The 144,179-nt window shown below is 34.0% G+C and overlaps 10 protein-coding genes, 1 long non-coding RNA gene and 1 other non-coding gene across 15 annotated transcripts; 9 read left to right on the top strand and 3 right to left on the bottom strand.

Annotated features, from left to right (window-relative positions):
* The first annotated feature begins 2,542 nt into the window (after positions 1–2,542).
* LOC123889152 (L-type lectin-domain containing receptor kinase IV.1-like) lies at positions 2,543–4,896 on the top strand. Its single transcript, XM_045938376.1, has one exon. It carries the CDS (start codon positions 2,729–2,731, stop codon positions 4,739–4,741), a length of 2,013 nt encoding a protein of 670 aa, XP_045794332.1. The 5' UTR covers positions 2,543–2,728; the 3' UTR covers positions 4,742–4,896.
* Positions 4,897–28,304: 23,408 nt separating this feature from the next.
* On the top strand, positions 28,305–52,073 carry LOC123889149 (L-type lectin-domain containing receptor kinase IV.1-like). 3 transcript variants are annotated; one of them, XM_045938373.1, is made up of 2 exons: positions 28,305–30,434; positions 51,721–52,073. In XM_045938373.1, the coding sequence occupies exon 1, from the start codon at positions 28,371–28,373 to the stop codon at positions 30,402–30,404; it is 2,034 nt and encodes a 677-aa protein (XP_045794329.1). In that variant the 5' UTR covers positions 28,305–28,370; the 3' UTR covers positions 30,405–30,434; positions 51,721–52,073. The 3 variants fall into 3 exon arrangements, with proteins under 3 accessions (XP_045794329.1, XP_045794326.1, XP_045794327.1); XM_045938370.1 differs by having other exon boundaries at positions 28,309–30,310; positions 51,591–52,073; XM_045938371.1 differs by having other exon boundaries at positions 28,310–30,452; positions 51,739–52,073.
* LOC123889151 lies at positions 34,250–42,671 on the bottom strand. Its single transcript, XR_006802426.1, has 3 exons — positions 42,511–42,671; positions 38,172–38,175; positions 34,250–34,291 (listed from the first exon to the last, which is right to left on the bottom strand). It is a non-coding gene; the product is annotated as an uncharacterized LOC123889151 (long non-coding RNA).
* LOC123889150 lies at positions 46,656–57,895 on the bottom strand. 2 transcript variants are annotated; one of them, XM_045938375.1, is made up of 12 exons: positions 57,524–57,883; positions 57,263–57,395; positions 56,689–56,762; positions 56,525–56,571; positions 56,301–56,439; positions 56,177–56,221; positions 55,852–56,053; positions 55,682–55,743; positions 55,453–55,553; positions 55,057–55,111; positions 54,209–54,283; positions 46,656–47,050 (listed from the first exon to the last, which is right to left on the bottom strand). In XM_045938375.1, the coding sequence occupies exons 1-12, from the start codon at positions 57,699–57,701 to the stop codon at positions 46,875–46,877; spliced, it is 1,287 nt and encodes a 428-aa protein (XP_045794331.1). In that variant the 5' UTR covers positions 57,702–57,883; the 3' UTR covers positions 46,656–46,874. The 2 variants fall into 2 exon arrangements, with proteins under 2 accessions (XP_045794331.1, XP_045794330.1); XM_045938374.1 differs by lacking the exon at positions 46,656–47,050 and adding an exon at positions 53,312–53,755 and having other exon boundaries at positions 57,524–57,895.
* A 4,758-nt stretch (positions 57,896–62,653) lies between these two features.
* Positions 62,654–64,321, top strand: LOC123889148 (thaumatin-like protein). The gene is made up of 2 exons (XM_045938369.1): positions 62,654–62,805; positions 63,465–64,321. Exons 1-2 carry the CDS (start codon positions 62,733–62,735, stop codon positions 64,139–64,141), a joined length of 750 nt encoding a protein of 249 aa, XP_045794325.1. The 5' UTR covers positions 62,654–62,732; the 3' UTR covers positions 64,142–64,321.
* A 1,522-nt stretch (positions 64,322–65,843) lies between these two features.
* LOC123889146 (protein SRG1-like) lies at positions 65,844–70,338 on the top strand. Its single transcript, XM_045938368.1, has 4 exons — positions 65,844–66,177; positions 66,980–67,227; positions 68,741–69,065; positions 69,971–70,338. Exons 1-4 carry the CDS (start codon positions 65,896–65,898, stop codon positions 70,235–70,237), a joined length of 1,122 nt encoding a protein of 373 aa, XP_045794324.1. The 5' UTR covers positions 65,844–65,895; the 3' UTR covers positions 70,238–70,338.
* A 3,315-nt stretch (positions 70,339–73,653) lies between these two features.
* Positions 73,654–79,152, bottom strand: LOC123889145 (auxin response factor 18-like). Its single transcript, XM_045938367.1, has 13 exons — positions 78,459–79,152; positions 78,178–78,273; positions 77,718–77,774; positions 77,457–77,609; positions 77,262–77,346; positions 76,775–76,865; positions 76,539–76,703; positions 76,336–76,455; positions 75,937–76,009; positions 75,696–75,846; positions 74,909–75,507; positions 74,392–74,579; positions 73,654–74,067 (listed from the first exon to the last, which is right to left on the bottom strand). Exons 1-13 carry the CDS (start codon positions 78,585–78,587, stop codon positions 73,935–73,937), a joined length of 2,040 nt encoding a protein of 679 aa, XP_045794323.1. The 5' UTR covers positions 78,588–79,152; the 3' UTR covers positions 73,654–73,934.
* Positions 79,153–83,185: 4,033 nt separating this feature from the next.
* Positions 83,186–83,379, top strand: LOC123893399. The gene has a single exon (XR_006803495.1). It is a non-coding gene; the product is annotated as a U2 spliceosomal RNA (small nuclear RNA).
* Positions 83,380–99,613: 16,234 nt separating this feature from the next.
* On the top strand, positions 99,614–101,172 carry LOC123889144. The gene is made up of 2 exons (XM_045938366.1): positions 99,614–100,028; positions 100,840–101,172. The coding sequence occupies exons 1-2, from the start codon at positions 99,760–99,762 to the stop codon at positions 100,976–100,978; spliced, it is 408 nt and encodes a 135-aa protein (XP_045794322.1). The 5' UTR covers positions 99,614–99,759; the 3' UTR covers positions 100,979–101,172.
* Positions 101,173–103,794: 2,622 nt separating this feature from the next.
* On the top strand, positions 103,795–108,939 carry LOC123892376 (amino acid transporter AVT1D). The gene is made up of 11 exons (XM_045942162.1): positions 103,795–103,979; positions 104,929–105,227; positions 105,630–105,844; positions 106,246–106,269; positions 106,371–106,551; positions 106,778–107,000; positions 107,084–107,219; positions 107,329–107,491; positions 108,182–108,225; positions 108,312–108,374; positions 108,844–108,939. The coding sequence occupies exons 1-11, from the start codon at positions 103,795–103,797 to the stop codon at positions 108,937–108,939; spliced, it is 1,629 nt and encodes a 542-aa protein (XP_045798118.1).
* Positions 108,940–116,080: 7,141 nt separating this feature from the next.
* Positions 116,081–118,495, top strand: LOC123889143 (aspartic proteinase PCS1). Its single transcript, XM_045938365.1, has one exon. The coding sequence runs from the start codon at positions 116,566–116,568 to the stop codon at positions 117,874–117,876; it is 1,311 nt and encodes a 436-aa protein (XP_045794321.1). The 5' UTR covers positions 116,081–116,565; the 3' UTR covers positions 117,877–118,495.
* Positions 118,496–122,832: 4,337 nt separating this feature from the next.
* LOC123889142 (laccase-17-like) lies at positions 122,833–126,608 on the top strand. The gene is made up of 6 exons (XM_045938364.1): positions 122,833–123,036; positions 123,160–123,311; positions 123,403–123,647; positions 123,755–123,883; positions 124,257–125,219; positions 126,207–126,608. The coding sequence occupies exons 1-6, from the start codon at positions 122,911–122,913 to the stop codon at positions 126,335–126,337; spliced, it is 1,746 nt and encodes a 581-aa protein (XP_045794320.1). The 5' UTR covers positions 122,833–122,910; the 3' UTR covers positions 126,338–126,608.
* The last annotated feature ends 17,571 nt before the right edge of the window (positions 126,609–144,179 follow it).

Here is a 144,179-nt window from a genome sequence, read left to right as displayed (position 1 = left end):
ATTATTGTTTAATTATTATGAAAAAAATATAATAATAATAATAATAATAAGTTTCCCTCATGCAAGAGAGTGACATCTGGCTATATTAATGACAATCATTAATATACAAAGACAAAGTTTCCTTAAAATTTTTTCATAGGAATTCCTAAATATATAATATAGAAATATTATGAATAAAATGAGATAAGTCTTTTACTGTCAAAAAAATATATAATATAGAAATATCTACATTCAATTTATTAATTAACGTTTAATATTATCATTCATTTTAGAAGAATCAGATCCATTATTTGCACCCTCAAATATCAAACAAGGTGTGGTATGCCAAATTATTGTACTAGATATAAAGTTGTGACTTTGTAGATTGCGTAGGTAATGGATTGTCTCGGGTGACAATCTCATAGGATGGAATAAAGTGTTCATCATTGCTTTTTTACTTTATTTTATTTATTTTTAATTAATAAAGCACTTATAAAAAAAAATGAAGAGTTGGAGATTCTTGTGAGAAAATTTTAACCGGAGACACTCTCCTTCTAGATTATGTAGCATACTTCATGTGTATTCAACTATATTGAGAAACATGTCTACACGTGATTTGAATCCTCAATATTTTTTCTTTTTAATGGGTTGAATATTCAAACTTTAATCTAATAAATCTTAGACTATGTTTGTTGGGGACTTCAAGTTAGAGCTGTCAAAATGGGCTAGTCCGAACGGACCGGCCCGCCAAGCCCAATTTTTTCTCGGGCTCAGGCCTTAAAAATCCTAGCCCGAATTATTTCCGGGCTTTTTAGCCCGGCCCGACAAAGCCCGATTAAAATATGGGCTAGCCCGAATGGGCCGCGGGTGGCCCGCAAGCTCGAAAAAATTAAAAATAAAATAAAATATAAATATAAATATAAATATAAATATAAATAATTTGTTTCGGATGATTTGAAATTAGTTTGTAATATAAATTATAAAATACCGTCCGCTACTTAAGTAGCAGGAGTAAAAATAGGGCACCCAAGAAACTCGTAGGTAGCGGATGAGTAAAAATAGGACGCGTGAGAAACTCGTACGTAGGGGATGAATAAAAATAGGGCGCGCGAGAAACTCGTACGTAGCGGATGAGTAAAAATAGGGCGCGCGAGAAAGTCGTAGGTAGCGGATGAGTAAAAATATGACGAGCGAGAAACTCGTAAGTAGCGGATGCGTAAAAATAGGGCGCGAGAAACTCGTAGGTAGTAGATGAGTAAAAATAGGGCGCGCGAGAAACTCGTACATAGTGGATGAATAAAAATAGGGCGCGCGAGAAACTCGTAGTAGCGGATGAGTAAAAATAGGGCGCGCGAGAAAGTCCTAGGTAGCGGATGAGTAAAAATATGACGCGCGAGAAACTCTTAAGTAGCGGATGCGTAAAAATAGGGCGCGAGAAACTCGTAGGTAGTGGATGAGTAAAAATATGGCGCGCGAGAAACTCGTAGATAGGGGATGAGTAAAAATACGGCGCGCGCGAATTATATAATATTTATAGCGGATGAGTAAAAAATAGGACGCGCGAGAATTATTAATGCTATTTATATTGTTGAGTTTGAGCACTAAAAGTAAAAAAAAATAAAAAAAATAAACCGGGCCGCCCGAAAAACCGACTACCCGTACCGGGCCGGGCTTGGGCACTAATTTTGGTAGTCCGTTTTTTATCCGGGCTTTTTAGCCCGGCCCGACGAAGCCCGACCGGGCCGGCCCGAAATTGGTCGGGCCACCCGTTTTGACAGCTCTACTTCAAGTCATGCATTAAACAAACGAAAAACAACAAAAGATGAAGTAGATATATCAAATTAAACTGATAGTGCTAGTGACGTTTTATGTCATTTTCCTCGAGTCTTCGTCAAAGTGATCATCCATCGTTTCTCAAGCTGCCAAGCCAATGATTGATTCATTCAAAATTAACAAAAGAATCTTAATTAGGAGGGACTAAGATGGGGATTAGATATTGTTCTAGACTGGGCCTAAGCCCAATTCGGCGTTGAGCTCAGCCCAATAGTACACTAGTCCAAAGTCACACGTTCCTGTTCAACGGCCACAGAAGTTGACACTTCTGTGACGGCCGACAAGACAACCATCAATGTTTAGCTTGCCAGATTTTCCTTCATGTTGACGGTCTTGACTAGCAGTGATGGCTATATATGTATCATTCTTACTCTCAAACCTCTCACTTCACACAAACACTGACTTGAGTGTCTTGCAAGTACATCCCTCCCCCTTCACCACCACCGTATTGTAGAAGCGTTTCACCGGCCACGATGAATCTGATAAGGTAAGATCAAATATCAATAATAATTGACAATTGAAAACGATATCTCTTTGCATTCCTCCTCCAAGTCTTCATTCATCATTTTCTTAGCCGCCAAGCAAATAATAGACTGACTGTTCAAATCACACATGCAAGTGTGAAAAAAAATATAACATTATACTTATTTTAAGAAACTAGATGACGTTGATGTTTTAATTTCCTATACTCCACATCAAACACTTGCTAGTAAAAATTTTGACTTATCCACCAAAGTTGGAAAAAATCTGTGGCTCACATGTGCACAAGTTTTCAAATGATCCCTATTATAGGTTCCAGGATATTTCTTAGTAGACCCCTAAATGACACTTGCAATTTATCTTTTTCACTTAGGACAAAATCGTAGATAAATAAATAACATAATCAACAAAGCATTATTCACAAAATACTATAATCATGTTCCTTAATCTTGTGTTGGTGTTTTTTCTTGTTACATTGGTAGCAAGTAAAGATAATAGTTTCATCTATAACAATGGATTCCAATCATCTCATTTGTATCTTGATGGTATAGCTAATTTAACCTCCAATGGCATAATAAGACTCACCAATGACACCAAACAACAAAAAGCACATGCTTTTTATCCAAATCCTATAGTTTTCAAAAACACTTTCAATGGAAGTGTCTCTTCTTTTGCAACTACTTTTGTATTTGCTATAAGACCTGAATATCCAACTCTTAGTGGCCATGGAATTGTTTTTGTTGTTTCTCCTACAAAAGGGCTACCATATTCAATACCAAGTCAATACCTTGGTTTATTCAACCAATCAAACAATGGAAACACAAATAACCATGTTTTTGGTGTTGAACTTGATACTATTCAAAGTAAAGAGTTTAATGATATCAATGATAACCATGTTGGTATTGATATCAATGATTTGAAATCAGATAACTCAACTCCTGCAGGATATTATGATGATAATAATGGTCAATTCAAGAATTTGAGCCTTTACAGTGGCAATCCTATGCAGGTATGGATTGAATATGATAGTGAAAAGACAAAGATTGATGTTACTTTAGCTCCAATTAATGTTGTTAAACCAAAAAAATCTTTGTTATCATTGACTCAAGATCTTTCTCCAATTATGAACAATAGTATGTATGTTGGATTTTCATCAGCAACTGGTTCAGTTTTCACTTCTCATTATGTTCTTGGTTGGAGTTTTAAGGTTAATGGTCAAGCTCAAGAGCTTGTAATCTCTCAACTTCCAAAGTTACCAAGATTTGGTGAGAAAAAAGAGTCAAAATTTTTAACTGTTGGATTACCTTTGATTTTGTTAAGTTTGGTTTTCATGATAACTTTAGGGGTTATTTATTTTATCAAAAGAAAGAATAAGTTTGCTGAGATTCTTGAAGATTGGGAACATGAATATGGCCCACATAGATTTAAGTTCAAAGATCTATACTTTTCTACAAAGGGTTTCAAGGAAAAAGGACTATTAGGAGTTGGTGGATTTGGTAGAGTCTACAAAGGTGTGATGCCAGGTTCAAAACTTGAGGTAGCTGTGAAGAGAGTTTCTCATGAATCAAGACAAGGGATGAGGGAATTCGTGTCGGAGATTGTTAGTATCGGTCGTCTTCGTCATAGGAATCTTGTTCCACTTCTTGGCTATTGCAGGCGAAAAGGTGAGTTACTTTTGGTTTATGATTACATGCCTAATGGAAGTTTAGACAATTTTCTATATAACCAACCGAAAGTGAGCTTGAATTGGCATCAAAGATTTAAAATCATCAAAGGTGTTGCTTCGGGTTTGTTTTATCTTCATGAAGGGTGGGAACAAGTTGTGATTCATAGAGATATAAAGGCTAGTAATGTTTTATTAGATGCTGAAATGAATGGTAGATTAGGAGATTTTGGTCTAGCAAGATTGTATGATCATGGTGCTGATCCACACACAACTCATTTGGTTGGAACTGTAGGGTATCTAGCTCCTGAGCATACAAGAACAGGTAAAGCCACTAAATATACTGATGTGTTTGCTTTTGGTGCTTTTCTTCTCGAGGTTGTTTGTGGTAAGAGACCTATAGATCATGTTGCCGAAAATGAGACTGTAATTCTAGTTGATTTTGTGTTTGAATGTTGGAAAAGAGGTGAGATTCTTGAGGCAAAAGATATAAACTTAGGATCAGATTATGAATCTGAAGAAGTTGAATTGGTGTTGAAACTTGGTTTGTTATGTTCACATTCAGAACCTATGCCTAGACCAAGTATGAGACAAGTTGTGCAGTATTTGGAGAGGGATATACCTTTACCAGATTTGTCTTTGCTTAGTTTATCTTCTTCTGGTTTAACTTTTGGGTACCAAGAATTTTTTGAGGACTTTCCTATGTCATATCCATCTTCTATGGATAAGACAATGTCGCATACTTCTGTATCTATTGCTGATTCACTTCTCTCCGGTGGTCGTTGATTTTATGATGTACATGAAATCGATGCTTAATTAGTCTATTTTTAATTTTGTAAAGTGTTGGATTGGTAAAATGTATTACGTACAGATAAAGTTTGTTAAATCAAATGTAAAATCATGTTTGAGTTAATAGATATATGAAAGCTTTTTTTATTAAACTATTTTGTTCTCATTTTGCAATTGCATTTTGTCTAAGTTTGTATCTCTCATTAAACTATTCAGCAATATGACAGACTCAAAGGGTAAACAAAGAAATAACCTGAAAATATAAGCGTCGATAACCGGACATATGTATGTTTGCTTCTGTATTTCCTAGAAAATCTTTTAGAGACATCCTGCTGTTTTTACATAACGAGTCAGACAAGTTCTTCATCTTTTCTCCTTCACGCTATCTATTTTCTTCGACACTGAGTACTTCTGCATATCCACCTAAAATATTGAGAAACTAATCAATATCAATATACAGGACGTATCAGGATATAAGTTATCAGCAAGCGCAGAATGAGCCTTAAAATTGAATAATATGGCATAATAACTATAATCACTGTCACAGACAACGTCATACGATACCAACAATACAGTGATGAATTTCAAATTTTCTATTCATCATACAGCATCAATATACAAACTAATGTAGCCATCAGGAATTTGTAGGGAAACACCAGCTAGAAATGGCATAGGCCAACCATTTAACATAAAACAAAATAGTGTATAACCTATTTTAGTCCCGAAATGGTAGTGGTCACACAATTTAGTCTCAAAATTAATAATTCTGCATACGATAGAGCAGCAGTGTCTGGTTAACCAAACATCAACCCATCAGTACCACATAGAAAGAAAGATATTATCGCATAGCTTGGTGCGGAGGGATTTGTAAAATAAATGTTCAGCTTCAACCGGAACATAACAAGCACACTATTAGATCGAGAAGGTGTGGCGATTTAGATCATAACACCGTTGCTGATAGGATGATTCCAAAGCAGTGGTATCAAGGACTAATTCTTGGAGAATCCTTAGAGCCCGATCTAATCTATGGATTCAACTATTTGTGTTGGAGTCAACGTAGGAAGGCTTCAATAATGATGTTCCAATGTGGTACTGTTATCTCCACTTCCTGTGTCTTCTTTCATTTTGTGGTTAATTTGGTTGATATGGCGCAGGCTCAAGATTGAGGAAGTGGTTTTGTTAAAGTGCAATCGCTCTTTATAAATATTATGTTTTGCTTGCCTATCTTAAGGTCATTGTCCGGTTCTCTTGGGACAGAAGCATTTCCGCTTCTAAAACCCAAGAGTTAGTTAGTGGCGATGCGAGATTCTAAAACGCATTATTTTTGGAAGGATTTCTAGTCTGGTTTTCTTTAGCAGAGGGGTGCTGCTAATCCTTCTGGCAATGGTTGAAGTCTTGCTAGCCTTAGCTGGATTGGATTTTCATTTGTATAGTGCTGCATGCATTTTTTCCGTTAGGTGCTTATATCTTGGTATCTTTTGCTTAGTTTTTTATTGGCCTGATGTATTTGATAACAGTAGAATTGATAAAAAAAATAACAAGTGGTTCACATGTGCACATATTGTGCCCCAACCGAGTGCGACAATTGCATCAAGCACGGCCAGCCTAAGGGTAGGGCAACCCAGACAAGGGCATATTGTGCCTCAACCGAGTGAGACAAGTGCATCAAGCAGGGCCAGCCTAAGAAATGTTACTAAAAATGTGTTGACAATTTCTTTAAACAGTGATTGTGCCGCAAGTCCAGAAGATTTTGGGGGCTTTTTCTTTCAAGTCCTAAAGATGTTAAGAGATTACAAACATGATCACTTCTTTTTTGTCTAAAGTGGCTGGTAAAATAAAAGTAGCATCTCCTCAAATTTCAAAGAATATAAAGCAAATATCAATGCAACTAGTATATTTATAAGCAAAAATAAGAGGAATTTCATCTGAAAGTTTCAAATTTCAAGTTTTAATAAGTTCCCAATAATAAATCTAATCCATTGATTAAAGTACTAATATATCCAACAATGGATAGTGTTATGTTACTTCCATAAAGAGTCCATCTAATGCTTCACCACAATCATCACTTTACGTGTCGTGTCATCATAATTTTTTTTTCATTTATCATTAGTTCAACCTAAACCTACAGCAGCAGAAGATGGATCAATTTACAGAAGCCTGGAAATACGAGCATCGACAACTGGACTTATGTTTGCTTCTATATTTCCTAGAAAATCATCCAGAGACATCCTGCTGTTTTTCCATAAGGACTCGGACAACTTCTTCATCTTTTCTCCTTCACTCCGTCTATTTTCTTGGACATTGAGTACTTCAGCTAATCCACCTATAATATTGATATTGTGAGTTCGGATTGAATCACACCAATAATCTTGATGTGTGGAGCAAATCAAATAAGCAATCAAAACCTGGAAATAACAATAATAATCACGAACAAAAGATAAGCGATAAAACTGTAAAGAACACCAAGCAAATATTTACCGAGTTCAGTCAAAACCGACTTACTCTGGGAGAGAGCCACTCTCCGTTCCACTATCAATGAAAAACTTGATTACAAAGATTCAATACAAGAGTTGCAAGAATTTAGCCTTGATCCTAAATTCTACCATTTTCCCGAATCTCTCCCCGTAACAAAGAGATTCAATCAATAAGTGTTTACAAGGTGATGAATCAATCTCCAACCCTAGAGTATGCCCAAGAGAAGTTCTCTAATAAACGCTAGTCTTTTGTTGGCTTTAGAAACCCTAAAATCACCTTACAAATATCAGAAAACGTGACACATATATATTACTACGCAGTTTTCCGCCCGAGGCGCAACTTTTTTCGGCTGGGGCGCAGATTTCACCCGGGGCACAGGAATTTTCGCCCGGGACACAAAAACAGCAAGTCAGCTCTTGTTCTGCTGAAAGTTTCGCCCGAGGGACCAAATTTTCGCCCGAGGCACCAAACCAGTAATATTACTACCGCCTCCCCAAACTGATAGAGCCTCTATGGTTCCCAACTTGTGACTATGAGTGCTACCGCACTCTCATAGCCTTCTTCCTCATCAACGACAACATGAGCTGACGAATTACCATTGCCCCTCCTCTGAGGACAATCCTTCTTGAAGTGACTCGGTTCTTGACAATGGAAGCATTTGAACTTGCCACCATTATCACCCTTTGACCTAGACTTGGACCCATATTTCTTCCCCTTTCCTCTACCTTCGTTCTCACTTATATCTCTCGTCACATTTGTTGGGTTTTTGTATGATTGGCTACATTTTGCAAAAACATATTTTAGTCAAGTGTTGAGACAAGTGTGCTGACCCCAAGTGTTGTGACAAATGTTGTTACACTTTGGAACAACACCTGACTCTGTTTTGCGCGCGCCAGCTGGATGTTATTATTTTCTACTCAATCTTTTGAAGATCTGTTTGAAGAATTATGTCAAGGTTTCTTACAGAAGAAGGCGCACGTGTTTAATGTGTTTCATGAGGCAGCCAAACCCTAGTTTTATTTTCCAAAGGAATTATATTTTTGGAAAATATATTTTTGCGGTTTCAAAAATATAACTATTGTTTTCAAAAATATATCACTGCTGCCGCAAGTCTAGAAGCCCTAATTTTGTCTTGAAGCCCAAGTCATTCTACTACTATAAATACGAAGGCAAGCATATGGTTTCAAGTATCTAAAATCGTGTTCTTACAAAGCGTGTGTTTTAGGATTTTAGAGTGTTAATTCTGAGCCTTTCTTGTGTCTCATTGATGCAAGCTTAGGACCTGAGTGTTATTGAGTTGTAAGTGTGAACTTCTCCTAAGCTTTGAAGTACGGAGATTGTTCTATTGTGTTGTGTGGTTTACTCGCAAGCTTTTAAGCAAGAGTGAATCCTAGTTTCTTAGGAGTGTGTCTCCACCTGTTGTGTTCGTGGAATTGAATAGCAGCGCTGTCTGTGTTGCTAAGGTGGGAATTGGGACGGGGTCTCATATCTAGGAGTTCCTAGGTAGAAGGGTCATTGGGTAGTGATTAAGTGAGAAGTTGTAAACGGGTGAGTTTAGCTTCGAAGTAATACTGCTGATAGTGGACTTCATTCCTGGATTGGTATCCCCCAGAGTAGGCTTTAGGCTGAACTGGGTTAACAACTCTCGTGTGTTATTTACTTTACTGTTTGTGTTGTTTTATGTTATTTGCTCTGTTTATAGACAAGTGTTGGCGCACCAGTTACAACATCTGTCTACAACAGACAAGTGTTGCTACACCTTGAGCAACACCTGTCCACTGTGTGCCAGGAATTTCAATTGGCATCAGAGCAGGCACCCTGTTCTGAATTTTAGGGTGAGCTCCAGGGAAATCGTTTCTGGCAAGGATGGACAAAGAAGGAGGTTTTGTTACCAGACCACCTCTCTTGGTTGGCGCTTCAAATTATGACTATTGGAAGTCCCGCATGATGGCCTTCCTAAAACAAATTGATAGCAAGACATGGAAGGCAATTCTGAGAGGATGGACTCCGCCTGTGAAGATGGACAAAGATGGTAAACCAACTCTTGAGTTGAAATCTGCTGAAGAATGGTCCAAAGAAGAAGATGAGCTTGCTCTTGCAAACTCAAAAGCATTATATGCGCTATATAATGGTGTTGACAAGCACATATTCAGACTCATCAAAAAGTGTGTCTGTGCTAAGGAAGCTTGGACAATTCTTGAGACTGTTCATGAAGGTACCTCTAAAGTGAAGCTGTCTAAGCTACAACTCCTAACAACTAAGTTTGAAAATCTAAGAATGAATGATGATGAAACCATTCAGGATTTTCACATGACCATACTTGATTTTGACAATCAATTTGATGCCTTGGGTGAAAAGATACCTGAAGAAAAACTGGTAAGAAAAATGCTCAGGTCTCTACCTAAGAAGTTTGACATGAAAGTCACAGCTATAGAAGAAGCAAAGGATATCACAGATATGAAGCTAGATGAACTGGTTGGTTCACTACAAACCTATGAGGTAGCCACAAATGAAAAGATGGATAAGAAAAACAAAAGTATTGCTTTTGTTTCAAATGCTGAGGAAGAAGATCAACTGAGTGACACAGAATCTGAACAAAGCATCTCTGATGCAATGGTTCTTTTGGGAAAACAATTTAATAAGGTGCTAAAGAGAATGGACAAACGCTCTAAGACAGGTGCAGCTGACACTGGTCGCAACACTTACAGGAATTTCAGAAAACCTGTAACAGATGAGAAATCAGCTCCAAATAAAGGTGTTCAATGCCATGAATGTGAGGGGTTTGGTCACATTAGAAGTGAATGTGGAACCTTTCTAAAGAAACAAAAGAAGGGGTTAACTGTAACTTGGTCAGATGAAGATTCTGAAGGAGAAGCCGATACTGCAAAAGCTATACATATATTGACAAGTGTTTGCACATCTGACACTGAATCATGTGAAGAAGAACTAACCTTTGATGAACTTGCTGAATCATATAAAAAGCTGTGTCTGAAGAGTGCAGAAGTCTGCAGAGTCTCTGAAGAGCAAAAAGAGACAATCACTAAGTTGCAAACTGAGAAAGCTGCTAATTTGTCAAGAATCTCTGAATTTAGTACTAAATGGGAAGATAGTTTAAAGATCATTGAGGAACAGAAGGCAACTATCATCAACTTAGAAGCTGACAAGATCAAACAACTGACTGAGATAGCCCATCTGAATGAAGAGGTAACTGAATTAAACTCTCATCTTGAGAATTTAAAGAAGCATGTTCTTAGGCTATTCAAAGGAAGTGATCTAGATGAAATCCTGGAAACTTTGCCTGCTCCTAGTAAATCCAAAACAGGCATTGGGTATGAATACAAAAATGTTAATAGGATTATGGATTACAACAAAGAAGGGAAATATATGCCTGAGATAAGTAAACAACCGTCTCCAAAAATGCATGACAGGATGTCGTCACACCTGTCTCCTAGACAGCAGAGACAAGTGTTGCCACATGTGGCACCACATCAGCAAAGATGGCAGAGACCTAGGTTTATACCTAGACCAAGAAGCAGGTACCATTCATGGAGATGTCATCACTGTGGAAGAAAGGGGCACATAAGGCCTTATTGCTACAAACTGTATGGTTATCCAAGTGAAATTCCACAAGAATCTGATCAATCCATCACTAAAACAAAGATGGAATGGAAGCAAAAAGATGATGCAACCAATACCAAGGAGTATACAGCTGAAAGCAGTGGGAAAAGTTTGATTGCCCATACATCTCTCAGAGCATCATCAAAAGAAGATTGGTACTTTGATAGTGGTTGTTCCAGACACATGACTGGTGTTGAAAAATATTTAAAGGAAGTAAAATCTTATGCCACAAGTTTTGTGACATTTGGAGATGGAGCAAAGGGGGAAATCAAAGGTATTGGAAGACTTATTGACCATGGTCTACCAAAACTTGAAAATGTTCTCCTTGTAAAAGGACTAACTGCCAATCTAATCAGTATAAGCCAACTATGTGATTAAGGCATGAAAGTCAACTTTACAAAAAATGAATGTCTGGTCAGCAATAATGAAGGAGACATCCTTATGAGGGGTGTTAGATCAAAAGACAACTGCTACTTGTGGATCCCTCTTGAAGAAGGTAATGTATCTACATGTCTCTTAACTAAAAATGAAGAGGTTAAGCTGTGGCATCAAAAATTAGGACACCTTAACCTGAAGAGCATGAAGAGAGTCATATCAGAAGAAGCTGTCAGAGGACTACCAATCTTACAGATACAGGAAGGCAATATCTGTGGTGAATGTCAGATTGGGAAGCAAACCAAAGTGTCGCACCAAAAGTTGCAACACTTGTCCACCTCTAGAGTTCTTGAGTTACTACATATGGATCTGATGGGGCCCATACAAGTTGAGAGTCTTGGAGGTAAGAAATATGTTCTTGTTATTGTTGATGACTTCTCTAGGTATACTTGGGTAAATTTCATTAGGGAAAAATCTGAGACTTTTGAAGAATTCAAAAATCTTTGTGTACAACTTCAAAAGGAGAAAGACTGTGGTATTGTGAGAATCAGAAGTGACCATGGTAAGGAGTTTGAAAACTCTAAATTTGCTGATTTTTGTGCTGCTGAAGGAATAATTCATGAATTTTCTTCACCAATTACACCTCAACAAAATGGTGTGGTTGAAAGAAAGAATAGAACCTTACAGGAATCTGCAAGAGTAATGTTGCATGCCAAAAATGTTCCTTACAAGTTCTGGGCTGAAGCCATGAATACAGCATGTAATTCTGGTTTTACTGGAATGATGTTACCGAAGATGTCCCAACAACTACTATATGAATAATGTTGTTTCTATTGTTGGCACATCTTACATAACATATAAAATACTGACAGAAAATAAATAAAGTGCACAAGTAATTGTTAACCCAGTTCAGCCAACTGCCTACTCTGGGGGATACCAATCCAGGAAGGAAATCCACTAATAGCTCTAGTTACTAAGACCTCCAGCAAACCCTAGGATTTACGCCTTACACTAAGACCTCCAGCAAACCCCTGGTTTACGCCTTATAACCTCGACACTACTCATGCAACTTCTGCCTAGGAACTCCTAGACATGAGATCCCATCTCACTTCCACTTACACAACACAACCTGTGTTGATTATACAATGTTGGGAATGATGTGGCGACAACTTGTCAAGACAACACTTCACTTTTGCTTAAAAGCTTCAAGTGAATCACACACGGTAAACTCCGTACTTCAAAGCTTAGGAGCAACCTTAAACTAATAAACTTACTTCTTAACTTGTGTTATAGAATCCACAAGCAAGAATTACAATCAAATAATAAAACACTCAACAAAGACTCAACAAAGACTCAATATGTGAACTAATATTTTCAATGAGATGAGATGCATAGTCTTGAGCTTGGTCTTCGTATATATAATGATCTAGCACGCTCCTCTTTCTTCATTACTGATAGGACGCTCCTTGTAGCTCATAAAAGGTGATCTGATTCTCTTTTGATCTTCATCAAGAATGTATAGAAACTTTCCAAAAGTGTTTAAGGACTTTATAGGATAATTGTGATCATACCGTTGTACCATTAAGTCTTATCTTATCCTTAAAATACCTGATCAGATCAAATCTCCATTGAGCGTGCTCTTTAAGTGGATTTCCATAAATAGCAGATGCTCTCATAAATGCGCGAGATTTCCTTGAATAAATATGATGTTGTAACATGTTTTCCAACATCGTGTTAGTATATTTGTTTTAGCAAAATTAAGCCAATTCAAATATCCAACAATCTCCCCCTTTGGCAATTTTTGGCTAAAACAATTTCAGGCCATTACCTTTGAGAGATAAAAAAACGCAATCCTTCAAATCACCATGATCACACAAAAGAAGGAATGTTAGAGCATCATTTAAACAAAATTTCACATAGGTGAAAAATATATGCATCAGAGGCAGCAGCAGCGGAGTTATCATCAAATTGCCTCGAGCAAAAATAAAACGTGGTATCAGAGTAAAACATATATCATATGTCATATGTCATCAAAGATGTTGTGACATATGGGAGCACATCTTCTAGCACATGTTCGTCCAATCAGGGCAGCATCCATTCAGTAGCAAACTCCCCCTGACGTCATCAGCTTGTGCATCATCTCAGGGTAAAAAAAATTTTACTCCCCCTGAATACTTGCTTACTGCTACTTAAAACATGTCATAACAAAAGACACAACAACATGTAGCAGAAACAAACAAAGCAAAGTACTACTCCCCCTTTTTAGCCACAAAATGTGCCAAAACAGGAAAGTTAAGTATCCAAAGTGCAGAATTAAAAATACAGACCATGCACTCAGAAGGTGCTAAAATCCAGGGCACAAAACAACCCACAAACCAAATAACAAAGGACAGTAAAACATTAAAACAGACAAAATCATTCATCATCACTACTGTCAGAGGCTTCATCCTCATCTGTAGCAGTAGCATAACCTTCATCCTCATCTGCATTGTTTTGATCACCTGTAGCAGCCACATTTGCACTAGCTTTGACAGGTATTTCATCAGCTTCCAATCCTTCAATCATCTTCAAGAACACATTCTTCCTTTCCTCAAGCTCAGCCTGCTGTTTATCTATTTCCTGACATTGAACCTTTAAACCAGCAATAATCTCCTTTTTGGACATAACACCAGCACCAGCAGCAGATGTTCCAACATGATCAGTAACATTGTGATTACCAAAAAGCTTGTGATGGAAAGTAAAACCAGATTCCCTTTTCTTGGGAGTGTCAGTCACAACCTTAATGTCTGGATATTGGGCCAAGATAATTCCACATAGCAAAGATGGAAATGCTATTGGCATCTTCACAGCTGTTGATCTAATATGCTTAATGGTTTGATCAAAAATAAAGGTCCCATAGTCATAGTCAAACTTGGTTCCTACAGCATATATAAATCTACCCAGGTTTGTAGCAACATTGGTTGCATGCTTGGTTGGCACCCAATTTGTTGACCCTATCCTATTGAGGATGGCATATTTGACATTCAATTTACTAGTGGGTATCAGCTTCTTTGTGGGCCAGACCTTAACCTTACCAGCAGTTATTTCAGCACTCACAACATCATTAGCAACCTCTAATTCAGCCTTAGGTTCTACAGATCTTCCTAAGTAATTATTGATCACTACAGGAGAAAAATTGATACATTTACCTCTGACAAAAACTTTGTGGTAGTCCTTGCTCAGTGGGTTATCACATTCTTCAGGGATGTTCACAAGAAACTCTTTCACCAGCAGCTCATAGCAGGGACTGAAGTCACAGACTGTCTTCATCAGACCAGCTTCTTTGATGTAGTCAAAGATGTCTTGACATTTGAGAGCATCTTTGGTCAGTTCCCTTTCAACAGCCAATCTCCTTTGGTAAATGTAGTCCCATCTCAGTGCAAAGGCAGCACGATGGAAGGAGATGTTATCACAGGGGGCTTCTTCAACACCTTGAGGAGTCTTCTTCATAGTAGCTTTCTTAGGGTTGGCAGATGAGATGTTAGCAACATCTTCAGTAGCATCATAATCTGAGTCACTGGATGACTCCTTCTTTCTCTTCAGTGTTTCCTTCTTCTTGCTGGTAGGGGAGAGAACCTTACTCCAGCTTTTTATAGGTCCAACACCTTTTGTTTTCACTCTTGGTGCAGGAGTCTTGCTTGCAGTGGCCACAGCCTTCCCTGTACAGCTTCTCAATCTCTTTGTTATACCACCAGTTGATTTTTCAGCAGTCTTGGTGGTGACATAATCATCAACATCTACTACATCTTTCACTGTTTCCTTCTCAGCTTCTGCAGGCTTGTTAGCTTCAACCTCTTGTTCTTCTGTAGGGATGGACTGGTTGCTTTCTTCAGATTGAGTGTCCCCTTCATTATCAGAAGTACCCTCATCAGCAGTTCCAGTTTCTTCATCTGTGGACTCAGATGTTGTGTCAGTTGTCTCAACATCTTTTTCAGCAGCAGTTTCCTTCACAGGTTCTTCCTCAGCAGTTGCAGTATCAACTTCTTCATTCTCATTCAAAGATGTTTCAACATCCTTCATAACAACTTCTTCAGTAACAGCAGGGGTTGATTTTTCAGCCACCATCTCAGCAATTGTTGGTGATTTCTCAGCAATATTAGGCTCAACCTCTGTAGGAGTGTCTTCCATCTCAGTATCAACAGGCACATTATTCAGATCTCTCTTCTCAGCATCAGATCCCAAATTATCTTGATTAGGGTTTCCAGCAATTGAAATAAGTGTTTCAACAACTTCGGAGACAGATTTAGGGTTCTGAGATTCTACTTTGGTTGCTTTCTCGGATGTGTTAACATTCGATTCAAAAACCAAATCGGACATAGACAGAGCAAACTTAGATTTATAATCCCTTCTCTTCCTTTTAGAAGTTCCTTTACTAGATTTCACAGTCGAAGGAGAGATATCATCACTTACTTTTGGAGTTTCTTTCTTTTCAGCAGTTTTTCCTTTCCCTTTCTTCTCAGCGACATTTGTTTGGGCTTTAGATTTGGAAGCACGAACAGTTGTAACAGGTACAGCATCCTTGATGATTAGTGCCTTTGATCGAGTAGAACGGCCGGACTTTGTAGTTTGGGAAGATTCAGACATGTTTGGATGATGATTTTTGAGGTTTAGGAAGTTGAAAGGATGAAAGTTGAGGTTGGAAGTGGAAGAATAGGGTTCACGGTAGAAAATTAGGATTTTAATGAAAGTGCATTGATTGCGTGTACAGACATATTTAAGGGAAGTTTGTAATGATTTCCCTAAATTAGCGTGCATTGAATGATGGGAGAGAAAACGGTTTCCTTTTGCACGCCTCAACTGCTGTAACTGCTATGCTTCTTCATGCAGGCAAATTCCCAATTTGCCCCTTAAAAATTCAAATTGATTAGCATCAAGCGCCTTTGTAAAAATGTCAGCTAGCTGTTCACTTGTACTAATGTGCTTGAGTTCCACACAATTGTCTTCAACAAGGTCTCTTATGAAATGATGCCTGATGTCTATGTGTTTGGTTCTTGAGTGTTGAACTGGATTCTTTGATATATTGATTGCACTCAAGTTGTCACAATATAATGTCATGACATCTTGGTCGACATTATATTCTTTCAGCATCTGTTTCATCCACATCAGCTGGGAACAACTGCTTCCTGCAGCTATGTATTCAGCCTCTGCAGTAGACAGAGACACACAATTCTGCTTCTTGCTGAACTATGAGATTAAATTATCACCCAAAAAGAAACATCCTCCTGAAGTGCTCTTTCTATCATCAGCACTTCCAGCCCAATCTGCATCACAATACCCTACCAAAGTTGAATTCTTTGTCTGGGAGTACAGAATCCCATAATCACTGGTGCCCTTTATATACTTCAGAATCCTTTTGACTTGAACAAGATGGCTCATCTTTGGCTTAGCTTGATATCTTGCACAAACACCCACAGCAAAGGTGATGTCTGGTCTACTAGCTGTAAGATATAATAGACTGCCAATCATGCTCCTGTATAGGCTTTGATCAACATCAATGCCATTTTCATCTTTGGTTAGCTTTAGATGAGTAGCAGCTGGTGTTCTCTTGTGTGCTGCAGTGTCCATTCCAAATTTTTTTATCATGTTCTTCGCATACTTGCTTTGAGAGACAAATATGGTGTCTTCCATTTGTTTCACTTGCAGACCAAGGAAATATGTCAGCTCACCTACCAAACTCATTTCAAACTCTGATTGCATTTGTTGTACAAAATGTTGCACCATCTTTTCAGACATTCCACCAAATACTATGTCATCAACATAAATCTGGGCAATCATCAGCTTCTCTTCTTGTTCTTTAACAAACAAGGTTTTGTCATGGCCTCCTTTTCTGTATCCTTGACTAACAAGGAAATTTGTCAGCCTCTCATACCAAGCCCTTGGAGCTTGTTTTAATCCATAAAGCGCCTTCTTCAGCTTGTACACATGATCAGGATTGGTAGGATCTACAAAGCCTTTTGGCTGCTCCACATAGACCTCTTCACGCAAGTACCCATTTAAAAAGGCACTCTTGACATCCATTTGGTACAGCTTAAATTTGAAAATGCATGCTATACCAAGGAGTAGCCTAATAGATTCTAGTCTTGCTACAGGCGCAAATGTTTCATCAAAATCAAGTCCTTCAACCTGAGTGTACCCTTGAGCCACTAATCTTGCCTTGTTTCTTGTTACAACACCATTTTCATCTGACTTGTTCTTGAACACCCATTTTGTGCCTATGACATTAACACCATTGGGTCTAGGAACAAGATCCCATACATCACTTCTCCTAAACTGAGTTAATTCATCTTGCATGGCTTCTATCCAGAACTCATCAGTGAGAGCCTCTTTTACATTTTTAGGCTCAACCTTTGAGACAAAACATGCATTAGTAACCACTTCATTTGTCCTTCTTGTAGCAATTCCCTGGTTAGGATTTCCTATGATGAGATCCTTGGGATGGTTCTTCTGTATTCTTATTGAAGGAACTTTGCTCACAGGGCGAGGTGTAGGAATGGTTGATTCATCATCTGAATCTGATTCCTTTTCTGCTACAGTTTCTTCAGATGTTGGCAAAGTTGTTGCAACATCATCTTCAGTATCAGATGTTTTAGCAGATGTCAAATCATCTATCACAACATTGATAGATTCTACTATTACCTTAGTTCTCTGGTTGTAAACTCTGTAGGCCCTGCTGTTTGTTGAGTATCCAAGAAACAATCCTTCTTCACTTTTAGGATCCATTTTTCTTCTGTGTTCTCTATCAGATAGGATATAGCACTTACTTCCAAACACATGAAAGTGTTTGACAGTTGGTTTTCTGCCTTTCCACAGTTCATATAGTGTAGTAGAAGTTCCAGTTCTGAGTGTGACACGATTGTGAATATAACAAGCAGTATGCATAGCCTCAGCCCAGAATTGATATGGAAGATGTTTTGCATGCAACATCACTCTGGCTGACTCTTGTATTGTCCTGTTCTTCCTCTCAACAACACCATTTTGTTGAGGTGTGATTGGAGCTGAGAATTCATGCTTGATTCCTTCAGAGATGCAGAATTCAAGAAAGCTTGCATTCTCAAACTCTTTACCATGATCACTTCGTATCCTAACAATAGCAGAGTTCTTTTCTCTTTGGAGTTGAAGACAAAGTTCTTTGAATGCATCAAAACTTTCAGATTTGTCTTTTAGAAATTCAATCCATGTGAACCTTGAAAAGTCATCTACCATGACAAATGCATACCTTTTTCCTCCAAGGCTCTCTACTTGCATTGGCCCCATCAAGTCTATGTGCAGTAATTCTAGAACCCTTGTTGTGGTCAGATGTTGCAACTTTGGATGCGACATCTTTGTCTGCTTCCCTATTTGACATTCTCCACATATACTTCCTTCTTCTATTTTAAGCTTTGGAAGTCCTCTGATAGCCTCTTTAGCTATTGCCTTCTTCATGCCTTTAAGGTGCAGGTGGCCAAGTTTTTGGTGCCACAACTTTACCTCATCTTCTTTGCTAATATGACATGTTGCTACATCTTCTTCTTTAGGAATCCAGAGGTAGCAGTTGTCTCTTGACCTTACTCCTTTCATTAACAACTCTCCTTGCTCATTTGTAACTAGACATTCAGCTTTCGTGAAGTTAACTTTCATGCCTTGATCACAAAGTTGGCTTATGCTGATTAGATTTGCTTTAAGCCCTTTTACAAGCAGTACATTATCTAGCTTTGGTAAGCCATGGTTTGCAAGTTTGCCAACTCCCTTGATCTCCCCTTTAGCTCCATCTCCAAAGGTTACAAAACTGGTAGCATATGACTTCAAGTCTTCAAGATAATGTTCAACACCTGTCATGTGTCTAGAGCAGCCACTATCAAAGTACCAGGTTTCTCTTGAAGAAGCTCTCAAGGATGTATGGGCTATTAGACCTGTGATCTTCTTCTTTTCTCTCCATTCTTGTCTTGTCGTAACATTAGGGAAGACAGGAGTATAGAATTCTTGATGAACTCTCCTTGGATATCCGTGCAGCCTATAGCAGAAAGGCCTAATGTGTCCTTTCCTGCCACAATAATGACATGTCCAGTTATAGAACCTGGGCATAGAATGTCCCATCAGATGTTGCGACAATCCTCCTGACACAAACGTGCTGCTGATTGGAGTATGTATAGTAGCATTGTTGAACTTCATCTGCTGCTTTACTCTTTCATGTTCGAAACCAATGGGCTTAGGTTTCCCATAGTTTTGTCTCTGTAACATTTCCTCAAAGGCATCAGTACCTTTGGTCATCATTTTAGCCACTTTAGTGACTTGATCTAAATCAGCATTTAATTTGGTTACTTCTTCATTCTGTTCAGCAACTTTACACAGGAGGTTAGTCTTCTCCATTTCCAGCTGTTGAATTTGACTATTCTGATCTTCAACCTTAGCATTGAGATTATCAATGTTTATGAGTAAGTCATTTTTCTCAGCTTGTAGTTTACCATTGATCTTCTTTTGTTTCTCTAATGCTTTGCAAACTTCTATACTTCTAGTATGAAGATCTTTATAAGTAGCAGCTAGTTCCTCATATGTTACCTCTTCATCACATGATTCTGAGTCAGATTCACAAACTCCTGTTAAGGCATTAACAAATTTGGCAGATTCTTCCTCCTCTGAATCTGTATCAGACCATGAAACCACAAGACCTTTCTTTTGCCTTTTTAGAAAGGTTGGACATTCAGGTCTGATATGTCCAAAACCTTCACATTCGTGGCATTTTACTCCTCTTTCATCTTCATTTGTCTTTTTCTGAAGGCTGGACTGTTTGTTGTTGTTGTTGAATCGACCATTTGGCTTGTGCCTTTGATCCACTTTCTTCATCAACTTGTTGAACTGTCTCCCAAGCATAGCCATAGACTCAGCTAAGCTTTCTTCACCTTTAGATTCAATTTGTAAATCATCAGCAGCACTTTTTGAAGCAAAGGCTAGATTCTTATCTTTCTTTTCATTTCTCCTGTTTAGGCCAATTTCATAGGTCTGAAGTGATCCTATGAGTTCATCTAGATTTAGACTTGAAAGATCATGAGCCTCCTCAATAGCTGTCACCTTCATATCAAATCTTTTAGGCAAAGATCTGAGTATTTTTCCAACTAGCTCCTCATCTGAGATAGGTTTTCCAAGTGCATCAAACGAATTTGCAAAGTCAAGCACATTCATTTGAAAGTCATGAATGGTTTCTTCCTCCTTCATTCTGAGATTCTCAAAATTGGTTTTGAGCATCTGAAGTTTAGATAGCTTAACTTTTGATGTTCCTTCATGAGCTTTTCTCAGAACTTCCCAGGCATGCTTAGCAGTAATACATCTCTTAACAAGCCTGAACATGTTTGCATCCACACCATTAAAAATAGCATACAAGGCTTTGGAGTTGCCAAGTGCCAGATCATCCTCATCTTTAGTCCATTCATCATTTGGCTTCTTGACATCAGTTTTATTGCCATCTTTGTCAAGAACCATTGGTGGTTCCCATCCACGTAACACAGCCTTCCATGTCCTGCTGTCAATTGATTTTATGAAAGCCTCCATTTTAGATTTCCAATAATCATAGTTCTCAGGACCTGTCAGTAGGGGGGGTTTAGACACTGACCCTCCTTCTTTATCCATTGTACCAGAAAGTACTCTCCCTGGAGCTCACCCAAAAATAACAGAACAGGGTGCCTGCTCTGATGCCAAATGTAATTCTGGTTTTACTGGAATGATGTTACCGAAGATGTCCCAACAACTACTATATGAATAATGTTGTTTCTATTGTTGGCACATCTTACATAACATATAAAATACTGACAGAAAATAAATAAAGTGCACAAGTAATTGTTAACCCAGTTCAGCCAACTGCCTACTCTGGGGGATACCAATCCAGGAAGGAAATCCACTAATAGCTCTAGTTACTAAGACCTCCAGCAAACCCTAGGATTTACGCCTTACACTAAGACCTCCAGCAAACCCCTGGTTTACGCCTTATAACCTCGACACTACTCATGCAACTTCTGCCTAGGAACTCCTAGACATGAGATCCCATCTCACTTCCACTTACACAACACAACCTGTGTTGATTATACAATGTTGGGAATGATGTGGCGACAACTTGTCAAGACAACACTTCACTTTTGCTTAAAAGCTTCAAGTGAATCACACACGGTAAACTCCGTACTTCAAAGCTTAGGAGCAACCTTAAACTAATAAACTTACTTCTTAACTTGTGTTATAGAATCCACAAGCAAGAATTACAATCAAATAATAAAACACTCAACAAAGACTCAACAAAGACTCAATATGTGAACTAATATTTTCAATGAGATGAGATGCATAGTCTTGAGCTTGGTCTTCGTATATATAATGATCTAGCACGCTCCTCTTTCTTCATTACTGATAGGACGCTCCTTGTAGCTCATAAAAGGTGATCTGATTCTCTTTTGATCTTCATCAAGAATGTATAGAAACTTTCCAAAAGTGTTTAAGGACTTTATAGGATAATTGTGATCATACCGTTGTACCATTAAGTCTTATCTTATCCTTAAAATACCTGATCAGATCAAATCTCCATTGAGCGTGCTCTTTAAGTGGATTTCCATAAATAGCAGATGCTCTCATAAATGCGCGAGATTTCCTTGAATAAATATGATGTTGTAACATGTTTTCCAACATCGTGTTAGTATATTTGTTTTAGCAAAATTAAGCCAATTCAAATATCCAACACAACATGTTACATTCACAATAGAGTAACATTAAGAAAAGGTACTGCTACAACACTGTATGAATTATGGAAGAATAGGAAGCCTACTGTGAAGTATTTCCATGTGTTTGGGTCAAAATGTTATATTTTGGCAGATAGAGAACCTAGAAGAAAATTAGACCCCAAAAGTGATGAGGGGATATTTTTAGGTTACTCAACCAACAGCAGAGCGTACAGGGTTTTTAACTCCAGAACAAGAACTATGATGGAATCAATTAATGTTGTTGTTGATGACAGTGATACAACAAGTGCAGATCCAGCTGAAGAGACAGATGTCATAACACCTGTCCCAACACCTGATGATGATCAAACTGAACCTGAACCTGATCAACATTCTGAATCTACTACAGAGGTTCCTAGACCAAACAAGGGACCATCTACTAGAACACAGAAGAATCATCCTCTGGAACTTGTCATTGGAAATCCAAATCAAGGAATTGCAACAAGAAGATCAAAAGAAGCAATCTCCAATTCATGTTTCATATCAAAGATTGAACCAAAGAATGTTAAAGAAGCTTTGACTGATGAATACTGGATCAATGCTATGCAGGATGAACTAACTCAGTTCAAAAGAAGTGAGGTATGGGATCTAGTACCTAGACCAGATGGTATAAATGTTATTGGTACAAAGTGGGTGTACAAGAACAAAACTGATGAAAATGGTGATATTACTAGAAATAAAGCCAGACTTGTAGCACAAGGATACACCCAGATAGAAGGAGTAGATTTTGATGAAACTTTTGCTCCAGTTGCTCGCTTGGAGTCCATAAGATTACTCTTGGCTGTGGCATGCATTTTAAAATTCAAGCTATATCAAATGGATGTAAAAAGTGCATTCCTAAATGGCTATCTAAATGAAGAGGTATATGTTGAGCAACCAAAAGGGTTTGTAGATCCAAGTTTTCCTAACCATGTTTACAAACTAAAGAAAGCACTCTATGGATTGAAACAAGCCCCTAGAGCATGGTATGAAAGATTGACTGAATTCCTTGTCAGCCATGGATACAAGAAGGGTGGTAATGATAAAACCCTGTTTGTAAGAGAAGAGAAAGGGAAGCTAATGATAGCTCAGATATATGTGGATGATATTGTGTTTGGTGGAATGTCGCGACAAATGGTGGAACATTTTGTGCATCAAATGCAATCTGAATTTGAAATGAGTCTTGTAGGTGAGCTAACTTATTTTTTAGGTCTTCAGGTCAAACAAATGGAAGACACCATATTTATCTCTCAAGAAAAATATGCAAGAAACATTGTGAAGAAATTTGGAATGGAAGGTGGTAGTCACAAAAGGACACCTGCACCTACACACTTGAAGCTTACCAAAGATGAGAAAGGGGTTGATGTGGATCAAAGTCTCTATAGAAGTATGATTGGGAGCTTGCTATATCTCACAGCTAGCAGGCCTGATATCATGTTTGCATTTGGTGTCTGTGCAAGATATCAATCTGAACCTAAGATGAGTCATCTGACTCAAGTAAAGAGGATCTTCAAATACGTCAATGGAACATGTGGCTATGGAATTTTATACTCTCATGGTAATGATTCTACCTTAATTGGATATTGTGATGCAGATTGGGCTGGAAGTGCTGATGATAGAAAGAGCACCTCTGGTGCATGTTTCTTCTTGGGAAACAATCTAGTATCTTGGTTTAGTAAGAAGCAGAATAGTGTGTCTCTATCAACAGCTGAAGCAGAATATATAGCAGCTGGGAGTAGTTGCTCTCAATTGTTATGGATGAGACAAATGTTGAAAGAGTATAGTGTGGAGCAAGATGTCATGACACTCTACTGTGACAATCTTAGTGCTATAAACATTTCTAAAAATCCTATTCAACATAGTAGGACTAAGCACATTGACATACGTCATCACTTTATAAGAGAGCTTGTAGAAGAAAAAATTGTTACACTTGAGCACATTGCATCGGAAGAACAATTAGCAGACATTTTTACTAAAGCGTTGGATGCAAGTCAATTTGAAAATTTAAGAGGCAAACTTGGAATTTGCCTTTTTGAAGACAAATAGCAGTTACAGCATGCAATGCGTGTAACTACCTCTAATCACTTTAAGTTACACGCTAATCAAGGAAGTTCTCATTCAACTTCCCACAACCTCCATGAACCACAATCATTACTTTTCATCGCTTCTCTCTCTCACGCTCAAAAACTCTCTATCTTCCTCATCAACATTTCTCTGACTTCTCCTCTTCTCAGCAAACTTCAATTCCAAATCATGTCTAACTCCGCCAAATCTTCACCAACAAAGACAGATGCTACTCCATCACTACAAAAGGTGGTAATCGATGCTGTTCCTCTCACCACCATACCTTCCATAAGTCCAACTATGAGGAGAAAATCAGTTGCGAAGAAGGAAAAATCATCACGAACAAGCCCAACTCCTTCATCTCCCTCCTCTTTAATTAAGAAAACGAAGAAGAAGAGCAAGAAATCGCGAACTGAATCGAGAAGGGCCTATACAATGTCTGAACTATATAATGATCCACTGCCATCGAGTGATGCTCCTACACCTGTCATTAATCCTGCAGAAGAGAATGTTGACACATCTGGTAAGACTTCTGTTAATTTAGGTCTTAATGTTGAAAATCCTGCTGAAACCCTAGGTTTAAAGGACCCTGCTATGTCTGAAAAATTGGGGAAAACTGTTCCTAACCCCCCTACTGTTGTTGATGCTAATATTGGGGCTTCCACTGAGACCAATGAGGCTGTTGCTGATGAGTCTCTCAAGAAAACTGCTCCTGAGACTCATGTTGCGCCAAATGTTGCAACACATGGCGCTGCGCCAAATGTGGTGCCAGATGTTCCCACATCTTTGGCACAAGAAAATCTGGTGGACTATTCTGAGTCTGATGAGAGTCCCCCACCTAAGGCTACTGATAAAGAAGCTGTTCCTGATAAAGTTGTGAATGAAACTCCTGAGGTAATAATTGTTAATGAAAATGAAACTACTGTTAGTGATAAGGATATTCCTGCACATTCTGAAGCTAGTGTGGCTAGGAGGACTAGAAGTAGGGCTGGAAAAACTGTAGAGGCTACTAACACACCTGTCCAAACACCCAAACCATCTAGGGCTGAAAAAGTTACTGGTAAAAAGCCCCTATATGGACCTCCAAAATCTGTAAGTAAGGTGGTTCCTAGAACTGAGACTAGGAAAAGGAAGGCTCCACCAACTAGTGATTCTGATTTTGAACCTAAGACAGATGTTGCTGCATCTGGCAGCACATCTAGGAAGAGTATAGGAAGGAAGAAGATCCCTCAAACAGTTCCCTATGCTCCTTTAGACAATATATCATTTCATCTGGAAAATGGTTCTGCAAGGTGGAAATTTGTGTATCACAGGAGGCTGGCTCTAGAAAGATATTTGAAAGATGATATTCTTGAATGCCCTCTTGTTGTTGAAGCTCTTGAGTATGCAGGTTTGATGAAAACAGTGGTTGGTTTGGACAAGTGCTATGACAGGCTTGTCAAGGAATTTTTGATTAATGTGGCTGCAAACTGTAATGATCCAGCAAGTCCTGAATACAGGCAGGTTTTTGTTCGAGGAAAGTGTGTTCAATTCTCTCCAACTGTGATCAACCAATATTTGCAAAGGGATTCTGAAGAAGTGGCTCCTCTGAAAGTCACAGACAATGAGGTCTGCAAGGTCCTCACAGGTGGCAAGATCAAGGTATGGCCAAGCAAGGCAAAATTGGCTGCAACTTCCCTCTCTGCATTTTATGCAGTTCTGAATAGGATTGCTGCACATAATTGGGTGCCTACAACCCACTCAGGTGATGTAGCAAGAGGATTGGGTAAGTTCATTTATGTTGTGGGCACAAAAGCCAAATTTGACTATGGTGCATATTTCTTTCAAGAGACTCTGAGCCATGCTTTAACATATGCTGTTGAGAAACCAGTTGCTCTCCCTACTCTGCTATGCAATATCATCCTTGAGCAACACCCAGATATACTAAGAAGTACTGATGTTCCTTGTAAAAGGAAAGGGGTGTTGGTGATTGAGCAGAGGCTGCTGGATGGGACAAATGCTGCAGCAGGTGTTGGCACATCTGTCCAGACTGGGGTACTCTCTAGGAAGCAGATGATTGCAGACTTGACTGAGACCAGCAGAGCTCTTGAGGCCAGGAAGCTGAAAATAGACCGTGTGATTGAGGCACTCAAGGCTGAGGAAGCTGCTGAAATGGCTGAGGGTGAGCCAGATGGACAAGAAGGAAAAGAGGCTAGTGAGTCTGAGGATGGTTCTGAGGATGTGATGGAGGACTCTGATGAAAGTTCTTCAATCTGATTTCTGATGTTTCCTTATATTTGTTACTAATGTACTTTTGGTGTTTCTTTGTTGTTCCTTTTATGGGCAAGGCCCTGGATTTCTAGCACCTGTGTGTGCTCTATGGTCTGTAATAATTGCACCCTGACACTTCTATTTCCTATGCATAATGTTTGTCTAAATTGTGGCTAAAAAGGGGGAGTAGTGTGTGTGTGTGACAAATGTGAAGACAGATGTTCCCACATCTGGTGACTGTTTTTGTGCTATTGTTCGTATGCTCGTATTGAGGGGGAGTGTGAGTAATATGCATATACTGAGGGGGAGTAGTGAATATTCTTTCTCTATCTGATGTTTGTATGCATGAATTCAGGGGGAGTGCGAGTGATATTATCTCTTGATCGCCTGAATGTTTGATGACAAATGTTGTGCCAAGTGTTATGGCACCTGACTATTGAGTCCATTATCTACTATGACTGAGAATTTATTTTTCTCAGATGTTTATGGGAATTTATTTTTCCTTGTGTTGTTCCATGAGGCTAGTTGTCTTTATTCCGCTGTTGCATTGCCTCTGATACTACTTAACTCTTCTGGAAGTAGTTTTTATTATGTGTTACTTTCTTTCCTAGTTGTGTGTTCATGTTGACTCGAAGGAAAGGTAATATTGTATCTCTCTATATACTGGTCTAATATTGTTTTAGCCAAAATTTGCCAAAGGGGGAGATTGTTGGGTTTTTGTATGATTGGCTACATTTTGCAAAAACATATTTTAGCCAAGTGTTGAGACAAGTGTGCTGACCCCAAGTGTTGTGACAAATGTTGTTACACTTTGGAACAACACCTGACTCTGTTTTGCGCGCGCCAGCTGGATGTTATTATTTTCTACTCAATCTTTTGAAGATCTGTTTGAAGAATTATGTCAAGGTTTCTTACAGAAGAAGGCGCACGTGTTTAATGTGTTTCATGAGGCAGCCAAACCCTAGTTTTATTTTCCAAAGGAATTATATTTTTGGAAAATATATTTTTGCGGTTTCAAAAATATAACTATTGTTTTCAAAAATATATCACTGCTGCCGCAAGTCTAGAAGCCCTAATTTTGTCTTGAAGCCCAAGTCATTCTACTACTATAAATACGAAGGCAAGCATATGGTTTCAAGTATCTAAAATCGTGTTCTTACAAAGCGTGTGTTTTAGGATTTTAGAGTGTTAATTGTGAGCCTTTCTTGTGTCTCATTGATGCAAGCTTAGGACCTGAGTGTTATTGAGTTGTAAGTGTGAACTTCTCCTAAGCTTTGAAGTACGGAGATTGTTCTATTGTGTTGTGTGGTTTACTCGCAAGCTTTTAAGCAAGAGTGAATCCTAGTTTCTTAGGAGTGTGTCTCCACCTGTTGTGTTCGTGGAATTGAATAGCAGCGCTGTCTGTGTTGCTAAGGTGGGAATTGGGACGGGGTCTCATATCTAGGAGTTCCTAGGTAGAAGGGTCATTGGGTAGTGATTAAGTGAGAAGTTGTAAACGGGTGAGTTTAGCTTCGAAGTAATACTGCTGATAGTGGACTTCATTCCTGGATTGGTATCCCCCAGAGTAGGCTTTAGGCTGAACTGGGTTAACAACTCTCGTGTGTTATTTACTTTACTGTTTGTGTTGTTTTATGTTATTTGCTCTGTTTATAGACAAGTGTTGGCGCACCAGTTACAACATCTGTCTACAACAGACAAGTGTTGCTACACCTTGAGCAACACCTGTCCACTGTGTGCCAGGAATTTCAACATTCAACCCTTCCGCACTACCATCAACTCTCAAGTCTCTCAACTTTGTCAACTCCTTGGTCCTCAAAGCCGATTGAACTTCATCCAAGGTGATAGCACCTTCTTTGCCATAAAACAACACATCCTTGAGATTTGGCCACTTTTTTAAAAGGGCTGAAATAATCAAGTAATCACCTTTAAATATAAACTTAAAAGTAAACACCTTTAATTATTAACTTTTAAAAAGTTAACTTAAATTTTTTAAAAAGCTAGAAGACATTGATATTTTTAATGTCACATATTCAATTTACTATTTAGCATCATCAAACACTGAAAAACAATTACCAGGACATTTCTTAGCAAGCCCCATGAAATATGCAAATTTTGTTTTTCACTTCAAACAAAATATAGTCATGTTTCTCAAGCTGGTGTTTATGTTGTTTTTTCTTGTTACGTTGGTAGCAAGTAAAGACAACAGTTTCACCTATAATGGTTTCCAATCATCAGATCTAGATCTTGATGGTACTGCTGATGTAATAGAAGATGGCTTACTAAGACTAACCAATGATAACACGCAAGTAACAGGCCATGCTTTCTATCCAAATCCTATAGTTTTCAAAAAAACTTCTGATGGAAGTGTGTCTTCTTTCTCAACTACTTTTGTATTTGCCATAAGATCTCAATATCCAAAACTTAATGGCCATGGAATTGTTTTTGTTGTTTCTCCCACAAATGGGTTTCCAAATTCACTACCAAGTCAGTACCTTGGTCTATTCAATTCGTCAAACATTGGAAACAGTAGCAACCATGTTTTTGGTGTTGAACTTGATACTCTTCAAGAGTTTGAGTTTGATGATATCAATAATAACCATGTTGGTATTGATATCAATGATTTGAAATCATATAACGCAACTCCTGCAGGATATTATGATGATGAGAATAATGGTCAACTCAAGAATTTGACCCTTTTTAGTGGCAATCCTATGCAGGTATGGATTGAATATGATAGTGAAAAGACAAAGATTGATGTTACTTTAGCTCCAATTAATGTTGTTAAACCAACACGACCTTTGTTATCAACGACCAAAGATCTTTCTCCAATTTTTAACAATACTATGTATGTTGGGTTTTCATCAACTACCGGTCTTATTAGTAGTTATCATGATGTTCTTGGTTGGAGTTTTAAGGTTGATGGTCAAGTTAAAAACCTTATAATCTCTAAACTTCCAACACTAGCAAGATTTTCTGAGAAAAAAGAGTCAAAAATTTTAACTGTTGGGTTGCCATTGATTTTGCTAAGTTTGGTTTTCATGATAACTTTAGGGGTTATGTATTATATCAAAAGGAAGAAGTTTACTGAGATTCTCGAAGATTGGGAACATGAATATGGACCACATAGATTTAAGTTCAAAGATCTATACTTTGCTACAAAGGGTTTCAAGGAAAAAGGGCTATTGGGAGTTGGTGGATTTGGTAGAGTCTACAAAGGTGTGATACCAAGTTCCAAACTTGAGGTTGCTGTGAAAAGGGTGTCTCATGAATCAAAACAAGGGATGAGGGAATTTGTGTCGGAAATTGTTAGTATCGGTCGTCTTCGTCACCGGAATCTTGTTCCGCTTCTCGGCTATTGCAGGCGAAAAGATGAGTTACTTCTGGTTTATGAGTACATGCCTAATGGAAGTTTAGATAATTATCTTCACAAACAACCAAAAGTGACCTTGAATTGGTCTCAAAGATTTAGAATCATCAAAGGTGTTGCTTCAGGTTTGTTTTATCTGCATGAAGAATGGGAGCAAGTTGTGATTCATAGAGACATAAAAGCTAGCAATGTGATGTTAGATTCGGAATTTAATGCTAGATTGGGAGATTTTGGACTTTCAAGATTATATGATCATGGTGCTGATCCAGATACAACTCATGTAGCTGGAACTGTAGGTTATCTTGCTCCTGAGCATACTAGAACAGGTAAAGCTACTAAATTTTCTGATGTGTATGCTTTTGGTGCATTTCTTCTTGAGGTTGTTTGTGGTAGGAGGCCTATAGATCGTGTAGGAAAATATGAGAGTGTTATTCTAGTTGATTTAGTGTTTGAATGTTGGAAAAGAGGTGAGATTCTTGAGGCAAAGGATGTAAACTTAGGATCAGATTATGTGTCTGATGAGGTTGAATTGGTGTTGAAACTTGGCTTGTTGTGTTCACATTCAGAACCTTTGGCTAGACCAAGTATGAGGCAAGTTATGCAGTATTTGGAGAGGGATATACCTTTGCCTGATTTGTCTTTGCTTAGTTTATCTTCTTTTGGATTAACATTTGGGTACCAAGAGCAAGAAGTTGTCAAGGATAAGACAATGTCACATATTTCTGTGTCTGTTACTGAATCACTTCTCTCTGGTGGTCGTTGATTTCAAGATGCACATGTAATTTCAGCTGCGGTCGCCGATGTGATTGTGGTTGAAATAGCTGACAAATGTATTATTCGAGATTGTTGGTTTATTGTAGTGTCGATATGGTCCGATGTAGTGTCAATGCGCTTCCATTTCCGCCGTCATTTGAGATTTCACTTTATACCACAAAAATTGCATTCCGATGAAGTTGCGATGCCACCTGGCCGCATCCACATTATTGCGGGCGCATCAGGTGATGCAGTCCGCAATTCGGAACCATGAATCAAATGTAAAATCATGTTTGAGTTAATAGTATAATAGATAAATGATAGCTTTTTTCATTATACTACTTTGTTCTCATTTTGCAATTGCTTTTGTTAGAATAGAAAATATTATAATATTATTTGTTGAGAAAATATCTCGATTTAGTTTGTTTATTCTTAGCCCTATAATAAAGGGATTTAGTTTAGATTTAAATTTATTCACTTGGTTATAAATACCAAGGTAGTATCATACTATTTGATTAATGTAAATAATGTAAATATTGTAATTAGGGTTATTGACATTATTATCAATAATATTTTATTATTCCTTATTAATTTCTCATATTCTTTCACCTAAATTCCCCAAATTTCAACATGGTATCAGAGCCATGGTATCCACCTTGAAACATAATTCCGCTGCAATTTTCCCCGAAATTTAACTCTCGATTATTCTTCGTTTTACTTACCTTTTTGTTCATATATGCTTTACTTAACCTTTTTTTCATATAAACCCTAGCCGTCATTGAAATTTCTTTTTATTTTGTTACCCGTTTGTGATTCTTTAATCCGCGGGTCCCAGTTACCTTTAATCCTGTTACCCGTTTGTGATTCTTTAATCCGCGGTCCCCGTTACCTTTAATCCCGTTACCCGTTTGTGATTCTTTAATCCGCGGGTCCCGTTACCCGTTTGTGATTCTTTAATCCGCGGGTCCCCGTTACCTTTAATCCCGTTACCCGTTTGTGATTCTTTAATCCACGGGTCCCGTTACCTTTAACCACAGTTACCCGTTTGTGATTCTTTAATCCGCGGGCCCCCGTTTGTGATATTTCAATCTGCGGGTATTTTTACTTAATTTGATATGGATTCATCTCTTCAGTCACTCCTCTACTGCTTCTTTGGTTGCTGCTCTTGGTTGGCTTGCTATCAATGGATTTAATTTATTTTCAGGGTTAATTTTGTAACAAGCTTAAAGCTTAGTAAGCTTTAGCTTGAGGGGGAGTGTTAGAATAGAAAATATTATAATATTATTTGTTGAGAAAATATCTCGATTTAGTTTGTTTATTCTTAGCCCTATAATAATGGGATTTAGTTTAGATTTAAATTTATTCACTTGGTTATAAATACCAAGGTAGTATCATACTATTTGATTAATGTAAATAATGTAAATATTGTAATTAGGGTTATTGACATTATTATCAATAATATTTTATTATTCCTTATTATTTTCTCATATTCTTTCACCTAAATTCCCCAAATTTCAACATGGTATCAGAGCCATGGTATCCACCTTGAAACATAATTCCGCTGCAATTTTCCCCGAAATTTAACTCTCGATTATTCTTCGTTTTACTTACCTTTTTGTTCATATATGCTTTACTTAACCTTTTTTTCATATAAACCCTAGCCGTCATTGAAATTTCTTTTTATTTTGTTACCCGTTTGTGATTCTTTAATCCGCGGGTCCCAGTTACCTTTAATCCTGTTACCCGTTTGTGATTCTTTAATCCGCGGTCCCCGTTACCTTTAATCCCGTTACCCGTTTGTGATTCTTTAATCCGCGGGTCCCGTTACCCGTTTGTGATTCTTTAATCCGCGGGTCCCCGTTACCTTTAATCCCGTTACCCGTTTGTGATTCTTTAATCCACGGGTCCCGTTACCTTTAACCACAGTTACCCGTTTGTGATTCTTTAATCCGCGGGCCCCCGTTTGTGATATTTCAATCTGCGGGTATTTTTACTTAATTTGATATGGATTCATCTCTTCAGTCACTCCTCTACTGCTTCTTTGGTTGCTGCTCTTGGTTGGCTTGCTATCAATGGATTTAATTTATTTTCAGGGTTAATTTTGTAACAAGCTTAAAGCTTAGTAAGCTTTAGCTTGAGGGGGAGTGTTAGAATAGAAAATATTATAATATTATTTGTTGAGAAAATATCTCGATTTAGTTTGTTTATTCTTAGCCCTATAATAATGGGATTTAGTTTAGATTTAAATTTATTCACTTGGTTATAAATACCAAGGTAGTATCATACTATTTGATTAATGTAAATAATGTAAATATTGTAATTAGGGTTATTGACATTATTATCAATAATATTTTATTGTTCCTTATTATTTTCTCATATTCTTTCACCTAAATTCCCCAAATTTCAACAGCTTTATTGTATCTAAGTTAATATCTCATGAGTAGGAGAAAGAAACTACAATTTTTATTCAGCAACATCACAGATTCAAAGGGTAAACAGAAATAACCTGTAAATCCTTCAAATGTAATAAGAAACAATAAGCACAATCCAGGGTCGAAAAAAAGATACTGTCACATGGCTTGTTGTGGAGAGATTGGTCAAAGAAAAGTTCAGCTGCAAGCAACAGGAGCATAATAAGCACAATTCACAAAACAACATTAAATTGAAAACAGATAGAACATTAGCATTTAGCACTACCTAACTTAATATCTCCCTTGACAAGTTCAATCAGCCCTTTTAGTACTCTAGCACGAACATTAAGAGCCTCAAAATCTTCTGTTAACTCTTTCTCCACGAGCGCCGTGCATTTATCAGCCACGGCAGATGCCATATCATCCTATGCACAAAAAAAATTCTAAATAAACACAATGGTTATGCAAAAAAGGAACCAAATAATTTACATATTGACTACCGGGACCAAAATTGTTGCCATTTGTGGATGTTGCACCAATTTTCGGACCATATCTGAGCAGGGCACCTGAGAGGCATAAGAAATTGCGGAGGAAAAGCTTATAATGAGCTAAGGAATCCTACCACCAAGACAATGTTAGAAGCAGAAGTGTGGCTATTTAGATCATAACCAAGCGACTTTAGAAATACAACCGCTGATACGATGATCAATCCCAAAGGGTGAAAACACAGTAAATGGAGTTTGATTCAAAGCAGTGGAAAAATATCAAATTTTGTTTCTTGATTCATGCATACAGCATACTTGTATCAAGATGAAGCTACTGAAACCAATATTGGATCATCAATGTTGGAAAATATTTAGTTTCCTAGTTTGTTATTTCTAGGAGATTCTAAGCTATCTATTATTTCCTTTTATGTTTGTACTCTTCATATTTAAACCAGCCTTGAGCTGAGGAATAACATACAACAGTATTCACTTATTATTTTCTACATGGTATCGAGAGCTCCCGATTTTGGGGGTCTCGCTTTCGCAAAACCCTAGCCGCCGTCGTGTTTACAATCTGACCACGACAACTGATTTTGTGTGTGGCACTGTTCACTCGTGGTACTGTTCATACATACTGTTCATTCATTGATACTGTTCACCGGCTGTACTGTTCATAGGTACTGTTTACGTAATTACTGTTCACGAGTACTATTCACCGACGTTACTTTCTCTTTGCTGCTTCCGGTACTACTTGGCTAAGATTATTAATTATGATGTTTTTTTATTCTCGACGACGATCATCCACTTTCAAATACCATCGTAAATGCAAATATTGTCATCGTTTGGGACATACTATTTTTCAATGTGGGAAATTACATGGTCTTCCGCGACCTTCAAATCAGAAGAACAAAGGTGGAGGTGAGGGTCATACATTCCAAGCCAGTAATTCTGATCAAGAGCATCAGTCTTCTTCAATTCAGCTTTCATTCACGATGGAACAACTAGACAGACTGTAACACCCAAACCCGTTATTTAATTAACTCTGCCTTTATAAAATCTTTTTCGAAAATACGCAGCGGAAAAATTGAAAATCTGATTTATAAAGCGCTGGTTTGAATGTCACAAACTTCACTCAAAGATAATACTAATACATTTATCTAGTAAAATATTCGAATGAACTAAAAACAAAACCTCGCATCGAACGATGCGTTATTAGTTATACAAAACGGATACTTTTCAAATGAAAGCTTAAGACCAACAGAGTATACTAAGAGGACTACATGCATATACATATAAAAACCCCTTTTTCCCGTGTCTCAATCAGAGCAGAGCTTCACCATTTCACTCGGACGAGGCTAACACATAACCTGTCAACCTGGACCCCCAAAGGTCCAGCAAATAACACAAAGCAGAGAGTTAGAAAACATAAACATAAATATAAGTGTGAGTAGTATACTACACACTTCACACGCTATCATACATTTCTAACTCACGTACATACATCGTCAAGTACGACTACCAATTAATCATTCATTTACAAACACACCAATCCTATAGTTTCACGTCTTCTCGGACACTACCAAAGTGTTCGTTTTATAGTCATGACGGACTCTACACTTGTTCATTTTATAGTCATGACGGACTCTACACTTGTTCATTTTATAGTCATGACAGACTCTGCTCACATACCAAGACATGGCAACAATCACAGTATTAAACAATTAGTAAATACCAAAGCTTAACACATACGGAAAACACATTACAATCCAATCAGATAATGTCACATAACAATTATCAAATACATGTGCATTTACCCTAATGCATCTAATGCCAATTATCCAATGTCATGTCATCCCTAGACACGACTAATGCATGTGGTACCATTTCCACGTTGTTCAGATTTCAGTCATGACGGACTGTTCAGATTATAGTCATGTACGGACTGTTCAGATTATAGTCATGCACGGACTGTTCAGATTATGGTCATGCACGGACTCTACATCAGTTTTACATCATGCAGGATGCTGCTATTCACCCCATTTAAGATGAACCCAGTTTTACATCTTGTTGGATGCGTCAGAACTTACCGAACCACCTTATCTCCCTTTGATAAGCTCAATAACAGTTTTATATCATGTAGGATATGGTTATCATCAACCATCTCTCCCATAAAGAGGAGTCACACAGTTTTATATCATGTTTGGATATGGGCTCCAGATCTCGGATAACATAATCCCATCTTCGGCCACTTTTCATAAACATAATCTATTTTCATCAATTATTGGAATTCACATGATTCCCATAACACAATTATTCATGAATGCATGATTACTTTTAAACACATCATATACATGACGCTATCTAGCTCGAAGCTATTCATTCACTGATGCGGAAACACAATTCCAACATCTAACACATTAGGATAACACAATATCCTATCACTCAAATCATAATTATTCACATGATAATTATCTGCATAACCATTCTTATACACATAAAGTTTCATTTACACTTATGTCATAAAACACACATCATTTCCTTAACATTGCAAATTAATGTTAAAACATCACATTGCTCACTTTAAGCTACAACTTATTGCATACACGTTTATCAATCATATAACGATTAACAATAAGCATTAACAGTATCAACATGTATCAATAATCATGTAAGGATACCCTTAAACCATGTTACAAGTGCCTAATTACACTTATAAACATCAACAAAAATTGCTGTCACAGAGGCCTTCGCTAAGCGAGGGCTTAGCGAGACATGGCGAACCTCACCAGGAAGTCACCTGCTCATGGCGAGCATTGGCGAGCTTCAGCGAACATGTTCGCTACAGCGAACTCCTGGTCGCTTAGCGAACTACACCAGAAAAGAATATCTGTTCTTGAGTTTTCTAAGGCGGTTTAACACCCAAATCCATCCAAAATACATTATAACATGTTATAAATGCAAAGTAAACCATCAATCATGCATATATCATACATATATACATAAATACACATTCAAAAACAACCAAACACCTCCAAGCATGCAAGATCATGCATTAAATTGTATTTTTAAGCAAAAACCACAAACATAGTAAAACATCTACACATACCCATTTCCAACTCCCCAAAGTTGTTCACCTCATGTCCTAGGAGTTTACTACTCATTTTAGGATCAAAAACATTTACTTTTCATTGAGTAAATCTCTCACAAAACCCATAAGAAAATAGAGTGGAAAGAGTTTGGGAATGGAGGAATCGACATCCTCCCCTCTTTCGAATCACTCACGAATATGTAATCTAACTCTCGTACCTTAGCTTGACGAATCCACAAGCTTGCTCTTCTCTTTCTCTCCCACGAGCCCCTCTCTTTCTCTTTGGCTCTTGCCCTAGCTCTCAATCTTCCTTTCTCATGAAACATAAATTATGAGACTATTCATGGTTTGACTTGCTACTTATAGCTCTCTCTATTCTCATGGATCAAAGCCCAATTGGCTAAGCCCAATAACCACTTACACGCTCCAAGGCCCAATCAACATAACTTCTCGCTCATTAACTTACGTTCTCGCTAAATGATTATTCGCCGCTTAATCATTTAATTATAAATCACGCCCTCGCGTCATAAAATAATTAAATAACGAATACTAAATTTTGGGTCGTTACAATTCTCCCCCACTTAAAAATATTTTCGCCCTCGAAAATGGCTCGACTAAGAACAACCTCGGATGAACTCTCTCATCCGACTTTCTAATTCCAACTTACATTCTAACCAATGGGTTTCCTCATACTACTTTAACCAAAACATACAAAACACTCCATGCAAATTCGCCCATGATGGCGGCAAAGCAATCCTATACGTCACTTTTCCGAATCATTTTACTTCCCTCGGTATTCCTTTATACCATCTCCGGTCAAAATAACACTTCTTCCGGATTCACACCAACAATCATTCAAATTCCAAACAAACCAAGTCTGACAAAATCAGTTTATTCCCATCTACACAATGAAGTTTACTACCAACAATAGATCAAGGATAGCTAATCCCTCGATTTGTCGATAGATAGTCAACAATCGTGACAACGGTTTAAATCATTCTTATCAAACTACTTAAAATTTCAACTTAACATCTTACGGTACTCGCAGCACCACTCCAAAACAAAACCACTTAACCCAAAATACTCCGAAAGACCCTTCCGTTGCATACGTCACAACTTTCCAAATTCCATAAGTTCTTAACTGCGTCGAATCTCACTCCAACCATTCATTTGGTAGCATAACTTCTACACTCATTTGTTGTCCAACTTCTCAAAGTTCTTAACACATTCCAAAAATATATTATCTCCAACCGTCAAATTCTTTTCCTTCGCAATTCCCAAATCGTTGCGTCGAACCCCATCATAACTGTTTTATTTTCCAAAAAAATCTCTTATCCAAATTTCTAGGTTCCTTAACACGACATTTCCAATGTCACTTTTCCGTCGAGATACTTTTATCCAAAATATTACCTTAAGTCACTCGTCGACTAACTATCATTTCATCGTCCATGATGAAAATATCCAAAATGTTTTATTTCCTTACCACATAGTATTACTATACTACTCCAACATATACGATGTTCCCAACATCACTTAGTCTCCACCGACTTTTTCCATTCCATAAATAATTTTCCAATTGCTACAAAACACCTCTGATACTTACTTCAAGCATCACTTCTAAATTCTCAACACACATTTTCCAAACACAACAATCACATATGTGTGAGATAGTCCTTTCCGCAAATTCTTACTTGACATAAGTCACTTTCTTACGTCTCTCTAATACTCGTGCTCGACACGTTTCCAAAGGCTAACTTTCTTATCCCCAAACATCCAAAGGTAACACCTCGCACTTAGCTTCTCAAATCCTTCCAAGAAATGACCACTCGGTTCAAACATACTCAACCTTTATAAATCCTTCCTAGGCTCTTCTTGATCACCTAGTAATTCTGTATTTAAATCTCAGCTACTATCAAAAGTTGATTTCCAAACAACCATGATCTCCGTCTTGTTGATTCCAACACAACTCTCATCAGATTCCTCTGAAAACTTTTCATCAACAAAGCTTCCATCTTTATCACTCTTCCTCCTCTTTGAGGATGAACCATCAAGTGAAAGACAACCAAACAATGGAACATTCTTGCTACGAGTTCCGCTAGAAACACCACCAGTCCCACTTATTGTAATCGGGTTTTCAGTTCCCCTAACCACACCTTCAATCCTTGACATCAATCTCCCACTTAACTTAACCCTCAAGGTACCCACCATTCGCATACTCGTCGTATGATCATCACTAGGTTTTCTCACCCTCGACGCACACGTCTTCTCCGTTTCCCAGCAACGGTTTTCACTTAACATTCAATTTGCTCCATCGTTCCCCAATGGCCACATTCTCCCTACGGCTAAACAACTTCATTCCGACTCACTCCGAAATGATCATCTGATACTTCCTCCAAAATATTCTCCAAATAAGAACTCCACTTCGAACAATGCTACTAAATCTTAAACAATCTACTTCAAGAACATCTCTATTCGTCCTTACTTCTCGCGTTCGAAACATCTTGGAGAGACAAAATCTTCTCCCCCACTTATCTCAAACTCACCTTTACACTTCCACTAGAACATCCGGTGTAAGCACCTAACCGTCCTATCGATTCCAAATTTATTCCTCCCAAGAGAAATCTAATACCGACAGCATTCACATGCATGTCGTATGCAAAGGGTAAACATAAGGTAAGATATCTAAGCATCTACTCAAAACCCCGGTGCAGTCCTCTTGACACACACACCACTGCAAAATACATAAATACACTATACCCGTCTATGCTAACGTAACAACCTACGTAACAACTAGCATACATAATTACTACCACATGTCTATACATATATTTATAACTAAACTATATGTAAGACAATGAAACATCCATGTACACAAGACATCGAGTCAAGTACATGCATTACATTTCGTTTGTTCGCATACTTACAACATCTACTCAAACATGTATAAAACATAGCATGTTCTCAAACAAGTTCTCATCATGAGAATACATTCACATAGTTCAATTAAAGAACCACACTAAGTACTAGTAATCAATCTACCACATGTTATAAACAAACATATAACAACACACATTAGGATCTACTTACATCCTACTCCTTTCTCACTCTAGTGAAAAATTCATTTTCACTTACTCAAAAGAAAATAATCTTATGTTTTCAACAAAATCTTCATCACATGCAGTTTTACATCATGCTGGATCATTAACAATACAGTTTTACATCATGTCGGATCATCAACTATTAGCAATAAGCATCTACAAACCAAAAGTTCAAACCACACAATTTTTTAAAACTTTAAGCATAAAAATACTCAACCACTACTTGACTTGATAACTTATAATAATGATAAGTATCAATCGCATCAAGTACACACAACAAGAAAAGACAGACACAACTGGCACACACGCTCACTCGATCTGACTGCACAGAACGGCTCTGATTGACACATAACCTCACAGTCCGAAGACGACCTGCTCTGATACCACTTTGTAACACCCAAACCCGTTATTTAATTAACTCTGCCTTTATAAAATCTTTTTCGAAAATACGCAGCGGAAAAATTGAAAATCTGATTTATAAAGCGCTGGTTTGAATATCACAAACTTCACTCAAAGATAATACTAATACATTTATCTAGTAAAATATTCGAATGAACTAAAAACAAAACCTCGCATCGAACGATGCGTTATTAGTTATACAAAACGGATACTTTTCAAATGAAAGCTTAAGACCAACAGAGTATACTAAGAGGACTACATGCATATACATATAAAAACCCCTTTTTCCCGTGTCTCAATCAGAGCAGAGCTTCACCATTTCACTCGGACGAGGCTAACACATAACCTGTCAACCTGGACCCCCAAAGGTCCAGCAAATAACACAAAGCAGAGAGTTAGAAAACATAAACATAAATATAAGTGTGAGTAGTATACTACACACTTCACACGCTATCATACATTTCTAACTCACGTACATACATCGTCAAGTACGACTACCAATTAATCATTCATTTACAAACACACCAATCCTATAGTTTCACGTCTTCTCGGACACTACCAAAGTGTTCGTTTTATAGTCATGACGGACTCTACACTTGTTCATTTTATAGTCATGACGGACTCTACACTTGTTCATTTTATAGTCATGACGGACTCTGCTCACATACCAAGACATGGCAACAATCACAGTATTAAACAATTAGTAAATACCAAAGCTTAACACATACGGAAAACACATTACAATCCAATCAGATAATGTCACATAACAATTATCAAATACATGTGCATTTACCCTAATGCATCTAATGCCAATTATCCAATGTCATGTCATCCCTAGACACGACTAATGCATGTGGTACCATTTCCACGTTGTTCAGATTTCAGTCATGACGGACTGTTCAGATTATAGTCATGTACGGACTGTTCAGATTATAGTCATGCACGGACTGTTCAGATTATAGTCACGCACGGACTCTACATCAGTTTTACATCATGCAGGATGCTGCTATTCACCCCATTTAAGATGAACCCAGTTTTACATCTTGTTGGATGCGTCGGAACTTACCGAACCACCTTATCTCCCTTGGATAAGCTCAATAACAGTTTTATATCATGTAGGATATGGTTATCATCAACCATCTCTCCCATAAAGAGGAGTCACACAGTTTTATATCATGTTTGGATATGGGCTCCAGATCTCGGATAACATAATCCCATCTTCGGCCACTTTTCATAAACATAATCTATTTTCATCAATTATTGGAATTCACATGATTCCCATAACACAATTATTCATGAATGCATGATTACTTTTAAACACATCATATACATGACGCTATCTAGCTCGAAGCTATTCATTCACTGATGCAGAAACACAATTCCAACATCTAACACATTAGGATAACACAATATCCTATCACTCAAATCATAATTATTCACATGATAATTATCTGCATAACCATTCTTATACACATAAAGTTTCATTTACACTTATGTCATAAAACACACATCATTTCCTTAACATTGCAAATTAATGTTAAAACATCACATTGCTCACTTTAAGCTACAACTTATTGCATACACGTTTATCAATCATATAACGATTAACAATAAGCATTAACAGTATCAACATGTGTCAATAATCATGTAAGGATACCCTTAAACCATGTTACAAGTGCCTAATTACACTTATAAACATCAACAAAAATTGCTGTCACAGAGGCCTTCGCTAAGCGAGGGCTTAGCGAGACATGGCGAACCTCACCAGGAAGTCACCTGCTCATGGCGAGCATTGGCGAGCTTCAGCGAACATGTTCGCTACAGCGAACTCCTGGTCGCTTAGCGAACTACACCAGAAAAGAATATTTGTTCTTGAGTTTTCTAAGGCGGTTTAACACCCAAATCCATCCAAAATACATTATAACATGTTATAAATGCAAAGTAAACCATCAATCATGCATATATCATACATATATACATAAATACACATTCAAAAACAACCAAACACCTCCAAGCATGCAAGATCATGCATTAAATTGTATTTTTAAGCAAAAACCACAAACATAGTAAAACATCTACACATACCCATTTCCAACTCCCCAAAGTTGTTCACCTCATGTCCTAGGAGTTTACTACTCATTTTAGGATCAAAAACATTTACTTTTCATTGAGTAAATCTCTCACAAAACCCATAAGAAAATAGAGTGGAAAGAGTTTGGGAATGGAGGAATCGACATCCTCCCCTCTTTCGAATCACTCACGAATATGTAATCTAACTCTCGTACCTTAGCTTGACGAATCCACAAGCTTGCTCTTCTCTTTCTCTCCCACGAGCTCCTCTCTTTCTCTTTGGCTCTTGCCCTAGCTCTCAATCTTCCTTTCTCATGAAACATAAATTATGAGACTATTCATGGTTTGACTTGCTACTTATAGCTTTCTCTATTCTCATGGATCAAAGCCCAATTGGCTAAGCCCAATAACCACTTACACGCTCCAAGGCCCAATCAACATAACTTCTCGCTCATTAACTTACGTTCTCGCTAAATGATTATTCGCCGCTTAATCATTTAATTATAAATCACGCCCTCGCGTAATAAAATAATTAAATAACGAATACTAAATTTTGGGTCGTTACACAGACTGTACAAAATTCTTGAATCTAACACTCTTTCTGGCTCTGTTGCCCCCAAAGGTACTTCTGCCCTTTTTAGTGTCAATCTCAGTCGTGCTTGGATAGTAGATTCGGTTGCAAGTGATCACATGATAGGTGATTCTACTCTGTTTTCTTCTTATAGTCCATGTGCAGGTAACCATAAAATAAAAATTGCGGATGGATCCTTTTCAGCCATTACGGGTAAAGGTTCGGTTGTGTTGTCTCCAAGTCTAACCCTTAAAGATGTTCTTCATGTCCCAAATCTATCTTGTAGTCTCATGTCTATCAGTAAATTAGCCCAAGATAGAAATTGTCAAACTAATTTTTTCCGTACTGATTGTGTTTTTCAGGATTTGAACTCGGGGAAGATGATTGGTAGTGCTAAAGAGAGTGGAGGACTCTACTACTTCGACATTGAACCTGAATCACAACTACCTTCCAAACCAATAAGTTCATGCTTTGAATCTTTTTTAGTTCTGAATAATAATAATGATGATGTTATGTTATGGCATTCACGATTAGGTCATCCTAGTTTTCCTTATTTAAAACACTTATTTCCTGAGTTATTTCGTAATAAGGATTTATCTTTGTTTAAATGTGAAGCATGTGAATTTGCAAAACATCATCGTTCTCATTTTCCATTACAGCCCTACAAACCATCAAAACCTTTTTCTGTTATTCACAGTGATGTTTGGGGCCCTAACCGAACGAGTACACTTTCTCATAAAAAATGGTTTATCACATTTATAGATGATCACTCAAGAGTTTGTTGGGTGTACTTGTTAAAGGGGAAATCTGACGTTTGTCAGGCCGTAAAAGATTTTGTTAAAATGGTGCAAAATCATTTTCAAACAAATATTCAAGTATTTAGAAGTGATAACGGCAAAGAATATTTTAATACAATGTTGAGTGATTTTTTTCGTGAAAATGGAATTGTGCATCAAAGTTCATGTCCTAACACTCCCCAATAAAATGGAGTTGCAGAAAGAAAAAATAGGCACTTGTTGGAGGTGACTAGAGCTTTACTTTTCGCAAGTAAAGTACCAAATTATTTGTGGGGTGAAGCAGTTTTAACTGCTGCATACTTAATTAACAGAGTGCCCTCCAAAGTTCTTAATTTTAAAACTTCAATTCATATTTTCGAAGAATGTTTTCCTAATGATCGTGTTTCAAACGAATTGACCTTAAAAATCTTTGGTTGCACTGCATTTGTTCATGAACATAAGAATATTAGCAAACTCGAACCGCGTGCTATAAAATGTGTTTTTGTTGGGTATTCTCCAACCCATAAGGGATATAAATGTTTTGATCCAAAAAACCAGAAAATGTTTGTCACCATGGATGTTACATTCTTTGAAAACAAACCTTTTTTTGACACGCATCTTCAGGGGGGAAATTTAAATGAAGATTCGTCTCAAACTGAGGACATGAGTTTTTTTAACTCGTTTCAAACTGAGGACATGAGTTTTTTTAATAATTTATCTTTGCCGGTATCACAAAGTTCTAAGACTTATACTTCTGCACCAACGAAAAATGGCCATGATTCTTTATCTAATCATACTCCTGTTATGAGTAGTGAGCTTGGTGAATCCGAGCCTACATTTTCTCATGAAGAAAACAATGAGAATCTTGAAAACAATGATAATGATGATCTAATTGAAATGCCACAAAATAATGAGTCATATAAAGATAATAGGTTTGAAGCAGGAAACAAGACTTGGAAAGGAAAGGTTTTTGTGAGAAAGAATCACAAAGAAAGTGATGAGTCCACATCTCAACACTGTCATGAATCTGAACCGGGGGATGATCAACTTCCTAAAAAAAGAAAAGGTAAGTATATCTCTGTTTCTGAGAGTCGTATTTTGTATCCTGATATCGATGATCCTGTGGCTGTTAGAAAACCTGTTAGATCTTGCACTAAATACCCATTGTCCAATTTTATATCATATTCAAATTTGTCTTCGTCTTTTTCTGCCTTTACCTCAAAATTGTCTAGTGTAGAAATTCCAAAAAATGTACAGGTTGCTCTAAAAGTTCCAAAGTGGAGGGAAGCTGTACTTGAGGAGATGAAAGCTCTTGAACAGAACAAAACCTGGAGTGTTATGACACTACCGGATGGCAAGAAGATGGTTGAATGCAAATGGGTGTTTACTGTGAAGTATAATTCAAATGGGTCAATCGAAAGGTACAAGGCTCGATTGGTGGCTAAGGGTTTTACTCAAACCTATGGTATAGAATACTCAGAGACTTTTGCTCCTGTTGCAAAATTGAACACTGTCAGAATTCTCTTGTCTCTTACTGCTAACTTCTATTGGCCCCTACATCAGTTGGATGTTAAGAATGTTTTTCTCAATGGTGATTTAGAAGAAGAAGTATATATGGACATTCCTCCTGGCTTTGAAGACAAGTTTGGATCAAATGTATGCAAACTAAATAAGTCTTTGTATGGATTAAAGCAGTCACCTAGAGCTTGGTTTGAAAAGTTCACTTATTCCATGAAGAAATAAGGGTACATTCAAGGACAAGTTGACCACACCTTGTTCACAAAGTTCTCCCGAGATGGAAAAATTGCTGTCCTAATTGTTTATGTTGATGATATCGTCCTTATTGGAGATGATATAGTTGAAATGGCAAGAGTAAACAAGAAATTAGCATTAGACTTTGAAATCAAGGACTTGGGATCCATGAGATATTTTCTTGGTATGGAGGTTGCTCGATCAAAAGATGGTATTGTAGTTTCCCAGCAAAAATACATTCTAGATTTATTGAAAGAAATAGGAATAAGTGGATGTCGACCAGCAGATACTCCTATGGATCCTAATGCAAAACTTTGTGAAGAAGGTAGTGTTTCTGTTGATACTGGAAGGTACTAGAGATTGGTTGGGAAACTGATTTATTTGTCACACACTAGACCTGACATTGCTTTCTCGGTTAGTGTAGTAAGTCAGTTTATGCATTCTCCTTTTGAGGAACATCTTGAGGCAGTCTATAGGATACTGTGATATTTGAAAGCAAATTCTGGAAAGGGATTATTTTTTAAGAAGACTAATGAAAGAAATGTGTTTATCTTTACCGATGCTGATTGGGCAGGTTCAGTCACTGACAGAAGATCAACCTCCAAATATTGTACCTATGTTTGGGGTAATCTTGTGACATGGAGGAGCAAGAAACAAGGAGTTGTAGCAGGAAGTTGTGCAGAAGCCGAGTTTAGAGCTATGGCTCAAGGTATTTGTGAAGGATTATCGATCCACAGAGTCCTAGAAGAGCTTAAGATGAAAATTGAGCTTCCATTGAAATTATACTCTGACAGTAAAGCCGCTATTAGCATAGCTCATAACCCAGTTCAACATGACAGAACCAAGCAAATTGAGATCGATCGACATTTCATAAAAGAGAAGTTAGATGCCGGAATCATATGTCTACCTTTTGTAACTTCGAGTCAGCAAACTGCAGATATCTTGACCAAAAGCTTAGCAAGACCCACCTTTGAGCATTTGATCGGCAAGTTGGGCATGATAGATATCTATGCACCAACTTGAGGGGGGGTGTTGGAAAATATTTAGTTTCCTAGTTTGTTATTTCTAGGAGATTCTAAGCTATCTATTATTTCCTTTTATGTTTGTACTCTTCCTATTTAAACCAGCCTTGAGCTGAGGAATAACATACAACAGTATTCACTTATTATTTTCTACAATCAAGCAATGTATATGCAATTATGCCACCAATGTCTGTTGATCCACGACTAACTGTTGCACCACCACCACATATTGTGCCCCAACCGAGTGCGACAATTGCATCAAGCAGGGCCAGCCTAAGGGTAGGGCAACCCAGACAAGGGCATATTGTGCCCCAACCGAGTGCAACAAGTGCAGGGCCAGCCTAAGAAATGTTACTAAAAATGTGTTGAAAATTTCTTTAAACAGTGATTGTGCCGCAAGTCCAGAAGATTTTGGGGGCTTTTTCTTTCAAGTCCTAAAGATGTTAAGAGATTACAAACATGATCACTTCTTTTTTGTCTAAAGTGGCTGGTAAAATAAAAGTAGCATCTCCTCAAATTTCAAAGAATATAAAGCAAATATCAATGCAACTAGTATATTTATAAGCAAAAATAAGAGGAATTTCATCTCAAAGTTTCAAATTTCAAGTTTTAATAAGTTCCCAATAATAAACCTAATCCATTGATTAAAGTACTAATATATCCAACAATGGATAGTGTTATGTTACTTCCATAAAGAGTCCATCTAATGCTTCACCACAATCATCACTTTACGTGTCGTGTCATCATAACATTTTTTTCATTTATCATTAGTTCAACCTAAACCTACAGCAGCAGAAGATGGATCAATTTACAGAAGCCTGGAAATACGAGCATCGACAACTGGACTTATGTTTGCTTCTGTATTTCCAAGAAAATCATCCAGAGACATCCTGCTGTTTTTCCATAAGGACTCGGACAACTTCTTCATCTTTTCTCCTTCACTCCGTCTATTTTCTTGGACATTGAGTACTTCAGCTAATCCACCTATAATGTGAGTTCGGATTGAATCACACCAATAATCTTGATGTGTGGAGCAAATCAAATAAGCAATCAAAACGTGGAAATAGCAATAATAATCACGAACAAAAGATAAGCGATAAAACTGTAAAGAACACGAAGCAAATGTTTACCGAGTTCAGTCAAAACCGACCTACTCTGGAAGAGAGCCTCTCCGTTCCACTATCAATGAAAAGCTTGATTACAAATATTCAATACAAGAGTTGCAAGAATTTAGCCTTGATCCTAAATTCTATCCTTTTCCCGAATCTCTCCCTGTGACCAAGAGATTCAATCAATAAGTGTTTACAAGGTGATGAATCAATCCCCAACCCTAGAGAAGTTCTATAATAAACACTAGTCTTTTGTTGACTTTAGAAACCCTAAAAACACCTTACAAATATCAGAAAACGTGACACATATATATTACTGCGCAGTTTTCCGCCCGGGGCGCAGCTTTTTTCGCCTGGGGCGCAGATTTCGCCCGGGGCAAAGGAATTTTCGCCCGGCGCACAAAAACAACAAGTCAGCTCCTGTTCTGCTGAAATTTTTGCCTGAGGCACCAAAATTTCGCCTGAGGCGCCAAACCAGTAATATTTGCTGCCTTCCTCGTTTTCAAGGCAATTTACAACAAATCTCCACCTTGCCTTTAAAATGATGGTGATTCAACTTCCCATCAACCATCGTGCTGCTCTCTCCACTTGTTTACACCACACCCTCTTCGGCCCCCTGAGTCTACCTCTTCGTACTCCCAAAAAATGCTTGCCTCCAATTGCCCTCAGATTTTTAGGACAATCCACAAGTTAAACCATACCCTCTTCAAACCCCGGATTGTAGCTTTCCGTACTCTTGAAGATTTGCTTGCCTCCAACCAACCTTGGAATTTTAGGTGGTTCCACAAGCCGCAATATCAAACTCTTCTTCCGTCCAACTACCTCCAATAGTCCTACAAGTTACCAAGTTTGATCACCATTGCTTCCACACAAGATCTCCATAGCCATACCGCTTTGGTGTACCTCCACCTCAAACCGAGTTTTCTCCACCAAAGCCTCAAACTAGTATATCCACTATGTCTTCCATCTTGTAACGTAAAACTTTTCAACTACTCCGAAGCGCACTTCAAGTCATTGTTAGTCTCCAACACTTCCCGGTTTAGTTCCACCACCTAGTAAACTTCATTTCACTAGTCCAACTAAAACCAACTAATGTCACTAACAACCAACCGAAGTTCTACAACTTATCCACATCATGAGAATTACAACTAGTAATAAATGCATAACTAATAGTAGAACGAACTATCTTTGCATTTAAGTTCAAGAATATATCTCACATCATTTAACAAAGAAATAACCACAATTGTCAAACCTTGTAAGACAAATTTAAAACCATACCTTGAACCTTAAGCTTTCCCGTCACCAAGATGAACAAACTCCACCTCCAACTAGCTCTAGGATTCAAAAGTACTCCTTCTTCAAAACACATGTGATCGGAGCATCCAAAGTCCACGACTTAAACTCCACCGATTCCGAACTTCACCACACTAGCACTTCCGCATTCTCACGATGAAGTTGTTGTTTCACAAGTAACCCGAGTATTGTTCCACCGCCTCTCCAGGCCGATGTTGAGTATTATTACCACCGTCTCTCCAGGCTGATGTTGAGTATTATTACTACCGCCTCCCCAGACTGATAGAGCCTCTATGGTTCCCAACTTGTGACTATGAGTGCTTCCGCACTCTCATAGCCTTCTTCCTCATCAACGACAACATGAGCTGACGAACTACCATTGCCACTCCTTTGAGGACAATCCTTCTTGGAGTGACTCGGTTCTTGACAATGGAAGCATTTGAACTTGCCACCACTATCACCCTTTGACCTAGACATGGACCTATATTTCTTCCCCTTGCCTCTACCTTCATTCTCACTTATATCCCTCGTCACATTCAACCCTTCCGCACTATCATCAACCCTCAAGTCTCTCAACTTTGTCAACTTTTTGGTCCTCAAAGCCAATTGAACTTCATCCAAGGTGATAGTACCTTCGTTGCCATAAAGCAACACATCATTGAGATTTTGCCATTTTTTTAAAAAGGCCGTAATAATCAAGTAAACACCTTTAAATATAAACTTAAAAGTAAACACCTTTAAATATTAACTTTTAAAAAGTTAACTTAAAATTTTTAAAAAGCTAGAAGACATTGATATTTTTAATGTCACATATTCAATTTACTATTTAGCATCATCCAACATTGAAAAACAATTAAACTAATTTTTGGTTCACATCGAAATTTGGAAAAGATAAAAAACATAACGCGTGGTTCACATGTGCAACTACATCTATTATTCACACGGATAATTATTCAAATGGACCTTGGTATAACTTATACTCCCGACACAGATATACAAAAATTTTGAATAACATATATAACTAGTCTATATTATAATTCAAATATATTTATTATTAAATAAATCTAAAAAGTACAATTTTACTTGTATTTGTGTCCGGAGGGATTAAGTAACAAATTATTTTTTATAAACTAATTTTCATACTTCTTTTTGGCAATTACAGGACATTTCTTAGCAAGCCCCATTAAATGTGCAAATTTTGCTTCTCACTTGGAACAAAATATAGTCATGTTTCTCAAGCTGGTGTTTATGTTGTTTTTTCTTGTTACAATGGTAGCAAGTAAAGACAACAGTTTCACCTATAATGGTTTCCAATCATCAGATCTAGATCTTGATGGTACTGCTGATGTAATAGAAGATGGCTTACTAAGACTAACCAATGATAACACGCGAGTAACAGGCCATGCTTTCTATCCAAATCCTATAGTTTTCAAAAAAACTTCTGATGGAAGTGTGTCTTCTTTCTCAACTACTTTTGTATTTGCCATAAGATCTCAATATCCAACTCTTAGTGGCCATGGAATTGTTTTTGTTGTTTCTCCCACAAATGGGCTACCAAATTCACTACCAAGTCAGTACCTTGGTCTATTCGATTCGTCAAACATTGGAAACAGTAACAACCATATTTTTGGTGTTGAACTTGATACTGTTCAAGATTTTGAGTTTGATGATATCAATGATAACCATGTTGGTATTGATATCAATGATTTGAAATCATATAACGCAACTCCTGCAGGATATTATGATGATGAGAATAATGGTCAACTCAAGAATTTGACCCTTTTTAGTGGCAATCCTGTGCAGGTATGGATTGAATATGATAGTGAAAAGACAAAGATTGATGTTACTTTAGCTCCAATTAATGTTGTTAAACCAACACGACCTTTGTTATCAACGACCAAAGATCTTTCTCCAATTTTTAACAATACTATGTATGTTGGGTTTTCATCAACTACCGGTCTTATTAGTAGTTATCATGATGTTCTTGGTTGGAGTTTTAAGGTTGATGGTCAAGTTCAAAACCTTATAATCTCTAAACTTCCAACACTAGCAAGATTTTCTGAGAAAAAAGAGTCAAAAATATTAACTGTTGGGTTGCCATTGATTTTGCTAAGTTTGGTTTTCATGATAACTTTAGGGGTTATGTATTATATCAAAAGGAAGAAGTTTTCTGAGATTCTCGAAGATTGGGAACATGAATATGGACCACATAGATTTAAGTTCAAAGATTTATACTTTGCTACAAAGGGTTTCAAGGAAAAAGGGCTATTGGGAGTTGGTGGATTTGGTAGAGTCTACAAAGGTGTGATCCCAAGTTCCAAACTTGAGGTTGCTGTGAAAAGGGTGTCTCATGAATCAAAACAAGGGATGAGGGAATTTGTGTCGGAAATTGTTAGTATCGGTCGTCTTCGTCACAGGAATCTTGTTCCGCTTCTCGGCTATTGCAGGAGAAAAGATGAGTTACTTCTGGTTTATGAGTACATGCCTAATGGAAGTTTAGATAATTATCTTCACAAACAACCAAAAGTGACCTTGAATTGGTGTCAAAGATTTAGAATCATCAAAGGTGTTGCTTCAGGTTTGTTTTATCTACATGAAGAATGGGAGCAAGTTGTGATTCATAGAGACATAAAAGCTAGCAATGTGATGTTAGATTCTGAATTTAATGCTAGATTGGGAGATTTTGGACTTTCAAGATTATATGATCATGGTGCTGATCCAGATACAACTCATGTAGCTGGAACCGTAGGTTATCTTGCTCCTGAGCATACTAGAACAGGTAAAGCTACTAAATTTTCTGATGTGTATGCTTTTGGTGCATTTCTTCTTGAGGTTGTTTGTGGTAGGAGACCTATAGATCGTGTAGGAAAATATGAGAGTGTTATTCTAGTTGATTTTGTGTTTGAATGTTGGAAAAGAGGTGAGATTCTTGAGACAAAGGATGTAAATTTAGGATCAGATTTTGTGTCTGATGAGGTTGAATTGGTGTTGAAACTTGGCTTGTTGTGTTCACATTCAGAACCTTTGGCTAGACCAAGTATGAGGCAAGTTATGCAGTATTTGGAGAGGGATATACCTTTGCCTGATTTGTCTTTGCTTAGTTTATCTTCTTTTGGATTAACATTTGGGTTTGGGTACCATGAGCAAGAAGTTGTCAAGGACAAGACAATGTCACATATTTCTGTGTCTGTTACTGAATCACTTCTCTCTGGTGGTCGTTGATTTCAAGATACACATATATTTTCAGCTGAGGTCGCCGATGTGATTGTGGTTAATAATTTGATATAGATTTTTATTCATAATTTTGTAGCTATAATTTCGCACAATTCCTTCAAAAATAGCAGACGAATGTAATATTCGAGATTGTTGGTCTATTGTAGTGTCGATATGGTCCTATGTAGTGTCAATGCGCTTCCATTTCGGCCGTCATTTGAGATTTCGCTTTATACCACAAAAATTGCATTCCCATGCAGTTGCGGTGCCGCCCGCATCCACATTATTGCGGGTGCGTCAGGTGATGCAGTCCACAATTCAGAACCATGAATCAAATGTAAAATCATGTTTGAGTTAATAGTATAATAGATAAATGATAGCTTTTTTCAGTATACTACTTTGTTCTCATTTTGCAATTGCTTTATTGTATCGAAGTTAATATCTACAATTTTTATTCGGCAACTTGCAAGATTCAAAGGGTAAACAGAAATAACCTGCAAATCCTTCAAATGTAATAAGAGATAATAAGCACAATCCAGGGTCGAAAGAAAGATACTGTCACATAGCTTTGTGTGGAGAGATTTGTCAAAGAAAGTTTCAGCTGCAAGCAACAGGAGCATAATAAGCACAATCCACAAAACAACAATAAATTGAAAACAAATAGAACATTAGCATTTAGCACTACCTGACTCAATATCTCACTTGACTAGTTCAATCAGCCGTTTTAGTACCCTAGCACGAACATTTAGAGCCTCAAAATCTTCGGTTATCTCTTTCTCCACGAGCGCTGTGCATTTATCAGCCACAGCCACCTCAGACGCCGTATCATCCTATGCACAATAAAAATCTAAATAAACACAATGGTTATGTAGAAAAGAAACCATATAATGTTAGATGCAGGAGGTGTGGCTATTTTGATCATAACCAAGCGACTTGCATTAGAAAAACAACCACTGATAGGATGACCGATCCTAAAGGGTGAAAACACGGTAAATGGAGTTTGATTCAAGTGATTCCAAAGCAGTGGCAAAATATCAAATTTTGCTTTTTGATTCATGCATACTTGTATCAAGATGAAGCTACTAAAACCAATATTGGATCATCAAGCAATGTACATGCAGTTGTGCCACCAACATCTGTTGTTCCATGACTAACTGTTGCGCCACCACCACATATTGTTCCCCAACTGACGAGACAATTGCATCAAGTGGGGTTTCAGTGGCCAAAAGGGACAACTACACCATGGAGGAGTGCAGGGAAAAGATAGTTTAGGCTTGGAACTTGTCTTCAAGGTAACATCAACTAAAGAAGATGCAAAGCCACAAAATCGCAATATTAAGGTCAAAAGTGCAATTAAATTTAATGTTTTATAATTTTACTTTTAGAAATTAGTTATATATACTGTGTCATTACACAACAATCCCTTTAATTTTTTACTATAAACAACAAAAAGATCTGATATAAAAAAATAGTTGGTAATTTTATTTAATTTGTGTTGTAAAAGGATAAGAAATGTTACTAAAAATGTGTTGAAAGAGATTACAAAAATGATCACACTTCTTTTTTGTCTAAAGTGGCTGATAAAATAAAAGTAGCATCTCCTCAAATTTCAAGGAATATAAAGCAAATATCAATGCAACTAGTATATTTATAAACAAAAATAAGAGGAACTTCATCTGAAAGTTTCAAATTTCAAGTTTTAATAAGTTCCCAATAATAAACCTAATTCATTGATTAAAGTACTAATATATCCAACAATGGATAGTGTTATGTTACTACCATAAAGAATTCATCTAATGCTTCACCACAATCATCACTTTACGTGTCTTGTCATCATAACATTTTTTTCATTTATCATTAGTTCAACCTAAACCTACAGCAGCAGAAGATGGATCAATTTACAGAAGCCTGGAAATACGAGCATCAACAACTGGACTTATGTTTGCTTCTGTATTTCCTAGAAAATCATCCAGAGACATCCTGCTGTTTTTCCATAAGGACTTGGACAACTTCTTCATCTTTTCTCCTTCACTCCGTCTATTTTCTTGGACATTGAGTACTTCAGCTAATCCACCTATAATATTGAGCAACTAATTAATATAAATATATAGGACTTGTCAGGATTAAGTTACCAGCATGCACAGAATGAGCCTTAAAATTGAACGCCTCATAAATATAATCACTTTCATGGACAATGTTATACACAGAGCGATGAATTTAAAATTTTCCATTCATCATGCAGCATCAAAATATGAACTGATTAAGCCACCAGGATTTCAATTTAAATGAAAGTACCTATAGTAAGCAATTTCGACTTAAGCATTTCTCCTATACCACATACAATAAGCAATATATTGATCTGTAGTGGCTATAATTGTTACCATTTGATGAACACATTCATGAAAGAGAAGTTATACTTATTTAAGAAATCACCATTTAATTCGTATATTCATTGTGACATGCATAATTATCACCCGTCGATAACACATTCATCATAAATTATAAAGGATCAAAGAATTCATCATACCGCTTGCAAGAGCCACTATATCATTTCTCGCCACTATATCATTTCTCTTAACCGATGGTGCAGCAGCATCAGTACCTACACAAAGAAAGTTAGGTTTCAATCCTGAATGAAATAAATGGTAGAGAAAAAGTTGAGATAGCTCCCATTGTAGAAAAAATGGAAAGCTCATCTTAGGTGGTGTGGACATGTGTGAAGAAGACCCATAATAGTTAGAGATGCTACAAAAATGGTCGAGTAGTTTGAGACAGAGAAATCATAAAAACTATAGGTCTAACTAACAAGAGAGATCTATAGGCCTAACTAACAAGAGAGATCCAGAACCAAATGAAAACCTATTGATTAGTTTATGCTTTATGCTTTATGCAAATAAATGCTCTCAAGAATAAAGGTTTCCCAAAATTAAAGATATTCATAACTAACAATCTGGTCTAGAAAGACAGAACAATGAGTGAGTGTGTAGTAGAGCAAGAATAGAGGGTTAACGAAAAAGACAAGCAAGTTTCAAAAGAGGAGTATGATCAATGTGAGTAACGAAGGCACTAAGAAGTATGTGTAGTTGAGAACAGTTTCAAATTGTCTGACACCAAATGCCAGGGAATGGCGAAAATGTCAAAATTAGAGTTGAAAAGTCACAAAAGCGGCAAAAATGGACATGGTTGTGGCCATGAATTACAACAGTACAGTATAAATAACATTCTGCTATCTGAAATCTATAAGCGGCCACGGCCAGCAGCCATAATGCACTGCTGCTATAGAATACAATTGATAACCCTGATTCATTGTGTACATATCTCATAAATATAGATAATACATGGACAAAAGGGAACCAAGCGGCATAACAATATTACCTTCAGATTCAGCTGCTGGAAACTTCAAAATTTTTGCAACTTTATTGTAGAGACCCTGTCAATGATTTTCATGGTACAATTACTAATTGATTTGCAAGAAAAACACTATATAGGAGGTGCATCAAAAGAAGCATGGCAATGCTAAAAAGTTCAGGTGAGACATGCTAAGTATTACAGAAAGAAGTAAACCCTTGTAACCCCAGAGCCAAAGCTCCTCAGAGAAGAGACACGACCCTTTGTTCCCAAACCATAACAACTTATTACTAATCAGTAATCCTTAGATATTTTTTTTGAAAAAAAATCATAAAACAAAATGGGGCTTTCACTATAGCTGCATGTTATTAACAAATTCTATTAGTTAAAAACTCAAGTAATCAACATTCAAAGAGTTCTAACCTCTTGAACCACAAGCGAACTTGATTTCTCCTCAATTGCTTTACGCCTATACATAAGAGCCATACTTGTTAAGATAACACCGACCTTGGGATGTGTTTCACCTTCAACAAATACAAAACCACAAGATATTAGGAACAATACGCCATGACCAGGCTCAATTATAATGCAGTATGAATTTTTTAAATTGAGATAAGGTAACAGTAACAGCTCAAAAGAATAAACAAGTCACCATAGATAAGCTCTGCCTTGGCTAATGCCTTTGTCAAATGCTCCTCGGCCTTACGGAAGTTACTAAAACAGAAATTATTATTTATTAGTGATATATAGAGTATGATGACGTGAAAAGTTTAAAAAGCAACACATGGTAAGGAAAACCATAAAAAGAAAAATTAAGCCTACCTCAAATGTGATTCAAGCTGTCCTAAACCACACATGGCCTGCATCATTAAACCCTCCATGTTCAGGTTACCACCTCCTAAGTATACATTGCCACTCTTTTCAAGTTCACTGGCTCCTTCTAAAACATGCTGATAAATCTCTTTAGCCACTGTGTAGTTCTGCCTTGTTTGTTGGAGCTCCGCATATGATAGAGCAGCATTGCCTACATACATTACAAAACTTCAATCCAGGGTCGAATAATGACTGATTCAGTAATAAGTACCACAGAAAGAAAGATACCTTCACACTTCTACAAAAAAAAAAAAAAAAAAAAAAAAAAAGATACCTTCACATAGCTTGTTGCGTAGAGATTCGTCAAAGTAAGATTCAGCTGAAACAAAGCATAATAAACACTCATCATGAAGCAACAATAAATTGATAACAAATAAACCATTAGAATTTAGCACTACCTGAGTTAATATCTCCCTTGACAAGTTCAGTCAACCCTTTAAGCGCTCTAGCACGAACATTTAGAGCTTCATAATCTTCTGTTTTCTCATTCTCCACAAGCTCTATGCATTTATCAGCCACCACAGATGCCATATCATCCTATGCACGTAAAAAAAAACTACATGAACACAATGGTTCTGTAAAAAAGCAGCCAAATAATTTACATTGACTAGCAGACATCAACCTGTTCCAACTCTAGATGAAGTCCAGCCTGAGCTTCATAGGCAGCAACTACAACAAGAAACCAAGATAATCCTTAGAAACCACCAAAAAAAAATTCCCGCTTAAAACAAAAACATAAACCTTAGCAAATGTGGTAAACAACAAAAGATGTTCAAAAGAATTTACCTCTAACACCCAAGTAAGAATTAGACAATTCTTGAACACCATTAAGCTGCTCAATTGCATCAACATAATCTCCTCTGAGAAAATTAAAAGAAAAACAATACATCTAATGAGTTTTAACAACCAGCCACAAAATGTAGTGTAGCATCAAAATGAGAATTAAAAGAAGAGTGAAGACCCATTTTAGTCTCACAATATTCTTACGGCCCAATTTAGTCTCCGACAAAAATAAAACTCAATTTAGTCCCAAATATATTCATACTGGGGACAAATTAGTTCATCCAAACTAATTTGCCCTGGGCTGTGAATCACATACACTCCTTGGATTAGGCGTGTCCCAATGTCGGACATGTGTCGGATACCGACACAACACCGACAGTTATAATTACATTGAATTGTGTCATTTTCTCAAATTATTGTCGGTGTCTCTGTCTATGTCCGTGCTTCATAGGTCCTAGGTATCAGACACTAATTTGGATTTTATTTTTGTGCTCAATTGGGCTGTAAGAAAGTTGTAAATGACCTAAATAGGTTTTCACTCTTAAAAGAAAATTGTAAATGATCACAAAGAATTAACCTTTCAGAAAACAATGTAGACATAGCAAGCAAAGCAATTCCTTTGGAATTCTCATGTTTAGGATCATTTCCTTCAGTTAACTCAGTTGAAAGGCAATGCTTCAACACCAAATAACCCATACCATAAGAACCAACTATTCACACAAAAACAAACAAACCCAGAAATCAAAAAACCAAAAAGATGTTAACTTTGAACAAAACAAACAAAAGGGTCATCAAAAAACCAAATTTCTTATTAAAAAAATTGAATTTTTTTTTTCACCTGATTTTTCAGACCTAGCTTGTCTCAAAGCGTATTGACTCATCCGAACAACATCATCAACAGCTAAGTTTTTGTCCAAAGCCAAACCAGTGTTATATGATCTAAAAGAAATGGGAGAGGGTCTTGCTGATAGAGCAACGAGTGTTCTTGAAGAGATTCTTGATGCTATGCGAAACATGGTTGCTTGAAGGAGTGTTGATTGGTTCTGAGGGAACAAATGGAATGAAGAGTTAGGACTATAATGCAATTGAGATGGGTTTAAGGAACGAGTTTCTTGCCCTAATTCTTGATGGATTCAAACTAAGTTTGTTACCTTGTTTAGCCTATGATTTTTGGCAAATTCTAAGGTTTAGCAATGTCATGTGGTAAACCAAAGACCAATTCATGTATGTAAAATTTTTAAAGGGTTAATTTTTTTTTTCTTATTGTCAATTTTTTTTTTATATTTTAGTCGCTTAAATAATAAATGTTAGATAATTTAGTTTTTGGGTCTGTTCGATAAAAATAAGCTATAAGTAGCACATAGTTGATAAGCTAGCTGATAACTGAAAACTCAACTACTTGAAATTAAAGTATTTGATGAAATTAAATTTTAAATGGTTAATAAATATAAAATGACATAATTGATAGTTGGTAGTTTCTTTTTTAGTGTGGGTAGTTATTAAATTAAAGGATAAAAATGGAATAAAGTGTAAAAAGCTATAAGCTATAAGCTCAAACGCTACTTGAAATAGCATATGAAAAAAAGTTATATGCTAGTAAAAAAAAGTTTGTTATCAAATACCTTTAATTTTTTGAAACAAACTTATAAACTCATATAATAAGTTATAAGCTAGCTTATTTGTGTTACCAAATACGGTCTTTAAGTATATTTCGTTGAATTTTGATCCCCGAAGTTATGAATTATTAAGATATTTTGAAATTGTCCAAATTTTATAACTTACAAAGTGTTCAACATTTATAATTTTTTTTTACTTATCATTTATAACTTTTCTTGTCAAGTAAAAGACTAAAATAAAATAAAAAATATTAAAGGACCAAATTGTGTGATGTTTCAATGTTTGTAGCCTAAGGGACTAAAATGAAGAAAAACAAATTAAGGAATAAAGTGAAACCTAAAATTAATTCAAGGACCAAAGTTTAATTTAGCCAAACTATTTTAATGCACTATTATTTTTATGGTTAAATATGTTTTGAAAGTCCCTATAAAATGTACTTACTTGATTTATATTGTATTTTTAGTCCATATAAGTTTTTTAATGCATAATCCTAATTTTAGTTTCTACTTAAATTAAATTTGTTTAATTATTATTAAACTCTTAAATTTTTGAATAATTTTTCATATACATGTTTAAAATATCATATAAAGTTTATTTAGTAAAATTTAAAATTTTTTAAAACAATAGAAGTTCAAGATAAAAATAACTAAAATCATGACTTAGAAATCAAATTTGGAGCTCGTTTTTTATGGACGAACTTTTTATGATGTTCTAAATATACTTGCAAAAAAATCATTCAAAAATACAAATTAAATTAACAGTAGAGACCGATGATTGCTAGGAAAGAGTTTACCAACGGGTGTAGAAGCTTTGAATCATTTCTTGTTGATTGGTGAATTGATTAAATCAAATAAAGGCGTGCGAGTTAGACACTTGATTTGGTTAGCCACTACTTGGTATATTTGGAAGCATAGAAATAATATGGTTTTCAATGGAACTATATTGAATGCTTCATCTCTGTTGGATGACATCAAATCTATTTCTTGAGTGTGGTTTAGTGGTCGGTCTGGTCGCAATTATTTTTCATCTTTTTCTGATTGGTGCTATAATCCTCTGGTTTGTTTCCAAAACATATTATAATTTGTTTTGAGTTGTAAGGGATTGAGTACTCATTGTACTATCTTATAATATAATATATATTGCTTATAAAAAAAAAACAGTAGAGACCAAAACACGGATCTAATACATGATTATTTTTTAGGGACTAAAAATTTAATAAAAATTAACTAAGCATTAAACTTAGAAGATCACCATTTTATATGATCAAAAACATATTTAACGTGCAGTTATTCCTTTTTGTAAAGTACCCCTCTTCCTATTTAGTTTAGCAGGTTTAGTAGAAAAAATAAAGTTAAACAACACTTTTGGTCCTTAAGTTTCAGAGACTTAAGACTTTGACCCCTAATTTTTAAAATAGCATTTTTAGCCCATTATTTTTGTCCGATTTTGCAAAAAATCAATTATGAACAAGTCAACACCGATATGACAAGTCACTTAAAAAATAAGTGACTCATTTGCTATATCAACTTTTTTCGCATCTCTTAGAAATGAGTATTGAACATAACTCGTCCTTACAAAACCGGCTTGTAAGATGAGATTATCTATAGTATATCAACACTTAGTCAGACCATCTATCAACCGTTGTGAGACTCTTAACGCCATCTAATAATTAAAAAATAAAAAGGAATGGGTCGTGGTCGCTATGATAGTTTGATGCCTGATGATTAAAATTAAACTCTTGCTACAATTTCCAAAGTTTCTGGTGAGCTTGATGATTTGGTTTTAGGAAGATTGATTCATGGGAAGAGTGAGAATTGGATTTACGACGGATATCGTTGTTGCTAACTCTGTTATGTCAATGTATAGTAGACATGGTGATATCGGTGATGCGACAAAGGTGTTTGAGGAAATGCCTCATAGAAATGTTGGTTCATATAATGTTATAATTTCTGTGGATGTGCTGCTACCTTGCGAAATTTTCATTCTACTTTTCTGGGTGATTTGTGGAATTTTTACAAAGAATGCAAAGTGAAGGTTATAAGGCTGATGCTTTCACAGTTTGCTAGTCTTTTGCCTGTGTGTTGTGATAATGTGTGGTTAGAATGCTTTCATGTGATCTCTTCCATTCTTTTTTATTATAAGTTTTTATTTAGAGTTTAAAAATGTTAAGTAGTCACCGTAACGAAAGTTTACACAAATATTCAATGAGAAATCATCACTTTTCCGTGTCATATAAGTAATTTCAAAATAACCATACATAAGTGCGGTGATATAGTATAAAGATAAAACATTATTGGTTGTTTGTGTAACATTGTTTTACTATGTCTGCTTACAGTGACGGAGCCAGAAACTTTGAATAGTGGGGGCAACATTAAGTAAACAAAAATATAATATTAATAAGAAATATGTATGAGTGCATAAATAACAAATAAATTGTGCCAAAAATCAACTTAAATATGAGTAATTATTAAATATTAAACAAGTCTTGATTAAAATGTATCTCGCTATCACATTCGTCCTAGAATGTATCAAAACTGCAATTAGGTTCCTAAATGTCTTTTTTATTAATCATTTTGATCTTCAAATCTGATTTTAGGTAGTCAATTTGGCACTCAAATGTATTTTACGTTAGTCATTTTAGTCCATAAAATTACTAATAAAAGAGATACTATGAATGTATTTGCAATTTCAATATATTTAAAGATCAATATAACCGCGAGTTACATTTCAACAGACTAAAATGATGGTTTGCCCTTAAAGAAATGAAACTATATAAAAGAAAAATATATACATGCATATAGTGAAACACACTAGGCCATTTGTTGTTGTAATATATGCATTTTTTCCAAAAAGAAAAGTATTTTAAACTATGCATTGCTAGGCACATATACATATATTACTAGTACATAGTAGCAAATTAAAATTGAAGTGGGGGCTCCTGCCCACACAGCCATGTACATGGCTCCGTCCCTGCCTGCTTATATCCTTTAATCTCTTCTATTTATTAGTCTATTGGTCCCTTAAAGACATTTTAGGTTTCACAATGGTCCCTTAAAGGAAAAAAGGTCCGGATTGGTCCCTTAAAGACACGTCTGTTTCTTACATTGGTCCTTTCTGTCAATTTTTTCAAAAAACGTTAGTTTTAGTTGACTGAATTGTGGATGTCATTAAGTGTAAGTGGTCTACCAAAAATCTTATTAATTTTTAAAATTTTAACCATCGAAATTTTTTGTTATATTTGGAGTTAAAATTTAACGGAAATGACCAATATGGCAAACATATATGTCTTTAAGGAACCAATCCGGATTTTTTTTCTTTAAGGGATCAATCCGAACCTTTTTTTTCTTTAAGAGATCATTGTGAAACCTAAAATATCTTTAAGGGATCAATAGACTAATTAAACCTTTATTTAAGTGTCTTGCCACATCATGGTTGATTTTGTCAAAGTTGACCTTTTGCAAAAAGGGACAAAGATAGGGTCAAAAATGCTATTTTGAATATTAGGGGGCCAAAATCTCCTAAGTTTCTGAAACTTAAGAGGACAAAAATTCAATTTAACCAAAAAATAAGTTTTTATTGGAACATTTATATAAGTTGTCACATGTCATATGAGTGTCGGACCGAATACATGTCATACACATTTAATTTTAGAGGCGTTGGTGCCTCATGGGAAAACTACATTAACACAAACAATTAAGATAAAGGAACTTAATTTCTTTTGTTAAGGATACACCCAAATTTCCAATACAATGGTTAAAAAAAAAAATACTAAACCTTCAATAGTCACTATATGCAACCCAATTTGTTTCATAAGTGTCATTAAGAATAAAAGAAAATCTTAAGCTAGAAGGCTTAAAAAGTAGAGGGCATAATATCTTCTAACGTGTACTATCTACCTTTCCATTTTAAGACAGAAACAGATATGGCTGATGTTATAAAATAAAAACAAAAATCATATAGCAGCTAGCCTTGTACTTTTATAAATTTCCTATTGAAAAATATGCTATATATATCATTGAAATTTATGATAAGAACGTTCCTTAATCCAACTAAAGTTCATATCACATGGTACATATTTCTTTATAGCTTTATTTTTCTAGCAAGTTGCCTAAAAAAATCAAATTATTTATATAGCTTATAGCTATTTTAACTATTTTATTATTTTAATAAAATAGTTACTTGAAAAAGAAATCTCCAAGTAGAAGCAATGGATATATGCTCCTATGTTATTATTATGAAAGTGAAAGTTGAAAGTAAGCAAAGAAAATAAAGTTAAAAAAGCTTATGATGGTCACAGTGGATAGTTACAAAACCATCTTATGCTTTTTCATATAAAAAAAGTTAGCACTTGTCACACACAGTCACTTTATACACTATATAATAGATAGCATCACATTTTGATCATTTAGTATTCAGATTGAAAATTGATCATGCTTGAAACAATGTCAAGAACTTCCACACTTCTCTATTGCTTAATGGCCTTTTGTTCCATCATACTCATAGGTAACACCTTTAATTCTTCTTCCTCATTGTTTATTTTTCTATTTGTAATAAATGTTCACAAAAAAAATAAAAAAACTTCTAATACACTTAACTTATGTTTGGTTCTACTGCGCAATCACCAAAACCACCTAGAGATTTGGTTTCGGAACTTTAATGAAATTGCGGTTGAAAATCGTACAGGACGCATGATCGAGGACTAAAACATCAAGCCAAAGCATTAGGTTTGATCGAGCTAGAGGGATCTAGAGTATCCATAATGTATATCACTTTTAAAATTAGTGTATGTAAAATAGGAGACAAGAATAACTTATGTAACTAACTAAAGTGAGATGCACATAGGATCAAACTTATTTAAAGTGATTAGAGAGTAAAGTAATTAATATCAAACGCTGATAAACAAATCAATGACTGAAATTATATGCACATGCACATACATAACAAATCAACCTCTAGGGCACACAAGATGGATTCTCCCCTCCAACCGAATTTTCTTCATACGCATGAGTCGGTAATCAAACCCCTGACAACATGCTTAAGGGGACTAAGACCCTTACCACTTGTACCAATTCATTGTTGGTTGCTTTTATATGATGTTATCTAACAATCTTTAGTTTGAAATATTAGTATTTTGCTAAACATTTATCAAAAATTTTATGCAGATGGGGCTCAACTAATTCTAGTGAACAATTGTGGGGAAAGTGTATGGCCAGGAATACTAGGAGGATCAGGGCAACAAACACCAAAAAATGGTGGATTTCATCTAGGTAGCGGCGACGAAATAGTCTTAGATGTACAAGAAAAATGGTCAGGAAGAATATGGGGAAGACAAGGTTGTAATTTCGACAACGACGGAAACGGTCATTGTCTAACAGGAGATTGTTTTGGAAAACTACAATGTGCAGGATTAGGAGGAGTTCCACCAGCAACAGTTGTTGAAATGACATTAGGATCATCATCTTCACCATTACATTTCTATGATGTAAGTTTAGTTGATGGTTTCAATTTACCTGTTTCAATGAAACCAATTGGAGGTGGAATAGGTTGTGGAATAGCTTCTTGTGAAGTCGATTTGAATGTTTGTTGTCCATCAGCACTTGAAGTTAAGAGGAATGGAAAAGTTGTTGGTTGTAAAAGTGCTTGTTTGGCTATGCAATCTGCTAAGTATTGTTGTACAGGAAGCTATGCTGATCCTAAAACTTGTAAACCTACACTTTTTGCTAATCTTTTTAAGGCTATTTGTCCTAAGGCTTATAGTTATGCTTATGATGATACTAGTAGTCTTAATAGATGTAGGGCTCCAAGGTATGTTATCACTTTCTGTCCTCCGCCGCAGTAATTGATGTGCCGAAAATGAAGTTGAAGATGCTGTCATAGAATTGCAAAGATAATGTTTTCTGTCATTAGTCAAGAACTAAGATAATTTAGTGTTCTGTTTTTAATTTGCATAGTTATGTTTTTAAGTCTTTTTCATTGTTATTTTTGAATAGTTTATGTTCTTGATCATTATAGTTTAAAAGAAGGGTAGATTGGTAATATATAGCATTTTACTTTGTTTAATGTATTTTACTTGGGAATATATATAATGTCTGTTTCTTTTGGCATTGATAGTCTTTTCACTCATAGCTACAAGGTAAGCTTTTCTGCGATAAGAGAATCGTAAATTCACACGGTCGAGTATATGTTGGCCACTAAACAAAATATTAAATGGTTGACAATTAAAATAAAATTTCGAGATATAAACTTTTTTAAGGATTGAGACTTAAGATCACTCTGCCGTCATTTTCGAGTGCAAAGAATCCATTTCCAAACAAATACATATAGTTTTGCACTAGACATTTTACTAGTGTCATACTTATAGGAAATTGAACTTCGGCCTAGTTCGAAATAAAAAGTAAAAGAATGATCCCCTAAAGACATTTTTTGTTTCAGATTGGTCCCTTAAAGAAAAAAAAGGTCCGAATAGGTCCCTTAAAGAAGAAAAAAATGTCTGAATAGGTCCCTTCAAGACATATTCGTTAATCAGTTTGGTCCTATTCGAACCCTTTTTTAAGGACCAAACTGATTAACGGAGATGTCTTTAAGGGACCTATTCGGACCTTTTTTTCTTTAAGGGACCTATTCGGACTTTTTTTTTTAAGGGACCAATCTGAAACCAAAAATATTTTTAAGGGACCATTTTACTAATTAAGCCAAAGTAAAACATAGTTAATCACTTACCTTTTTTTTTTTGGTAAAGTGTTAATCACTTACTTATATAATGAAAAACGAAGGAGTAATTTCAAATTTTTATTTACCAATTGCTTCAAATTTTTAGGCTAAAATAGTATGCAGACAACAAAGTAGACCTATCTATTTTATCTTTTAAAGATAAAGAGTGTAATGCAATAGAGTAAAAATCCATTGAACATTATCTCTACTTTATTAGATTTAGATTAGATACAAAACTTTAGGTTTGAGTTGTGGTATCATTGCTTTTAGCCTATTATTATTTTATTTGTACCATATATGAGATTAATTTATTTAGCAAATTGCAATATTTTGATTTCTTTACATGAATCAACTTTGTTCATATCCCAGCTTACCTATGCAATTGAAGTTTTCTTTAGTTGGAACATCCAAAAAATAGTTTCGATTAATCCAAATCAATGTAGATAAAAGAACTAAAGTGGTTTTCCCATTTGGATTGACTTGTAGAGGTATATTTATTTCTAGAGAAGCTCAAGATTCTCTCTAAATACAAACAAATAAAACTTCTTTTATTCATATTCAATACTACTCCCTCGTAGATACGTTGATTATTCAATGTGTTAAAAAATATAATTTTCTAGTAGAGTCTCTAACCCCAAACAAACACTTCAAACTATTGCAGGACTTAGGTCTTTTTGCCGGCCGTTATAGGAATAATCCTAGATTCGGCAACAAACATTCATTTATTTTTTAATACAAAATTAGACCGTCTTTCAAATAGACAATTCCAAGAATTAAACTCATATTATGTTTACCAAGTTGTTACAAAAAAAAAAACTTTACATACCCTTTAAAAGTTCTCAATCCCTCAAAGCTAACATATACAGCAAGCAAAAGTTAAAGATGAGTATCAACATAGATGATAATGAGTTAGGAATTGAGATGGAAGAAGCATTCACTTTATGTCCATCTTTACCGGTACCAAATGTTCAAGAAATGGTGGAGATAAATCCTTTGCAAGTTCCTAAGAGATACATAAGGAATCAAGAAGAAATGGAGAAAGTAAACTACATGCCTCACCTTTCTTCTGAGATACCTGTCATTGATTTAACACTGCTTTCAAATGGGAACATGGAAGAATTACACAAACTTGATATAGCATGCAAGGAGTGGGGTTTCTTTCAGGTAATAATTCCTTAAACTTGATATATAGAAATGTACAAAAAACATGTATACCCCTTTTGTGTATAGATATTTTCCAACTCTTACTTTTCATCTTTCAAAAGGCATTATATAGTTGATCTAATATCATGATTTACTCTCGCTCCCCCATCAAGTAGAATCACAGCTCTGATACCACTTGTTGGGGAGTTCAGGGGAGCGACACGACGAGAGAAACAATGGGCCCCAAATGCTCCGGACCACGAGAGATGAAGATGACACATCTCAACCCAAAACCTTATAAGATATTAGATGGATCTGGATTATGTGCATTCGGAGCGAGCATGCAGTCAATAATATGTGACCGTCTGATTGAGATGGGACGGTCTAGATTTTAAGCTCAGAATTTTATATTAAATATAGATAAAAAATTGTATAAAGATATGAACCATCTGATCTTGATCGGACGGTAACAAAGATCTTACTACACACTAACTGCACCAAACTTGACTGCATCTAATCCATTCCCGTATTAGATATTTGGGTCATCTCTCTTATATATCCAACATTTATCCATTTATAGTTGATATATGACTTAATCACTCATCCTGAAAATCCAACAAAAGATTATGCAACATTAATTGTTGTCGCATTGCAGTTGCGGAGACAATAAAAACCTTGATGTCGCGATATATATTAGAGTTGTTGACCTTTTTAAAAATTGTTAATAACAACAAAACTAATAGATCCAAACAATTCACAGTATTTGATAAATTAGATTTTTATTTGGTTGTGCTACTTGAGATTGTAAATATATAATTTGCAGATAGTGAATCATGGTGTGCAAAAAGAAGTTATGCAGAATATGAGGAATGTAACAGATGAGTTTTTCAAACTTCCAATAATAGAGAAGGACAAGTATGCAATGCTCTCAAATGATGTACATGGCTATGGACATGCTTATGTTGTTTCTGAGGAACAGACACTTGATTGGACAGACACACTATTTTTACTCATTTATCCCACCCGGTTCAGGCAGCTTCAATTTTGGCCAAAACCTCCACTAGGATTCAAGTAAGCAATTTTGACAATTTAAATTAAAATTTACATATGTTTTTTGTCTCTCTGAAAATAGAACTTTCCTATTTTTCCTTACATTTTACATATTTAAGTCTTTAAATTAAATATTAATTATAGTTTGACTTAAATGCAGTTTTACCCCTAATTTTGAATAAATTGGAATTTTACTCTCCTATTTTAAAATCCAGAATTCCCCCCCCCCCCCCTATTTTAAAATCCTGAATTTTACCCCCCCTATTTTATAATTTTTTGGATTTTGCCCCTCCAAAATTTTGCACAAAATCTGCTTCTAAGTCTCAACTTCAAACCTTCGCACATAACTCAATTTTGATCAATAATTCATCAAACTAAAATTACTGTAATCGAGTTAGCTTTCCACAGAACAAAACCCCACTAAATTTGGAGTTACGGAAAGAGATTAATTATCGTTTTAATAAAGGTCTGTCCAAATTCATTATCGTATGGACCCACTACTGATATTTTCATCATGTCTCTCACCTTGTAGCTTCGGTTTGAATAGTATTTACATGTATGGAAAGCTAACGAAATTACCCTTGTTAGCAGTTCAATTTCATCGAATTTTGAGTTACGATGCGTTCGGTAGACGATATTGAATTTGAAGGTTAGGAGCAGATTTCTGCAGAATTAGTAATTGGACAGGTCAGAAGCAGATTTTGTGTAGATTTTGTTTTTTTGGGGGGCAGGGGGGGCAAAATCCAAAAAAATTATAAAATAGGGGGTAAAATTCAGGATTTTTGAATTGGGGGGAGGGGGGGGTAAAATTCCGGATTTTAAAATAGGGGGTGTAAAATTCTGATTTATTCAAAATAGGGGGATAAAACTGCATTTAAGCCTTATAGTTTTAAATGTGCTTCATAGTCACACGGTTCGCAAGTTTTCACGAATTTTTGTGCCAATTTGTTAAAGTATTGGGAACCGGTACTCACGTACCAATTCGCGGTTCTCCAAGGCATGAGCAAGCAAATTATGTGGCTATGATGTGCTTTTAATTCTAGAAAAATATATCACTTTTCTGCGTCCCAAAATAGTGTTTACTTCAACATATACTTCCTCCGTCCCAAAATATAAGCAAAAGGTGGTCAACTAAAGTGGATGTATTTGGTCCAAATTTTTAATCAAATACAAGTTTTTTTGACTCGTTATTGCTTATATTTTGGGACGGAGGGAGTATGTGGCAAGACTTACTAATTTGGCATGTAAGTTTTTGACCACATGTGTGTTGACTTGGTCAAAATCAGTGGGGTATTCAGCCTTTTGCAAAAGGGACTAGAGTTAGCGAGGCAAAAGTGCTATATATTATGAATATTATATTATAGACCAAAATTGCAAATTTTTGAAAATTTTAAGACCAAAAGTACAGTTTAGCCAGAAAATTTATATTAAAATTGGTCTGTGTAACAAGTAGAATATTTGCAGATACTAAAACCATATTTAACCCAACATTATATGCACATCTTGTAATTTTAGTGGAATTAATCTGCTACAGGGAGATAACAGAGGCATATTCAAGTGAAGTGAAACGAGTTGGTTATGAAATTATATGTTCTTTGTCTGTTATTATGGGGTTGGAGGAAGATGCTCTTGTTGGACTACATAAAGAAGTACTTCAAGGTTTACGTGTGAACTATTACCCTCCTTGCAACACACCTGAGGAAGTATTAGGTTTGAGTCCACATTCGGACTCAAGCACCATTACTTTACTAATGCAAGATAATGATGTGACTGGCTTAGAAATTCGACATAAAGGAAATTGGGTACCAGTGACTCCATTATCAGATGCTCTAGTTGTCAATGTTGGAGATATAATAGAGGTAATTATGTGATTTATTTCCCTCTAATTCTCTGATTTTTGGGGAAAAAATGTCAAGGGTAATTTAGAATTTGACCGAGAAATAAAGTCTAGTTAAAGATTGTTCGAGCGAGTATTTGAACACGGATACTCCCAGATAAGTCGTCTTTAACTGAAGCTCATTAACCACCTGATTTTAAAAATGGAAACTTATTTCTTTTATAAACAAAAAAATAATGAATTAGGAGAGACGCACCATTGATTGTCCAAGAGAACTACAAATCTCAGTGACAATTTTTTTCCGTGCAAGGTTAAACTTGATGTGTCAACGTATATAACCTTAGAACTTTGGATTGAAAGTATGTTAAGTGTCTGTGTTTATGTACAACACCAACACATGTGGGATTACATTCAACTATTTTTATTTTTTTATATTATTAGTGACATGTAAGTGTAAATTTGGTGTCGTGTCATCTAGTGTGTGTCTCTCTATTAGTGTTTATGGGTGTCAACCCCAAATTGGCATAATTGAATTATTTCTACAATCATTGTAACAGCCCGGGCCCCTCACCCGACAATGTCACCTCACGATCTTCTTTATTCCCCCCTAGTAGAGTTTTCTCTACAGCCATAAACACTAATAGAGATTTCTATTACCAATTTTGCTAAATACGTAATGGGAATGGATCGAACATGTACTTTAACCCCAGAGTACGTGGTTCGATTCTTATGAAAGACAAAAATTATACTAGAGAGGGAGTAGAGAAGATCATTGCATACTAGAAAAGAGGTCCAGGCTCTTACAATCAACACATGATATAGAGATTTCTATAATAAGCTTAAAATGAAAGTGATAATACCAACAGAAGCTTAATTATCTATACTTTTTTTTTTCTTTTCAATTTATTACTTTTGTAATGTAAGCAGATATGGAGTAATGGAAAATATAAGAGTGTAGAACACAGAGCAGTGACAAATATGGACAAGAGAAGGACTTCTCATGCAACATTTTTGTTTCCTCGAGATGATGTTGAAGTTGAGCCCTTTGATCATATGATAGATGCTCAAAACCCCAAGATTTACCAGAAAGTTGTATATGGAGATTATTTAAGGCAATCGTTGAAGAGAAAAATGGAGGGGAAAAAACACACTGATGTGGCAAAGATAAAGGAATCTAGTAAAGGTTCTGTTTGAGAAAATGAGGAATCTTGAAAAGTTTACCTTTTCATGTTGACAACTATGTATAATGATTGTCTTCAAAAAACTATGTATAATGATGTTTAATAAATACTTTCTCCTATTTTTAATATAAGAAGTTGCCAAATAACTGATTATCCCAAAATCTCAAGGTGTTAGGATAGAGCCATTTCAATGGTTTTATATTATTTCAAACACGCCCCCTCACGCAAGAGCCTACTTGGGCTTGAAGCGTGGATAATGCATATGTCCACCTATCATATGCTTAAATTCCACTTTTTAATTAGAAAGTGATGAGAGCGGTGATCGAACTCTAGACCACTTAGTCATAAGGCTCTAATACCATGTCAAATAACCGATTATCCCAAAACCTTAAGGTGTTAGGATAGAGCCATATCAATGGTTTTATATTATTTCTAACAGAAGTAAATTACTTTTTAAGTTTATTAGAAAACAAATGTATTAATTTGATCTAATATAGACCAAATACAATAGTTTTCCAATAAGCTTAAAAAGTACGGTAATTTGTTTATAATATCAAGTATCAAAGATGAAGTATCGTGTATATATATATATATATATATATATATATATATATATATATATATATATATATATATATATATTGTCCATATGATTCAAAATTTTATTTGGGTTAGTTGTTAAAACGATCATTAATACACCATTGTTATTACTAATTCAAAAATATAGTTCATGCATACTTAGTTTCAATTAATTTTTTAATTTTGAAACAACTCTTAAACAATAACCACTTTCAAGCATACTTTAAGACATACAATATCATGTCACTCAATAAATGGTCATATATGAGCTTTTTTTTAACAAATGGTCATTAAAAGAGCAACATCATACTTACAAAATTAAAAAATCAATTTAAAATTAAAACGGAAAAATAAATTCTAGAAACAAACTGATAATATCTAAAGTCTCAAATAGATATTCAAACACACCCTAATATGGTGAAGGACCAGAGGTGCACCCAAGAAGAGAGCTTTTGTGGAGAAGGATATTTTAAAAATATTATCCAATTGTCTCCAAACCCTTTTTTATAAATGTGAGTTTTCCATTATAGTGTGACTAGACTCTTCAAACTTTTCAATGAACATTACCTGCATTCGGGCCAAAAACTCTTGGTATTGATTTCATGACTTTATGAGGGAGAGTAGGTCGACGTTCACTGCATGTGTAGTTCTTCGGGATTTCCCACCGTTATAGTAGGGTGCTGTAATTGATCTGAGCCATCCGACTTTTAATTGACAGCTAAGCTCGTTTTGATTTATAAAATTGTATTTTAAATTTGAATTGTTCGATCTCAAATCAACATCTGTGATTAATTATTACATCATTATTTGATAACAATGAATCTGTACTGTAGTCGTAGTTCTCCAACCTGAATTTCAATAAAACCCTATTATAAAAAAAATTAAAAAATAACATAAAATCATAAACTTCAAATAAATTTTCCCTTCAAAGCATCACTTTCACACATGTACAAGTAACTTAATGGCATAGTACTCCCTCTTAATAGTTCACAAAGTTTCTTGCAAAAAATATCTTTGTAAGTTAGTACTTATTATCAAGGGTTCTTGCAAGAACTGTTTTTGTAAGCTAGACATGCTCATCTTATCTTCCCTCTAAAAATATATAGTGCACTTTCATTTCCACTTAATATTCAAATGTAGAAAAGGTCAACATTAGCGTAAAAATTCAAATATATTTATAGTATAAAAAATATAAAGCATTTATAGAGATACGAAATAGGTAAAGAGAAAACGGCTAAAGAGAATATGTAGTATAAACATAATAAAAAGGATGTAAAGAGAATATGTAGTATAAACCCTAAAAAATTATACTACTAACTTCTAAACATAAAAGTACAATATCCTAAGCCCAAATATTATCATCTAAACATTTTAAAATGCTAAAGAGTTAACTATATTTTCATCTTTCAAGAACGTTTATGCAGTTTTTATGTTGCAATTAATTATTTTGTATGATTTCAATAAAAATATAATATTAAAATCGACAATGTTACAAGACCCGTGTCAGCGTACGAGTCAAACGTCTGGTTATTTTAAATGTTAGTTAGTCATGGTAGTAGCCATAATCCTAAAATTTTCCTTCAAATACTTACCCTTTGCAAACTTTAACCTGTAATCATGATATGATTGGATGACCGAAATTTAGATAAGATAATACTAACGTTAGAGCCTACATAAGTGTAAATTTGATAATTCTAACTTCAATACTTATGTTAGCATAATTTGTATTGGAAGACTAGGATTTAGATAAGACATTAGTGCTTAGTACTAAGATTTAAATAAGATAGTTTTGACGTCAACGTAATCCATAATCACAATCTAATAGGGTGACTAAAATTTAAATAAGATAATACTGATGTCAGCGCCTATGAAAGAAGATTATTGAAGTCCCCAACCACACATCAAGGCAAGGGTGACATACCAAGACAAGGATGTCAAACCTCTTTTATCCTCTTGTGAAAATCACCGAGTGTTTGACCTCCTAGCGAATCACCCCATCTTTAGTGCGGACTAACATACATTAAATCAAAGATAATTACTTTTTACCTCTTTAAATTGATTATAATTCCTCTCATGTCCCAATCCACCGAAAGATATTTCTTGATAGTGCAAATCTTGTAATAGACATCTTTCCGTGAGATATCTTAAAATAATGTAAATCTTACCGTGAGATATCTTAAAATAATGTTTTTTTTTTAATATCAACAATAATATAGGAGGAACAAAGAGCAATCATCTAAACCAAATCAAACACCAAAATGTATTCAATCCATCTTAATTGCCTAAGCCTATCCCAACAATTTTTTCATTAGCCAACCAATTTGACTTAAGTTTTTTATGCTTCACAATATTCAACCCGAACTACATTATACTTTTAATTCATTTTCTTTTTTTGACACTACTTTAATTCATTTATTTATTTATCAAGAATTGTGAGACATGATAGGTAGGTCACAATGTCACATGATTCAAATAACTGACTCCATTTGATACGTATGGGTCTTAAAGCTGCAGAGCTACAAATTGCCCCCACCTTGTCAGATTTAACCCATTACCCATATGTCATCAGAACCAGTTCTGCAGTGGACCATCATACCTCTTATAGACAAATTCCAAACATTTCATCTAGTCCAAATTCAAATACAAAAAAAAAAAAAAAAAAAAAATCCCCGACTCAAGATTAATCATCGTAGTTACATGCAGTAATACTTATTCTTTTATCATTAGAAATCAAAACTCTAACACAGAGTTTACAACACTCATACACAATGCGCATCAACCACTTGCGCTGAACCCGGTGGTTGCAATGATATCTGATTTATACCAAAATTTCAAATACACAAATGGCAATTGGAATTAAATTGCCAAGACTAGCACATTAAGCATTATTCACACATGCATTAACACAGATGTATTCACATATCCACAATCCAATTATTTCTCCCCTCTCACCTACTTAATTTATTAAAACATGTTTTTTCCAATTGTTGAGTTTCTACAATTAGTCAATGTTTCACATCTAATAGCATGGAACTTGTCTAGCCAAGAATGGACTAGCTTTCATTAACTCAAACAAGAAACAGCAACATTAAAGACTAACAAAACGTTTTATTAAAAAGACAGTAATTTTTTCATGTCTCAGCTGTGTCTGAGCTTATTACAGTCTCTTCTATTGATGAGATAGGTAATTTGGTTCCTGTGCTCATTTTGTGTACATCTTGGCTAGAACAAATGAAGATTCTTTTCACCATATTGCAAAATTCCCTGCAAGAACATAATAATGCAATCAACAACATAGTATTCATAGTAAATATGCATGCCAAATACAACCTCTGGTCTCATATATAAAGCAAAGATTATTTTTATTTTTTTCAGGTTCATTAAATAACTGATGTATCTAATAGAACTTATGTAAGTACTTTCTCTCATCATTCGTCCGTTTTTGCGTTCTAGATATTGAAAAGGATATATAAGCCTTTATTTCTTGAAAACTTATGCACCATAAAAATTTATTTATTTAATACCGTTATTTTCTTCATTATTTTCACTAATTGTTTTCCCTCAACAATACATTAAAGAGATACTCACGGCCATGGATCATCACCAACAAGCATCATATCTCCTTCATCATCAGTGAAGACAATTTCCCACTTGTTCCTAGGTTTGATGTGTCCCTTTATGTCAAACAGCTTCTCCAATTCATCAATAAGTTCACCGTATCCATGCAACGCGGTCAAGTCCACCGCACGACCCACTGCAACACCCTGCATTTGAACCTTTTGATAGGTTTTGAACACAAGAAACAATTCAGAGTCGTGTATAGAACATTAACTCTACATGGAGATATAACATAAATTACATAATAATAATACTGATTATACTAACATTTTCCATTAAAAAAAACATTAACTCTACTATATAAATAAACAATATATGTCAGTTCCAGTTAAGGACGAATTGTTCGGGAGAGCCCGACTACGAATCCTAGCTGGAACAATCTTTTGACAGACTACACTTACCTATCGACTGAACTTCGGATTACTAGGGCCTCTTCCCCCGAGAACCTGAGGGTTAAGACAACAAAAAAATTATATATGACAAGTACCTTGGTGCAACTTCTGCTATTGATTTGCTTGCTTTGTGTTTCATTTGGAGATATTTGTAACGGTTCTTGTTTCCTTTCTTTTGAAGACTTTGAGATATCAAAGTTATTTTGGTCTGTATCAGTTCTTGACAAGGGAGCGGCAACACATCCCTGAGAAGGGACTCCAAATACATTTTCTGCATATTCAGATGCCTTCTGAGAGTTCCTGCTGCTATCATTAAGATAAACCCCAAACAATCTACAGCTTGTAGCAGGCTCTACTTTGTTCTCCTTGTCAACTTTGTCAATCAAATGATCATTGTTGTTCAATATTTCTGAGTGAGTTTTTGAAATAGGCCAAGCTGAGACATTGACACTCTTGCTATCGTCGGTTGTGTCCTGACACAAATGAGAAGGACCACTAGAATGAGGAGAAGATAGCCAACTTCCGTCTGTTGGATTCCTTGATTTACCATTGCAGCTGCTATTATCAGTTAGCTTATGATGCCACATATGCATACTTTCACTCCTTTGGATTTCCGACATAATATTAACTTGTGTTACGTCTGATTGTGTCAACCCAGCTTCCCAGTAAGTAGAGTCACCTGGTGCTGTGTCACCTTTGAAAAGTGAAATGAAAACATCAACAACAACGGCAACCACTAAGCCTAACCCTACTAAGTGAGGTCGGCTACATGGATCAAATGAGGCTATAATGTAAAATTTTGAAAGAGCATTTAAAATAGAGCCTTGACTAAGAAGGAACGAGTTGAAATGAAAACGATTATATGATATTCCGCTTCCTTACCAAGATCGGGAACTTCACTAGGTAGTCTAGGCCTTTTATATTTTACAGCAGCAGGTGGAGGAGATATAGGAACCGAAGCCAGAAGGGGTTCTATCTCCCATGGTGAAATTCTATCAGGTCTTGGAATAGATGCAGCGTCATCCCATTGAACCTAGGAATATATGACACGAATGAATATTGAATACGATACAATCACATGAAATAACGTGAACTATGCAAAATCAAAGATGAGAGAGAATACCTTGAGTGATCTCCATTTTGAATTCAACCAGTGCGAAGAAATATCCTCTTGTCCAACTATTGTGCCAGAAAATCTGATGATCATGAACCATGTATTAGAATTAGGGTGTGTTTGGATTAACTAATTTGAGCTTATCTACTGGCATAAGCACTTGTGATGCTGCTTGACAAAGCTTATGAAAACAACTTATGATGTATCCATAAACTCTTCAGCATAGTTTATGAAAACAGCTTATAACTTATATGAAAATTGTTTGACTTTAATTTATCTTTTCTAATAGAACTTGCTTATACATAAAATCTTATATATAAGCGCTTAAGTAAGTTGTTTATCCTAACAAAGTCTTGGAATATCTAAGGAAAATGCCTATGTTGCAAACTACATCAGTAAATTTAGTACCTTTTGTCAGTCTCAGAGGAATCATCCCCATCAAAACTCATCTTGAACCTCATGCCAACACTATATTTTTGGTTGATAGCTTCCATATACTTATTCACACTTATAATGAACTGGCTCATCCTATGAAAACAAATTCCCTTGTCACGATTCATCCACACAATAGACAGTTTCTAGTTATTTTTACAAAGTAGTAAATGTTCTACCTGGGCTTATAGTATACCACAAAAAGAGTTTGTGTTGCAACAGCATGAGATGCAGTTGCAAGGACTCCAAGGTGCATGCTCTGACCAGAAATCACAGATGAAGGCATGCAACTCTGTGGAGAAGCAAGATGCCTCACTCCAACGCGTAATTCTCCGTTTTCCCCTCTATACAAAGAACCTTGTTAAATTTGATTTATTCATAGACAAATAGAAAAGGAAAAACATCAAATGTATACCTCAGAAACACAAATGTATCTCCAGCGACTAATCTCTTGGAAGTCACAAAAGTACTCCATCCAGTTGTGAGCAAGTGTCTACGTGGTTGACCTGAACAGAAAGGAAAACTCTTAAAATTTGGTTTGAGCATATCTTAAGACAACCCTACAAAATAGGTGTATAAGGTAAGGGACATCTCTTATTGTAAACACATTTTCAGGTCATATCTTATGCAATGTCTAACTTCATGTCATTTTTTGTTGGTCTCTAAGAGTGTTTTCCCATCAAGTAGGCAAAAGAAAAGTCTCGAGTCTTATGTATGGTCAAGTAACATCACAGGTTGAACTTAAGACTACATGCTTAAAGAACCGAGTCCCTTCTACTTGGTGAAATAAGGGACAAATCCTCGAAACTAACATAACGAAACGACCAACTTACTAACAGTTGTCTATAAACTTACTAACAGTTGTCTAGAAAAAAACACGGTAAATTTCATAATTCACTTACCTCTAAATATATGCTTAAAGTGCCATTCATAATTGTGAAGGTCCCTAGCAACCAATTCCTGTGTTGGAGTAGATTGGGACAAATCCTAAACAAAATCCATACATAGTTTTAGTAAATATCAACAAAACAATTTCGATCTATTATCGGAAACCAAAAACATATTAAGTAACAAAACAAAAAAGACGGTATTATTACCAATGGAGGAAGACATTCTGTGGCATGCTTCCTTAGAACAGAAAAGCCACCATGAGTACTTGTATCAGAGTTAGTTAAGACCTTGGAGAAGGAGTGAATTTTCGGTCTTGGAGGTTCAGCAGGACAAGGATCAAGGCTTGTAGGCTCAGTTTGCTAATCACATTTTGTCCATTAGAAATCAATCCAAACCATTGGAAAAATTATTCTAAGGTTGACCATGAAAAAAAATTGTGAATCAAAAAGGTATAACTGCATCCTTACATTAGATTCTGGAACCAGAGTTATCTGTGCATAAACCTCATCTGTTTCTTGTTCAGCCTAAACATATCAAAATTCATGTCAAGTTTTTGTTTTTCCACACCCCAATTCATATAATCAAATAAGCTTCAATGAACGTCGAGCCGATCAAGTGTACCGAGGTTCGAATCCAGGCTAAAACAATCCTGAGTTTCAAGGATTGTTTCAGTTAGACTTTACTTACCTCTCAGCTGAACTCTGAATTATCATGACGTTTCCCTAGGAACCGGAGGGTTAAGACAAAGAAAACTAAACACCAAATTGTATAAAACAAACCCAAAATCCAAAAATTGGAAACTAATTACTAAACCCCAAAATGAAAAGATTAACATAATAACTACAAAACCCAGATGAACATTTGACCTTTTTGATTTAACAAAAGAACAAAAAGAAGAATTCTTTGTCTCAAGAAGGAGAAAATTACCAGTAAATGAACATTGACAACACGACAAAGGATCTTGTTGGGAAGTTTGAACAATGGAATCCTTTGATTTAGTTCTTGATTTGTTGATACTTCTAACTACAACCACAGAAAAACATAAAAAAAACATTAAAACAAATTTATTAACCAAACAAAAAAAAACACAAAAAAGAATCAAAGCATATCCAAATTCCAAGTACCCCAACACAACACATTTTGAGACAACCTATGACCAAAAAAAGAAAGAACAATAAAAAAGAAGAATTTGCAAAAAAAGAACAAACTTGTTCCATGTGTCCTTGAGGAAAATAGTAAACCATTTGTCCTGTACGAGGAACTTCAACATGAGGACCTGCACAAGCCTTCCATAATTGTTCATACAATTCATCTTCTCCACTAGAATTCAACATCATTGCAATCTAAAAAACCAGAAGCTTTTCACTTATCACTTTTCAGTTTTCACCAATCTGATCAAATATGAGTCTTTATCATCATTATCACAACCATTACTACATGGTTACAGAAACAGTACTATACATCATCATGTTCTGGTTACACAATTGAATGATTGAACTTTATGAGGACAATTGAAGCAGCTTTTAAAATCGTGTCTGTTATGAAACGTTACAGAACCTTTAAGACACAGTTTCTCTTTCTTTGTGTAAGTAAGGAAATGAAACGGCGTTTGTTGGAATCTGTGAATCACAAGACATAATAGCTTCTTTGGTTTGTGTCCATTTTTATAACACAAAAGACTATGTCTTCTTTTTTCTTTCTTTCTTTGTGTTGAATATTTTATTGTTAGTGTTGTGTCACAACTGTGTGTCTGTCTCTTGTGTCCTATAGTTAAATCATATATTGTTTGTTTACTATTTCATTAGTTAGCAAATACTCTTTATAGTGTAAGGTGAAGTAATGCTTTCTCTATAAAGAAAAAGAAGGGTGAGTGAGTCTTTACTCTCTAATGGATAAATTTTCACATTAATAATATGGGGTAAGGTAAGGTTTTACCTTATGAATGAGTGTATATGCTGAGTCAAAATACTATGTACTAAAGGCATCCAATCATATATGGGCAAGGAATATAAACATATTCCTAAGAAATACTATACTACTATTAAAAGGTTTCGGCTAATATGAACAAGTTAATCAAGTGGTGCATGGTGCCCCATTTATCAATAACCCTATGACGAATACAAATTTTATAAAATTCACCGTTAAATTGAAATTTTACATCATATAGATCATCCATACAAATTTTTAGAAAAATTGAAAATTATTTGATATGTTATTGAATATTGAGACACATCAAAATTAACGGTTTATGAGTTTTTATTAAATACCGTTAATTTTAATGGGTCTCAATAACATATCAAATGATTTTCAATTTTTCTAAAAATTTGTATGGATATGTGATATAAACTTTCAATACAATGGTGAATTTTCTAAAATTTATATTCGTCGTAGAATTATTGAGAAGTGGTGCACCATGCACCACTTGATGAACTTGTTCATGATAGATGTGTTTGTACTATGATGTAGGACAGTGTAGTATCAACATATTTAAAAAATAAAATAAGCTGTTATTATTACTCTTAGAGTAAAGATTCAAAATTATAGAGGAATTATATATATATATATATATATATATATATATATTTTCCATGTAACTACTTTTCATCAAAAATAAGGTGATGTAGGAGAGTTTCCTTAATAATTTATTATTTTAGCTATATTTTAACTATTCATGTATAATCTTCAAAACTCTTTTGTGATGTTTATTATTATACTGTGAGTATTTAATTCTCTTAGGATAATTAGAAATTGTCATATGAGTCTCTTTGAAACTATATGTTTCATGTAATTACGTGTTCTAGTTTATTCAATAAAAATTAATAGTTATTCAGTTAATTTTAAGTTCAATGCTTTTTTATTCTTGATCACTTTCAAATTGATCTTAAAAGATAAATCTCTACTGACCTTAGGATTTTAAATTTTAATTAACTGCTTTCGTTGATTGCATAAGCTTTTATCATTATCATATATAAGTGGTTATCCATGTGCATTTTCTAAGGCGAAAGATATAATAACGTCAATCTGTTTTCATAACTTCAAAACAAAACACAACATTTATCTATACCTAAAATAATATTAATTGTTGAACTGTTTTAACATCGCACAAGTCTATGTGGATTCATTATTTTATTGTTTGATAAAAATCGGTATACTTATTGTTATACTCCAAGAAGGGATCGAGAAAAGAAAACCCCGTTTTCGGTTTATGAGTGACAACATTAAACATCTATAACAAATTTTATACACATATATATTCTGGAAAATATAAATAAATATAATATACAAAATACTTTGAACATATTTATATAAAAATATTTTAATAAAATATTTGGGGACGGAGTCTCCGAGGGACGGGGGATAAAATCTTGTACCCATCTCCAAACCTCTCTCCAGGTCCTTAGACAGAGCAATTCCCATGGAGATCCCCACTTACGGATGCAATTGACATCCTTAGTTGAGAGCAGCTCATGTGGGTTACGAGCCCACCGGAGTTTTTGGGTGGTGTCGCCCGTAAATACACGTGCATCACACCAACCTGTCGGAACTACATCTTTAAACTGAAGTTTAGATTTTAGAGGAGTGTGGCTGCTTTATTCTTTAGTGAGAGGGAAGAGCGTGAGTTTGGGTGGTTTCTAAGCATATGTTTTGTATCACGGTGGTTATGGCATATCTACCATGATACCAAACATATGTTTGATAAATATGTACTATTCATTTACTTTGTTTTGACCGTATTTTTTTAATAATATATAAATGTAAATATTAGCGTATAAGATTTTGTTCAATTTGTTTTGATGAGTATTTTCAAAATATTAAATTTTTACTAATAGATAATTAAAAATATTAGTGATCAGAATTGTGCATTGGCGCAGTGCAGTGATCAAACAGGTTTTATAATTAGGGACGAATTTATATATTTTTTATATTGAAGACAAGTTTGCATAAGTCTTCAAAAAAAAAGTTTGCATAAAAAAAAATATTTTTTTTATAGTTTTTTACATACTATATTCCAACCTGGAGGACTAAGGTAAACAACTTTAATTTGATAAATCTTACATTGAAATATGAAATGACAACAAAAGTTTATAAATATTCAATTTATAAGAAAGTTAAATGTTCTGGATAAGTCTAAATTACACTTGTTTAAGGTGTTGTCATGTGTCTCAAATGAGAATAATTGATGTCCAAAAATTTGATGATTGAACTAAAAGTACACTCCTTTTCAAATGAAACCAAACCATATGAGCCATTTGGGACATTTGTGAGTGGAAAAATGTTTTATCAAACCAGATTTTACATTGTAACCAAACCACTGAGCCATTTATGTCCTTTTCAGTTTGAATGAAACTAAGTCATCTAAGCCACAAACACATGTGACATTTTTTGTTTCTCCCAATGTCTCACCAAATTTCAAATTCAAATTTTTCCCCTCATCACTTATTCAAAATTCTATATATCTTCACTCATTTTCATATCATTCACTTCTCCCTTCTTTCTAATCTGCATTTTTTTATAGCATTCATCTGAAATTCTAATTGATAAAAATTTTAAAATAATTATCAAATGTAAGAAAGTTGTAACCAATTACAATTTATTTTTTTTTTAAAAAAACTATCTTATATGGAATAAGTTTTAACTTATATAAATTTCAAATAACTATTATATACGAGACAATTTTTAACTGATAAAAATTTTAAAATAATTATCAAACGTGAGACAACTTCTAAATTATAAAAAAAAAATAAAGTATAAACTTTTATACGGGATAAGTTCTAACTTATATAAATTTCAAATTAATGATCATATACTGGACAAATTCTAACTTATAAAGATTTCAAAATAATTATCATATGTGAGACAAGTTCTAAATTATAAAAATTTCAAAAAACTTATTTTATACGGGATAAGTTCTAACTTATAAAAATTCCAAATTAACTATCTGTATAGGATAAATTCTAATTGAAAATATTTATTAAACATGAGACAAGTTATAAATTATAAAAAAAAAAATTAAAAAAAACCTACCTGGATAATTTCGAACTTAAATAAATTTAAAATTAATTATGATACATGAGACAAATTTTAACTTATAAAAATTTCAAAAAACTTATTTTATGCGGGATAAGTTCTAACTTTGTTTCCGATGTTCTTGTGGTTAACAAGAATGATGTAACTATTTAAAATCTTATGTCTTTTAGGTGCATATTCAAAGTGAATCTTATGTTTTTTCACAATTTTACACCATATAACTATTTTTACCTTTAGAACTAATCAAAATTCATAATTAACACTTTGCAAAAAATATATTTGTCTGCGTATTTCCAACAAAATCTAAATACTTATTAACTACATCTAAATTTTAAAAATATTTGCTTTCAATTTAGATTACCAAACTATAACTTAAAAAAATATGGTCGTAACGACCCGTACAATGACATGAGTCTATTACTAGTTGGTAGGAAAAACATTCGAATATGTTTAAAAATTATAAATTACATGATAACCTGCCTTTGATAAAGGTACTACTTAGAGCTTTCAAAAAAGAAAGAAATCATTATTAAGGTGTTAACCATGAAAGCAAAATGAAAGTGAGAAAAAATCCTAGTACTCTAGGTCTTATGTCAGTCGATTTGATCCATGTTTGAGGAAGGTTTTTATGGAATTTTAACCGAAGGAAATCTAGTGTACATTCTCACTATTCATAATAAAATTTAATAATTGAAATTAAATGTAGTGAAAATAAATGGGTGAAATTTAATTGGATAAACATGTTATTGAAGAAGAGAACCAAAATATTGAGCTCAAGTGATTAATCAATTTCTTTTAGAATGAATCGTTAGAAAACCCGAATGAAAACAATACTTAATCAGACTTTATTTACCTCACGGTAGAATTCCAAAAATGGAGGATATCCTACCATTTATTCCCTGCCATTGAATTTTCTCGGCCTTTTGGCTAAGATCAAGTGTAGTATCTGTTCTTATCAGTTTAATATCTGATATGTGGTCCAATGGGCCACACGATATTAAATTACTTTTTTAAGGGGGAGAAGCCACTACAATAGCTTGCTATTGGGCTTTTCGTGTGTCGCCCATGCGTTGCACTACTGCATAGGCTGGCGCACCACACAAAAAAGAAAAAATAAAAAATATTACTACAATTTTTCGCAATTATATTATTTTTAATGTTGTAAATTAGTTTTCTTCTATAAAAAGAAATTGGGGTCTCACAAAGTTGGAGTCCCTATTTCTTAATTAGTTTTTTTTTTTTTGTTGATAGACGAAATGACAAAGCTATTGAAAACTCACACACAAAGTGGAGTGACCGGGGTTCGAACCCCAATCCCAACGTCCGACACTAACAATTTTGATATTTCGACAGTTGAGCTAGAAATTATGGACTAATTATTCGTTTAATAACTTCAAAAGTATCACTAATCCTTCACTTTTTGTTTTGTTTACATCACTAAACATACACTAATAATAAGCAACTATTAACCCAAATTGAATACCCTTTATAATTTTTTATTTAGAATTATTAAGTACGACAATTAAACTTTAATGACCTCTAAAACTAAATCCCACTACATGCACTATTATGCCTGCACAGCTAACTTTTCTGTGTCATTTTGAGAACTTTCTTTGAACACATTCAATAAAGAGGGAAATTAAAGGAAGTTGATTAATTTATAATCAAATTTTGTCATAAAAAATAAAGAGGGAAATTAAAGGAAGTTGATTAATTTATTAATTTATAATCCAATCTTGATCGCTTGATTTAACTAATGATCCAGTGTTATCTACCAGTCGTCACTCTCACGACCTTTATGCTCCTTTTCAATCGGTTGTTTAAAGCTTTGTTTCTAAATATTTTAGTGGGTGCCTTTGAATTTACAATTCCTACAACAAATTGCTAGCAGCATTGACTTTGCTTTGGAAAATAATTAGGAATGGGACAGAATTAGAATATAAATGTGCATCATACCCAATAGGACAATATATGCTCAAATTAGTAAAAATTATATAAATGTGAGAGATGTGAGTATATGTATAAATCTGTGTATACAGCCTTTATAAAAACAAATCTGTGTATATAACTTTGTTATTGCTGCTCCACACTACTCAATTGGTCCAAGATATTAGTATTTTACTAGTCACCATGTTTGTGCGTTTGTACTGATCAATAATTATAGATCAATTATATTATATCTATTTTACTAGTCGAAAATATTTATTGTCTAATTTATTTCTACCAACTTACATAAATATGAAAGTACAAACAATCCTACAAATTACGAAAAATTTCTTTATAAACGACATTTGAAGTGGTATTTGTAAGGTTGCCGTCATCATCAACAATTAAAATCTTCAAACTATTTCTCGGTGTGACTCTTAAGACATCAATGTATAACTGACCATGCAAAAATACTGATTGCGGAAGATACACTCCAACATTTTTCAGTGACTGGCCCCGACTCTTGTTAATAGTCATGGAAAATGAAACAACGATAAGAAACTGCCGACATTGAAATTTGAAAGGGATTCTGACGTCAAATGGTGTTAAGGATAATCTGGGAATAAAATCTTTGTCGCTTATATTGCTTCCTGATATTATCTTTCCTTCTATAATAAATTGTCTCATCTTGGTAACAATCAACCGAGTTCCATTGCAAAACCCATGAGCTGATCCATATTTCTCAATAACATAACAGGAACTCCAACTTTCGATTTTAACTTGTGATTTGTAAAGCCCGAACATGTAATTGTATTTAAAAATTCTGGAGTGCGTATATCATCCGGTCTGTCGAAACCAGTTATCATTTCTGGAGAATCGTAGCTCAAATATATTTTTTGCACACTGTCTATCAACGACAAGATGTACTCATTAATCAAGTCAACAATTGAATTTTTTGGAGTCAATATGCTCTATCCTGAAAAAATGTAGGATATTTTATATTATCAATTTTAGATGGATATATGATGATAACAATCGAGGCAATAGGATCATCTGAGCTCGATATTAGAATATCATATGGAATACGCAGGTTAATGTCAACATCATTTATGTCTCCAATACTTCCATCACCAATTCCAAAACCCAATCCGAGAACATTTTCCTTTCATGTAGATCATGACCAACACTATCATGCAAAAGTCTCATATTAGTGGTTAATGTCAATACCTGGTAGTGATGCCAAATTTTATTACGGTTATATCTACACTATTCTAAATAAATAATCAATTACATCTCACAACACTATAAGAATATAAGAGAAAAAAATTAGATACAAATTTATTGTGCTTCTCACAACATCTCAAAAGAACTATCATACTCCACTATAAAGAGTATACTTCACATAAAATTAAACCAATTAAGAAATTTACACATGTCAAAAATGTCAAAAATCAAGCTGAAAACTTATAGTACAACTTTCAAATTGGCAAGAATCTAATTTTCAAAACAAATATCTAACTACAGAGTGTATAAAAAAAAAGATAAAGGAAGACAAATTAATTTAAAGTGATTTCAATTGGTGCAATTTATAATGAAGAATTAGATAAAGGAAGACAAATTAATTTAAAGTGATTTCAATTGGTGCAATTTATAATGAAGAATTAGAGCTCATATATAATCTTGACCTCCATATTTCTGCACAATTTTAAACAATATGTGACTTTTTTAACATGTTTATTTTCAAATCAATATATATGAACAAAAGATACATGAGAAACGTGAGAATGAAGATGATTGTATAAATTTTTTATTTCATTTTACCACTAGTTTAATCTGATTTGGGATTCTGGTATCAAGTGGTTCCAGCTTCCTCATAGATTGTAGTTACGGGAGATCGAATTGTGGTCCTCCCTATCAAATTTAGCGTCAATCACCATTGATCGTGTAAAGTTTTTGAACATTGAGGGCATGAATTATTTTTTTCATTAAGATTAATTTAAAGAGTAAATCAACCATTTATTCAAATAAAAAATCTTCACCGACGTATCTATTTAACATGAATTTGAGATACTTTCCAAAACAAGTAATCAAACATATCATATTAACAAAACCAAAAATATATATATATTTACTTTTTTCTCTTCAATCAAACATGAATCAATCTTAACCGAGCCCACCGTCACTCTTTTCTTTGTCCATCTTTTTAATGTGCATTCATCACTTCATTGGCTCAAGTAACTAGTGCACTTAATCATTGTCCTCAATGTCCTCCCATATTATAATTTTAGCTTTGGGTGCATAATAATTAAACTATATATTAGAGAAGATAACCATTCTTATGGGAACATGGACAATTGGTAAATAAACAAATGACTCAAAACCTATCACAATTTACTTATGTGTGTGTTGTGTTTTCGGCTGTAGTTGTGTATGATTAGTGATCTCAAATAGAGTACTTTATTAGTGTACTAATAAAATAGGGTACTTTATGCATATATAATTTTGTATTATAGAACTTTATGAACAACCTAATTATTCGACACTTGTCTTTCTGACAATCATTATTTAACGGACTTTTTTTACCTTAAAGTAATGACCAATATATTGTGTTATTTGTGAAAAAAAGAAAAGAAATACCAATTCTGCTATGGGTGTCCTTTCCTTTGTTCTAAGACTTACCTAGTTTTTTTTTTTTTTGTTTTTTTGGGTTACATAAGACTTACCTAGTTACCTTTTTTTCTTTTCACCACCAATTAATCTAGTTCTGAGTCAGTTCTGGCATCAAGTTGTTTCAGCTCTCTCCCGATTGCAGTTACGGGAGATCGAACCGCGGTCCTTCCTACTAAGTTCAGCGTCAATCACCACTGAACCAACTGACGATTGGTTACTTTAGTTACCTCTTTTGCTAATGGAAGAAAAGTTATGTGCCTAACTATATTGTTTTTCACGGTATGGTGCCTAACTATATAAACTTAAAAAAGAAATATTGAAGTGCACGTACAAATGCATCATTAAAAACAACTAATATCTCAACAATTTTTTTAATGAATGATATCTCAACTATGTTGACGCTTCAATAACAAAATAAAAATAAAGAATAATGTGAAATATAAACCGGAACCTAAATAAAATTAGTAAAACTTATAGTTTGGTATGTCTAACCTATTACGAAAGAAATTCTTTGAAATGAAATGAGGAATATTACCCCATCCATAAAATTTTTGGTTTGAATAATCAAAATTTCTAATTTATGGGTACGTTCTATTACCTTCCCTATTAACATGGGAGATGAGTAATTCTTAAATAGATACTCCTTCCGTTCCAAATTATAAGAGAAAATAAAAAAATCACACATATTAAGAAAAAGTAAAACATGAGAATTTAAAATATGTTTTTGTGGGTTTTTCTTGGAATAAGTTGCATAGCAAGATGTAAAAACAATTTTTATTGGTTGTTGTTTATTGAGAAAATGGTAGAGAGAGAAAATTAAATGCAATTTGCATTTATTTTTTTGAGAATAAGGGAAAAACATTCTTGAAAATGACTTTCTCCCTTATAATTTGGGACAAAAAAAATGAGATTTTTTCCCTTATAATTTGGGACGGAGGGAGTACTTCCTTCGGACACAAATATAAGAAAAAATAATCGTTTATGCGGTGTTTAAGAAATTTAGTTAAGTGTAGTTAATTTTCTTGATTTAATGCAAAACATGAGTTAAGTTTACTATATTACCCTTTGAAAAGTGATTTGTGCCTTGGAAATCACATAAACTTTTGAAAAGTGAAATGATTAAATAAGAGTATATTAGGAATAGTAATCTTAATTAGTTTAAAAGTAGCCAACTTTTACTTATATTTGTGTCCAAAATTTGAAGTATTATTTTTCTTATATTCGTGTTTGGATGGAGTACTTTTTATGAAGACAATACAAAAATTTCATCTAACATTACCTGTCATGGAACTAAAGTTGGAGAAGTAATTCATTTTAAAGTCATTTTCCAACCACATATTTTTTCCACCTCTTTGACGAGACATCTCAATACCCAAAATTAAGTCAAAACGATATGCGTAAATAGTGTCGAGGAAAACAGGTATATAGAAAATAAAGGATCACAATATAAGAATATAATGTGGAAATTTTAAAATCGAATAAAAAATCATGGTCGTTGTCAAAACCGACAACCAGAGAATAAACATTATGTGATAGTTGTTACAACATATAAACTTTACTCTCAATCACCTCATGACCCAAGTACAATCAAACTCTCCAAAGTAAATATTTGAACTATATTTACAATACTCTAAAACAAGAGCATAAGAGAAAAGAAGAAGAAAAAAGACACAAACATAAATTTAAAGTGTTTTCATGTGCTACTGCTTGATGTGTTAAAACAAAAAACTTGAGGTCTCTATGACTCTATGCATAACATTGATCTCCCCCTTGCTTCACTTCTCTAAGCAATGTGAGACTTCTCCAATATAATTTCTGTGACATTTTTTTTCCATTATCAATGTGAGACTTACATTGCAATCAACCCCAACAAGAGAAAGTCGAATGCTAACAAATCGTTAGTTGGCTCAGTGATGATTGGTGTTGAACCGAATAGGGAGGACCACAGTTCGATCCCCGCAACGGCGATCGAGAGGACCACAATTCTAACATCAAGTGGTTCCAGCCCCCTCCCGATCGTAGTTGTGAGGGGACAAACTGTGATCCTCCCTACGAAGTTCAATGTCAATCACCACTAAACTAACTAACAATTGATTACCCTTAGAGTTTGTTTGGATCACAAAAGAAAGTTGAAGGAAAGAAAGTGAATGGAAATTTAAATTGAAAAAGTGTGTGAATGTGTAGCAAAATACAGTTTTCAAAGAGAGGGCCTTTTTGTCCTTTCAGTAAGTTACAATTGCATTTACAGCTTTCCCTCAAAGATGGGCGGAAAGGTTTTGGCACGTGGGGTCCACCAAAATGAAATTTTCTTTCCTCTCTAACAGAGAACCAAACGGTGGAAACTCACTTTTCAATAAACTTTCTTTCCTCTTTACTATCCATCCACTCACTTTCCCTAGAAACAAACAAGGCCTTAAGTAATTTATTTTTATTTATATAAACAAATATTATTTAGGCGAAGTCTATTGTGCAACACTTAATTAAGTCTTTCATGATGAACCACTTCTTTTTATTGTTAGATTGAAAGGTTACACTTGATTTTATGGTGGACCTTACATAGCATATTTCCCCTTTTCTCAACATCTTTATTTTTTTCATAACAAAAAAAAACTTCATTTTTTCTTTTAATTTTTTTTTAAAAATTTTATTTTGAGTTTGTGTTATCGCTACTGCTCCGATTAATGAATTTCAAGTTCGGTCGTCCTCTAAAGTCTAACGTAGATCCATTGTCGGGGTCAATTTGAAGGTAGAAGAAAATGTAGATCTACGAAGAATATTAGATGCCACACGCAGATCTACAATGACAGAAGCGAAACACGATGGCCGAAGTAAAGAGATAAACAGTTCGTCGTCGTGCATTGGACTTTTGTCGGCGGCAATGGATGAATCATCCCTTTTTTTTTCCTTTTTTTATTTATCTTATGTTTTTATAAGAGAAGAAAATTGATGGTAAATAGTAATGGAAGTGGAAGTAACCATGGCTGAAAACAAGTAAGGAAATGAAGAAGAAGCTTGTGCATAGTCTTTTTCTTTTTCCCAGGAGAGAAGGTGGGTGGGTGTGACCAAAAAACAGGAATTTTGAGGGAGAGGGTAAAGATCCCATGTAACATGTCTCACTGAAAATTTCTCAAAGCTTTTTAATCCAATGGTAAATATTTGTCGTGCATGGTGCAAGACCTACCAAGCTAATTCACATTAGACAAAGCCTATTATTCAAGGCGGATGAAAATAAATGTGAATGCAAAATACTATTGTACTATTATTTATAGTTATTATATATAATCGTCATTATCATTCAGGAGACCAATTAGATAAAGAAAGGTTTAATTTAATAAATGATGTGAAATGGAAGTACTCACATCACAATGAAAGATAGATAATGGATAGGTCATTATCGTTGTTTAGTTTCTATAAGCTATGAAGGGACATGCTGCAGATTCTCCCACCATCACAACCACGCCTTCAAATCAAAAATGCTTTTAAAATTTTATAAACCAATACCAAACCTAAAGACAACAATTTGTTTAATCATTATTATGCAATAAACTTGCACTTAGTTGCAAGTGTGTGTATGTAAGAGAATATAAAATTTAGAAGTTCTTTCGGTCCTCTATATAAAGAATACATTGAGAAAAACTACACATATCAAACAGATTTATTTTTTTTATTAAAAATTTTAAAATGTTATGTGTTATTCTAAAACTAATCTTTGGAATGTGTTGCGTAATTAATGCATAAAATTGGAATAAGTTGCATTTTATACAATTTAATAAGGGTATATAAATGATTATCTATTTAATAAAAAATAAATTTAAAGAGTGTTTCTTATAAAAAAGACCAATTATTTTATCTTCAAAGTATTCCTTATATATAGGACCGGAGAAAATACTATTTTTGGTTGGGATAATATATTAGTATATGAGGACCCCATGTGGAGACCAACGTGGTTTAGTTGGTTTTCTTTGCTTTAAATTTGACGGCCTGCACAAAAAATAAATTTTATTTATTCCTTTGTGGAAAAGGAAACTATAATTTAAATATGGGGTTTAGTAAATTGATTTAGGGTGATGATTTCTACTATATATCTCCCTCCCTACTAATTAACGTACATATTTGATTTTCTTAGGTTAAAAAAAATTGCTAGAGGCAAATCGCAATTTGATATGATTTAATTTTTTGCATAAAAAAAGGATGTCCAAAAATTACTTGGTAAGATTTTTGTTCTGTATTTGAAATTAAAATGGATTGCATATAATCACTGTTGGGGTGATTGTCAAGTCTCACATCGTCTAGTTTCTTAAATAAATAAAGAGGTTAAAAAATAGCTATTGAAAGTCTCACATCACTTAGAATTGTGAAGCAAGGAGGAAATCAAGGCTATGTAATGGACTTAAGTTCTTTGTTTGTAATTGCACCAGTCAGTAGTACTTTAAGCTTATATCTGACTCTTAGTTTAAATATTTGTTTTGTGAGAGTGTGGTTGTATTGAGGCATTAGGGTGAGAGTGAGAGAAGTTTATGTGTTGTAATAATTTTCACATAGTGATTATTCTCTAGTTGTTGGTTTAGACAACTGTTTGTGATTTTTTCTCCGGTTTGAAGTTTCCACATTATATTCTTGTATTTTGATTGTGTTCATTTTTTTTCTTTAGTGTTGTTATTTCCTAACAATCACACATTCACAAAGTCGAGAATTAATCTACAAAAAAAAAAAAAAGAGTCGAGAATTAGGATTGTCTGAACTAGATTCAAATATTCAAATTCTCATTTCATATATTAGATTTGTTATATAAAGTAAAAATACAAGTCGATGCACTCTATCAACAAAAAAAAAAAATACAAGTTGATGCATGTATAGATGTCTTGACTATAAATATAGATTTTTTTTTTTAATAAGCAAAACTGGAATATATTAACAACAACGAGGAGCCCTTACTAGCATAAAGTGTGCCTGAAAGACCCTCAAGAGTTTACAATCATGGAGAATACATTGCAACAAAAAGTTTAATCAATGCCCAGACAAATAAAGGGGCTCGACCACCACATGTGGGTATTTAAACCAAGACTAACATCGTAGGCTTTCAACCACCAAAATGATTGTAAATATAGAATATTGTTTTGCGGTATACACCAAAGATTTGGCGGAATACACGTCACAAAATAATGGTGCAATGAAAACATGTCAATCATGTCGCACATATTCGCGATAAAATATCATTTTTCTTGAGGATAATAAGAAAATCCAAACTATTTTTTTTTTTTGGCTTTCACCACAAGTTTAATCTGGTTCGGGCTGGCATCAAGTGGTTTCAGCCCTCTCCCAATCACAGTTGCGGGGGATCGAACCTGTTAGAATCAGAGATACACAAATAGAAAAGGAAAGACGGCTAGGGTTTCAATGGAATACCAATAGCTTAACATTACAAAAAAGTTACTAGAGAATATATAATAAAACCTAATGGACTCTAAACTAACAGGCCCAATAACATAGACTATTATTTTATTATCTAACATCCACTCTCAAACTCACGATGCATCAACAAGAAGCATTGTGAGTTTGTCAAACAAAATACGGAAAAATACTAAATACTATAAACTTCAAACACTACCCTTCAAGCTAAAGCTTACTAAGTTTTAAGCTTGTTACAAATTAAACGAACAGATCCAAACCAAACAGAATAATCAACCAATAGAGGTGCAATGCAATAAGAAGAAGTCACGAAGAAGTGCAATCAATCAGAAGAAGCCATAGAGAAGTGCAATGCAATCAGAAGAAGAAGCTAGAGAGAAGTGCAATCAATCAGAAGAAGAAGTCAGGGAGAAGTGCAATGCAATCAGAAGAAGCCAGAGATAAGTACAATGCAATCAGAAGAAGCCAGGGAGAAATACAATGTAATCAGAAGAAGCCAGAGAGAAGTGCAAACAATCAGACGAAGCTAGGGAGAAGTACAATGCAATCAGAAGAAGTCAAGGAGAAGTGCAATCAGAAGAAGCCAGAGAGAAATGCAATCAATCAGAAGAATTCAGCAGGAAGAAGTACAATCAATAAGAAGAATAATCAAACCACTAAGAAAATCAAAGAGAGAAAGACAATCAAAGAAGAGGAACCAACATACCAACAAAGAGAGGATCAACCAAAGAGAATAATCAACCAATCCAAATCACATGAGAAGCCGCCACAGAAAATTACATTCACACCGTGCCCAAAAGAAATACTTCCAGAATAAACCAAGAAATTGCAAATGCCAAAAACGATTATGACCAAACTAAACGCAATGGCACGGTAGCACAATTCTCACAAATCAATCCCATGAGATTGAAATTGATCTTCAAAACACCAAATTCAATGACAAACATATAACTTACAAGAGAAACTTCAAAAGCTAAATCAAACACGTTCCCAAACTTTAGACCAACCAAACAAATGGATCAAAGTGAACATCGATCGACCAATGAATAAATTAAATCCAACGAACCAAACCGATCGAGATCAATAAATACAATCTTCAAAACACATAGTTTCCCAAAATTTTGGGAATTCAACAACGGAAGAAATGAACAATTCAAGGAGGATCGAAACAAGCTCTCGATATCATGTTAGAATCAGAAATACATAAATAGAAAAGAGAAAGACGGTTAGGGTTTCAATGGAATACCAATAGTTTAACATTACAAAAAGGTTACTAGAGAATATATATAATAAAACTTAATGGAATCTAAACTAACATGCCCAATAACATAGATTATTATTTTATTATCTAACAGAACCGTGGTCCTTCTTACCAAGTTCATCACCAATCACCACTGATAATCCAAACTAATTTTTTAGTTTATTGAATTTAATTACTATACATTAATAGTGTATATGATATCATAGTAAAATATAATTGACCGTATTTGGGGGAAAATGCATAGTTATTAAGCTATTTTTTTAATGGTAATCTACTTTTGAGACGATAGAAAGTGTAACCATTTACATTTATTTTATGCTTACTTAGGTTAGGCCGAAAAACTATGAGCTTTAGCTTTGTGCTTACTTAGGTAATTTTGGTTACCCAACACCCCAAGTTGTTTCCACTAACTTACTTTTGACCTCACTAAGCCTTGGTGTACATTGTACTTCCCTGTTTTTGTACAGTTGATTGCTACAGTAGATTTTATCTTTATTCACTTGAGATGTATATAGCCAATAACATGTATACTACATGCCTTCAAGAAACCACTTGATTGAGAGATCATTCTACCATTTAGAGAGGTATAGTATTCGGTTAGAGACTTTAACACTTAGAGAGAAGAAGGGGGAACATTTACACTACACACAAAAATTGGGAAATCTAAGCTAGCACCAACATTGCTTATAATTTGATGTTTGTCTTAAAATCTTAAGTCGAAATTTTGGAAAATTGGTGTATTCTTACAAATCCGCAAGGCAAATTAGGGGGTTGGATCGTGTTGTAGGAGCTGCTTGATGTGTGATCATGAGGAGCATGCACCCAAGTATGTATAAATATCTTCATTTTAGACCTAGATTGACCATTCGTGTGAGATTAGGGTTAGACCAAAAAGTTATTTTTTTAGAGATGACCTACTTGATCATTTATGCATTTTTGTAATATATGTGAAATAATCAAGTAGGTCACTCATTTTGACTCGTTTTGAGATGAAAGGAATATTATTTTTGTCGGAAACTGAATTCAACTAGGAGCAAAATGTGACCTTTATTAGTCTAATTTTTTTTTAGAAGTGACCTTTATTAGTCTATAGTTATGCTAACAAAGTTCTCAATCTTTTTTGTATAGTGAACTATATGATCCCCGATCTCAGTTTGAAATTCATCTTTCACAATTCGTAATTTAGATTGTTTTTATTGAAGAATCTATAATATATAGTAATTAAATCAAAATCAAAACACCTTTAACCAAAATAAAATAAAATCAAACTACCTAAATAATTAATATAGAGAGAGATGGAGATAGTATGTAATATCAATTAGCTCAATTGACAATATTAATAATGTTAGACTGAATATTTTGACTCGGAATCAAATATGAAACTATTGCGTGTGAATTTCAGGTGTTAATTATCATAAAAAGAGAAAAGAAGAGAGAAATGTAGGGATAAAATTATGAATCATAAAAGAGTTATATTTTGAATCTTTGGTTAATCCTCTTTTAGTTTTGTGGCTTATTGATGTTTTTTGTTTAATTTGAATGGAGAGTATTCAACGTGTAGGTCGTTATTGGATACTATCTCATCATGAAGTGAAAACCACTCAAGGAACTTCAAATTGCGACAAAAGCAATTTTGACACACAAAGCGTGAATGTCTCTCTTTTAGAATTGTTGTCTTTGTGGTCGTGTTTGGATTTGGAACACTTGCTCCTTTGATTATGTATAACTTGGTGCACAAGAAACAAGTTAATAATAACTTAGTTTGTTTCATTATCTTTTTTAACAACTTGGGGTGCGTTTTTTTGTTCTCTTTTGTACTCTTTGGTTTTCAATTTTTAATAGTATAATTTTGCCATTTCAAATTTTAATAGTATCATTTTGCCATTTAAGAAAAGTTAACAACTTGTGGTGGGTTGAAGCTTTCTAGCTAGCTTTTATATATATCCTATAAACAATTATACTCTTCCGATTTCAATGCCTATCATCTATGCTAATTTGACACGATGATTACCAACCTAATTAGTATTATATAAAGTATCTGCGGTTCGAGATGTAACACTTCTTTTTCTTTCAAATTCCGTGGTAGGTACGTAGTGAATATTTTACTCCACAAGTTGTAGACAAATTCCCCCAAAAGAAGGAAATAAACAAGAAATCAAAGGTAACATTCTGTTTTTTAATTTTATTTCGTGCTCTCGAGATATTAATTTAATGATTACGTGGCATAAACTAAAGCAAATTTTAATAATTTAGAATTTTCCTAGCTTTTTATGTAATTTTTTTTTTAAAGTAGCTTTTTTATGTACATGGTTGTGAAACTTACCTTTGCTTCATTATTATTTTTTATAGTGGATATAAATAAAAAATAAATTAATAATACACTTGATAATCTTTTATTTCAATGAAGCATATAGATTTTATGACTTGTGTTTTTGTGTATATATCAAATCTTGCATATGATCATATATCTGCGATCACTTCCAGCATAATCAAGGCCGGTTTTGGGCTAGTGCAAACAGGGTCTGAGCCCAGAGCCTCCAAATTTTGGGGCCCTCAATATTTTTTTTCAGGCCCATAATGTAAAACAGTATTGAAGTATATTTGCTGCAAAATGTTTACATGAAATGATGCTTGCTATATTGGTTGGTGTGCCTAACCCAAAGTCTTAGTACCTAGAAGTTATGAGTTCAACTCAAACCTATGGTACTTTTGTTTTTTTATTTTATTTTATTTTAATTCATTTATAATGAACATTTGATAAGTAATTTTAAAAATGTTTCCTTTTTCAAAGTTGTGAGTTTTTTCAATAAATAAAATCACTCTATAACTTATAAATAACTTCACTATTTTACTTTTTTCTTAAAAAAAGTACATTTTATTTTTTTTTGAAGATAAAGAATTAATTTCTGAAATTAAGTTGCAATTTTTATTAAAAACACTATCAATTTTTAATGATATTAGCTTGATGTTTACATTTTAAATAAAAGATTACTCTTTTTTAAAAATTATCGGTCCATTTTTAATGATATGTCGCTTAATTTTTTATATTTATCGATTTAATTTCAACACTGTGGAATGACCTTTTCTTTATATTAGTTATGACTATTTTTGATATTGTTGATACTATTTACAATTTAAATAAATAATGTTCTTTTTTCAATTTTTTTTATTAAGGGTCCATTTTTGTTATTTGTCCCGGGCCTCCAAAATCTCGGAACCGGCCCTGAGCATAATATATATATAAAGCTCAAATATATATAGTAGTGTTAATTAAAAAGAATAATATTTTCTTATTAAAAAAATATTTGTCAAAAAATTAAAAAGAATATTAATTGCTACACTAGCATTTAATTAATTTTATTAATTTTTCTGTCAAAAAATAACTTCTTTAATTTTTTTTACACGGCCCATTAGCCATATCCTTTTACATGGGCCGGACTTCATAAAAAGGGGGTCGGGCCTTATCGGCCCGAACCTTATCGGGTCACGCTTTTTCATGGGCCGTCATGGGCCGGCCCACAGGCTTTTGGGCCGGCCCCTTAAAGAATTAAACAAATTATTTGAATTTTTTTTATAATCTTTTTATTGTTATATTTTGGTCCTATTTTTATGCATAAATTCATATATAATTATTTTTATTATTTTTGTTGTTTTATTGTTATTATTTGTGTTTTGTTCCTATCTATAATCTGTTTTATTCCTATTTTTAAGCATATCATCTTTTGTTATTTTTTTTTTTTTTTTTTTTGTGCAATTGCAGTAAACGATATAAAACTTAGAATATGGTTATTTTAAGCCTATCATCTTTTTATTGTATTTATTTTATATTCTTTCTATATTTTTGTTTTTTTTTTTTACTTAAATTACAATGGATGAATGAAAGATATAAAACTTGAAATTTTTTTTGGGTAGTAATAATAATAATATGACAAAAAATTTATTGGATTAGAATGAAATTATTTGTTAGAGATTTTTTTGTTTGTTTGATGATGATAAAGAGCAAGATAATGTTGTTTGAGAGATTTTGTGAGAAAATATAGGGATATGAATTACCTTTTTGAAGATTTAGTTGAGAAATATAACATAAATTTAGTAGAATATTTTTTTTTTTTTTTTAAAAAAATACTACGAAAATTAGTGAGCCGGCCCATCCGGCCCTGTAGGCTTTTGCTTATCGGACCGAGCTAAGCGGGCCGGACATGAAGTTAACGGGCCGAGCTGGGCCGGGCCCCTCCAGACCGGGCCAGGCCGGATCGGGCCGGCCCCTTTGACAGCTCTACTCACACATATAAATTAGGGATGACAATTTGACCCATACCTAGAGGGTACCCGCAAAAATTGCCCACGACGGCTAGGGTAAAAACCCGCATTTTGGGTACGGGCACGGGTATGGGTAATTACCCGCAAAAATGAACGGGTATGGGTGCGGGTACGGGTACCTTAGTACCCACCCCGCCCCATACCCGCATAATATATATTTATTTATTTTATTTATATTATTATATTATAATATATGTAAATCAATTTAAAACAATACAACTCTACTAAACTATTACATATTTTTAATAAAAATGTTTATTTATAACATAATATAAAAATAATGTGAATGTTTAACATAAATATGAACTTTAACATAAGGTTAGTAATAATTTTGTTTATAATTTTCATTAGTCAATATTAAAATCTTTGAAATTTTTTTAATTCTATTAAAATTATATGATATTTTATAATTGATCAATTTATTTTTAGTAAAAATGCGGGTAACGGGTACGGGTATGTGGACCTAGGTACCCATAAGGTATGGGGACGGGGGCAAAAGTTGTTACCCACGCGGGTATGGGGATGGGTACGAGTATTTTTTCAATCCGCGGGTACGGGAATGGATACTATAGTACCCTACCCATACCCTACCCATTGTCATCCCTAATATAAATAGAGGAATTGAAATTTAAATCTCGATAATGACATTCAATCTAACAATTTTTAAATATTTTATCAATTGAACTACGATTCATGGACAAAAAGTTTGTCCGAAGCCGCCATAAGCATGCATTAATGTTATTAATGAATTAATTAATAGTGTCATAAAAAAATGAATTAATTAATAAAAGGGTTAAGCACTATATATATGACCGACTAATTAAACCGTTGCATTATGGTTTCCTACTTGATTACCAGTTACCTAGCTATAAGCCTAAGTACCAAATGTATGGCTTTTATTTTTATTTTGTTGACTAAATTGTATGGCTGTTGTTAATTGTTATTAAAGTGAAATGTTAAATTGTGTCCCGGTTAAATGGTTAAGCAAACAAGACCGATTCTAACATGAAGACTTAATCAAGTCTTCTATGGTGTACAAGCTGCCTATATTATTATAACGAATACAAATTTTATAAAATTGACCGTTAGATTGAAAGTTTATATCGTATAGATTATCCATAATTTTTTTAAAAAAAATTGAAAATCATTTGATACGTTATTGAGACCATTAAAATTAACGGTTTATGGGTTTTTATTGTATACCGTTAATCTTGATTGATCTCAATAACATATTAAATGATTTCTGATTTTTTTTTAAAAAAATTATGGATGATTTAAACGATATAAACTTTCAATCCAACGATCGATTTTGTAAAATTTATATTCGTTATAATAATATAAACAACTTGTACATCATGAAAGACTTGGTAAAGTCTTCCATGTTAACCAAAGCCGGTAAACAAAATTGGTAATATAATCATATTAGCTCTTAAAACTTAGGTAGGTGTATATAGGGGTCAGTTCTATAATCATACTACCTCTTAACTAAAACTTAGCTCTTAAAAAGGACGAATCCATGTTTAGGCCTAGTGGTGTGGCCATGGACACCATATATTTGATTTATTTTATTTATATTATATTTTTTAAAGAGCAAATCCGCCAACACCAGCAAAACAAAACTGATGTAACATATGGTTTAAAATCCTTTGTTCAATTAAAAAAAAATAAAAATTGTACACCCTGTCTTATCCACAAAATTGAAAAATCTTGAGATATATGACATGGCCTTATCCAAATAATTTTCAAACCATAATCTATTTACAAAACCATATTACGTGTCATTTTTACATCCAATAATAAAAAAAACATTTATCGATCATATTATTCATATTTCTCACTTAATTTCTTCATTTTGAAACAAAGTGTTTCTTTGATTATTTTGTGTAATTAGAAACATGGCATCCATGTCTCCCTTAAACACTATCGTTCCCAATGTTACAACAATTTCCAACAACACTAAAGTTTCGTTTGGAGGCTCAACAAGTTTTTCATGTAACAAGATTCATAATAATAATAATGAGAAGATTAAGAATAGATCTTCATCAATTGTTGTTTCAGCAGTTGGTGATGTATCTTCTGATGGTACAGCTTTTCTTGTTGCTGGTGCTATTGGAATTGCTCTTGTTGGAACTGCATTTCCTATCATCTTCTCTCGTAAAGACACGTAAGCACCATCATCATCATTGTTTCATTTTCATGGTCTTTAATTTTTTATATTTTCATTTTCATAATTTTAAGTCTCGCGCATTCTTTGATTTCTTTGATAAGTAGTTTAGTGACTATAATTTCACCTTTTTAAATTTGAATAAGTGAAATGTTCAAGATTCAAACTTCGACTCATGTGTATATGACATAATTTTCCTACTAATTAAGCTAATTAAGCAGACATTCTTTGATTTTTTTTAATCTTTATTATATCATGAATTTTGATTATCATAACTTTCAATTTTCAACTTTTCACTATCCCTTTGTACAAAAAAAAACAAATAATTCACTATCCCAATTTCTTTTTACTAATTTTCTTTTTTCACTAATCTCTTTGCTAGATCATATCCTTCTCTACCATAAATTTTGTGAAATATGAATTGCGCAATCATATAGTGAGTGATTGAATGATTGTTTAGTTACACGTATACAGCGAGATATATTTGATAATGATGACGATGAAAAAATCATTTAACATTTTAGAATATAAAAATTTGTAAACATAGTAATTTATATATTTTGAGATTTTTTTTGGTTATTATAGTTATATATTTCGTAAAAGTTTGAAATATTTCTTTTACTCAAATATATACATCCCCATCAAAGAAAATTTCTGAATCCGACACTGTCTAGGTAGAAATCTAGTGGTAAACTAGACACATTTTTTTATGTGATTCTTGTTTGGTATAATTTAAACTTGTAACGTATGAATGTACTATGATGATGAGATTCTTTTTACTTGCTAATGATGATGATATTTTATGTGGTAGATGCCCTGAATGTGATGGAGCTGGATTTGTTAGGAAAGGTGGTGTGACATTGAGAGCAAATGCAGCAAGAAAGGATCAAACTCAAATTGTTTGTGCTCGTTGTGATGGTTTGGGAAAACTTAACCAAGTTGACAAATAGAAATCTTCATGTTTTTTCTTTCCTTTTCCCTTTTCTATAATGTAAATGTATTTGCTTCTCTTGCATTTCTTCCTTTGAGATCAAACTTCATAATGTAAGAAGGGAAAAACACAAATCTGATTTTTTGCATTAGAAATCTGATTTGTGTTCTTCTATATGTTTTTTCTTGTTTGAAAAAAATGTTAGTTGTTATATATATCCTTTTGAGTATTTGTGGCATGTATTGCAAAAAATGCTTGCAAATATGAATGTCCAATAAATATGCTATCTAGTGTTTCTACTTCATGTTATTAAGGACACTAAAATAAATATACTAATATTATCGGAGTGGGGTGAGTAGTTCAACTGGTTTGAACATAAAATACTCAAGTGTCAGCCAAGCTTGGGAGCCAGGCTATGCGGATAAAAAATGCTGGACTCTATTTTTCTCTTTCTTGCCTTCTAGCTACACATTGGTTCATTGTGCATCCTTGGTTGATTCATTTTGGTTGCACAAATTGTTACCTCAGCAACATCCCAGAAGGCTTTACGCATTGTCGACTAACCCTACAAACTAACACGAGTCTTTTCAGCGTGTCTTGTCCTCATTTGCACGCTTTTCGGGAAACTTCCCAGAAGGTCACCCATCCAAAGACTACTCCAAGTCAAATACGCTTAACTGTGGAGTTCTTATCGAATGAGCTACCAAAAAGAAGATGCATTTTGTTGATATAGGTAGTACCAAACAATTCTTATATGTCTTCCTTCAAACATGCATTCCCATACCTGCACGGTCTCAGGATCCCTCTCATTCCGATGTGATTCGTTTTTGCCTAGAAGCTGCTAGGAGCCACTAATTATCATGCCTCATGCACCGATAACCACTCTCCGCCCTCGTCAGGCCCAGGCATTAACCTCCCTCTCCATTGATTCACTTTTTGTATCATACTACATAGAAAGATCAAGCTGAGTAATGATATTGATATTGATTTGCCTTCATTGCTTCTTGTACGTTTTTTCACCATATTAATCATCTTCTTTTAATTCCTACTCTAAAATATATATCATTAATATCGGGATCAAATGTTGTTATTGCATGTTGAGCTGGCTGCAGAGCAAATAGTGAGATTGTAGCTCCAAATTGGCTAGTAATTAATTTTGGATTTGAATTCACCGAATTTGTTTGCAGCTGCCACTATAGAGTTTCCGGGTGCAGCCGTTGCAATCTTTGACATGTCGAAACCCTTGAAGAATTTTTATTAGGCAACTGAAGTTGAGGCTCCAGTCGTTTTCTTTTGTTTCTGTATGCAGGTTTGGACCCCAAAGACGACGAACTTGGTGAACCTGAACCCAAAAAGGAATGCTATTGAGGGAAATCATGGGAGGAATCTCCCTCCTTGTTGCACTAATCCATCCAAGAACTAAAGTATGGCAACAAAAGACCACGACCCTTGCTTAATAACTTTTTATAGGTCTCTTGATGAAAAAATTGAAAGAGAAAGAGATTTGCATCCACCTCTTTTATAGCTACACATCAAATTGGGTGCCTATGTACATCAACAATATGCTCGGTCATCACGTGAACCCTAATTGGTCTATTCGTGAGAAATCGACCAATAACATAGAATTCGTGAAATTCATCTTCGAATGAGACATTTAAATCTCATTTGTTCATTTCTACACGTAAAGACACGTGTAGAAATCAAACATTTATTCTGTTAACAAAAAAAAAAAAATTATTCTTTATGAAAACTTGTCTTGATGGGAAGAATTAATCCTTTGTTTTGACTTTGAAATCATAATGGCATTTAAATATTGAAGAACAATCCTAATTAACCTTTTTCAAAAACATTTCAGTTACTATTGAAAAAGCATTTAAATATATGATATATAGGATTTGAAATATTGACTTTTAAAAATGAAATTTCAATGTATCTATGATATATAGGATTTGACTCCAATATTATTTATTTGAAACATCATTATTACAATTAATATTACTTGTAAAAAATATTACTATTATTTGTTTTTTTTTAGGAATATCATAAATTCATAATAGTCTTTTCTAGAATAAAATTTTAACTAGTTTAATTTATTTACATATGCAAAGTTATGAATAATTTTATTTTTCCTAATAAATTTTTTGAATTTTCTTCGCATGAAATAATTTTATTACACGGTCACATACTAATTACGGATACGTCTCCCATCAAAAATCTGATTACGCTAGACCTAATAAATGGGGTGGATTTTGCATTATTACTTTTTCTTTCCTTTTTGTTGTTGTTTTTTTTTTAAAAAATTTTTTCTTTCCTTTTTCTAGTACAAACATTACTAATTTTTTTTATTAAATTTATCATTACTTTGTTATTAATAATTTTTTTTATTGAAGTATTTTATTTTTGTAGTTTGTTTTTTTTTTTGTATATTTAATGCCTCTTATGAAAGTTAGTGAAAAAAACAAAAAACACGTGAAAAACAAAACAAAAACCTAGAATATATTTTTTTTTGACAATAAAACCTAGAAAATATATATCACCAAAAAAAAAAAAAAACCTAGAAAATATTAATAATACATAAGAGATATATATCATATATCAAATGCCGTCACCACCATATGTAACACAAACATTTGTACGCCAACATAGTTCAAAGCAACCTCAACAACATTCTTATGTTTTCTTTTGAATTATTATTTCTAAAAGATAATTTTATTCATCAATTTTCTTCTCTCATTCTATATATTATTCCATAAGATATAGTTTAGAGAAGAAATTAATAAATTAAGGAACACAACAACATTTGATAACAAGGTCATCATCATGCAAATAGGTAGAATGAAGCTTGATGACGATCTTGGTCCTGACCGTGAAGATCATTTTCAAACGGATGATGAAGAAAATCAAGCAGATAGAGATTTTGAAAATGATGATGATGACGACGACGACGATACCGATTCAGATAAAAATTCTCCTCATTCTAATGAGGTTCATTTTAATACCACATGGCCTCAAACCTATAGGTACATATATGCATTATTTCTTAATTTTGTAACATTGTTTTGATTTTTGTTTTCTTTATATTTATGTTTTCTTTATGTACGTACACATTCATTACTCAATTTGTCATGTATAATTTCTTAAGAAACATGGCCTTGTTATTTGTATTAGGTTTTTTTAATTACCGGTTTTGGTTTTAGATGAGAATTAGTATTTTTCTTTATGTTTATCGAGTTGAAGTACCTCTTATACCCGTTTCGGTTTCAGATGAGAATTAGTATTTTTGTTTTCTTTGTATTTATGTTTTCTTTATATAATTTATCATCACATTCAATTTGTCTTGTATAATTTCTTAGGAAACATGGCCTTGTTATTTCTATTAGGTTTTTTTTTTTTTTTTTAATTATCGGGTTCGGTTTCAGATGAGAACTAGTATTTTTCTTTACCTTATCGAGTTGAAGAACCTCTTATACTCTGGTTTTTTATAATATATTTATTTGTCATTAAAAAAAAAAGAAAATTACTATCTTCTGTATTATAATGAAATTCTTGCATGATAGTGTTAACAAACAATATATTGATGTTATATCATTGTAACATATATTTTCATGCATGCGCGATGAAGATGACGCGCGTGCGAGCGCACACACACAAACTAAATATTTTTTCCATGAAAATTTTAATACATTATGAATATTTTCAGTGTTCTTAAATTTTGATACAATTTGAATGTTCTTAAATCACAATATGACATGTTATCCAAGTTTTCTTCATTGTTTCTTTAGCAACTATGCTGCTTAAAGCATATATTCGAGTATTTAATATGACTGATATCGAAAAAAGAGATCGTTTGGTTGAACGATCGGCGAATGCCATTGTTGTGAGTTTAGAAGCTTAAATGTGTAGCTTCTAATCGACCGTGATTTTGGTGTTTTTCAAACGTGCACTGAAACTGTTTGTTATTATGTGTAGGACATCAATGGACATGTTAACAAGTGTAAGTTTGAGTTTGACACCAACTGGAATTAGTTTCCTAAAGAAAATTGGTACAACAGGAAAGAATAGTTTTATCTCTAAGGAAAATCAAGATGATTCCAATTCTTGGACAATACCTCTTATTGCTGAAGAGGAAACTCCAATCAAACAAGAGCAGTCAACTTCAACATCTCCTGTTATTTCTGACATCAAACTTGTCAGCACTCCAAAAATCTCTGCCATTGAAATTCCACCACAACAGAGACAATGTTCCTTTGTTCAATCAGTAATTAATGGTAATTAACTATCATCTTAATTTGATTTGTTGGTTAAATTGCATGTTTGATCCCTTACGTTTATTTTAGGTTGCGAGTTGGTCCCTTACGTTATTGATGCTACAATAAGTAAATTATCCTTTAAAAATGTCCACATGGTTAATAGAGATGGATACACAGATAACTTTAGGGGATGCCATGTGGACGTTTTAAACAGAATTAACTCAAAACTTGACGGAAATGGTGAACTTATGTTGACATTAGTAACGTAAGGGTCTAACTTGAAACTTGTTAAATGTAGGAACCAACTTAAAACCTAAAATGAATGTTAGGGACCAAATATGCAATTTAACCTAATTTGTTTTCTTCATGTGCATATATATTATTTTAGAGTGTCTTACATAAAATTTGTTTTGAATGAAGGGACGAATATATTATGTGGGATAGGACTTATGACCATTCCATATGCAGTAAAAGAAGGAGGGTTGTTGAGTCTTTCATTACTGTTAATGTTTGCTCTTATTTGTTGTTATACTGGGATTTTATTGAAGAGATGTTTGGAATGCTACCCTGGAATCAGCAGTTATCCAGATATTGGCCACGCTGCTTTTGGAATCGTTGGTCGCTTGGGGATTGCGGTGAGTACAATAAGGCATACAAGCATGGTTTTAAATTGCATTTGTAGCAACAGTTGTGGCCACTTCGTGATACTTGTTAATTTTGTAAAGAATTGTAGTCAAATGCGGCCTCAAAAGGGTCGTGTGCAGTTTTAGCAACATAAAAAACCAATATGTTGCAGTGGTTTATTTAAAATCATCCTTACAAGTATCATATAATAATTGGATTTTTTATTAAAAAAAAGGTTCGCAGTCACAATCTTGACTGCGACGTCATGGTTTTGATGTCTTCGTGACTACGATTGAGGCCACCATAGCGGCATTTAACTGCAATTTAAAACAGCTGTTGTGTTTGTCTGCATGTTTACACGCTGGTTAATATATCAAGTGAAATCTAATGACTATGTTTTGTTCAAATGCAGATCATTTTATACATGGAACTATTTGTAAGTTCAAGAGTTTGATCTGTTTGAAATTCTTTTTATATCTACTTTTTTGTTAATTTTTCTCTCATTTGTGCTGAAAGGTGCATAGTTTTTATTTGTAGGCTTCTTCTGTGGAGTTTTTAATACTAGTAAGTGATAACCTCTCATCACTTTTCCCCAACACCAGTATGACTTTAGCCGGTATAGAACTTGGTTCACATCAAGTTTTTGCCATCACTGCAGCTGTTCTTGTTTTACCAACAGTTTGGTTGAAAAATCTAAGCCTACTTTCATATATTTCAGGTTAGTTTATTCATCAAAATCCTACATTCTTTACGGTGTTGTTAAATAACCACTATAGCAATGCTACAATGTAGCGGAGTTTGAACAACTTATTATTGTTCTGTGATACGCTATTAGTACCAAATATTGTCAAATAGCAGGTCTTAACATAATTTGCATAAACTGCTATTTTCTGCGATATGCGATTGACAATAGCAGGTCTTAATTAATTTACTTTTGTATTCAGTTGGAGGAATATTTGCAACAATACTTGTATCACTTTGCTTGTTTTGGGTTGGTGCAATAGACCAAGTTGGATATATTAATCAAGAATATAAATTCCTAGACATCGAAAACATATCCGTATCAATTGGTCTCTTTGGTTTTGGATTTGCTGGCCATGCTGTTTTTCCAAATATCTATTCATCTATGAAGGAACCATCCAAATTCCCATTAGTTCTATATATCAGGTTAGCACAAAATCCTTCAATTTTCAGATTTTTCTCCCCTCTAAAAGGAAACCGCAATTGCTCATTTTGTTTTTGTTTTGCAGTTTTGCTTTCTGTCTTGTAATGTACCTCAGTGTAGGAATAGTTGGCTATATAATGTTTGGCGAAAATATTAAATCTCAGTTTACTTTAAACATGCCGAAAGAATTATATGCATCCAAGATAGCAATTTGGACAACTGTAAGCAAAACTGATCTCTTATTCTCCTTTTTTTTTTTTTTGACTTAAAATAATGATGTTTTATTATATAGATGACAAGTTTTAACAAATTTCTGGTTTTTTAATATAGGTTGTGACTCCTCTTGCAAAGTATGCTTTAACATTATTGCCTATTGCATCAAGCATTGAGGAACTTGTCCCTTCTAGGCTAAGATGTTATGCTATGTCTATTGTTATCAGAACAATTTTGGTGATTTCATGTTTAGTTGTGGCTCTCTCTTTTCCATATTTTGGTAAGTAGTTTTCATACTATTACTACTACCTTTGTGTATGTCTTTTCTTTAGTTTGTTTTTGCATAGTTTGTGGCTTTTGGAGAAACACAACTATTCTCACATATGCAAAATTTGGGGATAAGGAAAGTGGAAATGAATGTAAAATTTAAACAATTTAAGTGTGAACAAAATGGTTCATGAATCGGTCTGAACTAACCAAAATGACTTGAAACTTACACCTATTGACACACAAATTTATCACTAAGTTAGTAACATCAATGGTTAACTTCATGCACATCATAGTTTAATATTGTGGATTTGCAGTCTAAAAATGCAATTCTGGCTGCAATGTAAAAGTTTTATAGGTCAATGCAACGTCATTGTAACCGCAATTCTGGCCACATTTGCTCATGGTTCGCAGTGTAATTGTAACCATATTTTTAGAACTATGATTGCAATTGTAGCCACGTCCAACATTTAACTTCATGTATGTATACTGCACTGATAAGGTTTTTGATGTCTATGATTGCATTGCAACTTCAACTATAGCTGCACAAATCATATTTGACCTTAATTTTTCTTAGTATCCATGATCTCAATGCGATTGCAACCGGGAAAAAAATTCATGAAAGCATATTCAAGTAATGATGAGAAAGAGAATCAATTTATGGTGTTTAATTGATGCATTATTTTTTTCAAATTTATTGCAGGTTCTGTGATGGCACTAATTGGTTCTATGATGTCAATGCTAGTTGTAAGTTCTCTCTTCAAATTTACTTTTATTATGTAAATAAATCATGAAACCATATTCATTTACATATTCTTCATGTTTCATCACAGGCTCTTATTTATCCTTGTGCATGTTATCTCAAGCTACAGAGTGGCAGATTATCAAATATGCAGGTATTTCAATCACCACTTCTTTGTAATCATTCTATGCTTTAATGATGTTGTTGGCTTCAGACCTTGGAGTCTGCTCCTCTCAAGGTCTCAGATTCGATTCTCTTTGGTGTCAATTTCGGTGGACTAGTCCATACAGGGCAAAACAAAAGTTCTGGCTTTAAATGAGGCCCCCGCAAGTGGACTGTGGGATTGGTCTCCTCAGATTAGTCGGTCCTTAGGCCGGATACCGAGTTTTAAAAAATAAAATCAATGCTTTTATGAGTAAATATCCAAATCAATCTAGTCCATTACATTATCAATATTTCAAAATGGTCCTTGAAATTTTTTTTAAAAAAAGTAATCAAATTTATCCATTTATATTATTTATTATTATTATTATTATTATTATTATTATTATTATTATTATTATTATTATTATTATTATTATTATTATATGAGATTAATTAAGTTGCATGTTTTTAATTTTCAGATAATAAATTGCATTTTGGTTATTATTGTGGGGGTGATATGCGCTATGATAGGAACATACTCAGCTACTACAAGAATATCTAGTGGTGGAGACTAATTGATAAATGTTATTTTTCATGTAAAACTCACTTCTTTTATAGTTTTTATATTGGATATTTAAGACTTCTACATGTCAACATTGTTTGTTGTATGTGGTTTAAACAAACTATAGTTGATCGGTAGTCATGAAAAACGGATTAGAATCATATTTTTGTGAAAGAGTTGTATTACTATATACTTCTGATTAAAATGAAAATCAGTAGCAGAAACCATTCATACCAATAGCATACTTTTCTCTCTATATCTCTATCATGTTTTGTCTAGTTCTCTGTTTCATATACCTTGAGAGCCATATATATATATATATATATATATATATATATATATATATATATATATATATATATATATATATATATATATATATAGTTAACAGTATTTTGTATAAATCTTAATTTAACTGACAATATTAATATTGTTAGATTGTACGTCTTCACCCGAGTTCGAACTTGAAACCTCACAGTTCTGAATTTTTTTTTAGTAGTGTTTGTATTTCATCCGCAGACCAATTTCTTTCTATATATAATTTATCTATGGTAGAAGGATCTATTTATCAATTGATTATGATAATTTAGAAGGTTTTAGTTCCCATCTTATAGAACCATGATGCTATGTACAATACAAAACATGTGATAAAGCATTGAATATTACTTGTCACCTTAAAATAGGAAGAATATATTCAATGGGGGTCACATGATCATTCAATTACTTTGTCATGTTCAATGATGTTAGTAGTATAGTAATTTTATAACATGCAATGCAATTTAGAAATTTAGAAGATGTTGATGTTTAGTATCATGGTATGTCACCCCCCGCATTGATGATTTTGAAAAAACTATTAAGTATAATCTCTTCTGGGTGAAGATCAAATGACAACAACTAATTTGACACTAAATATTACATCTCTCAATAACGTTTTATATCATATAGATTGTTTGCGTAAAATTTCAGACAAATTCAAAATCATTTGATATGCTATTGCGACACATAAAGATTAACGACATATAAAAAATACCCAAACCATTCATTTTGATGTATCTCAATAACATATCAAATGATTTTGGATTTGTCCGAAGTTTTACACAAATGATCTATATGATATAAACTTTCAATCCAACGGTGGATTTTATAAAATTTATATCAGTTAAAACGTTATTGAGAGATATAACATTTGGTGTCAAACTAGTTGGTGTCATTTGATCCTGACTCATCTCTTATATTCTAAGCTTATTTCCATAAGTTAACCCTAAACCTAATCATTTTCTCTCTCTCTTTTTATTGCAGTTTTATATATAAAAAAAAATTGTCTAGGTGTCATTTGATCCTGACCCATCTCTTATATTCTAAGCTTATTCGGAAAAGTTAACCCTAAACCTAATCATTTTCCCTCTCTTTTTATTGCAGTTTTATATATAAAAAATTAATTTGTCTACAATGGGAATCGAACTAGCATCATTTGCTTACAATAAAGTTTTTCGACCACTAGAGCACGTGCTTCAATTGTGATTAAAGTTAAAAATATCAATAGTCAAAATTACACTGCAGGTCCTTTATCTTATTTTTTTGTAACACTTTGGTCCTTTATCTTTTTTTTTGTAACACTATGGTCCTTTATTATTTTTTATTTGTATAATTTAGGTCCTTTATTTTTTATAAATAAATAGGATAAGGACCAAAGTGTTACAAAAAAAAAAGACTAAAGTGTTACAAATAAAAAAAAAATAAAGGATCAAAGTGTTACAAATAAAAGATAAAGGACAAAAATGTTACAAAAAAAAAGATAAAGGACCAAAATGTTACAAAAAAAAATGATAACGGACCTGTAGTGTGTAATTTTGTCATCCTAATTTTGTATGATAACATTAGGATGACAAAATTACACACCATTTTGTCTTCTCCATCCTTTCTTCTTTGTTTCTTGAATCAACAAATTCTTTTCGCCACTCCATTTTGTTGGGGATCGAGTAAAACCGACCCAAGACAAGATCTCTCGCCAAATAAGCTTATTCCAATACGCTAACCCTAAACCTAATCTTTTTTCCGCTCATTTTCCCTCTTTTTTTATTGTAGTTTTAAATTAAAAAAAATAAATTAATTTGTCTACTGTGGGAATCAAACCCGCATTATTTGCTTACAATAAAAAAAATTTAAAATATTTTTTAATATTATAATTTTTTTTGTTACATATTTAACTAATTAGACTCATACACCGCACGAGTCGAAGTTCTAGTTTTTATAAAATCACGATGACTCAATATGTATCTTCGTTGTTTTTTTTAATGTATAATGTGATGATAATTTACTAAATTATTTCTTGTCTACTAGAATCTACAATTTTTTACCATTGCTAAAATGAGAAAGGAAACAATGACTAAAATCCAATGTTTGAATTTGAACACTAGTAAGAAGAAATTAGAACGTAGTTGAAAAATGGACTAGACCTTGGACACAACCGTGATGCTGTGTCCATAAGCGATGCAACACAACATGTGCAACATTTAATGCTATCACTGTAAACTGAGTCAAGACTCAAATAGGGCCACGTAGTCATCTAATCGTGATTCTACCGGTAAAAAAAGAACTCATGTTTTTTCTACACATTCACACCCTTTAGTCACCATAGGTTAAGGTATTGAAATAAAGACATTTTATATTAAATGATTTTAAAAATTTAATTTTAAAATATTTGGTTACATAAGTTTTAAGAAAATGGATTCGTTTGATCTACTAAAAAATAAGGGACTGGACAGGACAACTGTAGTTGTACTGTGTTTGATTGTAAAACTGTTTCAGGAACTGGACAAACTGGGAGGCAATGGACAGGACAAAAACATAATTTTTTGTCCCTCACTAAACCACAGCACAACTTTTTGTCCGCAGTACAAGTTGTCTAAAATGCCAAAATACCATTTTATTAACAAAATATCGTATAAGACAAAAAAATGTTCAATGTCCCAAAAGTTTGTTCTGTGTTGTTCTGTCATGTGTTGTGCTGTTCTATCTTGTACTGTTCTGTCTAGTACTTACCCTTTAACAAATCAAACACACCTAATATGTGGATAATTAGCTCTTTAACGTGTGTCCATAAAGACATATATTAATATTTTCTTATATATTTGGAATTTGTTCGATTTTACTAAACTCTATGAAGATGTTGCTAATATTAATGATACATTCTAAAGAGCAAAGACACGTTTGCTAAGATCCTAGACAACCGTTATAAGATATAGTAGTTGCAAAAACAGTTACATTTAGAAAGAAATTTTAAATCTAACTGTTCCTATAACTGCTACACCATACAATAGTTATAGCAAATGCAATTTTCACATTGGACATATTTTTGGCATTCCCCATAACCTCAATTCGACTTTACAAATAGGGGTGTGCAAAAAATTTGGCTATCCTTAACCAAATTACTAACCAATCCTAGGGATGACAATGGGTAGGGTATGGGTAGGGTACTATAGTACCCATCCCCATACCCGTGGATTGAAAAAATACCCGTACCCATCCCCATACCCGCGTGGGTAACAACCTTTGCCCCCGTCCCCATACCCTATGGGTACCTAGGTCCCCATACCCGTATCCGTTACCCGCATTTTTACTAAAAATAAATTGATCAATTATAAAATATCATATAATTTTAATAGAATTAAAAAAATTTCAAAGATTTTAATATTGACCAATGAAAATTATAAACAAAATTATTACTAACCTTATGTTAAAGTTCATATTTATGTTAAATATTCACATTATTTTTATATTATGTTATAAATAAACATTTTTATTAAAAATATGTAATAGTTTTGTAGAGTTGTATTGTTTTAAATTGATTTACATATATTATAATATAATAATATAAATAAAATAAATAAATATATATTATGCGGGTATGGGGCGGGGTGGGTACTAAGGTACCCGTACCCGCACCCATACCCGTTCATTTTTGCGGGTAATTACCCATACCCGTGCCCGTACCCAAAATGCGGGTTTTTACCCTACCCGTTGTGGGTAATTTTTGCGGGTACCCTCTGGGTATGGGTCAAATTGCCATCCCTCAATCCATATCCAATTTTAGTTTGTAAAATTCATTTAAAAAAAATTTCACACCACTCCAATAAAAAAACACTAATTATAAACCAACCCATACTATTTTATTATTATTATTTTATTTTAAAAATCAGATTTTTAATAATTATTTTAAAAATAATTAAAAAATCAGTTTTTAATGTTTTTAGTTTTTAAAAATAATTAAAAAATTCAGTTTTTTTTAAAATAATTAAAAAATCAGTTTTTAATGTTTTTAGTTTTTCAAAAATTTAGTATTTTAATTTTTTTTCCTATTTATTAGTTTTTTTTTGTATTTAAAAATCAGATTTTTTAATTTTAAAAATTACTCTTTTTTTAAATAATAAAAAATATTTTTAAAACAACATAAAAAACAAGTTTTCGGCTAAGTAAAAAATAATTTGGGTTTAAAAAAAAATATTTTGTGGGTTGATTATAAACCAATTCAATCATAAAATTAATAAAAAATTATGTTTTTAAAATAATTAATAAATCTATTTTTTTTAATCAACTAATAAAAAAAATTAGTTTAAGTAAAAAACCTATTTAAAATTGGATCATGTGAATAACTTAAATTTTATTACAAACCGGTTATAAATTGGTTCGATCCGGTTAATAACCAAATCCAAATTAGTTTTAAAAAATAACCGATTTGTTATTGAAATGGTTTTGGTTTAGAACCAAAACCATCAATTAGATGTGGTGTGGTGTGGTTTCCAAACCATGCACACCCCTATCTAGAAACTAAGTCAATATGTTAATTGTTCGATTAAAATCACACAGTCCAAACTCGCAACATAATGATTGCATGAGTGTATCAAATTTATTTTCAGAGACACCATTAGTTGTGATTTAAGGTATTTTACTCTAAAGTAAGGTGTTAGTAGAGAACCAGGAGTTGATATCCCAGTACACTCATGATATATTCATTCAATTTTTCTACCATCAGGTATTGCAATTACCAAAACTCCGCCACCATACCTCAGTTGGTTGCTAGAGCTCTTCTAAACATGCCACCACCGGTCATCGGTGCTTCACCATTATACCAATGTGAATTACCAAAGCCCCACAAATAAACAATTGAGCGGTGGTGGCTTGGTGGCAGAAATCTGACAACCAACAATGGCTTGGAGGTAGAGCTCCGATCGAGAATGTGAGGGAAAAGGTGTTAAGGGTTTATCATATTATAATGTGTGGATAAATATATCCAAAAGCTAAATTGTACACCATCAAAATATATGTCTTACATATGCATGCTCCTCATTTACCTATTTAAGATTAAGATAGGTGAAAGTGAGATAAACTAACTTTTCCATATAATGAAATAGTAAACATGCACGTGTTCAAACTATAACACATCTTACAGGACTATACTTTTCTTATTTATTTAAGACAAATGTTAAATAGTGCCTCCGGAGCACTAGTTAAAGATTTAAATTTAGAAAGTTTTTCTTAGATATGGTGTAGTCAACACAACAAAAATCTAAATTTTGGTAATTTCAATGCACATTTTTTCTTTAATTTCTCTTTTTGGCTTCTTAACTATTGTCCGGAGCACTAGTTAGCAAGATCATTTATTTAATAATAAAGGCAAATAAGAAGAATCATTTTTCAAAAATCTATTTCCTGATCAAGTAAAGCATTAAGTACCTTGTTTTAAATAATAATTTCTTGAGATGTACAACAAACAACCAAGAAAAGCTGATATTCAAGCAATGCCTTTGTTACAAGTGTTGCCATCATCATAATATTCTTTCCAATTATTCCCTTTTATATTAAGCAATATGGCACTTTGCAACCTGGCAGTAAGCAATGTGAAGAAGGTACAAAGTTCTGTAAATGTATCTGCATCACATGTAATTTTTATAAACCAAAGGACCCTTAAATAAAATAGGATCAAAGAAAATGATTAATTCTGATTAAATCTTGATTATTTGATTTATTTAGACCTGTCAAATTTCAACATAAAACCATACACTTAGTAAAAAAATAAAATAAAAATAAAACCATACATGAAATTGATTAAAATTGACCTCATTAATCATTTAACAAATTAAGATTTACCTTAAATCTAGCAAATTCTAGCCTTTGTAATTTTTATAAGACATGTACTAAGTTTCAATTTAACTTGTTTCATCAAATAAACAAAGATTGAAAAGAAATTCCTTTTGATATATTTTGATTGATTTACTTTTAGGGTCGTAATTGATCTCTTGAAGGAAGTAATCCTTGCATTTAATGTGAGTGTCACTATATGTTATTTAACACAAATAAAAAAATGTAAATAAATGATAAAGTATAATAGTTTAAAAAATTATCTTATTAACCATAAATGTACAACGAATATTAGTATATGTTTGGTTTGACTTTTTCACCACACAAACGCGTGTCTGTCAAAAATTATGTTGTGATTTACAGAAACTACAAATCATAGCTTCACTTTGCTATGGTTTTTCTCCACAATTTTAAGAGATGCGGAAGCTAAAGCAAACATATGACAAGTAAGTTGAGAGTTATGAACATATAGGATGGAAAGAAAAAAAAAAAAACTAATGTTACATTAAAACATAAATTTGATGCTCTCATTTTCAAGTAAACAAAGATTGAAAAGAAATTCCTTTTGAGGTATTCTTGATTGATTTACTTTTAGGATCGTAATGGATCTCTTGAAGGAAGTAGTCCTTGCATCTCATGGGAGTGTCACTGTATATTATTTCACACAAATTAAAAAAAAATGTAAATAAATGATAGTATTATAATAGTAAATAAATGAAAATGTAAAACATAAATGTAATGCTCTCATTTTCAAATATTTTTCTTTTTCTAATGTGACACATACCTTCCCCTCTCTTGGCCCTTCTTGTGCCTTGATTGTTGGTTAATAAACTGTTTGCTATAATTAATATGATAGAATTGAGCATAGCCTTCCAATGCTCTAATGCCACAATGCTGACATTATTTTCTTATTCGTCTTTCTATAGACAGCCTAACATGTATAACATTCAAACCATGTTAGCATCATCTTATCTTATTATTATAAATAAAGCTACCTCAAAAATCACTTCATCATCATAAAATAAAACAGAGTTCAACCGAGGAAAAAAAAAACATGTCAGCTGCCTGAATGAAACCAAATCTAACATACTACTATAGCATATACATACATTGATACACATGAACATACACATAACATACCAAACAGGAAAAAATTCAACAAAATTATGTTAGTTAGGTACCATAGAATAATAATGGTCCAAGGTAGAACCAAAGTGTTGTTGTACCTTCCTCACTAGATCTCATCTCAACTATTTCTCATATCTTTTTCTTGTATAACAGAACCTCCCATTTCATTGTACATTACATATTCTTACCTGTCTTATAAGGTAATTACAACATCAAGTAATTCCCTTGTCTTTCATATATATACTTTACTTTGTCCCCAAAATCTACAACACTTTCTAAACTATTACTCAAAATCAACCCATCATTTAACTCCTCTCAAAACCCAAAACCAAAACATTGTTACACACATTTGCAACATCATTCAAAAACCATAATGAGATGCACCATTTTCACAAACCCATTTCTCAAAATTCTCAGTTTCATCATTCTACAAACTCTACCACTCATAACACAAACAAAAATGCTAACTTTACCACTCAAATCACAAGTTATTCCATCTGGGTATCTTCCAAGACCACCAAACAAGCTTCGTTTTCATCACAATGTTAGTCTTACAGTTTCAATTACTGTTGGCACCCCCCCACAAAACGTGTCATTAGTAATTGACACAGGAAGTGAACTTTCATGGCTTCATTGTAACAATACAACAAACCGGGTTTCACCTGACCCGTTTTTTAACCCGAATTTTTCTTCTTCCTATAAGCCAGTTCCTTGTTCTTCAACTACTTGCACGACCCGAACCCGAGATTTTCCCATACCCGCTTCATGTGACTCAAATAATCTCTGCCATGCTACTCTATCATATGCAGATTTTTCTTCCTCTGAAGGGAACCTTGCTTTTGATACATTTGGGTTTGGAGGATCCGATAACCCGGGTATTGTATTCGGGTGTATGGAATCGAGCATTAGCACAAACTCCGATGGAGATGCCAATGCAACCGGGTTAATGGGTATGAATCTCGGGTCACTTTCATTTGTTTCTCAGCTCAAGATACCCAAATTCTCGTATTGTATATCGGGTTCGGATTTCTCAGGTATTTTACTTCTCGGAGGATCCAATTTCTCGTGGACTGGGTCGTTGAATTATACTCCTTTAGTTCAAATATCCACTCCTTTACCTTATTTTGATCGGGCTGCGTATACGATCCGACTCATGGAAATTAGGGTTTCGAATAAATCACTTAATTTGTCAGAAAGTGTGCTCGTTCCAGATCATACTGGAGCGGGCCAAACTATGTTTGATTTGGGTACTCAATTTACATTTTTACTTGGGCCTGTTTATAGTGCATTGAAAGAAGAGTTTCTTAATCAAACAAATAGTACATTACGAGTGTTGGACGATCCAAATTTTGCATTTGAAGTAGGAATGGATCTTTGTTTTCGGGTTCCATTGAACCAATCAAAATTACCCGAGATTCCGAGTGTTAGTTTGGTTTTCGATGGAGCTGAGATGAGGGTTTCGGGCGAACAACTTTTATATCGAGTACCTGGTCGAGTCGTAGGGAATGATTCGGTGTATTGCTTCACATTTGGGAACTCAGATCTACTAGGTGTAGAGTCATTCATCATTGGACATCATCAACAACAAAATATGTGGATGGAATTTGATCTTGTGAAATCTAGGATTGGATTGGCTCATGTACGTTGTGATTTGGTGAGCCAAAAAGTGTTGGGCTTGGGATAGTTAGGCCTACATACTTGATTGAGGTGTGGTCACAATTAAACAAATTTAAAGAAATTAAGAGATGTTTTCTCTCTAGGTCTCCCATGTATCTTTTATACCCCAAATATTCTAATTTTGCCCTTGCTAAAAACTTCGGTTTCTGTAAACCGAAGTTTTTTCTAGTTCAAATTCAGGAAAAATTCGGTTAACAGAAACCAAATTTTTTTTTCAAGGCAAAAAAATTTCAGTTCGTAGCAACCAAAATTTTTATTGAAGAGCAAAAAAGTAAATTTCAAGGAGGAAAAAGAACCATGAGGGGCCTAAAGAAAAAACATCAATTAAAGATCATTCAATTTTTGGAGGTGGTCCATTTCTTTCGTGCATTTTTTTTATAGAAAAAATTTAGAATAAAGAGATAGTATCACACTTTAAAATAGTAGAAAAGACCTTAAACTTAAAAAATATTTACAAATAAATATATTTACATCTCTAAACCTTCATGCAATTTTAATGAGAGGTTCATGATACAAGTGAAATTAGGAGTTAACTTTTGAGAGAGTTTATGGATAAGAACTGAAGATTATTAATGATCAGCTCATGGTTCATACATCAAATTAAATATGTTGTTATTATTTGAAGAAAAAAACGAATAAACCGGAAATTGCTATATTTCAATATTCAAATAAATGAAATTGGCAAATTGCAATACATTCTTTGTTTTGAAAATGTACTTATTCATAGAAAAAAAAATTTGCACGAAAAGATCAAATATGTAGTCTATGTAGGTGGTTTGATAGGAAACAATTAGGACCTATTTGGATTATTTTTTAACTTATGAAAATAATTTATATAAATAAATAATTTTTGTGTTAATTCATAAGTTTTCACCGACAAAAATTGTATTTTTATAAGACGTTTTCTCATAAACTACCTTGAAAAACTCTTGTCATTTTAGTCTCTGGCCATACAAGCCTCTCGTCCAACTAATGCCTATTCAGCACGTCACGTGCCCCTAAAAAAAGTCACATCAGTTTTTTTGTAAAGTTAATGGCCAATTTTAATATCATGGAGCAAAATGATTAATGAATTGCTGAGTCAGTAACTAATTTATATTTTTTTCTTCAATCAATGACCAGAATAACAATAAATTGCACATTAAGGAATTAATATGGTTGTTTTCCCATATTTAAGCCATTTTGTTATTACCTCAAATTTGATGATCAAACATCAACCCTAACCACCCCCAACAAATCCAAAACACCATGCAAGCAAAAATAAACAGGGGGAATTACTCACCATTAGAGACATGGACATTAAGGAAAACATAGAACCAAGTTCAGTCACTTTATTTGACTTGCGATAACGTGGTATATTTGGCGTATGCGCAACAACATTATATTTAGAGGAGGTTCTCCAAATGTATCTTTCTTGGTTGATCAAATTATTTATATTTCTTGGTTTTGATTTATAGGCAATATAGGGGGTAATGTTAATGTATCTTTTTTTTGAATGGTGTAATGATCCCTTAGCTTGTTAACAAAACATCTAATGAGATTATTATCGAATTGTAAGGATTGAGTATATCTTGTACTCCTTATAATTCATATATTGTGCTTATATAAAAAAAAGAAAAAAAAGAGATGGACATTAGATGAAGCATACTCTCAACCCATAAACTCCTTTCTTCTTTTCTTGTGTTCTTCTTTCACTTTCTCTTGCTTTTTTGGAAAATGCTAATTAATGTTCTATGGCACTAGTTAAGGATAAAATTATCTTCAACTTGTCTAATCTATCTTTTTAAAATATAAAAAATGTTTTTTTTGATAAAAACCTTACTTTTTTTGGTTTTCTTGATTAGTATCTCAAAGGTACTACTTAGCATAACCCTATATATTTAAAGTACTTGATATAAGTTAAACGAAAAACGTTACATAGTTCTCACTCCAACAACACAAGCATCAGTCCCTTGACAAGAAAACAAACAAATAACTAACTCCAAACTAATTTTTCTAAAAAACTAACTCCAAACTAATTTTTCTAAAAAACTAACTCCAAACTAATTTTTTCTCAAAAGGAAAAAAAATCCAAACTAATATACATCAGCGCAACCATGAAGATTGTCAATAATTTGTAATAAAAAGCATATCCCTTTGATTATCAGGGGAAAGAGGCTAGGATAATCTAAAGTATTGGTTAAATTAGAGCACGGTTGGCCTAGAGGGGTGCATTATTGCACCTTTTAGTGTATGTTTGGTTTCAAGTCTGGAGCAGTCATAATTGATTCAAGATGTGTAGAATTGATTCTGCCTTGTTCGGTTTCTCCAAAGTAGAATTGATTCTGCCTCTAGAATTGATTCTACTTGAAGTTAGAAATTGTAGCTTCTAATTCTAGGATTGACTTTTAACTCAAATTATTTGTTCAACTCACTTTAGCATAAATATATTCAAACATATAAATCAATTCTATCAAACTCAATTCTATCAAAATAAATTATGTCAAACTCAATTTTGTCAAAATCAAGTCCGTCCACCGCAGAACCAATACCCTACTTAGAGTTAGACCTCCAATTCATGGGCCCCTCAAAGTTTTAATTTTATGGTAAGAGATTTCCTTTTCCCATCCTACTGGCTACTCACGCGTTCTACGCATTTTCGATTTTACTATTTCGCTACTTAAGTAGCGGATTTTTACCAGTTCTCTACTTAAGTAGCAGATTTTTACTAGTTTGCTACTTAAGTAGCGGACTTTTGAGATCCAGGAATTGAGTAGAATTAGGATTAATTCTTGTGACCCAATTGAGAATTTCTTGTAAGATGACTCTTTCATTATAGGAAAACGGAGGGGCTGCTCTCTCCCCTAGAGTATGTTGTTTTGATCGAATTGTTGGGTAAACAAACGATTGTGTTCTTTTCTCCTTCGCTTGGTTATTGTTCTATGAATTATTTGATTATCATCATCTCTATCTATTTTATATACTAATTGCTTGATTAATTTGATTCACTCATCAAATTTCGCATTGGTGTGATTTTTCGACGAATTCACAACAATGCCCTTGAAAATTTTAAAGGGAGGGGACATAAAAAATTCAATTAAGAGAATCTTATGTTGAAAATAGAGATAGTAATATCTTGGAAGTTGTATAATCATTTCATCCAAAGTCTAAAAATTGCTTAAACAATCGTTAGTTGGTTCAGTGGTGGTAGGAAAGACTACGGTTTGTCGTAACTGCAATCAGGAGGAAGTTGAATTCATTTGATGCCAGAACTGACATTCGAAACAGATTAGGCGATCCAGTGGCTGATGGTGAAAAAAAAAGTCTAAAAATTGGTTGCAACATAAAATTTCCCTGTATATTATTCCTTAACATGATCCTTTAATTAAAAATATTATGGAAACCTTTTGCAATGCTTCGAGCTTCAAGAAGAGTTTTGCTTCAATGTGCAAATCACTCGCAACACAAGACACAAACACAAATAGAACGAAATAAACTTTTTTTTTTCAATCCATCAATGAATTCAATTGATGAGTGAGTGACAAAAATCTGAAAGAAAAAAAAAATGCAGAATTGTTGTGAATAAACTGTGCTAAATTCAAATCATGAAAATTATTCAGATTAACTGCACAATTGTTGGGTTGAACTAATGCATTGTTATATAATGATAATGATTCACCATGTTGGTTTTCATATGTAAGCATCACATCTTCTAAGCATATTCCAGTGCATGGATTTGTTGGACTGCAATCAAATTTAACTGCTACCTCTGTTGTTGAAGTTCCATGAATATTTTGGTACATAATGTTGCTAATTTTAATCCCTGAAAACGAAAAAAAAAAGCCTGGTCCAATGGCGACACTGCCATTGTTGCTATCCCTTCTCCAATGGCGACATTCTGAATGTCGCTACTCCCTCCCCCGACGCCAGTTTCTGTCTTCTGAGAGGGATATTACGGGAAAAAAGTTGGGGAGGGGGATATTACCAGAAATTTAAGGAGTCCAGGGATATATTTTGGAAAAAAAAATCTTTTATATAACTGCCAAGGATATACTAGTAATTTATTATTTTTTCGGGGGTGGCCGTAGCCACCCAGTTCCGCCTCTGTTAATATGCCAAAGAAAAAAAAAATGGAGTATAGTAAAACTAATACGGTCATTTTTGAAATGAGTATATAGATGGAAACAAATGCTTTAATCCCTTTGCACAAAAAATAAATTATACTTATAGCCTATAAAATAATATTGAGCTTTTTCCCAACTGGGAAATGTTCTTTCACTTAACATCAAAAGCTGTTAGAATTTTTATAATATTAATATTAAATTAATTAACAAACGACATTGCTAACTAAACAGTGGTTGTGAACATGCAACTAATCTCCTTTTCTTCCTTTATTAGCAAGTATTAACGGTAGATGTGTGAAGTTTACCTTGCAACCAAGTCCATCTAACATCCCTTTCATCTATCAACATTCATTTTATATTTTTATTTCTCATTCCATATATACAAAATATTACCATTGGATAATATTAATATGATTTGACCAAATTGACCCTTCATCTATTATTATTAAATCATATTAACTAATATGTTCCAATGTCACAACAACACAAAATTGCACAACCATTTCATTATCTATAAAAAGTTACCTAGATTTGCTACTTTAAAGTTACAAATTAATTGTCATCACTAATTAATTGTTGAGGTAAATAATTTGTCTTAGAAAGGGTCATTTTGGAAAATGATGTTATAGTTAGAGGATGTTACAAAATATGAAATCTAGCTTGAAAAATACTCTATTGCTCTTAAGCAAGTGGCATGGAAAAAGCTTGGAACATTATTGCACAAGTTATACCAAGTTTGTAATATCTCATTTTCAATCACCTAATTATCTAATCACACTAATTCATTTTTTCAATCACCTAATTATCTAATTACACTAATCAAATCTTTACTATATAAGCTACATCACTATGTTGTTTTCTCCATCCAAATCAAAAAACAATAACCTCACTTTCTATAGTTAAAGAGCTTAAAAAAGGATTGAAAGAGAAAAGAGGAAATGGGTTTTGTTTATCTCAACATGTCAAGTTTCATGAGAGCAATGTTGATTGTGTTATGTGCTTTGTGGATATTGCCAGAGCTAGCACATGCAAAACATGTTAGAACAAGGCATTATAAGTTTAATGTATGTGTATTGCATTTCATTATCATGATAATTTATTTTTTGTGACAAATAGATGCATTCATTTCAATTTGGTTGTTATTAATGATATCTTTTTCTTTCTTTTTTTCATTTTCATTTGTGCAGATCAAATTGCAAAATGTCACAAGACTTTGTCAAACAAAGAGCATTGTAACTGTCAATGGACAATTTCCGGGTCCTAGAATCATTGCAAGAGAAGGCGACAGAGTCGTAATTAAAGTGGTTAATCACGTTCAGAACAATGTTTCCATTCATTGGTATTATACAATTAGACTCACGAATCTGTATAATTTTTTAAAATACGTGTACATTGTCGATGCATACTTAAAATTTGATTAATTATTTTAGGCACGGAATTCGCCAACTAAGAAGTGGTTGGGCAGATGGACCTGCATATATAACACAATGTCCAATTCAGGCAGGCCAAAGTTTTGTTTACAACTTCACAATTATAGGCCAAAGAGGAACATTGTGGTGGCATGCACATATCTCATGGCTTAGATCTACTCTTCATGGTCCTATTGTCATTCTTCCCAAAAGACATGTGCCTTACCCATTTCCTCATCCCTACAAAGAAATCCCCATTATATTAGGTAAGTTGAGACCATTCAAACTATGTCACAAAATTTTAATATAAACTTAACACATTAAAAAGTGCACATTTTTTATTTGCTAAATTAGTAGTTTAATAACATGGCAGGGGAGTGGTGGAAAGCAGACACAGAAGCAATTATAAATCAAGCTATACAAACAGGATTGGCACCTAATAACTCAGATGCTCACACTCTCAATGGCCTTCCAGGTCCTCTCCACAACTGTGCAGCTAAAGGTAAGAAAACAACTTAATTAAGTGCTTATAGTATAAATATAAACAACCGAAAAGCACAAACATAGTCCATTCTAGACTATTGATCTTTATGTATAAATAGCCTAATTAAGCGTTTATCATAAGTTATTTCTATAGCAAAAGATACAATAAATTCAAACAAATTTCATATAAGCTGTATTCATAAGCTATCTTAGAGATATTTTGGAAATAAGTTGAAAACAGCTTATGGACATATCATAAGTTGTTTCCATAAGCTCTTTCAAACACTTACAATATATGTCAGCAGATAAGTTCAAATAAGTACAAATAGACCCTTTATGTGATTATTGATTAGTTGATTCAATAAAGTTGTTAAATTTGTCTATTTTTGCAGATACCTTCAAGCTCAAGGTTGAACCAGGAAAAACATATCTACTTAGAATAATCAATGCTGCACTCAATGATGAAATGTTCTTTAGCATTGCTAATCACACCCTCCATGTTGTCGAAGCCGATGCAGTATATGTAAAGCCATTTAGAACCAACATTGTTCTCATCACACCAGGTCAAACAACCAATGTCCTTCTCAAAACCAAATCCAAAACCCCAAATGCAAAATTTGTCATAGCTTCAAGACCTTATGCTACAGGTCCAGCATCTTTTGACAACACAACAGCGATTGGTTTCTTGGAGTACAAGAAACACTCACTTTCAAACACTAAATCAAAAAACCATACTCTTTTTAGACCAAAACTTCCTAAATTCAATGACACTATCTTTGCAATGAACTTCAACAAAAAATTTCATAGCTTAGCCAACAAGAAATTCCCAGCAAAAGTTCCGAAAACTGTTGATCGACACTTTTATTTCACTGTTGGTTTAGGAATAAGTCAATGTTCAAAAAACCAACAATGTCAAGGACCAAATAACACAAGAGTAGCAGCAGCGATTAATAATGTTTCATTTGTTATGCCAAACACTGCTTTACTTCAAGCTCATTTTTTCAACAAATCTAAAGGAATTTTCACTACTGACTTTCCTACTAATCCACCTCATAAATTCAACTACACTGGTACATCACCAAAGAACATGATGGTAACTAGTGGAACTAAGGTTGTTGTGTTACCATACAATGCCAAAGTTGAGTTGGTTTTGCAAGATACAAATATTATTGGAGCTGAGAGTCATCCATTGCATCTTCATGGATTTAATTTCTTTATTGTTGGTCAAGGAAATGGAAATTTTGACCCTAAAAATGATCCTTCTAAGTTCAATTTGGTTGATCCTGTTGAAAGGAACACTGCTGGTGTCCCATCTGGTGGTTGGGTTGCTTTGAGATTCCTTGCAGATAATCCAGGTGGGTAGCATTTAAAATACTAAAGTCAATCTTTTTAATCAAATTATATGTTTCACATCATATCATATTCTTTTATGAGATGACACTGGTTTCTTTTAGCTTAACCAAAATCCTTGGTTCAATCTCTAACTTGGAAATGCAGCAACGTTAAAATATTTAGCGAGTTTGCCACCTATTTGAGTCCCACAAGACTCGAGGAATTAGTCTCTGCAGAGTTGCACGCAGATATCCAATTTAAGAAAAAAAAATATTAAATATCTTGTTTTTCCTTTTCTCTCCGGCAGAGAAAATGGGTGTTAACAATTAAAAATTCGACTGTTAAGTAAATAAATTGATAAAAAAAATAGCCATCTCATATGCTTTTATGAGATGACACTGGTCTCTTTTAGCTTAACCAAAATTCTTGGTTCAATCTCTAATTTGGAAATGCAGCAACATTAAAATATTTAGCGAGTTTGCCATCTATTTGAGTTCCACAAGACTCGAAAAATTAGTCTCTGCAGAGTTGCACGCAGATATCCGATTTAAGAAAAAAATATTAAATATCTTGTTTTTCCTTTTCTCTCCGGCAGAGAAAATGGGTCTTAACAATTAAAAATTCGACCGTAAATAAATTGATAAAAAAAAAAAAATAGTTGAATCAGGAGTTAAGCTTGAGTACTTCTAATTTATTGATCCTTAAAGCTTATTAACTACTTGATTAAATCATATTTAAATATTTGGTTATAGAAATAGAAAAATACTAAAGAAATTTCATGAAACTTTAAAAATCATAACATTGAAAAACTACTTTAAAAATGTCTAATTTAATATTAAGTATAACTTTAGAGTATCAAAATGATCTAATACACAACTTTTTTTTTGACTCATCCAATACACTAATTAAGAGTTAACAAATCCAAATTTACATAATTTGAATTTTGGGTATGATAACTTAGTGTTGTTGGTGTTTTTGACATGAATATTTTGTTAATGATACATGAATAGGTGTATGGTTCATGCATTGCCATCTTGAAGTACATACAAGTTGGGGCTTGAAAATGGCATGGATTGTTCAAGATGGAAAACTGCACAATCAGAAGCTGCCACCTCCACCTTCTGATCTTCCAACATGTTGAAAAGATTTAGACCATTATGATACTTTTCTATGTGTCCAATTTTTGGATTAGCTAGAATTGGATTTGATTCTGCTTTCTGGATTTAGTTTTGTCTACATTCTTTGTTTTTTTTTTATTTTATTATTTTATTATTATTAGTAGTATGTTTCATAGGAGTGGGAAAGTTTTGGACAATTTCATTGTAGTGATTGTTTTGGTTCTTGTTGTATGGTCACACTCATTTAAAAAGTTATGAGTGGGAGAGTTTTATGGAGGTTTCAGTTTTCAGTTACTCATTTTGTATTTAGGTTCAAATATATTTTAGTGATTGTTTATTTTTTAAAAATTTATTCTGATCTTCCAAATTTATCTTTTAACATAAAACAACAATTTTTTTTAAGAAAAACCCAAAATAAGAGAAAAATTGTATTAATAAAAAATACTAATAATCATTTTACAACTGTTCTCGGGAGATTTGAACTCAGTATCTTACTATTGTCCTCAAGTGTACATACAATTATCACAAGTCTTATTTATTTATTATTTTAACAAGATCACAAGTCATATTCATATCCTTCTTTTAACTATATTTGTATGAAAAAAGGAAAAGGACAAAAAGAGAAATAACCAACAAATTTTGGGGAATAAAGAAGATAATGGGGAATAGTAGTGGGTGTGTCATAAACCCATATACAAAAATTTTAGAAACTATGAATCATGACTTAAATTAGATATTCTCTAGAAGAAGAAGACGATCCTTTTTTGTTTTTGACTGATGAAGAAGACCAACAATCATTAAAATGATCTAAGATGGATATTTTGACATGTGACTACCATCACAAGTCAAATGGAATAGTTTCATAACAAGTTCGGTCTCAAACTAACCATCCAATTTTTTATTTTTAATTTTTATAATTTTTAATTTTTAAAAAATTAACTATGCACAAGTCAATGCATACGTGAACAATGACTTAAATGTCACGTCAGTATGTCGTGTGCATTGCTTTGCTAACGTGATATGTGAGTTATTGTTGACATGCATATTGATTTAGCCAAAATAAGTGGGATTAAACTTTTGCAAAATTGAGTACAACTTTATTATTTATAGGCAAGTGTCATCCTGATTGACTAGAGATCGTGGCCTACAAATCTTTTGCTTCATTCAGCTATTTGTACATGTTACGGCTTTGTTTGGTTTATCCATCGATTTCTGTAATTTTATTTCCTTCCATTTTTTTCCACTTAACCAAACGAACCCGTAGTGTGTAAAACTTCCCCTCTGTTGGTGATCTTGGAATCCACGTTTAGCTTAAAACTTTCCACTTTACAATATGATGTAATGACATCATTCATAGTATTCATTTTTCACCCAAAGTGGTGTGTATGTATGCATTCTTCACCCGCTAAAGTCAGTAACATAATTAACAAGGAATACGATCATAACGCCTAATTCTTACGTCCCATTGCCTTTTTACTAAGTTTAAAGTCTTGAAGATGATGACCTCAGTAGGATTGAGAAAGACTTCAATTTCTTCGTATATTTAGTTGCGTTCAATTTCAAGAGAATTAGACTAACTAGATCAAAACAATATGAAACTATGCGAACCGGAAGCGATTTATTTCCTTTTTCTCTGCATTATTTCATGGCTATCTTTCATTTATGACAAATTTTCCCACACTTGAAAATAACTCAAATTTTTCACTAAAAAAGTTTTAATTTCTCAAGAACGTTATCACTCATCCTTCAATTTCTTCAATCTCGGAGCAAATATCTTTTACTAGTAAAAGGAAGGTTGAGTTGCTCATAATCAAACATTGTGATGATGTGACACTCTATAAGAAAAGTTTACAATTTTCTATAGTTTGTGAAGCAACTCCCCTTATCTTCTTTTCCTCTTCCCATTCATGTAGCTTCATGATTTTTATTTTTATTTTTATTTGGCCGAGCCTAAACCATATTAATTAGAGGAATTCAACGAGTATGCTCCTCTCAAGATCTCAGGTTCGATTTCTTTTAGTGCCAATTTCGATGGGCTAAGTCCATACAGAACAAAAAACTCTGGCTTTAAATGGACCCCCGCAAATGGGCACTGTGATTGGTCCCATTGGATTAGTCGATCCTAAGGCCAGATACCAAATTTAAAAAAAAAAAAAATTTCTTTTCTAATGTTGTAGATTCATCTCTTTAATAGAAGAATCTCCATAATTATCTACAAAAAAAAAGACGAAGAATCTCCATAATAGGGAAAAACTAAAATGTGCTCTAAGGGCACATGTTAGTGATTCAAAAAAGAAAATATTTTATCAGAATTAATGTACTCCCTTCGGTCCTTAATATAAGAAGAATATCACTTTTTAGATACATTGAAATATTAATGTATCTAGATAATAATATAGTCTAGATACATCAATATTTCAATGTATCTAAAAAGTGAACTTAACAAATAGTAGTATTTTTGTGTGGAACTGCAGAGGTGCAGCCAGCACATCCTTTTATCGTTCTTGTAAGCATTATGTCAGCATGTATAAGCCTCTTATGGTTGTTATAGTGGAGACTAGGTGTGACCCTAACAAATTGAAGCGCACGTGTCAGTTGTTAGGATATGATGGTTTTGTGTGTACAGAAGGACATGGTTTTGCGGGAGGGATTATTGTTGCGTGGACGGAGGTTAATATGAGTGTGCAAGTGTGTAGTGCCAAATTTCAATTTATTCATCTCCAAGTTCAAACTAAGGATAGTGGAATATGGTTTTTTACTCCTATTTATGCCAGTCCGAATGAGGAGAATAGAAGAGTTCTGTGGGAAGATTTGCTTTCTATAGCTAATACCATGAATGAGCCATGGTTAATAGCAGGTGATTTTAATGATATTGTTTGTGCTGAGGAGAAGAAAGGAGGGGCGACAGTGTCCATGAGAAAATGTAATAAATTTCAAGAGCGCATTAATTCTTGTAATTTATTGGATTTGGGTGCTATGGGTTATAAGTTTACTTGGCGTGGTCCTATTTTCCATGGGGGACAACGAATTTTTGAGAGACTTGATAGAGCTCTTTGTAATGTAAGCTGGAGGTTGCAATTTCCAGATGGTTGTGTCAAAGTTCTTGCACGGATTGATTTTTCTGATCACCATCCTCTCTTGATTACTCCAAAAAATGTGCCTCACCCTTTGGCACATCGACAGTTCCGTTTTGAAAGTGCTTGGTTACTAGACAAGACTTATAAAGATATGATGGCTGCTAGCTGGAAACAAGACCAATCTGTTTCGAGTAATTTAGTTAATGTTCAGCAAGAGCTAAAGAGGTGGAGTTTTCAAACTTTCAACCAGGTCTTGCAAACAAAAAAGCACCTGATGGCAAGGATTGCTGGCACTCAAAGAAGCATCCAACATGGTAATAATGGTCGGGGTATTTGGCAGCTAGAAAATAAATTACAATGTGAGCTGCGAAATATTTTGAAACAGGAGGAGCTTATGTGGTTCCAGAGATCTAGAGCAAAATGGTTAAAGGATGGAGATCGCAATACGCGTTATTATCATCTCAAAACCATTACGAGGAGAAGGAGGAACAATATTCTCATGCTAAAAGACAATGAAGGAAGATGGATTGATGATGTGGGGAAGCTTCATGAATTGGTTATTGCTTTTTATAAGGATTTGTTTACGGATGATAAGGTGAGTAGGGAATGGCTTCAATCACATATTTCTTATCCTGTGTTGGATGAAAATCTGATGGGGTCACTGGAAGCCCCTATAAATAATGATGAGGTTAAGCATGCGGTTTTTTCTATGAGTCCTTGGAAGGCTCCTGGCCCTGATGGGTTCCCTGCGGGATTTTATCAAAAGTCTTGGGACATTGTTAGTAGCTCGGTGTGTGACTTTGTGCGCCAGATATGGACTACGCCTAGCGAGATCGGTAGAGTTAACAAAACAGATATTTGTCTAATCCCAAAAGTTGACTATCCGGAGGTTGTTACTCAATTTCGTCCTATCTCTTTGTGTAATACAATATATAAGATTGTGAGCAAGGTTCTTGTAGAAAGACTGAAGGTGTGCATACCAATGCTTATTTCCGCTTTTCAAACTGGTTTTGTACCAGGGAGAAATATTCACGAGAACATTGTGGTTGCTAAGGAGATGATTCACTCTATGCAGCGTATGCAAAGCGCTAAAGGGGCTTTCGCTATAAAAGTTGACCTCTCTAAAGCTTATGATAAGCTTAGTTGGGAGTTTATTTGGAGAATTTTATGTGAAGTTAAGTTGCCGGAGCAGATGACAAATGTGATTATGCATGCTGTGACTAGTGTTGATACAAATGTGAAATGGAATGGTGCGAGAGGAGATTTCTTTAAACCTCAAAGGGGCATTAGACAAGGGGATCCCATATCCCCGTATCTGTTTGTTCTTTGTATGGACAAGTTGTCTCATTTTATTATGCATGCAGTGAATGAAGGTGATTGGCGTGGCATTAAGGCTGGGAGGACTGGTCCAATGGTCTCTCACTTGATGTTCGCAGATGACTTGCTTTTGTTTGGAGAAGCTACCGAAAAACAGATGAAATGTGTGATCGATATATTACAAAGGTTCTGTATGATATCGGGTCAAGAAGTGAGTCATGAAAAGACTAGTGTTCTTTTCTCCAAAAATGTTAGAAGAGGAATGAGAGACAAGTTACTGCACATGTCCGGATTCAAGGAAACAACTGACTTTGGGAAATATCTTGGCGTTCCTTTAATTGGAAGAGCACCTAAGAGAGCTGACTATCAATATTTAATTGATCAAGTTAGTAATAAATTATCGGCGTGGAAGGCGAGACAACTGTCATTTGCGGGGAGAGTGACATTGGCGAAGAGTGTGTTGGAAGCAGTGCCTATTTATCCAATGATGACAAGTAAAATTCCAAAGTCTTGCCTAAATGACATTCAACGAATACAGCGGAATTTTATTTGGGGAGAATACGATAATGTTCGAAAGTACCATGCAGTTAAATGGAGCGACTTAACCAAGCCGAAGTCGATGGGAGGTTTGGGCATCAGAAACTTGGAAATTATGAACCAGGCCTGTCTCCTAAAGCTTGGATGGAAAATTAAAAATGATAGTAGTGATTTTTGGTGTGATGTTTTGAGAGGCAAATATGGTATGGCTAGTTTTGATAATGATGAAGCAGCTAAGCCATCAAGCTCCAGTACGTGGAAAACACTAGTTCAACTAAAACATCATTTATCTCATAATATGTTTTGGCAAGTAGGTGATGGTTATAATATTCATGCATGGAATCAGGAGTGGATTGAACCTGGTCTTTGTGTGAGGAATCTTTGTATTATACCAAACCATATGCAGGATATATGTGTGCGGGATTTGCTTGATGAAAGTGGTACGTGGAATTGGAACCTGCTTGTGGAATGGATGCCGAGCAACATCATGAATAAAATAGCGGCAATACCAATTCCTAATGATGCAAATGGTCGTGACACAAATGCGGGTTTTGGAGGTAGCAGTTCGGTGTTCTTTGTATCTGCTATGTATGAGCAGCTGTGTAATTTTGATAGTCAAAATTGTGATACGTTGTGGCAGTCTGTCTGGAAATTACATGTCGCCGAGAGAGTCCGTTGCTTTGTGTGGCTGTTGTTACATGATCGACTCCTTACAAACTATCGTAAAAGTAGAATGGGAATTGGTCATGCAATGTGTCGTTATTGTGGTAATATTGAGGAAACAAGTTTGCACGCGCTTCGTGATTGTGCACTTGTTGTTCCGTTTTGGTTGCAGGTTGTACCAGCGAAGGACAGAGGTAGTTTTTTTATGGAGGAGATTCAGCAATGGATCCATACAAATATGAGGAAATGCGGGAAGAGAAGTAATGGCAGAGCATGGTGTGACTTTTGGGCAACTGCTTGTCATAGTTTATGGATGTGGCGAAATAAGGAAATTCACGATGAACACTTTGTTAGACCTGTCCATTCTGTTCAACAAGTAACTAAAAGAGTAGAGGAGTATTATCAAGCTAGTAAAGTGAATGGAATTTTGGGTTGCAGGGAGGGCATGCTGGTGCAAATTGGTTGGCAACCTCCAAATGGTTCTTTTGTGAAGCTTAATACGGATGGAGCTAGGAAGAATAATGGTAGAGCTGGTTGTGGAGGAGTTATTCGAGGTAGTCAAGGAGAATGGCTTGGTGGTTTTGCTAAAGGGGTGGGATCTTGTAGTGCGTTTGTGGCGGAGTTATGGGGAGTCTATGAAGGATTGTCGTATGCAAGAAGAATGGGGTTCATGCTTATTGAATTAAATATAGATTCAGCGATGGTGGTCCAAGTTATAAACACAGGTAGGTTGAAAAGTCCATTTGGCTTGACTTTGGTGAAGAATATTCGGCGATTGGTTGATATGGAGTGGGAGGTTCACATCACTCATGCTTATAGGGAATCAAATCAATGTGCTGATGCGCTGGCGAACATTGGGTGTTCTATAGATAAAGAGACCATTTATTACGAGACTTGCCCTTCGCAAATTAGAGAGCTATTCTTAGCTGATATAATGGGGATTAAAACCCCTAGAGTAATTTATGTGTAATTTCTTTTTTCTTTGGGCTTAGGCCCTCTATTCTATCAAAAAAAAAAAAGTGAACTTCTTCTTATATTAAGGACCAAAGAGAGTATTTACTTTACTTTTTAAACTTGATCACAAATTAATTACACAAAATTTACGAAAATGTTTCTACTTTTGGAGGGCCATGTTAGCAAGACATTTTTTTATTTTATTTTATTTTTTTGTTTGCTTTCGCTACTAATTTAATCTGGTTCGGGGGACAGTTCTGGTATCAAATGATTTCATCCCCTTTCGATCGCAGTTGCGGGGGATCGAACCGTGGTCCTCCCTACCAAGTTCAGCGTCAATCACCACTAAATCAACTAACGATTGATTTTTATTTTTTTTAGTTTAGACAACTTTAGAAAATTGAGGACTTTAAAATTTGTAATGATTAGTGTTACGTTTACGTATTTTTTTAACAAGCAATTAGTGTTACATGTTAAGTTGGACTTTGAGTGGAGAGGATCTCTCCATTGGAAAGTGGATCCAGTAAAATCCTAGCCATATTTTTTTTTTTGTTGCAAGTTCATTATGTTGTCAAAAAAGAATGAAAGGCTAAGATCTAGAAAATAATCCTTCCAGTGAAAATTATATCGGAGAAGATCCATTCCCGGCTTTGAGTGATGTCTCTATTGAACTTTAGTAAGAAACATTGATTTTTAAAATAAAAAACTAAAAACATAATACCATAACCAAGTTAGTTTTCTTCAGTTCAATTTTTTATTCAAACTAATTAAAATCGATCGGTTAATTTTCAAAAAAATTGTTTGTTTATTAGTTTGATTGGTTTTGTTTTAAATGTAAGATATAATAGTTTAAAGAAAAATTCATCAAAAAATAAATAATTTAAAGAAAAAAGAAATTTGAGTTTCATTATTAAAAAAACCAAAGAAAACTAATTACTTTAATTGAACAAAAATCTAAACCAATAATTATTTACTTGAATGCAAAATAACAACATTTAAGATTTATGATTCGTGGATTCGGATTGTATGCGGTTAAAATTATACGCAGTCTGGAAAAATTTGATTGTCCAATTACGTGGAAGAAATTCTCTCCCATATATTGACATTTTTTTTAATGAAATCTCAAACCTTAATTCTTTTTTACCCCTTGCAGTTTTTTTTTTGTCAAGTAGCTCAGTAACTTGAAAATCCACCTTAAAGGTAAATAAGTGGAGTGTCTCGGATTTGAACCCGAACTTCTATACATATTGTGCAATATCCATATCAACTGAACTAAGGGTATAAGTTGGAAGTTGGAAGATGGAAGTTGCTTCATTGGTCGAACGCACTCTAAATCATTGAACACATACGTAAAATATATTTTAGCAGATCAAACATAACTACAAATTAACTACTTTTTCTTAACTTTAATTAAATCTACCCCATGAACACAGCTAATAAAAGAAGTCTCAACACACTACAATGCACATGAACAACTCACACGTCAGCATGTTATGTTCACAAACAAGTGGGTCAAAACCCTATCCTCAACCATACTTTCACCACGTGAACTTGTTGCTCCAAACTCCTAAAAAATGTTTAACTCACGCGCCATGGACGCGATTGGTAATAAACAACAACAAGACAAAGTAAAGTAAAGTGTGTGTGGGTGTTAAATTCTCGGATATTCTCAGCATGGCATCCTTAAAGATTTTAACTTTACCTTTCCACTTTCCAAAGGGTCACTCACTTTTTCTCTCAACACCAACAAACTTGTCTGCTTTTTGTTTTTGAGCTCAGTTCTTGATTTTTGCATATGGAGATTGAAGCAAGAAAACAGATCCCTTCACAAGTCAACAGGTTAATTTTTTCATCTGATGAGTTGTTCAAGATTCTTCTATCTTCTTGTTTTTTGCTGTATTTGATTTGATCACTTTCATTTTTGTATTTCATGTTATAGATTTTAATTATATTGTTTCTCTTATTCAATTTGATGTTTTAACGCTTCTAGAAGTGGAAGGAATATTGAAAATTCACCTTAAAGTTGTTGATTTTATGATAATTTTTACTTTTTATGTTCTGCTATGTCATTTTGTGGTTTAAATGATTAGTGATTATGTTAAATGATCAATGATTATATATATTTTTCAGTTAAAAATTTAACTTTGATAGTTGGAGGTACTTTTATTCCGTTTTAGATCATAAAGTCATAGAAGAAGCTAATGAGATTTTACATCCTATTTTGTTTGTCAATGCATAGTGTATACTTGATTAGTTGATTTTAGCATATGAAAAGTTGAAGGTTAAAATTGACCTTAAAGTTAGTTGAATAAAAGTCTTGTCCATCAGGTGTCAACTCAATGATAAGAGTTTGACTTTGGAACTTCGAGAGACGAAATTCAAATCTCGTCCGGAATAGTTGTAAAATGGTCATTAATCCTTCTTTGGCTACGTTTAGTATCGCAGTAAATATGTCAGAATCTCGATGATTCACCATGATTCTGGCATGCCCACCGTGATAACAAACATCACTTGATTTGTTTACCTAATGGGGTATTTTTACATAAAAATTACGAAATGGGCACAAGGGGTGCTGTCCTGATGATAACTCCTGCACTGTATTCATCGGTGGGCTTATTACACAAGGCAGGCCAGATGAGGCATGTAAATATATGGGAATCCTGTCATACTTGAGGAGTTAGCTAGAAAGATGAATTTTTCTGGTAAGTTTGAAGTGCCAATGTATTAGCCAGTTGGGTTGATATGATGAAGAACAATTCCAACAGAAGAAATGCTACAGTGTCATGTAGGTAGTTTGATTACTTGAATGACTTGTAGGTTGAATGACATGTAGGTAGTCTGATTAAAAATTCCTCTGTACTACCTTCTTTGCGGATCGCCGAGGAAGATCGGAAAATCGTGGGCGCAGCGATCTTCCACGCATCGTTCCGATAAGTTCTGGCAAAGACTCGACCCGTTCCCCACCGGCATGTCCCGGTCATCGACTCGTTTTTGACCGGGACCAAGAACAACCACATTGACTCGAAAATGACCCGCTTCAACTCAGAAACGCCTTGTTTTGCAGTGAACTAGGTATACGCGTTATTTACTTAGGGAATCGGTGAGTTTTAATTGAATTACTCCCTCCGTCCCAATATATAAGACCTCTTTCACAAAAGCACAAGAATTAAGAAAAGTTGTTTTTGCATTAAATTTGTCAAAAATATATTTTCTCTTTCCGAAATTAGTCTTGAATTATTAAGAGAGAGAAATAGTGGTCTTTTACTTTTCTTCATTTAATTAGAGGTATTTTTGTGAAAATTTAATTAATGCACCTTAAACTTTGAAAAAGAGTTTTATAAAATTGGACAACAAAATTTTGCAGAAGGGTCTTATATACTCCCTCCGTCCCAAATTATAAGGGAAAATAAAAAAATCACACTTATTAAGAAAAAGTAAAACATGAGAATTTGAAGTATGTTTTTGTGGGTTTTCCTTGGAATAAGTTGCATAGGAAGATGTAAAAACAATTTTTATTGGTTGTTGTTTATTGAGAAAATGAGAGAGAGAAGAAATTAAATGCAATTTGCATTTAATTTTATGAAAATAAGGAAAAAAACATTCTTGAAAATGATTTTTCTCTTATAATTTGGGACAAAAAAAATGGGCTTTTTTCCCTTATAATTTGGGACGGAGGGAGTATTATATTGGGACGGAGGGAGTATTGAAATACTTGCATTCCCTCTCTCCTTAATTCACTCAACTGCATCATAATCAGTTACAAACAAAACAAATTGAACAAGATTTTATATGCTAATATTTACATTTATATATTATTAAAAAAATACGGACGGAGGTAGTATTATGTATAGATGATTAATGAAGTTTTAATGTTTTGATTATGTTTAATATTAATGAAGTTTCTATGTTTAAGTAAATTTTTGGGATCTTACAATCCTAGGATCTTTCTATACCCCAACGATCTTTAGTGGGATGACAACCATGTTTGTATTATTGTCATGATTTTTCATATTTATTTTCTTTTCAACTGAGATTTTCCTAAACTTCTTGCCAGATTTCAGATGGATGAAATGCGTGACATTAACATTATTGAATGGAACAAGAAAGAAAATTACAAGGTTTTCAGTTGGATTTGATTAGACCAAAACATAAATGCCGGGTTGAGAGTTCTTCTTCTGAAGATGAATCGATGATTGATGAAAGTCCAATTTTAGAGAGTGCGAACAATCACACTGTTAATCGCAGAACCGATGCTGCATTCCTTGATGATAGATCCGAACACGAATCGGCAAAAGACAGCAATAGTTTTATTGAAGACTCTGATACTTCCATGTCGGTAAATGATGATGCCAAACTCGAGGCAGATTCTGAAAATACATCCCTCTGTGGTAATCTTCCGCTTCTTTTGGGGCTTATCATATAAATGTGTATTTATACCTATTTCTATAAGGAAAGATAAAATTAAGTCAAATTGTTTTCATATAATCTATAAGTTGTTTTCATAAGCTATCCTGGACACCTTGTGGTAATAAGCAGAAAACAACTTATAGACGTATCATAAAATGTTATAATAAACTCTCGTAAACAGTCTCAAAAGTGCTTATGTTAGCAAGTAATTTCAAATAAGTCAGTCCAAACATCCCTTAATATTAATAAAAGAATGATCAAGTGGTCATGTGTCATATCATTATATTATCCATATAGTTTCTCTTTTTTAGTGCCGGTGCTTTTACACGGATTACACCGCTAATACTTTGTAAAAGAAAAGTATACAAATTGAAATTGAGGAATAGAAATGCTTATAATGTTGATGATAACCACTACTCTTTTGATTTATCAACAGTTAATAGGTTGAACTATAGTGAAGATGAAACATTTGATAGCAAATACAATCCATCCTATGACGATCCTGATACACAAGCTATGGAGATACCGGAGCAGCATCTTCTGATAAATTCAGAGAATGTTAAAGACAGCAGTGATGATCAATTTATTGATAAGGAACTTGAAGATTTTCTTATTTCTCATGGCGTGATACCTGACAAGTATGCCCTTTCATCCGGAATATTGATACTAAACCAAACAGGTATGCATTATTCGGTACCTGTTACACTGCTAATATATGATAAAGATAGGATCGTGCTAGAACTTGTTGGTTACATACCTTTGATAAACAATTTTGGTTTGTAACTCTTACGATCACATATGATAATATTTTAAATGCAGAAGCTGACTCAAGCATAAGGCCACCGACAATTGATGAAGAATTTGAGGAGTATTTTTCTGCACTTATGCTCTAGCAGAAATTATAAAGGAGTAGATCTATATATAATTCTGACCAGTGTTGTCAATTGTGGATTGCAAAAAATAGTGGTTTCTTCAAATTCTGCTATACTACAGTGCTACAGCGTCATTGAAGTCGTTATTTAACAACCCTTTGTACTAAATAGCCTATTGTGGAACAATAATGCATTGTTCAAATTCAGCTACGCTATAGCACTACTATAGCCACTATTTGACAACACTGGTTCTGACAATGGATGTTGTATATATTGTATGTAGATTTTCAAGACTGGTTATTGTGATTACTCTATAACATCTTTCAGAAGGTAATATAAGATTTCTTCTTTTGGCTTTTCCACATCTCTTTTTTGCTGCATTACTTTCCTTAATGATGCTGTAGTTCACAAATTATCTTCTAGATGTTGATGTGGACAATGCGTGTAAGAATAATATCATAAATGAGAACTATCTTCTGTAAAAATAAAGAAAGAGAACTATCTAACTCTTTAGCTCGCAACTATCAGCAACTACTGTTATTCCATCATTCATTAACAACTTTTGGAAGCTTGTTATGTTGTATTTGCATTGGAAGTTGTTGCTTAATAACTCTTTAGCTCGCATGTTTGGTATCACGGTAAGTACGTCAGAATCACAGTTATCTCCCGTGATTTTGTAGAAGCAACAGAGTGTAGCTTTTGACAAATCACGGTGGGTCACTGGGATTCTGACATACTCAGAACTTCATACTGCATATGATTTGCAAGCATTTCTTCCACCTTATCCCAAGATGACAAGCAGTCTGTAAAAGTGTCTCAAAATCTGACAGAAGCCGAATGTTGCAGCATTCCTACAGCATACAGATGTTGCAGCATCTGGGAGTATGTTACAGTTAGTTACACGTTGTTTGTTATATTTTGATACAAACAATTGGTGGCAATTGAGTTCTTGTGTCAACGGGTTTTGTTGTTCTCATTGTTCCATAACACGGTTGGCCCTGTAGTTTATTTGGCTGCACAATCAGTGTGGAGAAATGAAGTTAATTAAGGGAACATGTTCTTGTGCTTTGGACATATGAGAAAAGATGCGTGTGAAATTGCTCATTCATGACAATAATACTAAGTGCATGTTTGGCATCATAATGTGCTTATTAGAATCAATCACGGTGAGTAATCACAATGATAGATGAGTTAGTATAAAATACATTTTTCTTCTGCCAATTTTACCCTCCTCCGGATATTGAAGTCTGGATGACATTTGTCCGGATTATACAATGTTAGTGTCATGTAAGGGACACACATAAGGGTGGGACTAAGCATTGTAAGGATTCGAACAAATGACACTGTTGTGAATTCGTTAATAAAATCACACCAATACGAAACTTGATGTGTGGAGCAATTGAGTCAAGCAACCAATATCAAAGAGTTGATAGAGATGATGATAATAATAATCCAAAAGCAAGTAAACAAATAAAAGAGAGAAGAGACACAAATTTTTGTTTACCCAGTTCGGTTAAAATAACCTAGTCTGGGGGAGAGAGCAGCCCTCCGTTCCACTAGAATCAAATAAGTCACTTACAAGCAATTCCCAAATTTGGGTTACAAGAATTAGCAAACCCTAACTCTACCCAAATCCCGAATTCCTTCCCGTGATGAAGAAACTCAATTTGACCTAGTCTACCCAAGGTGAACAAAGCAAACAATAAACCTTTGCCCTAGAATTATACCAAAAGAAAACTCTTTTGTTCTCTCTCTAAAACCCTAGCCTTTGATGGTGGCAAATCCTTATTGTTCCTTTCACTCTCTTATTTTTCTATGAATAAAGTGATCCTATTTATAGAAAAATATATGCCAAAAAACTAGTAACAAATCTGTTTTAAAATAAAACAAATCCAAGTCAAAGTATCTTCCAAAAAAAAAAAAATATTTTTTTTTTTCCAAAAAATCTTCAAAACATCAAAGATGCAAAAAGATTCAACAAAGATATTTCTGACTTCTTGTAACTGAGATTTCAAGGCATATCCAACAGACACTAACATTGTATAATCCAGGACGTAATCTGAACGTGAAGAATAATAAAATCTTGGCTTAAATGCAGTTTTGCCCCCCCTGTTTTGATTAAATCGGAATTTTACCCCCCCTGTTTTAAAACGCGGACTTTTACCCCCCCTGTTTTATAATTTTTTGGATTTTGCCCCCCTAAAATTCTGCTTTCGAGTCACAACTTTAAAGCTTCGCACACAACTCAATTTTGATCAATAATTCACCAAAAGGATACCGAAATGACCGTAATCGATTTATCTTTCCACATAATCAAACCCCACTGAATTTGGAGTTACAAAGAGAGATTAATTACCGTTTTAGTGAAGGTATGTCCCCCAAAATTTTGCAAAAATCTGCTTTCGAGTCACAACTTCAAAGCTTCGCATACAACTCAATTTGGATCCATAATTCACCAAACGGCTACCGAAATGACCGTAATCGAGTTAGCTTTACACAGAATCAAACCCCACTAAATTTGGAGTTACAGAGAGAGATTAATTACCGTTTTAGTGAAGGTGTGTCCAATTACTAATTCTGCAGAAATCTACTTGTGATCTTAAAATTCAACATCGTCTACCGAACCCATCGTAACTCCAAAATCGACGAAATTGAAATGCCAACAAGGGTAATTTCGTTAGATTTTCATACATGTAAATAGTATTAAAAAATGAGCTACAGGGTGAGAGGAATGACGAAAATACTAGTAGTAGTTTCATACGATAATTAATTTGAACAGACCTTCACTAAAACGGTAATTAATCTCTCTCTGTAACTCCAAATTTAGTGGAGTTTGATTCTGTGGAAAAATAACTCGATTGCGGTCGTTTCGGTACCAGTTTGGTGAATTATTGATCTAAATTGAGTTCTGTGCGAAGCTTTGAACTTGAGGATCAGAAGCAGATTTTGTGCAAAATTTTAGTGGGGGGCAAAATCCAACAAATTATAAAATAGGGGGGGTAAAATTCCGCATTTTAAAATAGGGGGGGTAAAATTCCGCATTTTCCAAAATAGGGGGGGTAAAACTGCATTTAAGCCTAAAATCTTTTTTGTTTTTCTTACTTATCCTGGATTTTGAACTCTTTTTTGTTTTTCTATCTATTTTACATCTTTAACTAGTAAGAACTAGTTAAAAAAAAATGAAACAAACAGGGAAGAAAAACAAAAGAAAAAAAATACCCAACCATCAATATAAAGGAAAGAGAGGGATTCGAACCCTCGGTACAAAAATTTGTACAATGGATTAGCAATCCGACGCTTTAGTCCACTCAGCCATCTCTCCCCAATTCAAAAAATAGAATTATTGTGCTTATAATACATTGGATAGGTCAGAGCAAGTCTGACCGCTTTAGAGTAGGCATGGCAACGGACTGAGCAATAATGGTATTTTTCGTTTTCAAATTTAAACCTATAAAATTTGAGTATTCTCGTACTCATCCTAATTCTGAGCAGGTATAAAAAAGTAGAACTCTAAACTTATGTTTGATGGAGTTCATGTATCTCTGATGGATTTCGGGTATTCCCGTCCCGCTTCACCTCCACATGAACTTGAATTGTATTTTTGGTATTTTTTTTTAAGAAAATAAATAAATGTGAAGTCTGGACTTATTTTGTTTCAACAGTGTGATTTTATTAAATAAAAGAAGAGAGAAAATGATTTGTTTAATAATCAATTGAAAAATAAAAATAAAGATATGAATGTTGTCCTAAAATTGTTGTCAAATAACACATCTTTTTAGAGTTTGCTCAATGGTTTATAACTTAAGAGAGATAAAATATAATTTGTATATAAGCGGGGCAGGGCAGATTCGGGGTGAGTATTAATATCTCCATTATCCACCCCACCCATGTCTGTTGAAATCGGAAAAAATTCAAACCCACTCAATTTGGATTTTCCTAATCAAAATGGATATGGTTTGGGCGGGTATCCACATGTATAAGTTTTATTGTCATACCTACTTTAGAACATCTCCAATGATGATCTTCACTCAAATGTTATATTAAAGGTTCCATTGAGCCGCATTATTTTGAAGCAATTCATTCATGTTTTACTCTAACGATGCAACTCTAAAGAATTCATATTAAGATTTACAATTTTATCTCATATATTAATATTTTATTTAACAATGTATTATTTAAAATTTTATGAATTGGACTAAAGTAACATGTTTACATGTTTAATGTTTTATATTCCAAAATAGTGTTGCTTAGAAATAATATAAAATCATTGATATGACTCTATTCTAACAGCTTAAGCTTTTGGAATAATCAGTTATTTGACATGATATCAGAGCGGGTGTGGTTAATATGCATAAGCCTTTACTTATGCATGGTGCATAAGCCAGCCCAGCCCACTAAAAAGAGCAGCCCAAAAATCACGCACCCCCAAATCAAATCGCGCACCCCCATGCTACGTACACCCTACCACATTTCGTCCTGCACCCCTCCTCAAACCCAATATAATTGCTTTATACACCTCCACTCATTTCGTCCTACACCTCCCCCCAAACCCAACATAATTGCTTCGTACACCCATCCCATTTCGTCCTACACCTCCCAAACCCAACATAATTTCTTCGTACACCCCATCCCATTTCGTCATACACCCCACAAGCCAACATAATTGCTTAGTAAACAAACATGAAGAGTTGGTGCTAATATGAATTTTGTTAATAATTTAACTTTTTTTTCTAACTTTACACTTCATTTTTTCATTTTTTTCTAACCTTACACTTCATACTTTCATACTAGTATTTATGGTTAACTTAGTTGTTACAAAAAATATGTAATTGTAAACTCTTCGAAAGCTTTACTATATTGTAAAGTAGACTCTGATACCTCTTAGAATTGAGAGTTAGACCTAACCTTACAAAACTGGCTTATAATTGAAAACTAATTAAGAGTATTCTGAATCTTCGATAAAATATTTGAACACATTGAGTTTCTATCCAACAAAGCTAAAATAAAAAACCAGATTAACGGTAATTTAAACAGAGTAACACGTGACTAAGTTATATTGAAATGCAATGAGAAAAAAAGTATGCAAACATCATCACAAAAATGGTTGCCATTTTTAGAAATGAAATGATAAGAATAATAATAATCTTGATTAATATTGTTAACTAATTAATTAATTACCTCTGAAACAACTACCAGCAGCAACAATTAAACATCAACTCAATGGTTTCAGAGTACAACTCTCTGAAACCATTCTACCAGCTAAATGGTTTAGGAAGCAACAATTAATAATCAACTCACTGAAATCATTCTACCAGTAAAATGGTTTCAGAGTACAACTCTCTGAAACCATTCTACCAGCTAAATGGTTTAGGAAGTAACAATTAATAATCAACTCACTGAAACCATTCTACCAGTAAAATGGTTTCAGAGTACAACTCTCTGAAACCATTCTACCAGTAAAATGGTTTTTGAAGCAACAATTAAACATCAACGCTCTGAAACCATTCTACCAGCAAAATGGTTTCAGAGTACAACTCTCTGAAACCATTCTACCAGCTAAATCGTTTAGGAAACAACAATTACGAATCAACTCACTGAAACCATTTTACCAGTAAAATGGTTTCAGAGTACAAGTCTCTGAAACCATTCTACTAGCAAAATGGTTTTTGAAGCAACAATTAAACATCGACTTTCTGAAACCAATCTACCAACAAAATGGTTTCATAGTACAACTCTCTGAAACTCAATTAGTCATTCACTCCTCTTAAACAAAAGCCTACTACTCCTCTTATCCGTACCCCAAGCCAATTAACTTGATTTAATTTAACAACAAAAGTACATATTCCTAAGAGGATATAAAATCAAAGAGAGTGAGGTATCTCCAACCGTTCCAAATAATTCAAAATACCCTAAATAAAATTCTGGAAATTTTTTATTAAAACTTGATATTTATAAAAGCATATTTACTTCATTTAATTAACTAAAAATAGTTCAAAGTCTCATAAAAATACCTAACGGGTCTCAAAATTCCCAGAAAA

The sequence above is a fragment of the Trifolium pratense genome, linkage group LG6 (genome assembly GCF_020283565.1).
Source record: "Trifolium pratense cultivar HEN17-A07 linkage group LG6, ARS_RC_1.1, whole genome shotgun sequence".
Classification (NCBI taxonomy): domain Eukaryota; kingdom Viridiplantae; phylum Streptophyta; class Magnoliopsida; order Fabales; family Fabaceae; genus Trifolium; species Trifolium pratense.
Note: the sequence above shows the minus strand (reverse complement) of the source record. Positions and strands in the feature narration are given on the sequence as shown.

Excerpts from the sequence above, each read along its gene's own strand:
- LOC123889152 (XM_045938376.1), top strand. The coding sequence starts at position 2,729 with ATGTTCCTTAATCTTGTGTTGGTGTTTTTTCTTGTTACATTGGTAGCA.
- LOC123889142 (XM_045938364.1), top strand. The coding sequence starts at position 122,911 with ATGGGTTTTGTTTATCTCAACATGTCAAGTTTCATGAGAGCAATGTTG. Across the intron at positions 123,312-123,402 it reads AACAATGTTTCCATTCATTG|GCACGGAATTCGCCAACTAA; the intron begins GTATTATACAAT and ends TAATTATTTTAG. Across the intron at positions 123,648-123,754 it reads AGAAATCCCCATTATATTAG|GGGAGTGGTGGAAAGCAGAC; the intron begins GTAAGTTGAGAC and ends ATAACATGGCAG.
- LOC123889150 (XM_045938374.1), bottom strand. The coding sequence starts at position 57,701 with ATGTTTCGCATAGCATCAAGAATCTCTTCAAGAACACTCGTTGCTCTA. Across the intron at positions 56,763-57,262 it reads TCTACATTGTTTTCTGAAAG|AGGAGATTATGTTGATGCAA; the intron begins GTTAATTCTTTG and ends TAATTTTCTCAG. Across the intron at positions 56,572-56,688 it reads TTCTTACTTGGGTGTTAGAG|TTGCTGCCTATGAAGCTCAG; the intron begins GTAAATTCTTTT and ends TTCTTGTTGTAG.
- LOC123889148 (XM_045938369.1), top strand. The coding sequence starts at position 62,733 with ATGCTTGAAACAATGTCAAGAACTTCCACACTTCTCTATTGCTTAATG. Across the intron at positions 62,806-63,464 it reads TTGTTCCATCATACTCATAG|ATGGGGCTCAACTAATTCTA; the intron begins GTAACACCTTTA and ends AATTTTATGCAG.
- LOC123889143 (XM_045938365.1), top strand. The coding sequence starts at position 116,566 with ATGAGATGCACCATTTTCACAAACCCATTTCTCAAAATTCTCAGTTTC.
- LOC123889144 (XM_045938366.1), top strand. The coding sequence starts at position 99,760 with ATGGCATCCATGTCTCCCTTAAACACTATCGTTCCCAATGTTACAACA. Across the intron at positions 100,029-100,839 it reads ATCTTCTCTCGTAAAGACAC|ATGCCCTGAATGTGATGGAG; the intron begins GTAAGCACCATC and ends TTTATGTGGTAG.
- LOC123889149 (XM_045938370.1), top strand. The coding sequence starts at position 28,371 with ATGAAATATGCAAATTTTGTTTTTCACTTCAAACAAAATATAGTCATG. Across the intron at positions 30,311-51,590 it reads TTATCTTCTTTTGGATTAAC|ATTTGGGTTTGGGTACCATG; the intron begins ATTTGGGTACCA and ends TTTTGGATTAAC.
- LOC123889146 (XM_045938368.1), top strand. The coding sequence starts at position 65,896 with ATGAGTATCAACATAGATGATAATGAGTTAGGAATTGAGATGGAAGAA. Across the intron at positions 67,228-68,740 it reads AAACCTCCACTAGGATTCAA|GGAGATAACAGAGGCATATT; the intron begins GTAAGCAATTTT and ends AATCTGCTACAG. Across the intron at positions 69,066-69,970 it reads ATGTTGGAGATATAATAGAG|ATATGGAGTAATGGAAAATA; the intron begins GTAATTATGTGA and ends TAATGTAAGCAG.
- LOC123889145 (XM_045938367.1), bottom strand. The coding sequence starts at position 78,587 with ATGATGTTGAATTCTAGTGGAGAAGATGAATTGTATGAACAATTATGG. Across the intron at positions 76,704-76,774 it reads GATACATTTGTGTTTCTGAG|AGGGGAAAACGGAGAATTAC; the intron begins GTATACATTTGA and ends TTCTTTGTATAG. Across the intron at positions 76,456-76,538 it reads GTGGTATACTATAAGCCCAG|GATGAGCCAGTTCATTATAA; the intron begins GTAGAACATTTA and ends TTGTTTTCATAG.
- LOC123892376 (XM_045942162.1), top strand. The coding sequence starts at position 103,795 with ATGAAGCTTGATGACGATCTTGGTCCTGACCGTGAAGATCATTTTCAA. Across the intron at positions 105,845-106,245 it reads TTGGTCGCTTGGGGATTGCG|ATCATTTTATACATGGAACT; the intron begins GTGAGTACAATA and ends GTTCAAATGCAG. Across the intron at positions 106,552-106,777 it reads CCTACTTTCATATATTTCAG|TTGGAGGAATATTTGCAACA; the intron begins GTTAGTTTATTC and ends TTTTGTATTCAG.